The sequence below is a fragment of the Hyla sarda genome, chromosome 10, assembly GCF_029499605.1.
Source record: "Hyla sarda isolate aHylSar1 chromosome 10, aHylSar1.hap1, whole genome shotgun sequence".
NCBI lineage: Eukaryota > Metazoa > Chordata > Amphibia > Anura > Hylidae > Hyla > Hyla sarda.
This window is the reverse complement of record NC_079198.1, coordinates 33,741,398-33,885,576: the sequence shown is the minus strand read 5'-3', so window position 1 is coordinate 33,885,576 and position 144,179 is coordinate 33,741,398. Positions and strand designations below refer to the sequence as shown.

Below are 144,179 nucleotides of genomic sequence, written 5' to 3'. Positions count from 1 at the left end.
GCGGGGAAGGCAGTAACGCGAGGAAAACTGATCGCCCATATGTCTGCCCTCAAACGAGATTCTTTTAAGCAATTTACCCTAGCCAGCAATACACTTAAGGAAGTGTATGCCAAATTCCTGCAATTCCCGACAGAAACAAATAGAGAGGATTGGAAATCGTCCAGATCTCACTTTGAACTGTGGCTAGATCGGAGAGAACGGCTTAGACGTTCCCAGTTCGAGGTGGACCTGTTCCGCTTTGGTAATAAGGCGGGTCCGTCTTATGGTGCGCCTAGCTAAGGGTAGATGCCCCCCATTACATATTACATCTTTAAAAGACACTACTGGAGCGATACAGTCTAACCCTAAACTTATAAATAACATCCTGACCCATTATTATACTGACCTATACGCTGATACTCCCTCTGACACATCGGACAGCGAAAATTTCCTACGTGGCATTGACATGCCCAAGCTTACTGATGAGCAAAGAGATATACTGAATGCCCCAGTCACGGTGGAGGAAATAGGTGAAGTTATCCGTCACTTCCATAACAGCAAAGCCCCGGGTCCAGACGGATTCCCGGGGGAATTTTATAAGGCTTTAAACCTTGAACTCTCTCCGGTCCTTGCCGGAGTTTACGCAGAATCTATGTCCTCTGGTGTCCTGACCAGGGAAGCTTCTCTGGCCTACATTAAGGTTCTCCCCAAACCTGGCAAGGACCACAGAGACCCTGGTTCTTACCGCCCAATTTCCCTAATCAACCAAGATTCTAAAATTCTCTCCAAAATCCTAGCAGATCGATTGTCTAGATTTCTCCCTACCATCATTGGCTCCCACCAGGTGGGATTCATCAAAAACCGCTCTGCTACCACGAACATCCGCACCGTATTAGCGGTCTTAGACAGGCTAAAGCACCAGCCCCGACCGGAGGAACAACCGGCACTGCTAACATTGGATGCGGAAAAAGCCTTTGATAATGTGCGTTGGGACTGGCTGGGGCTGGTGCTTGACAAAATAGGTCTCCACGGAGCTTTCCGCACCTATCTATCGGGAGTGTACCGCGCCCCGATAGCAAGGGTCTATACCCCAGGGATTCTTTCACCCCCCTTCCCCTTACTTAAAAGGAACCCGCCAAGGCTGCCCGTTATCGCCCCTTCTATTTAATATAGCCATCGAACCTTTGGCACGCTCCCTCATATCATCTCCACTATACAGGGGTATACTGGTACGGAGGGAAGAGGTTAAACTGACTATGTTTGCCGATGATATCCTGTTATTTCTTGATAAACCGACTTCCTCCCTGCCAGGTATACTTGATCACTTAAGACATTTTGGACAGATGTCGGGATACAAGGTTAACGTTTCTAAATCTGAAATTCTGCCTTTAGGTTCCTTTCCTCCCCGCTGGACACAAGACCTAACGGGTTGTGGAATCATAGTAGCCTCTTCACATATCACATATCTGGGTATAAAAGTGGGCAGGACACCTGATAAATTGTATTCTTTAAATTACCCACCTCTATTTGCCAAAATCCGTTCTGAACTACAGAAGTGGAGTACCCTTCCACTCACGTTTATGGGCAGGTGGCACTTAATTAAAATGGTGAGTTTTGCACGCCTACTTTATCCTTTACAAACCTTACCCCTCCTATTACGCCATGATGAGGTTAGAAGATTAAACTCGAGCTTTGTGAAATTTATATGGGCGGGCAAACGTCCTCGCATAGCGCTTCAGAAATTGATGCTGAGCAAACAGGAAGGAGGTCTAAACTTCCCAAATATTCGTGGGTAAAATTTGGCCTGCTTGTTTAGATTTATAGTGGACTTGGTTCACGGTTCCTCTTTCCACGCCAATCATAAAACTGAAATGGATTTAGCATGGAATTTGACAGCCCTCCTACACACCACTTATACGAAACTGCCGCCCCTGATAAAACATTCAGTCTTACTACGCGACACTGTGGTGACGTGGAGAGAGGTCCGGATACTATTTCACTTACCGTTTCTTGTATCTAAACATCAACCCCTGTTTGGGCATCCTGAAGCTCCTCTGGGAATATCCCTTACCACCCGTACCATATGGTTGGAAAAGGGTCTAAAGACAGTGAAAGACATTATAGACAGACAGGCTAAGTGTTGGTTACCCCCCTCAGTTTTGCTGACTAAATACGGGCTTCCCCCTTCTCACATGTTTGCCCTGAACCAATTCCATTCTTTTTTCACTAAACGATTGATCAACCTTGATAAGGAATCTTCTGATCACGCATTAGATTGTTTGATTGGTGAAAGTCCACATAAACTATCAATCTCCATGATATACCCAACCATTAAAAAAGTGCTTCTCAAACTGGATCCAGACACTTTATTCTCTTCCTGGTCGGCATGGATACCAGATGAGGACATCTCTGACTGTATAATGCAGGGGTGGAACATTGTCCGTCGCTGCATTATTAATGAAAGGTTTAGAGAGACTTACTTTAAACTAGCACACAAGGCGCTGTACGGATTTCATATTTTACCTTCCCCTGATTTCCCGGACTGGCTGACAGCCTGCCCGAAATGTTCTACCCCCCTAACCAACTTATGGCATGGTGTCTGGACGTGTCCATTCACTTTAACTTACTGGCAAATGATAACCGATTATATCACAGAGATTTGGAAGGTAACATTACCCTGCACTCCCAGATCGTTACTTTTTCATCAATTTAGACCCCCTGACGGAGATGTGACGGCCCTACCCCGGGTTCCCACACTAATACATATAGTCCTACATGTTGCACTACGCTGCTTATTTACCTCCTGGTTATCTGATTCCACACCAACACGACAAATGGTTATATCACAATTGAAATTGTAGGATTGACAGATTAGACACTGAGCGACACTTGAATACTCGCACGGAAAAGTTTTTTGAAAAATGGAGGGTTTTTATTTTAGCTCATTACTCACCGATGGAAATAGCTGATATAGTCCGACCATTTAGCTCCACGGAATGGTACTGTCTGAGTTCTCTGGGAGATACGCTAGGGGCTTTAAGATTGCCGCGGTGAATCCAGACAGTTCCATTTCCCCCCTTTTACGCAATGGGTTGGGAGGGTTGGCATGGGAGCCATGTTGAAATACCATACCTGGCCATGTTTGTCAAATGTTACTAACAACACTTGTCTACTCTACATGCATACCATGTTAGACATTTTGTAGGTGGCTTGTTTTTGCTAACTCCTCTACTCCAGGCCGAATAGGTCTTCGCCCACGAAAAGGAATAGCCCTGGTTTACCATAATCTTGATACCCCAAGGACTATGTACACTTAAAATATAATGTAACGTGCCTCATCTGACATTCTGTCAGTTACCCTATTTGTTTTGTTTATTATTCCAATTTGGACATTGTTTTCCTTTCCTGTAATTTCATGGAAATGCCAATAAAATATGTTATAAAAGAAAAAAAAATCTAAAATTTCAATTAAGATTTTGAAATTTAAATTGAGGATTTTGAAAATTAAATTTTAACTCCAAAATTTTAGTGCCCTGGTGTGTGGGTACAAAGGACCAAATTTAACAAGGAGTCACATGGCAGCACAATGACAGAGCCTGGAGATGGTATCAGTATGAGGAGACCATATAGTGGCTGAATGACACAGACTGGAGGTGGCTGAATCATGAGACCATATATTGGCTGAATTGCACAGCCTGGAGGTGGCTGAAGCATGAGGAGACCATTTAAATTTAAGATTTTGAAATTGAAATTGAGGATTTTTAAATTAAAATTTTAACTCCAAAGTTTTAGTGTCCCGGGCCCCGGCATGTGGGTACAAAGGACCAAATTTAACAAGGAATCACATGTCAGCACAGTGAGAGAGCCTTGAGGTGGCAGCAGCAGCATGAGGGCCATGCCAACTGAGGGTTAAGTCTAAAGAACCCAAGACTGTTGACTGGGGGTGTCGGATGTCACTTGGGATGAAGTGGATGACCGAATGAACTGATCAATCACAGCTGCTGGGTTGCTGGTCGAGACACGACTGCTAGCTGACACTGGGAGCTCAGACCTCTCGCTGCAACTCCACCTGTAACACGCCCCTACTCTGCTGCGACCTCCGCCTGCACCTGATGAATTTAGGCCTCTGCCACTCCACTGTGCATGTCCTGGCACTACTCTGCCTGACATACTTATTGCGTATATGAGAGGAGTACACTACGTTCACTGCGCTTAAAACAGTATTTGTCTAGAACAGCAGCAGGTGTGTACTATTGGCTGTCCTTTCACAGTATATAGGCCCTTGACAGATTAACAGGTACAAAATAGTACACTACTTAGATGTACGTATGTGGTATGCAGTTATGAGGGCAAAAAAATGCTCTCCTGTACGCTTAATAAGCGTATTGGAGTAAAACACCAGCTGGTGATTACTTTCGGCTGTCCTTTCACAGTATCTAGGCCCTTGACAGATTAACAGGTACAAAATAGTACACTACTTAGATGTACGTATGTGGTATGCAATTATGAGGGCAGAAAAATGCTCTACAGTACGCAAAAAAAAAAAAAAAATTTGCCCACAGCACCAGCAGTACACAACAATGCTGGAACACACAGTCACTGTGTACTAAATCCAAAATTGCTAAAAGACTCTCTCTGAAATACTATTAGGAATGGACTGCTGGGTATGGATTATACCGTCTAGAGATTAACCAGCAGACCAGTTGTTGTGGAACAAAGAAAAAGATTTGCCCTAAAAAAAAAAATTCTCCCTCCTGTGAAAATGTTTCTGCAGCTAAGGTAACACACAGCTCTCTGCCCCTCTCTGTAATACAATGCTGTTCACAGTGACTGAGGGGTTAATCGCTGCAGTAAGAACTAATATCTGTGCAAAAATGCTGTGCTCTGTGTCCTACAGAAGGTTGAGGTGACTAAGAGGTGAAACACTGCTGCAACAAGCTTTTTAGTGTAACACACACACACACAGCAATGTCCGTCCTCTCTCTCTGCAGTGGTAATGAATAAAAAGACGAGCCGCAAAATGGCTGCCGAATTGTTACTGAGCAGGATGTGGATCCACTGACCTGTGTGGCTGATGACTCGGACCGTATCGGGGAGGGGAGTCTAAGGTGCCGCTGATCTTCACCAGATCCCGCCGCAAGGCAGGATGGGCTTGCTGTGCCAGGCGACACCCAGGTCGCTACCCCCGACATGGCTTGACCACTCAGGTAGCTGGGCTAGGCGAGGTACTGAAGGAAAAGGCAGTAGTGTGGTCAAACTTAGAAAAAGGTCAAGGCAGGCGGCAAAGGTGCGGAGTCTAATAACGTAGCAGAAGGTCTGGATACACGGGTAAGGCTAACAGGCTATAAAGGTCGCTTAATCTCAGGCTAGGGGCACTGAAGGTCCGGCAGAGAAGTGTGGGAGGTGAAGGGACTTTATAATGTAGTGTCAGGTGCAACAACTAATTATGGGTGTACTGGCCCTTTTAATTTCAGAGCTCCAGCGCTCGCGCCCTAGGAGATGGGGACGCGTGTACCAGGGCTGAGACACAGAGGAGGTTTCGGCAGCGGAGTATGGTGAGTGACTGGCTTGCGGCCAGCGCACAGAGTGTGACATCATATATAGTGCTGTGACATCACAAGAGTGACTGGCTGCAGATAGGCTGCATCCTGCATGTGATTCAGGGTCATCCTGCCTACTTCCCTTCCCAGTGTTCCATGCCGTATGTACTGACATGTGGATCTGCCATTTTAGATGCCCTGGAGCCTGGACCGCAGTAAATGGAGTTTAATGAAGCGATTCGCGGCGATATTCACATTCTTTGCGAATCGAATATTTCATGAAATTTGTAACCAATTCGGGTTCGTCAGCTTTGATTTGCTCATCTCTAGTCAATATGATCACAAGAACGGTGAGCAAAAATCCCAGATTCACAAGGGGGACCTAGTGAATACCCTGTAGGACCAAGTAACAAAGGCTACCATCAGTAACACACTATGCTGGCAAGGACTCAAATAACATGCTTAAATGACATCTGTAGTGCTCTGAACTTTATCCCCTATCCGAAGGATAGGGGATAAGTTTTAGATTGTGGGGGGTCCGAGCGCTCCCTATGGGATTCATGGAGGGAGTGTCGCCTGCCGCATCATGCGGGGACGGTACGCCTCCTTTCCTGTACATTGCCGCGGCCCCGTACAGGAGATCACGGGGGGCCCAAGCGCTCGGACCCACCGCGATCTAAAACTTACAGAGCACTACAGATGTCATTTAAGCCAGTACATGTCCAGGCCCATCTGAAGTTTGCTAGAGAGCATTTGGATGATCCAGAAGAGGATTGGGAGAATGTCATATGGTCAGATGAAACCAAAGTAGAACTTTTTAGTAAAAACTCAACTCGTCGTGTTTGAAGGAGAAAGAATGCATCTAAAGAACACCATACTGACTGTGAAGCATGGGGGTGGAAACATCATGCTTTGGGTCTGTTTTTCTGCTAAGGGACCAGGATGACTGATCTGTGTGAAGGAATGAATGGGGCCATGTATCATGAGTGAAAACCTCCTTCCATCAGCAAGAGCATTGGAGATGAAACGTGGCTGGGTCTTTCAGCATGCAAAACATCACTGCTCTAAAGGAGATGTGCATGGAGGAATGGGCCAAAACACCAGCAACAGTGTGTGTGTGTGTGTGTGTGTGTGTGTGTGTATAAACCTTGTGAAGACTTACAGAAAACGTTTGACCTCTGTCATTGCCAATAAAGGGTATATAACAGAGTATTGAGATTAACTTTTGTTATTGACCAAATACTTATTTTCCACCATAATTTGCAAATAAATTTTGTTTTTCTCATTCTGTCTCTCATAGTTGAGGTATAACTATGATGAAAATTACAGACCTCTCTCATTTAAGTGGGAGAACATGCACAATTGGTGGCTGACTAAATACTTTTTTACCCCACTGTAGCTCACATTGTAAATATGGGTGTGGTTTAATCTTATTAACCCACTGAATAAAAACAAAGTATTTGTATTATGTTATTACTATTTTTTTTGTCTATGGTGCTTATTTTGCACCATTAATAAAGTGTACCTGTCGTCAACAAACACTTTTTATATAATGTAGATGATACCATTATATGTATATTTGTAATATACATTGGTTAAAAATTAGTATATTTTTGTCCCTGCAGCTATTGCATGCTTGTATCTATGAGGAGTCCAAATACAGGAAGTGAGGGTGGACAAGCAGGGCTCAGTGCACTAAGAAAAAACAGGACAGTGTGCACTGAGGCTCTATAACATGCTCCTGGCTCATATATCAGGATGATTGACAAGCCAGGAGTCTGCACAGATCCCTGCTTGTCCGACCCTCACTTCCTGTTTTTGGACTCCTCAGAGACACACAGGCAATAGCTGCTTGAACAACATTTATTTCACCCAAAAATATACACAATTTTTAACCAATGTATATTACAAATACACATATGATGGTTTTATCTACATTATATAAAAAGTTTTTGTTAACGACAGGTACACTTTAACTGTAATTGTCATTGGTACCACTTTTGCGTATATGTGATCTTTGATCCTGAAATGTGATGGGACAAGAAAATCAGCAATTTTAGATTTTGGTTTTGTTTTGCATTTACACATGTCACCATACAGAATCAATAATGTTATATTTTAAATAGTTTGGACACTGCCACATATCACAATACAAAATGTGTTTATTTGTAAAATGGGAGTTGATTCAAGTTTTAATTAGGGGACAGACTTTTTTTTATATTTTTAAAAAGTTTTTTTATACTTTTTAAGTCCCCTTTGAGGACTGGCCGACGAATCAGGAGGCCTGCTGTGGGAGTGTCCCTAACAGCACCCATTCCGCCCCTGTTCCGGAGGGCGAAAGCGGGTATCGGGAGTGTGTACCTGTGGTTGGGGCCTCCAATCCCCAGTGGAATCGGGGCCCCAGGAGCGGAGTCTGCGGCGGATGGCAGATCTTCAGTGCGCAGCAGCAGGAGGTAAGGCTGGTCCTGCAGTTGCTTAGCAACAACTCCCAGTATGCACACAAGAGCATGCTGGGAGTTGTTGTTATGAAACAGTAGAAGGCACAACTACAACTCCCAGCATGCCCTTTGGCAGTTTGTGCATGCTGGAGGTTGTAGTTATGCAACAGCTGGCGGTTGTAGTTATGCAACAGCTGGAGGCACATTTTTGTGCCTCCAGCTGTTGCATAACTACAACCTCCAGCATGCACGGACAGCCAAAGGGCATGCTGGGAGTTGCAGTAGTGTGCTTCCAGCTGTTGCATAACTACAAGTCCCAGCATGCCCTTTGGCAGTAAATGCATGCTGAGAGTTGTAGTTTTGCAACAGCTGAAGGCACACTGGTTGGGAAACAAACAGTTTGTTACTTAACTCAGTGTTTCCCAACCAGTGTGCCTCTAGCTGTTGCAAACTACAACTCCCAGCATGCACTGATAGTCCCAGTAATGTAATAATGTATATGTAATATGTAATAAACTCCCAGTGTTTAGCAACCAGTGTGCCTCCAGTTGTTGCATAACTACAACCCCCAGCATGCCCGGGCAACCAAAGGGCCTGCTGGGAGTTTTAGTAGTATGCCTCCAGCTGTTGCATAACTACAAGTCCCAGCATGCCCTTTAGCTGTCTGGGCATGCTGAGAGTTGTAGCTTTTTGCAACAGCTGAAGGCACACTGGTTGCAAAACACTGAGTTAAGTAACAAACTCTGTGTTTTGCAAACAGTGTGCCTCCAGCTGTTGTATAACTACAACCCCCAGCATGCACAACAGCCAAAGAGCATGCTGGGAGTTTAGTTTTGCAACAGCTGGAGGTTTGCCCCCCCATGTGAATGTACAGTGTACATTCACACGGGCGGGTTTACAGTGAGTTTCTTGCTGCAAGTTTGAGATGCAGCAAAGCATCCTAAAAACACTACACTACACCTACACATAATAAAGGGTAAAACACTACATATTCATATACCCCTACACAGTTACATCCCCCTCCCCCCAATAGAAATGAAAAACATCTGTTATGGCCGTGTTCCAAAACGGAGCCTCGAGATGTTGCAAAACGACAACTCCCAGTATTGCCGGACAGCCATTGACTGTCCAGGCATGCTGGGAGTTTTGCAACAGCTGGAGGCACCCTGTTTGGGAAACACTGCCGTAGGGTAATTTTGGTATCGGAGGCAAGTGTAATTCTTGCATTCTAGTCCGTCCCTATGCAAATCCCTAATTTAGGCCTCAATTGTGCATGGCGCTCTCACTTCAGAGCCCTGTCGTATTTCAAGGCAACAATTTAGTGCCACATATAGGGTATTTCCGTACTCGGGAGAAATTGCCTAACAAATTTTGGGGGGCTTTTTATCCTTTTACCCCTTATGAAAAGGTAAAGTTGGGGTCTACACTTGCATGTTATTGTAAAAAAAAAAATTTTTTTACATTAACATGCTGGTGTTGCCCCATACTTTTCATTTTCACAAGAGGTAAAAGGAAAAAAAAGACCCCCAAAATTTGTAACGCAATTTCTCCCGAGTACGGAAATACCCTTTATGTGGGTGTAAAATGCTCTGCGGGCGCACAACATGGCTCAGAAGTGAGAACGCACTATGTAAATTTGAGGCCTAAATTGGCGATTTGCACAGGGGTGGCTGATTTTACAGCGGTTCTGAAATAAACACAAAAAAATAAATACCCACATGTGACCCCATTTTGGAAACTACACCCTTCACGGAACATAACAAGGGATATAGTGAGCCTTAACACCCCACAGGTGTTTGACAAATTTGGTTAAAGTTGGATGGGAAAATGAAAAAAAAAATCTCACTAAAATGCTGGTGTGTACATTTTCATTTTCACAAGGGAAAATAGGGGGAAAATGCCCCCTAAAATGTGTAACCCCATTTCTTCTGAGTAAGAACATACCCCATATGTGGATGTAAAATGCTCTGCTGGCACACTACAATGCTCAGAAGAGAAGGAGCGCCATTAGGCTTTTGGAGAGAAAATGTGGGGGGGTCCACTGTTGTGGCACCATGGGGGCTTTGTAAACACACATGGCCCGACTTCCATTCCAAACAAAGCCTCTCTCCAAAAGCCCAATGGTGCTCATTCTCTTCTGAGCATTTTAGTTCGCCCGCAGAGCACTTTACATCAAGAAATGGGGTTAAAAATTTGGGGGGGGGGCATTTTCTCCTATTACCCCTTGTAAAAGCCAGTAATTACTCACCGGTAATTTTGTTTCCTCGTAGTCACGACAGCACCACCAGAGAGATGGACTCCTCCCCAGGGGACAGGAAACCTAGAGCATAAAAGGAAGCACAGCCCTACCTAGCCTCAGTGAATTACCGAGACCCATTAAGAGCCTTCAAATTAAAATTGCTTCCTATAAATAAACTGAACTACTAAATAAATGACACTATATTGTCATAAAGTAAATTCATAAAATATAATAAAAGTAGAAGAAAATAACTCCTTTTCCCCTACCTAAAACATAACAATGTATATGTAATCACAATTAGATTTCTTCTCTCACCCGTACAAGAAGAACCCAGTGCACAGGAATAAAGAGGTGGGAAAACTGTGGTGCTGTCGTGACTAAGAGGAAACAGAAATACGGGTGAGTAATTACCGGCTTTCCAGCCAGTCACGACAGAATCACCAGAGTGAATACCAGAGTACCAGAATTAGGATGGGACCACCACCTGAAGGACCTTATGTCAAAAAGAGAGAGAAGAAAAATAAGCCAAGTTAAGCCTGTAGTGGTGAAAAAGTGTGTGGCAACGACCAGGTGGCCACTTTACAGATTTGCTCAATAGAGGCCCCTCTCCTTTCAGCCCAGGAGGAGGCTATAGCCCTAGTGGAGTGAGCTCTTATATTATCTGGAGGAGAAAGCCCTGCAGATAAATAGACAGAAGAGATAGCCTACCGGGATGCCTGCTGAAATCATTCAGCAGGCATCCCGTGCAATCGCCCAGGGGGTTTATCAGATGTCGGCGATCGCAGCAAATCTCAAGTGAATTCACACTTAAGATTTGCGCGATTCTGGGTCTTTACGGGTCTATGGTGACCCGGAATATAAGGGGGATCGCGGTTGTCCAAGACACCCACGATCCCCCTCAAGGGATAGGAGTGAGGTGGCAGGAGTGCCACCCTCCTATCCCTGCTATTGGTCGTATAGACACGAAGACCAATAGCAGATCGGGGGCGGGGGTTACTTTCGGTATCCCCATTCTGCCCACCCACAATAGGCAGGGCAGGACGGGGAAACCGACAGGGACCGGCGCCGAAGGTCACTTATCGATCTGCGGAGGCTGCGGGCGACGGTGATCGACGGGCGGCGATGTCATGTGGCTGGCTCCCTGGATCCTACGAAAGCCGGTGAGTTGCCTAGCAACATCTGGAGGGCTACGGTCTGAGACCACTATACAGTGGTCTCTAAACTATAGCAATCCAGATGTTGCAAAACTACAACTACCAGCATGCCCAGACAGCTGTTTGGGCATGCTGGGAGTTGTTGTATTGCAACAGCTGGAGGTCTACTATTTAGAGACCACTGCACAGTGATCTCCAAACTGTAGCCCTCTAGATCTTGCAAAACTACAACTCTTAGCATGCCCACACAGCAGTTTGCTGTGTGGGTATACTGGGATTTGTAGTTTTGCAACATCTGGAGGGCCACAGTTTGGAGATCACTATGCAGTGGACTCTAAACTGTAGCCCTCCAGATGTTGCAAAACTGCAAATCCCAGCATACCCAAACAACAAACAGCTATCTCGGCATGCTGGGAGTTGTAGTTGCGCACCTCCAGCTAGTGCCCGCTAGTGCAAATGTAACCTAAAAACACTACACTACACTGCACTAACACATAATTTAACACCTAATAAAGGGTAAAACACAACATATACACCCCCTTACAGTGCCCCCCCCCCCCCCAATAAAAGTGAAAAACGTATTGTATGGCAGTGTTTCCAAAACGGAGCCTCCAGCTGTTGCAAAACAACAACTCCCAGCATTTCCGGACAACCGCTGACTGTCCAGGCATTCTGGGAGTTTAGCAACAGCTGGAGGCACCCTGTTTGGGAATCACTGGCGTAGAATACCCCCATGTCCACCCCTATGCAATCCCTAATTTAGTCCTCAAATGCGCATGGTGCTCTCTCACTTCAGAGCCCTGTCGTATTTCAAGGAAACAGTTTAGAGCCACATATGGGGTATTTCCGTACTCGGGAGAAATTGCACTACAAGTTTTGGGGGGCTTTTTCTCCTTTTACCCCTTATGAAAAGGAAAAGTTGCGGGCTACACCAGCTTGTTAGTGTAAAAAAAATAAACATTTTTTACACTAACATGCTGATGTTGCCCCATACTTTTTATTTTCACAAGAGTTAAGAGGAAAAAAAGACCCCCCAAATTTGTAACACAATTTCTCCTGAGTACGGAAATACCCCATATGTGGGCGTAAAATGCTCTGCGGGCGCACAACAAGGCTCAAATTGAAGCCTAAATTGGTGATTTGCACAGGGGTGGCTGATTTAACAGCAGTTCTGACATAAACGCAAAAAAATACCCACATGTGACCCCATTTTGGAAACTATACCCCTCACAGAACGCAACAAGGGGCATAATGCGCCTTAACACCCCACAGGTGTTTAATGAAAATTCTTCAAATTTGGATGAAAAAAAACAAACATTTTTCACAAAAATGCTGGCGTTACCCTAAATTTACGCCCCACAGGTGTCTGACAGATTTTTGGAACAGTGATCCGTGAAAATGAAAAATGTAACTTTTCATTTGCACAGCCCACTGTTCCAAAGATCTGTCAAATGCCAGTGGTGTGTAAATATTCACTGCACCGCTTATTAAATTCTGTGAAGGGTGTAGTTTCCAAAATGGGGTCACATATGGGGGGGTCCACTGTTCTGGCAGCAAGGGGGGCTTTGTAAACACAAATGGCCCCTGACTTCCATTATAAACAAGCTTTTTCCAAAAGCTCAATGGCGCTCCTCTTCTGAGCATTGTAGTGCGCCAACAGAGCACTGGACGTCCACAAATGGGTTATTTCCATACTCAGAAGAGATGGGATTACAAATTTTGGGGGGCATTTTGTCCTATTATCCCTTGTAAAAATGTAATATTTGAGGGAAAACTAGCACTTTAGTGAAGAAAAAAAAATCATTTACACATCCAACTTTAACGAAAAGTCGTCAAACACCTGTGGGGTGTTAAGGCTCACTGGACCCCTTGTTACGTGCCTTGAGGGGTGTAGTTTCCAAAATAGTATGCCATGTGTTTTTTTTTTCTGTCCTGGCACCAAAGTGGCTTCCTAAATGGGACATGCCCCCCAAAACCATTTCAGCTAAATTTGCTTTTCAAAAGCCAAATGTGACTCCTTCTCTTCTGAGCATTTTAGTTCGCCAGCAGAGCACTTGACGTCCACACATGGGGTATTTCCATACTCAGAAGAGACGGGGTTAAAAATTTGGGGGGGCATTTTGTCCTATTATCTCTTGTAAAAAAAAATAATTTGAGGGAAAACTAGCACTTTAGTGAGAAAAAAAAATCATTTACACATCCAACTTTAACCAAAAGTCGTCAAACACCTGTGTGGTGTTAAGGCTCACTGGACCCCTTGATACGTGCCTTGAGGGGTGTAGTTTCCAAAATAGTATGCCATGTGTTTTTTTTTTCTGTCCTGGCACCAAAGTGGCTTCCTAAATGGGACATGCCCCCCAAAACCATTTCAGCTAAATTTGCTTTTCAAAAGCCAAATGTGACTCCTTCTCTTCTGAGCATTTTAGTTCGCCAGCAGAGCACTTGACGTCCACACATGGGGTATTTCCATACTCAGAAGAGACGGGGTTAAAAATTTGGGGGGGCATTTTGTCCTATTATCTCTTGTAAAAAAAAATAATTTGAGGGAAAACTAGCACTTTAGTGAGAAAAAAAAATCATTTACACATCCAACTTTAACCAAAAGTCGTCAAACACCTGTGTGGTGTTAAGGCTCACTGGACCCCTTGATACGTGCCTTGAGGGGTGTAGTTTCCAAAATAGTATGCCATGTGTTTTGTTTTTTTGCTGTTCTGGCACCATAGGGGCTTCCTAAATGTGACATGCCCCCCAAAAACCATTTCAGAAAAACTCACTCTCCAAAAGCCCACTGTCACTCCTTTCATTCTGAGCCTTCTACTGTGCCCGCCGAACACTTGACATACACATATGAAGTATTTTCTTACTTGAGAGGAATTGAGTTACACATTTTAGGAAGATTTCTCTCCTTTTACCCCTTGTAAAAATTCAATAACTGGGTCTACAAGAACATGCCAGTGTAAAAAATGAAGATTTTGAATTTTCTCCTTCAATTTGCTGCTATTCCTGTGAAACACCTAAAGGGTTAACAAACCTTTTGAATGTCATTTTGAATACTTTGAGGGGTGCAGTTTTTATAATGGGTAATTTATGTGGTATTTCTGATATGAAAGCCCTTCATATCCACTTCAAAACTGAACTAGTCCCTGAAAAATTTCGATTTTGGAAATTTTTTTAAAAATTGGAAAATTGCTGCTATACTTTGAAGCCCTCTGATGTCTTCCAAAAGTAAAAACATGTCTACTTTATGATGGAAACATAAAGTAGACATATTGTAAATGTGAATCAATATATAATTTATTTGGAATATTCATTTTCCTTATAAGCAGAGAGCTTCAAAGTAAAAAAAATGCAAAATTTTCAATTTTTTCATAAAATTTTTTCATTTTTCACCAAGAAATGATGCAAGTATCGACAAAATTTTACCACTAACATAAAGTAGAATATGTCGCGAAAAAAACTATCAGAATGAAAGGTAAAATCATCCCAGAGTTATTAATGTTTAAAGTGACAGTGGTCAGATGTGCAAAAAATGGCCGGGTCCTACAGTGAAAATTGGCTGGGTCCTTAAGAGGTTAATAGAGGGTCCTAAGGCTTGCAAGGCACAAAAAATGGCTAACAACTCCTTGTAGTTAAAGGAAGTATGCCTGACCGACATGTCCCAGGAACCCTGAAGGTCTCTATCCCCCACATGGGCCCCCCCCACCCCCAGGGACTAGCATCCGTAGTAACCACCAAGGGTGAATGAACCTTCCAATTTAAACCTCTCTCTAGATTAGAATCCACCAACCACCACCCTAGAGAAGAAATAACTGACTGGGGTAAAAGGATAACCTTCTCCACCCCCCCGGGACCTGTCCCACTTATCCAAAACCTCCAACTGAAGGGACCGAGAGTGAAATTGGGCCCAGGATACTGCAGGGATGGCAGAAGTAAACAGCCCCAACAAGGACATCCTTTTCCTAATAGTAATTCTTGGAGACTCAGAAACTTAAGGACTTAAGTTTAACAATTTTCTGAGCAGGTAAAAAGGATTTTTGAAGTGTGGAGTTTAAGAGGATCCCCCCAAAACACCTTTTGTTGTGTAGGAGAAGGATACAACTTTTCCCAGTTCACCAACCAACCAAGATTATTGAGAACTTTAAAAGTGTAGTCTAGGAAACACTGTACCTTCTACTTTGTCTCGGCCACCAGAAGGAAATCGTCCAGATAAGGGACAAACACACCCTCCCCCTCTCTGATGTGGGCTGCCATTTCTGATATAATCTTGGTGAACACTCTCGGGGCCACTGCAATTCCAAAAGGGAGGGCTCGAAATTGAAAGTTCATTAGATGAGAGTCTATGTAAACTGCCAGCCTCAGATATTTTTGGTAGTCCTGATGAATGGGGACATGCAAGTAAGCATCCATCAAATCTAGCGATGCCATGTAACAGTCCTTTGAGAGAAGATTAATTGTTGACTTGATAGTCTCCATCTTGAACCTTTTGTATATTAAGAACTGGTTCAGAGGTTTTAGGTTTATAATTAGCCTGTAGTATCCGTTTGGCTTTTTTATTAGAAAGAGGGAGGAGTAAAACCCCTGACCTAACTCTTCCTGACGTACTGGAACTAGAGCACCCTTTTGAACAAGAGACTTTACTCCTCTTTCTAGTGAGGACTGCCCTGCAAGCCTTGACTGACAGTTGGTGATGAGGAATCGAGTGGGTGGCAGGCTGGAGAACTCCAACCGAAGACAGTTCTTTATAGTATCCTGAACACAAGAACTTCCAGCTATCTTTTCCCACTCTGTAAAAAATTCTAGCAGCCTGCCGCCCACACGAGGGACCCCGTCACTGGGGATTAGATTTTTTAGAGGGTTTTTAGAGGTCTGAGGAAAGGGGAACCCCTTCTTCCTGTCCCATGCCTTTTCTAGAAAGTCGGACAGGACTGATCTAAACAAAAGATCCCCCTCACATGGAATTGAGTTTAGATTTACAATTACTGTCTCCTGTCCAATTTTTTATCCATAACACCCTTCTAGCTGAATTTACTAGGATCCCTGACCTGGCCGACAGTCTCAATGCGTCCGAGGAGGCATCCCATAATAAGGCAGCAGCCTTCCTAATGGCTGGAAAGGAGGCTAATAGATCCTCTTTAGGGACATTATTTTGAATGTTGGCAGATAACTGGTCTATCCACAAAATAACGGGAGCGGGCTACCAAGGCACCAGCCACATTAAGTTTTAGGGTAGCCCCCGCTGTCTCCCAAGCTCTTTTAAGGAATCCTTCCGCCTTTCTGTCTGTTGGATCCTTAAGAGAACCTAAGTAAAAACCCATCAGTATAGGGGAGACAAAAGGAAAAAAAAACTATTCAGGAAACCCCCAAAAAATACATAGTACCTGAACCAGCGTTCACTTCCACAATCTGACCTTCTTCCTCCTCTACAACCGACGGAGCAGAAGAAAGGACCACCGGCTGAGGGGTTGGGGTGGCCCCTGGCAACAAACCCTTCAAAGAGGCTTCAATCTGACTTTTTATTAACTCTTGCATCTGCGTAATAATGGACGGAGTCTCCGTAGCTTACACTCTTAGTGAAGGCTACACAGTTTGGCTTCTCATAATCCGTGGTTAATCCAGCTCTTAAAAATTCAGAAAATGGGAATTATGATTTACCGATAATTCTGTTTTCTTGAATGATCACATCAGCACCACACATGAGATTGCCCCCAATCATCCTAAAGGAACAGGAAGCACAAAGAGGTTAAAAGGCCCCTCACCAGACAATCCCTCAGTGTTTTCAAATTACTAAGAAGCATACACATATATATCATCCGTACACAACTTAGGGAGGGATTCAAGGGTGCTGATGTGATGATTCAAGAAAACAGAATTATTGGTAAGTCATAATTCGCATTTTTTCATCTCATCACCACATCAGCATCACACGAGACATACCAGATAAATGATATCTAGGGAGGGACTACAGCTTGCAGCACTTTCCGTCCAAAGGCAAAATCCTGAGACGAGGCTACATCCAATTTGTAGTGTTTAAAGAAGGTGTGTGGGGTAGGCCAAGTTGCAAATTGCAAAAGGTGGGTAGGATGAGATCTTGAGACCTATGGAAGTTTGTCACTACTTTTGGTAGGAAAGCTTGGTTTAATTTCTGAATAGTTCTGTTTTCAAGCACAGTTAGGTTAGGTTCTTCAATTGAAAATGCTTGAATTTCACTCCCTTCTTGCTGTTGTGATGGCTGTCAAGAAGACTGCTTTCCAGGTCAGAAATTTTATTAAAGAATCTGAAAGTGGTTCAAAAGGTTCTCTAGTAAGACTAGTGAGGACCAAATTTTGATCCCAAGGTGACGAAAGGTTATATTTTTTGGTTTTAGTCTTGTCACAGCACCAAAAAATCTTTTAATCCACTTGTGGTCTGCGATACTTGTGTCAAAAAAGCAACCCAAGGCTGCTGTTTGTACTTTCAAAGTACTGATGGATAAAACTTTGTCAATTGCATCTTGAAGAACATTTTTAAATTTGAGGGATATCAGGGTTCAAGGGATTTGGAGGACAGGAGCCGCACCAGAAGACAAATTTTTTCCATTGTTTCCAGTAGATAGCAGAGTATCAATAACTCTGTGAGAAAGACCCTTCTGATTCAAAATTGACCGCTCAAAATCCAGGCTGTCAACTGCAGGTTTGATAGATCCTTGAAGAATGGCTGGCCCTGCAACAGGAGATGTTCTCTTACTGGAAGAGGGTAAGGGTGATCTATGGACAGTTGCTGAACCAGGGTGTACAACCCTCTCTTTGGCCACCTTGGAGCTATGAATATCACTTTGGATCTCTCCATACGTATCTTCTGTAGAGTCCTGCTGATCAGAGGGAAAGGAGGGGATGCATATGCTACTTTGAAGTTCCAACTTTGTTTAAGAGCATCTACTCCATCTGGGAGATCGCCTGGAAACAGGGAAAATAATTTGTTTACCTTGCGATTTTTTCGGGTGGCGAATAGATCTACTTCTGGTATGCCCCACTTCAAGACCAGTTCCTGAAAAACTTGCGGATTGAGTTCCCATTCTCCTGGATTGATCTGGTAAGTAATCTGCCTGAATATTCTCGCTTCCTTTGAGATGTATAGCAGAAATTGACAATATCTTGGCCTCTGCCCAAGAAAGTTTTTTTTCTGTCAGTGCTTGTAGGAGACTGTGCCTTGTTCCCCCTTGATGATTTAGAAAAGCTACTGTAGTAGCATTGTCGGTGTAAATCTTCACATGATGATTCAGGATGAGATGTTGTGAAGCCTTCAAAGCCTTGAACACAGCTTTTAGTTCTCGGAAATTGGAAGAGCGAAGGCGAGTTTTCTCTGACCAGGTGCCCTGGAGACAAAAATCTTGAACATGTGCCCCCCAACCTTTTTGGCTGGCATCCGTTGTGACTGTCACTGAGGGAAGGGGAACCCAGGATAACCCTTTTTAGATTTTTGCTCTTCATCCAACATTTAAGGGGTTTCTTGACAGAGAGATGAATCCTCATTTTCTTTTCCAGAGAACAATGAACGATCCCAGACTTTGAGGATTTGTTTCTGAAGACTTCTTGAGTGACTTTGGCTCCATGGGACTGCTGGAATGCATGAGGTCATGGAACCTAACAGGGACATTGTATTCCTGATGGTAGTACAGTTTGCTTGATAGAAGAAGTTGATTTTCTGGATTCGCGCTGAGATATTTTCCTCCGGCAGAAAAGTAATTTGCTTGTGTGAGTCAAATATCATTCCCAATGTAATTATGGGTATTTTACTGGTCCCATTAGCCACACTAGGTGCAAACTATCCAGCAATTAAATCAACAAAAAAAAACTTAGAAAGAAGGGATAGTGCCTAAAACTTAACTTTTTAATAGTACAGCTAAAAATATTCACCAAATACGTGAGCCCTTATTTCAAATCACAGGACAACTGCTGTACCTGACAAGAAGATACCTGAATGGCGTTAGCACACATCAGGATTTACCACACGAGATCTATATGAAATTAGAAAGTTACTATATCAACATAGCCTTCAACGCCTTTCTGTCAGTCTAAGCGCCAATGTCATCAGGATGGCGTATGTGTATGGTACTGCTGTATTTAGAGAGTATTTGTAGAGTATAAAATACAAGTAGTAAAGATAATACTGGTGATGAAGATCTCTTATAGTATACACACACCTATGAATAAAGATCTATAGAAATCACACTTGTATGCATACAGGTTTTATATGCGTTTAGATCTGTCAATAAGTTCCTAGTAAAGAAACCTGGAGGGAATAAATGTATATTCACCTCTAATTCAATAAGACAGATCTAGTCTGCACAAATAAGTTTATCCAATTGGCTCCTGATGAGAGAACTTAAAGGAATAAGTACATATATATCTGCTATAGTGCAGTGTATCCCTGAGGAACATATTAGAACAAGTGCTTGTGAGCCATGTTTTTGGTCCATTATATGTATCCTCCAGGGTGCTTGTACAGGGTCCAGATGTCACCTATAAAGAAAAGGAACATAGAGAACAATTGCAGGGTTTGCTGCTAGGTTGGGCTCCATTTCCTGAAAAAATAAATGTTTATACAGCTATGCTGTTACTCACGATTAGTGTACCATACTTGTTCCGACGATGAGCAGAACCTGCTTACAGTAGGGAGCTGTGACTTCCGGCTACTGCTGCTCATGCTGGTCAGAGCTGGCATCTGACCTCATATCCTGCCTCAGGCGTCCGCATCATCACATTCCAGTGTCTCCCACGCCTGACGTCAGCGGGGGAAACCCTCAGTGGTGTCACATTAGACACTCCCACTGATGACGCAATTGGATGCCGTCGTGGATTGCGCCTACCCATATTACCTTTTACCAGGTTGAGAACCCCAGGGGTATTAACTAAGTGGGAACAGGAAGCCACCAACTGCTCTATAAAATTCCTAAATATTCTACTGGAAGAAGAAAAAATTAATTTAGAGAGCGCACAATCTAAATTACCAGCCCAGAGAGAAATTGTATTAAAATTCAAAAATGAACCTGAGTTTTCCAACAAGGAGACCCAACTACAAAATAACATAGAACGTTTTCAATATTTATAAAAAAAAAAAAAAAAAAGAGAGAAAACAAACAATTCATACGAAACCTACAAGACTTCAAAGAGAATTAGGCATATTCGGTATTAGAAAAAGGTTCATCGAGAGACCTAGATACAGAGGCCTCCACCGCTGATACTGAATCCTCAGAGACTGAGATATCTACAAATTGGGGGAGAAATTGAGGTAGAGGTGGCCGAGGAAGGGGGAGAACTCTGGGTAATTACCCCCCAAATAGAACATATGGGGCTCCTTCTGGAACTCAACCTGCAGCCTCTTCCTCTTCTTCATCTTTTTTAGGGAGGGACCCCTACCAACTGCGCCTCCCGCCAAGAACCTGACAGATAATGCAAACAAAGATTATACATCACGTTTAATAAATCTGTCTCGTTTTCATCTTACTGATGCACAACATAATCTTTTACAAAAAGGTCTATCATTTGTACCATCAGTTGAGTTTGATTCATTTGAGTGGACCAAAGATGTCCATTTATTTGTCAGAAAATAAAATTGGCATAAATTTCACAAACTTCGTGAGAAACGTGAGGTGCTTGAATTAGGCCTATCAGTGCAGGACCCAAGAGCAACCAGGGACCTGGTAGAGCTCATGAACTCGAATAATGGACCAAGTGATGGACCTCCATTCCCAAAATGTAAAAACACATCTTTTCCTCCTCTTGGGGAAACTTCTCACATAGACGTGTTTATGGATTTAGTATTGAGAGATTTCGTGGAGATCCAGAGTAATCCTATGAATTCTCAAAAAAAGGAATAACCTGTCAGCTGCTGAGAAGAGAGCCATAAGAGAGTTGCAATCAAATGAGGAACTTGTTATTAAGTCATCTGATAAGGGGGGGCAATATTGTTTTATTGGACAAAGAAATATATACTGAAATGTGCCTTAAACTATTAAAGGATAAAGATAACTATGAAGTCTTGTCTGTAGACCCTACCAATCAATATAAGACAGAACTAGTCACAATCATCAATGAAGCTTATGAAAAAAAAAATCTTATAGAAGAAAATGAAAATAACTTTTATTCCCTCTTGTCCAGTAACCCCCACGTTCTATGCACTCCCCAAAATTCATAAAGGTGTACCCCTTTAAAAGGGAGACCAATAGTATCAGGCATTGAAGGTTTGTGCCAGAACGCGGGGTCTACACAGACAAGATTTTACGTCAATTTGTGTTCACACTCCCTTCTCACTTATGTGATACAACTGATCTATTGAAAAAAATTGAGGGAATTGTGGTGGATGAGCATACTCTCCTCTGCAGTATAGACATAGAAGCTCTTTACTCGTCAATTCATCATGAAGTAGGCTTAAGAGCGGTGGCCTTCTACCTATCTTCAAGGGATACACAGTTTGTGGAGCATAATTAATTAATTTTTTATGAAACTCCTAAGTATATTCTAACCAGAAATTACTTTCCTTTCTTAGGCCACACCTACCACCAACTCAGGGGAACAGCCATGGGGAGCCCTTGTGCTCCCTCGTATGTTAATCTTGTCCTTGGTTGGCGGGAGGCCACGACTATGTTCTCTGGAGGGAGGGAGAGGGAGGGGGGAGGGAGAGAGAGAGATTTACTGATTATGCCCTAGTATGAGAAAGATTTATTGATGACGTATTTATTCTTTGGAATGGGTCTGCAATGGATTTCCGGGATTTTGCTGAATCAGAACCATATTGGTCTATTTTTTACATTTGAAACTCATAATAAGGAACTTGCCTTCCTAGATGTTAAGATCTCTATAGGACCTAATGGCACCTTACAATCTACAGTACATAGGAAAGAAACAGCCACGAACAGCCTCCAGAGATGAGAGAGCTGCCACCCTGGGCCCCTCAAAAGGGGGATACCCAGGGAGCAGTACCTCCGTCTCAGGAGGAACTGTTCGGAGCTCTCTGAATTTAAGCGCGGCAAGCACGGGACATGAGAAACTGCTTTTGGGATAGGGGGTATCCCGAATACACACTAACGAATGCACACAGGGGAGCTCTAAATAAGACACAAGATCATCTACTTACCCCCAAATCCCGAGAAAACATTGCAGGCCCATTGAGAATCATAGGTACGTTCGACAAGGCTGACTTGGATGTTAGGAACATTATAACCAAATATTGGCATATATTGAAAATGGACCCAGATTTAGTGGAGGCTATTGGGGATAGACCACAAATCACATACAGAAAGGGGCAGAGCATTGGCAACAGGTTGGTGAAGTCATTTAATGTCTAGTCCTGCACCGTCTATCGGGTATATCCCGATTCTATTTACGGGACGATATATCCCGATATATCCCAATTCTGTCTCAAAAACAATGTCTTATACACTTTTATTAAAAAAAAATGTTTTAATACACTTTATTAGGCTTTTAGGAGGAATCATTAGATTCCTCAGACAGATGAATCGAGTTCTATTGAACTCCACTGATCTGCGATCCATTGATAGAGCCTAGTCAAGCCTAGTATAGCCGCAAGCTGGCTATTAGCGGCGGCCCCAGCTACAGAAAACAGCCTGGGGCTGCAGCAGAGTCCGGAGCCGGCACGAGTCCGGAGCCGGCTCCATACAGACTGCTGAGCGCCGCATGCTGGATATTAGCGGCGGTGATGTATCAGCGGCCCCCGGCTACTGAAATCAGCCGGGGGCCGCAGAGTATGGAGCGGGCATGAGTCGGGAGCCTGCTCATACAGCCAGAGCCCCGCTGCACTTGTCAGGTCTGGCCCTGCTTGCACGAGCCGGAAAAATTCACCTTCCCGGCGCCCGGAACTGCATGTCCCGGGCATCGGGAGATACAAATTCCACATCCCTAAAAAGATCGATTCAAAAATATTTTGAATCGATTCAGTATCGCCAAATGAAAAATCACGATAATCGAGTGAATCTAATTTTTCTTACACCCCTAGTATATAATTATTAGTTGGTATAAGGGCTCACGTATTTGGTGAATATTTTTTAGCTGTACTATTAACCCCTTAAGGACTCAGCCCATATTGGCCTTAAGGACTCTTAACAATTAAATTTTTACGTTTTCATTTTTTCCTCCTCGCCTTCTAAAAATCATAACTCTTTTATATTTTCATCCACAGACTAGTATGAGGTTTCGTTTTCACGCCGTACAATTTATGGTAAAAATGACGTGTGTTCTTTATTCTGAGGGTCAATACGATTAAAATGATACCCATTATTACATACTTTTATATTATTGTTGCGCTTAAATAAAATCACAAACTTTTTAACCAAATTAGTACGTTTATAATCCCTTTATTTTGATGACCTATAACTTTTTTATTTTTCCGTATAAGCGGCGGTATGGGGGCTCATTTTTTGCGTCATGATCTGTACTTTTTTTTGATACCACATTTGCATATAAAAAACTTTTAATACATTTTTTATAATTTTTTTTAATAAAATATTAAAAAAGTAGGAATTTTGGACTTAATTTTTTTTTCGTTCACGCTGTTAATCGTACGGGATCATTAACATTTTATTTTAATAGTTCGGACATTTACGCACGCGGCGATACCAAATATGTCTCAAAAAAAATTTTTTTTACGCTTTTTGGGGGTAAAATAGGAAAAAACGGACGTTTTACTTTTTTATTGGGGGAGGGGATTTTTCACTTTTTTTTTACTTTAACTTTTACATTTTTTTTTACACTTGAATAGTCCCCATAGGGGACTATTCATAGCAATACCATGATTGCTAATACTGATCTGTTCTATGTATAGGACATAGAACAGATCAGTATTATCGGTCATCTTCTGCTCTGGTCTGCTCGATCACAGACCAGAGCAGGAGACGCCGGGAGCCGGACGGAGGAAGGAGAGGGGACCTCCGTGCGGCGTTATGAATGATCGGATCCCCGCAGCAGCGCTGCGGGCGATCCGATCATTCATTCAAATCGCGCACTGCCGCAGATGCCGGGATCTGTATTGATCCCGGCACCTGAGGGGTTAATGGCGGACGCCCGCGAGATCGCGGGCGTCGGCCATTGCCGGCGGGTCCCTGGCTGCGATCAGCAGCCGGGATCAGCCGCGCATGACACGGGCATCGCTCCGATGCCCGCGGTTATGCTTAGGACGTAAATGTACGTCCTGGTGCGTTAAGTACCACCGCACCAGGACGTACATTTACGTCCTGCGTCCTTAAGGGGTTAAAAGCTAAGTTTTAGGCACTATCCCTCCTCAGGAAGTGCTGTGAGCACGCAACGGTCCGTCGCCACTCCCCCCGCATGTCTGTTCACCCGCTCTCCCGCTGTACCTGTTGGCATTTTAATCTTCATGAATAAAGAAGACACCTTGGCTTGAAATTTTTGGTGAGTGCAGCCTTTTTTCTTCTTCTTGAAGTGATTGGATTATTTCTCTGAATTGTTTGGACGCGTGCACCGCGAACACCGCTAGCCACACGAGTACACCTGATAGCTCCCCACCTAGTACATGTGCAAGACAGAGACTTGTAGATGAGTTACTGGTGCCGGTATTTACTTGTATGAGAAGTATCTTGGAATTTAGAATGAACTGGTTTGTTGATATATCCTTCCACCAATGGTAGAATAGAGTTAGACACCAGGGCCAGGAGGTAAAACCTCAATGCTTCCCAAAGGAACAGGAAACGCTGAGGGGTTGTCTGGGGAGGGGCCTTTTAACCTCTTTGTGCTTCCTGTTCCTTTACGATCATTGGGGGCAATCTGTGTAGTGCTGATGTGATGAAAAATATAATAGCGACCAGGTTTTTAAAAATTAAATACCCATGAAAACCATAAAAGGATTTTGATAGAAAAAAAAAAAAAGGTACCTGCACATAGCGCATTCCCCATTAACCTTTTTTAGAAAGCATTTTAGGAACATCACCCTAAATAAAAAGCCAAACTAACATTAGAAAAAAAGGGCATACAGCTTTAACTCCTTGGGGACGGAGCCCATTATAACCCTAGGGACAGGAGCATTTTTTGCAATTCTGACCACTGTCACTTTAAGCATTAATAACTCTGGGATGTTTTTACTTTTCATTTTGATTCCGAGATAGTTTTTTCGTGACATATTCTACTTCATGTCAGTGGTAAATTTTTGTCAATACTTGCATCATTTCTTGGTGAAAAATAGAAAAAATTTCATGAAAAAAATTGAATTTTTTGAACTTTGAAGCTCTCTACTTGTAAGGAAAACAGACATTCCAAATAAATGATATATTGATTCACATATACAATATGACTACTTTATGTTTGCATCATAAAGTTGACATGTTTTTACTTTTGGAAGACATCAGAGGGATTTAAAGTTCAGCAGTAGAGATGAGCAAATTTACAGTAAATTCGATTTGTCTCGGCAGTTGATGGCTTATCCTGCATAAATGAGTTCAGCTTTCCGATGCTCCCGTGGGCTGGAAAAGGTGGATACAGTCCTAGGAGACTCTTTCATAGGACTGTATCCACCTTTTCCAGCCCACCAGAGCACCTGAAAGCTGAACTAATTTATGCAGGATAAGTGATCAACTGCCGAGCCAAGAAGTTCGTGACAAATCGAATTTACTGTAAATTCGCTCATCTCTATTCAGCAGCAATTTTCCAATTTTTCACAAAATTTTCAAAATCAAAATTTTTAAGGGACCAGTTCAGTTTTGAAGTGGATTTGAAGAGCCTTCATATTAGAAATTCCCAATAAATGGCCCAGTTATAAAAACTGCACCCCCCAAAGTATTCAAAATGACATTCAGAAAGTTTGTTAACCCTTTAGGTGTTTCACAGGAATAGCAGCAAAGTAAAGGAGAAGATTCAAAATCTTCATTTTTTACACTCGCATGTTCTTGTAGACCCAGTTTTTGAATTTTTACAAAGGGTAATAGGAGAAAAGGCCCCCCCAAAATTTGTAACCCAATTTCTCTCAAGTAAGGAAATACCTCATATGTGTATGTAAAGTGTTCGGTGGGCGCAGTAGAGGGCACAGAAGGGAAGGAGCGACAGTGGGATTTTGGAGAGTGAGTTTTTCTGAAATGGTTTTTGGGTGGCATGTCACATTTAGGAAGCCCCTATGGTGCCAGAACAGCAGAAAAAAAAAAACGCCATGGCATACTATTTTGGAAACTACACCCCTCAAAGCATGTAACAAGCGGTCCAGTGAGCCTTAACACCCCACAGGGATGTGTAAGGGGGTGTATGTGTAGTGTTTTACTTTTTATTATTTGTTAGTGTAGTGTTTTTAGGGTACAGAGTAAGTTTTCCGCTGGGAGTTTGAGCTGCGGCGGAAAATTTGCCGCAGCTCAAACTTGTAGAAGGAAACCGACTGTAAACCCGCCCGTGTGAATGCTCCCTGTACATTCACATGGGGGGGGGGGGGCGCGCCCCAAACCTTCAGCTGTGGCAAAATGTCAACTCCCAGAATGCACTGACAGACGGTACATGCTGGGAGTTGCAGTTTTACAACAGCTGTAGGCACACTGGTGGGGAACCACTGAGTTAGAAAACAGACTTTAGCTCAGTGATTCCAAACAATGTGCCTCCAGCTGTTGCAAAACTACAACTCCCAGAATGCACTGAGACTTTACATGCTGGGAGTTGTAGTTCTGCAACAGCTGGAGGCACATTGTTTTGAATCACTGAGATAGAATCTGTCAGTGCATTCTGGGAGTTGTAGTTTTGCAACAGCTGGAGGCACATGGGTTGGAAACACTGAGTTAGGAAACAGACTCTAGCTCAGTGTTTCCCAATCAGTGTGCCTACAGCTGTTGCAAAACTACAATTCCCAGCATGGCCAGACAGTCAGGGATGCTGGGCGTGTAGTTCTGCAATATCTGGCCCTTCATATGTTGCAGAACTACAACTCCCAGCATGCCTAGACATGCTTGGAGTTGTAGTTATGCAACAACTGGGGAATAACAGTTTGGAGACTGCTAAGTAGTGGTCTCCAAACTGTGGCCCTCCAGATGTTGCAAAACTACAACTCCAAGCATGCCCAGGCATGCTGGGAGTTGTAGTTCTGCAACATATCAAGGGCCAGATATTGCAGAACTACACGCCCAGCATCCCTGACTGTCTGGCCATGCTGGGAGTTGTAGTTTTGCAACATCTGGAGGGCTACAGTTTAAAGACCACCTTATAATGGTCTCCAAACTGTGCCACTTCAGATGTTGCAAAACTACAACTCCCAGCATGCCCAGTCAGTATATGCTGAAAGTTGTAGTTTTGCAACATCTGGAGGACCACAATTTAGAGACCACTATACAGTGGTCTCCAAACTGTGACCCTCCAGATGTTGCAAAACTACAACTTCCAGCATGCCCATGCAGCCTTTGGCTGTGTGGGCATGCTGGGAGTTATAGTTATGCAGCTTTTAGAAGGCCAGAGAAGATCACTTAGCACAATCTTCACTGCAGCCTTCTGCACACTGTACTTTCCGGCCGCTCCAACTGCTGTCGATGCAGTCGCTGGTCCAGGATGCCTCCGCCGGTCAGGGCAAGCCGGACCATGCTCCCCCCTCGCCGCACGTGTTCCCCCCTGCTCTGCCTTGACTTCGATCGGTGGGCAGAGTGGGGGGGAATTAACTCTAACCCCCCCTCCCCTGCCATTGATAGTCAGCCTGACCGACCAATGGCAGGGGATCCTTTAGCATGGTCGGAGCTGTCTGACAGCTCCGATCATGCTTATTTTCCGGGAGATCGGGTCACCAATGACCCGATTAGCCCGGATGGCAGGCAAATCGCTGGTCTGAATTGACCAACGATTTGCCGCGATCGCTGACATGGGGGGGACGGACCCCCCCTAGGCATTGCCACGGGATGCCTGCTGATATCAGCAGTCATCCCGGTCCGATCACAGCCCGGCGAGCGGCGGTGATCGGAAATGCGGAGTGCGTATGGATACACCCTCCGTCCTTAAGTGATGGGACGCGAGGGCGTATGCATATGCCCTCCGACCCCAAGGAGTTAGACATATGCGACACTCACCCCTCAGCTAGTATAACTACCGTGGATGGAAGTCTGGGAGAATCATAGTTACATAGTTAGTACGGTCGAAAAAAGACATATGTCCATCAAGTTCAACCAGGGAATCCATGTGCTCCCGCTTAGAATGTGCACCAGAAGAACTCATCTTCAGAGATGTACCCCCTCCTTGAAGTCCACACTACAGCTTGAACGGCTGTCCAGCACGAACACAGGAGGCAGAGTGAAGCTAAAGAATGTCCTTTTAACCTGTTAAGGACCCAGGGTGCACCTGCCGTGGCCCCGCGGCTAATAGCGCTCAGCATTGAACGCGGTGCCGTGCGCTATTAACACCAAAGTGAAACTAAATCACTGCCGGTTAGCTCAGGGTGCTGTTCGGGGTCCCGAACCGCTGTAGGACACGAGGAGGGTCTCCTACCTTGCCTCCTGGTGTCCAATCGCCGAATGACTGCTCAGTGCCTGAGATCCAGGCATGAGCATTCAAGCGGCAGAATCATTGATCAGTGGCTTCTTATGAGAGATCAATGTAAAAGATCAGTGTGTGCAGTGTTATAGGTCCCTATGGGAGATCATTTAGCACCTCCCCTATTAAAAGTTTGAATCACCCCCCTTTTCCCATTACAAAAAATTTTTTTAAAAAAAGTTAATAAAAATAAACATATGTGGTATTGCCGCGTGCGGAAATGTCCAAATTATTAAAATATATCATTAATTAAAACCGCACGGTCAATAGCGTACGCACAAAAAAATTCCAAAGTCCAAAATAGTGCATTTTTGGTGACTTTTTATATCATGAAAAAATAAATAAAAAGTGATCAATAAGTCCTATCAATGCAAATATGATACCACTATAAAATTCAGATCATGGCGCAAAAAATGATCCTTCATACCGCCCCATAGGCCTAAAAATAAAAAAAAGTTATAGGGGTCAGAAGATGACAATTTTAAACGTATACATTTTTCTGCATGTAGTTATGATTTTTTCCAAAAGTACGACAAAATCAAACCTATATAAATAGGGTATCATTTAAATCATATGGACCTACTGAAGAGAAGGCGTCATTGATTCCAAAAAATGTACTGTGTAGAAACAGTTGCCCCCAAAATTTACAAAATGGCGGGTTTTTTTTTTTTAAATGTTGTCTCGCAATGATTTTTTTCCCCGTTTCGCCATAGATTTTTGGATAAAATGACTGACATCATTACAAAGAATTGGTGGCGCAAAAAATTTTTAGGTGCAAAATTGAAAGTTATGATTTTTTAAAGGTAAGGAGGAAAAAAACGAAAATGAAAAAAAACTGAAAAACCACGGGTTCTTTAGGGGTTAAGCTTCGCTCTCTGCAGTTACGTGACCCAGCGTCAGACGTCACCTCCGGCCCGGCCTCCCTTCTCCCTGCACACAGCAAGCCAGGCAACTGTGCTGAACCTGCCCCCGCAGCTAGAAGCACAGGGAAACCAGCCGGAGCCCGTGATCCCTGCACCAGCAGCTTCAGAGACCCCAGGTGAGAAAAAAAAAAACTGTGCCACGGCCAACAAATCAATGCGCAGGCAGCCACGGCACGCTAGTAGCAGGGCCTAAGGCAGCCGTGGGCGGTGCGAGGTTTGAAAATCTCAGCTGGGGACATGCTGGAAAGCTCCCAACCAGGAGCTATTGAAGGCTCTACTAACCCCGATACCACAGGGATGAGACTTCCAGGCCTCCTCACCGTCACCACATCCCCATCAGGGACATGGACTCTCCAGGCTTACCATGTCCCTGGGGGAGTAGTCCATATCTCTGGTGGTGCTGTCGTGACGGGGTGAAAAAAATGTAAATTTTTGGGGGAAAACCCCCCAGCATTTTTGTGAAAAACAATAAATTTCCATCTACACATCCGACTTAAATGAAAAGTCGTCAAACATCTGTTGGGTGTTAAGGCACACTGTACCTTGTTACATTACCTGAGGTGTGTAGTTTCCAAAATAGTATGCCAGGTGTGTGTTTTTTTGCTGTTCTGGCACCATAGGGGCTTCCTAAATGTGAATGCCCCCCGAAATCCATTTCAGCGAAATTTGCTTTAAAAAATAAAAAGACTTGAGCATTGTAGTGCGCCAGCAGAGCACTTGACATCCACATATGGGGTATTTCCATACTAAGGAGAAAATACCCCCAAATTTGCGGGGGGGGGGGGGGGGGCGGGGGAGACAGCATTTTAGTTAAAAAAAATAAAATTAAAAATCATTTACCCATTATACACTAACAAAAAGCAGTCAAACACCTGTCGGGTGTTAAGGCTCACTGTACCCCTTGTTACATTCTTGAGGGTGTATTTTCCAAAACAGTATGCCATGTGGGTTTTTGCTGTTCTGGCACAGGGGGGCTTCCTAAATGCAACACACCCCCCAAAAGCCATTTCAGCAAAACTCACTCTCAAATCCCATTGTTGCTCCTTCCCTTCTGTGCCCTCTACTGAACCCACAGAGTACTTCACATCTACATATGAGGTATTTCCTTACTTGAGAGAAATTGTTACAAATTTTATTTTTGGGGGGGGGGGGGGGGGTGGAAGAGAGAATCTCTTACAAAAAAAAATCAAAAATGGCTCTACAAGAACAGGAGTGTAAAAAAAAATTAAGATTTTAAATTTTCTCCTACATTTTGCTGCTATTCCTGTGAAACACCTAAAGGGTTAAACTTTCTGAATGTCCTTTTGAATGCTTTGAAAGGTGCAGTTTCTATAATGGGGTCATTTATAGAGTATTTCTCACAGAAAAGCCCCTCAAATCCACTTCAAACTTACCTGGTCCCTGAAAAATTCAGATCTAAAGTTTTTCGTGAAAATTTTGAAAATTGCTGCTATACTTTGAAGCCCTCTAATGTATTCAAAAAGTAAAAACATGTCAACTTTATGATGCCAACATAAAAGACATCGTATTTGTAAATCAATATAAAAATTTGGAATGTCCATTTGCCTTACAAGCAGAAAGTTTCAAAGTTAGAAAAATGCAAAATTTTCATGAAATTAGGGGATTTTTCACCAAGAAAGGATGCAAGTAACAACAAAAATTTACCAGTATGTTAAAGTAGAATATGTCACAAAAAAACAAATCTCGGAATCAGAATAAAAGGTAAAAGCTTCTCAAGAGTTAATGCATAAAAGTGAGTGGTCAGAATTGCGAAAAAAGGGCCGAGTTCTTAACCCCTTAAGGACCACGGGTTTTACTGTTTTTTCCACCTCACCATTTAAAAATCTTAACTCTTTCAATATTGCACCTGAAAATCCACATGGCTTATTTTTTGCGCCACCAATTCTACTTTGCAGTGACAGTCATTTTACCCAAAAAAATCTACAGTGAAAGGGGAAAAAAAAAAATCATTGTGCAACGAAATTGAAGAAAAAAAACGCCATTTTGTAACTTTTGGGGGCTTCCGTTTCTATGCAGTAAATTTTTCGGTAAAAATATGACACCTCTTTATTCTGTAGGTCCATACGATTAAAAAGGTTTGATTTTTGTCGTACTTCTGGAAAAAATCAACTACATGCAGGAAATTTTATACGTTTAAAAATTGTCATCTTCTGACCCATAACTTGTATTTTAGCGCGTATGAGGGCTCTTTTTTCGCGCCGTGATCTGGAGTTTTTAGTGGTATCATTTTTTTATTGATCAGACTTTTTGATTACATTAACTTTTTATTTTTTCTTACACTTTTTTGCAGTGTTATAGCTTCCATATGTGGCTATAACACTGCACACACTGATCTTTTACACTGATCACTGCAAAAGCCATAGCTCTGCATTGATCAGTGTTATCGGCGTCGATTGCTCAAGCCTGCATCTCAGGCTTTGAGCAATCAATCGCAGGAGGAAGGTAAGAGGACCTCTGCTCGCGTCCTAGCTGTTTGGGACACCGCATTTTCACTGCGGTGGTCCCTATCAGCCCCACTGAGCAGCCGGGAAGCTTTTACTTTCGTTTTAGACGCAGCGTTCAACTTTGAACACCGCGTCTAAAGGGTTAATAGCGTGTGGCACTGCTATAAGCCCGGGGTCCTGGCTTCAGATACATACATGCCAGGACCGACCAGATAGGACACGGGGTCACTGTGTGACCCCGCTTTATATCACGGGAGCCGTCCTTGGTCATTAAGGGGTTAAGGTGAAAATGGTCCCCAAGGGGTTAAAGATGTTCTGTAGTGAAAGATAACTTATCCCCTATCTAAAGGATAGGGGATAAGTTATAGATCCTGGGGGGTCCAGATTAGAGATGAGCGAACTTAGTGATTCGATACGAACTTCTCAACTTGGCGGTTGCTGACTTTATCCTGCATAAATTAGTTCAGCTTTCAGGTGTTCCGGGGCTGGATCAGGTGGATACAGTCCTAGGAGAGACTCCTTTATGCAGGCTAAAGTCAGCAACCGCCGAGCCGAGAAGTTTGTAATGAATCGAATCACTAAGTTCGCTCATCTCTAGTCCAGATATTGGTTAACTATAGGCCCTTTTAAAAGCTTGCTGAACTCCAGTGTGGTACTGTAAAAGGAAGCCAACATGTCAGCTTGTGACATTTATTTTCTCCCAATTGAATAGTATTAATGAAAACTGCTGTTCAAGAATCACATCAACTCTGTGTCAAAGCAGAGAGCACAAAGTTACAGAAAGGGGTCACTGAGTGTTATTAAAATACTTGCTAAGGAATAGTGGGGCAGCTGCCCATAGCAGCCAGTCAGATTGCTTATTAAAAATGCAATGACTTTTGAAAAAGTAATAGGTGACGCTTCCATAGATGAGTGGTATGGTTAAAGATGGTAGTAATTAGGAAACAGCAACACTGCCACAATTTGGAGACCACTGTCTGTGTGCACACCAATTAGAACCAGCAAAAAGCCCAATGCTTGTTATGTTGGTAAACAAACCCTTCTCAAGCAAACCACTGTATTGCTGTGTATTTATCATAGAATTCCGTGCAGTAATAGGTGGGGTCTTCAGGTACATCAGCAGAACTTCTGCTTTTTAATAGGTGTATTCATAAGTTCATAACTATATTACCATGTAGTTGTAGTTTAATGTGTAATAGGCAACCACAATTGATTTGACACATACAAAAAACAACAACGTTGTGATTTCCAGTGGAAATTTATTAACAGAAAAACAACTTCCAGATTGTAACATTTCTCTTCACACTTAGGTCGGACCACCTGAACCAACAAAGAATTAAAAAAAAAAAAGGAAATTCCACTGGGCCATTTTCTCATTCTATAGGAAGCAGTGATGGTAGCAGCTTAGTTAACCCCCATGGATACTGAAGTCACTTTCGATATTACAGTTTATGGTCCTATGGTTGCAGCTAAGCAGCGACCAATCACAGAAGTTTGACTGGAAAATGGCATTAATATCCTCTTGTAGTTGCAACAGGACCGCAACACCAGGAGGACGAGTCACTGAAATCAGGGTTTATAATTTGTCTGCCATCAGATGTTAAACTGCTTTGTGTTAAAACTGTTGACATACAAATGATTACCCACCCCCACCCACCAACTTAAAGGAATACTCTAAAGGAATATAACTTCTCTATCCGAATGATGAGGGATAATTTAAAAGTCGAACGGGGTCCAACCACTGAGACCCCTTACGATCTCCTGTATGGGACCGTGGCAGTCCGCAGGAAGCGCTGTGCCAACCCCGCAGGAAGCCGTAACAGACACGCCCCCCTCCATGTAGCTCTATGGACTACATGTAGGGGGAGTGTTGGCAGTCGCATCATGTGGGACACGAAACGCCCCCTTCCTGCAGACTGCCGTGGTGCTGTACAGGAGATCGGAGAGGGTCCCAGCAGTTGGACCCCTATCCTTCAGATAGAGAAGTTATATTCCACTACAGTATTTCTTGAAGGGTACAAACTAATGCTGTACCTACCCCATCTTGGCTTGTGAGATCTGTCTAAACATATTAGGAACAATTTCTTTCAAGTGCTTCTTCACATACTGAGTTTAGTATGTAAAGGAATTCTCAGTGCTTATTCAGGAAACAAAAACTGAGAAAAAAAAAAATGTAGAGAACATAGGTATCTGTGTCCACACGTTTGATTTATTATTATTATTATTTTTTTTTTTTTTAAAGAAAAGGGAATTTGTTCCACTTTCACTCTATTCAGTAGAACTTTGTTAAAAAAAAAAAAGGATCATTTTAGAAACTGTTCCCAATAAGTTTAACGTCAGATTCTAATCCCATTACGCCCAACCAACCCCCCCCCCCCCCCCCAAAAAAAAAACAGAACAAACCAGAATGAGATGCCAAACCTGTTCAGTGTTTAGACAGGATTTTAATAGGTTTAAACACTGAACAGTAATACCTTATTTTAACTGGATGCTTTGTTAAGGAGGATAAGATTTTATCCTTACAATTGAAAGATGCTCCCATCTCATTCCAGGAGGGTTTAAAAAAAAAAAAAAAAGAAAAGAAAAGGAGGAAACTGTTCCATGCTCCCATACCCAACCTTGGGATTAGTCAAATTCAGCCATGAACATTTTCATGGTATTATGTGGAGCCATACATCATTAGGGTTTGGAAGCTCCTCTGGCAGACGGGGAATCCGCTCTAACTCATGCTGCCATTCTATCATGTCACAGCTCATCAATTGCAGTCATGTTCACTTGGAAAATGGATATTTGGACTCTACATTAGATCAGCTTGCTGCCAAAGCTTGGAAGACTGCAATGAATATGACTGAGGTATTTTATACATAAAAGGAGAAAAAAAAATCTTAAAATTTAAAGTATTTCAGAGCATCTTTCAATTACTCTTTTGAGCAGAATCTTGGCATATCTGCACCCGAGACAGCTTTTTCCAAAGTGCTGCCAATCTATTCCTATAGGGCTCAAAAAGTCAAACCCTTCTGTGCAATGTAAAAGCAGGGTATTGACACTTCTAGAGTAGTTTGATGGGGAAAATAAAGTCTAATTCATTTATGGATCATGGATTTAGCACCAGCAAAACACTGCACTTCATGATTGCAGTGGCACAGAATTGCACAATGACAGGTGCAATATAAAACAGAACTGGGCAAGAGGAGGTTACTTATTGCACCATGATCCAACATGGAAAAGAAATTGCCTTAGAATACTCCCCTTCAGTAGCAGAGTTATCAGATCATTCTGTTAAATAGAAGTATTAAATAATCTACCCCACCTCTAAAAAAACAAACAAAAAACAAAAAAACAAAAAAAACATAAGCCAATTGTTCTCTTGCATTACTGAAGGTTCGTGCTCCGAATATTTTGTATAAGTAGCTGTGCTTCTACATACACCTGGATGTGCAATATTAAATGCTAGGTTCTGTGCTAGCAGGCTTCAACTAAGAGGGGACAAGCTTTATTACGGTAAAGATTGATACAATACTGCACAACCCAGGTGGCTTGGATGTCGGGACAATGAAATTAAAAACAAGTGATGGTTCCTCACTCACTTTGCCTGTACATAAGGCCAAGCATCTAGCATGCTGGGAGAGGCTCAGTTCAAAACAACATTTCCAACCTCCCCAAAATTAAAGTAAACTACACCATGTGCCACATTCTGGGATTTGAAATCAGAGCTTTTGTTGTTTTTTTTTTTTACACTTATCTTTTACTTAGGTGGCCTAAAGCAGTAAGAAACGAGGAGGAAATTTCACTTAAGTCAAAGGAATCTCTTCATATTAGAACAAAGGATTAGATTGCATTTAACCTCCTCAATTTTAGACTGCGCACTCTAAAATGTTGAGATAAACTGAACCTCTCTCAACTTAAGCTGCAATCCTAAACATAAAGAAACCTTCAACAAACCATCATTGAGAAAATAAAAAATTATTCTTCCACACCCCCCCCCCCCCCCCCCAAAAAAACTAAATTATTTACATTTTTATACAAGTATACACAACAAATTTCCTAAATTACCCCCATACCCCTCATGCAAGGGATTTCTCTTATCTTATTTTAGAGGGGGTATGGCTTTGGAATAAATCTGAAAACAAAAATGTTGCTGAAAATTGGAGAAAGAAAAAACACCTCATTTAGTGTTTGACTGGAAACTAAACAAACCAGCATCTGCCTTAAAGGTGTCGAATAAGTGTCTGGAGCTTGCACTTTAAAGCCCGTCTTCTGACTGGGTTTTTTGCTTGTGTCATGACAGGTATACATATTTACAAGCTATTGGAACCCCCGTACTTTGCAATCTCTTGCATTCCAGATGAAAATAGTGAGAGGACAAATATACAAGTGGAAGAGTTACACCGCTAGCAGTTTTGATCTAAAAGCACCAGCTTAGTGGTCTGCAGATGTTCAAGGTTATTTATAAAAAAAAAAAAAAAAAAATGCTATGAAATGAGTATTTTCTTATAAAGGGCTGCAGTGAAGAAAACCTTGAATGGTCTTGTAGCATAAGGCACTTCTCGCACACGTAAAATAGTTTGCGTTATGAGGGGGAAAAAATAAAAAAAAATTAGACAAACTCCACACTGCCACAAGAGGATGCAACATAAACATTGGTGGTGTTAAGTACTTGCAAAGTCTAAAAGGAGGGACTGAAATTGAATATTGCATTGCTGAACCAGTTGAATCTTAATGGGTCGGGGAAATGCAGACATGAAAAGCCTATAATAGTGCAAGGGTCTTCAGCAGAAAATTGAACAGCAGATTCCAGTATGCTTTCCTTCTTCCATGGGATTTAAAGTGAGAAAATTAAGTGCAACAATGAGTTTTGTGGGTGCACAGTGCAAACAATGGGGATCAAATAATTGTGGGGGATCTCCAGGCTTGATATTATGCTGGTCAGTGTTCCAGAAGGCAGAAGAAAAAAAAAAAACAATGGGAGGCAGGTGAACGGGAAAGAAACCCTCATCAAGAAAAGGATGCATGGTCAAACTCTTCTCGGGGTCAGTCATAGCCTGCAACAAGAAAATATTCCTTCATTCTCAATACAGTTCGACAGCAACATTCTACTTTACTCAAATAAAAACCATCCCTCCTTTAGGTTATGTTCACATGGTTGAATGTAGGTTATTTCTTAAACTGTCTTTGATTTCAGCGCTTCCTGTTAACCCTTTATAACCAGGCCCATTTAGGCAAATTAAAATTTTTAGCTAATTTTTTCATCCTTGCCTTTTCCAAGAGAACTTTTATTTTCACCCAGAGCCATATGAGAGCTAATTTTTTTTATTTTTTTGCAGGGACCATTTTTTTTTTCTAATGATTACAAACACCACATGACTATTGTAAACCTGACCAGCTTTTGTCGGGTGATGTTGCAAAATGTGGAGCAGTGTGCCACAAGTTGTGCCTGCACCAGATTTTTTTTTGCACACTGCGCTAAACTAAACTCTACCTATTTACTGTTAAAGTCACAGAAAAACCTGTGAATAAATGGCTGAAAATTTCCAAGAAATTACTGGTCAGAAAAACGTCCTGCCTTGTGAATGTGAATCCTCATAGTAAAAAGTGTGCAAGTCAGAAACATTCCACACTATCAAAACCCAACAATTCGTAAATCAGGGCCTTTGGGGGAGATTCCTCAAAACCGGTGGAAAGAAAAAGTGGTGCAGGTGCCCATAGTAGCCAGATTGCTTCTTTCATTTTTGAAAAGTCCTTTGAAAAATGAAAGAAGTGATCTAACTGTTTGCTATGGGTAACTCCGCAACTTTTCCTCTGCAGAAGTTTTGATAAATCTCCCTCTATCTGTGGAAGTGAAATTGAGTAACATGTACATAATGAAAACAGAGAAAGGGGTTACAGAGCAGCCTACAGAGATTGGATGAAGGGACCCAGTACAGAAAAAATGAGGAAAGATGGGTGATTTAGAGTGAGGACTAGCCCCCTCCACAAGTGATCAAGAGATATAGGGTATTTGTGAGAAAAATAAAAAAGGTGCTAGCTACATAAAAATGTATGTGTACATGATCAGGATAAGGTACAGAGTAACAACTTTTTGTTGTGGGATATGACAGGTATGCCTTAAGGTACCGTATTTATCGGGGTATACCACGCACCGGCCTATAACACGCACCCTCATTTTACCAAGGATATTTGGGTAAAAAAAGTTTACCCAAATATCCATGGTAAAATGAGGGTGTGTGTACGCGTGTATACCCCGATACACCCCCAGGAAAGGCAGGGGGAGAGGCGCCGTCGCTGCCCGCTTCTCTCCCCCTGCCTTTCCTGGGGTCTAGAGCCCTGCTGCCGGCCCTTCTCTCCCCCTGGCTATCGGCGCCACTGCCCGTTCTGTCCCCCTGACTATCGGTGCCGGCGCCCCATTGCCGGCGCCGATAGCCAGGAGGAGAGAAGCGGCGCCGACAGCCAGGGGGAGAGAAGGGGCAGCGGCACCCATTGCCGGCGCCGCTGCCCCGTTGCCTCCCCCCATCCCCGGTGGCATAATTACCTGTTGCCGGGGTCGGGTCCGCGCTGCTGCAGGCCTCCGGCGTGAGTCCCCTGCGTCGTTGCTATGCGCTGCACGGCGCGGCGCATGACGTCAGTGCACCGCGCCGTGCATAGCAATGACGCAGGGGACGCACGCCGGAGGCCTGCAGCAGCGCGGACCTGACCCCGGCAACAGGTAATTATGCCACTGGGGATGGGGGAGGCAACGGGGCAGCGGTGCCGGTAATGGGTGCCGCTGCCCCTTCTCTCCCCCTGGCTGTCGGCGCCGCTTCTCTCCCCCTGGCTATCGGCGCCGGCACCGATAGTCAGGGGGGACCGAACGGGCAGCGGCGCCGATAACCAGGGGGAGAGAAGGGCCGGCAGCAGGGCTCTAGACCCCAGGGAAGGCAGGGGGAGAGAAGCAGGCAGCGACGGCCTCTCTCCCCCTGCCTTTCCTGGGGGTGTATCGGCGTATAACACGCACATAGACTTTAGGCTAAAAATTTTAGCCTAAAAAGTGCATGTTATACGGCGATAAATACGGTATTTTAAAACCGCATGTTTTTTTGATCATTCCCCAATTAAATCAATGGGAAAGGGGAAAAAAAATATTTTGGGATCTTTCTTGCCCAAGTAAACATACCCTTAAAAGGAGAGATTTATTTATTTTTTATTTATATATAAAAAAAAATAAAAAAAAACCTGTCTATAGATAGGTTAACAGCTCATCAGCACTTTGTTGTGGCCCTTCTCTACTTACCGTATATACTCGAGTATAAGCCAAGTTTTTCAGCACGATTTTTCGTGCTGAAATGCCCCCCTCTGCTTATACTCAAGTGAACTCTCCGCCTGTCAATCCCTTCATCAGTGGTCTTCAACCTGCGGACCTCCAGATGTTGCAAATCTACAACTCCCAGCAAGCCTGGCCATCGGCTGTCCGGGCATGCCGGGTGTTGTAGTTTTGAAACCTCTGGAGGTCCACAGGTTGAAGACCACTGCGGCCTTAGTCATCATCCAGCCCCCCCCCCAGGCGGTAAGTTAGGGTGAGCTGGTCCGGGCCATCCATGCTGCAGGGACCGTCCGGTGGGGATGGTTAGTCATTGCGGGCTGTCCATTTTTTCACCAGGGGGGGGGGGGGGGGGCCCTCTTCTCCACGCTTCGGGCCCTGCCCCGGAGTAATGACGTTGCCTTGACGACGACACGAACAGGGACGTTCATGCGTAACGTCCCTGTGCGTCGTCGTCAAGGCAACGTCACTTGTCCAGGCCCGAAGCGCGGAAGAGGCCCCCCAGTGAAAATGGACAGCCTGCAACGACTAATCCGCCCCACCGGATGGTCCCTGCAGCATAGATGGCCTGGACCAGCTCACGCTAACTTCCTGCCGAGGGGAGGAGAGTACAAAACAAAAAGGGGGGGGGGGGGGGGGGGGCTGGATGATGATGACGAAGGCCGCAGTGGTCTTCAACCTGCAGACCTCAAGAGGTTTCAAAACTACAACACCCGGCATGATGGGAGTTGTAGTTTTGAAACATCCGGAGGTCCGCAGGTTGAAGACCACTGATGAAGGGATTGACAGGCAGAGTGTTCACTTGAGTATAAGCCGAGGGGGCGTTTTCAGCACTTAAAATCGTGAAATTAGGGGCCTCGGCTTATACTCAAGTATATACGGTAGCTTACATTTCTGCAATGGTAATACGTTCATGCAATTTAGTCAGTCTGTAATATTTGTATACGCAGAACTAAGGCTGCTTTCACACTATAGAATGCTCTGTTTTAAAGATCCGTTAACAAAAACCATTAAAATTGACGTTAAACAGCAGTTACAAAATCCCATTATATAGTCTATGGGATTTTTACATTACCCGTTTAATGACCCTCCTTAGAACTGTTATGCCGCTTTCACACTATAGAATGCTCCATTTAAAAAAAATAAAAAATAAAACATTAAAAACTGATGTTAAACGGCCTTTACAAAATCCCATTATAGTCTATGGGATTTTTTAAGTTACCCGTTTTAACCCGTCATAGCCAGTTAATAATGTTATTTTGAGATGGGAGAAAGTAACGGGAGAAATAGTGCATGCACTATTTCTCCAGCTACCTCTGTCACAAAATAACGTCCATTATTAATAACGGGCTATGACGGGTTAAAACTGGTCATTTAAAAATCCCATAGACTATAATGGGATTTTGTAACGACCGTTTAACGTCAGTTTTTAATGTTTTTTTTAATGGAGCATTCTAGTGTGAAAGCGACCTAACAGTTCAAAGGAGGATCATTAAACCACAACTAGGAATTATGAGGTACCACACCACATTAAAGTAACATACAGGATCTGTGATTTATCAAAAATAAATAAAAGTTACAAAACCCATGACCACCTAAATAAACACTTACATGCAGGTTAACGCTTTTCTTCTCCAGATTCACTGTGATATTCTGCCACATACAGGCTTTTGTCGATACTGCTGGGTATGGGTTTGATTTCTGTTCCCAGTTGTTCTTCAATACTTTTTAGGTTAAATCTGTCATCATAGGTGATCAAGTTAATGGCAAGTCCAAGGTGGCCAAAGCGACCTAAAAAAAATATAAGAAAAACAGGTTTTGTTAATACTATGTAAACTTTGGTTGTCAAACGAATGCAAAAAATGTAAGATTACAGAAAACTGCTTGATTCAGACTTTATGGCATGTTAGTCCCTACAGATAGCATACACTGGAGGATAGGCCGGATTAAATGGGTTATCCAGGATTGAAAAACAGCCAATTTCTTTTCAAAAACAGCTCCTGCCTGTCCCCAGGTTGTGTGGTACTACCACTTGGCTCCATTTACTTCAATAGAACTGAGCTGCAGAACCACACCCAACCTGGAAACAGAGGGGGAGCAGTTTTTTAAAGAAATTTGCTCTGTTCTCTCTATTCTGGGATAATCCCTTTAAAGAAACAGCCACACAACCCATATCACTCCCACTAAAATTACTATAGTACTTGTTTTACCATGATGGGGACAAATCCATGTGCATTGGAAGATAAAATTCCTAGACACCAGAGAATGGATCAACAAGGGGGAAGTTGTGCTTCAAACTATAAATGTCCCAATCTGGTAGTGTCCACGGATCAGAGACCAAAATACAGAATGAATGAATCGGAACTCCACAAAATTATATATTTAACGCACAAGGAACCTATGTTTGGGCTCTGACTGCACTGTTGTATGCAGATGTATGTACATCCAACATCTACTATGCTTTTGCACTGAATTGCGGCAGGTTTCTTTGTCTAAATGTGGACACCACGATTTTTAATTTTTTTTAACCGAACTATAATTTGTCAGTATCTGTATTCAAAATTATTACAAATCCATGTCAATCTCTATGGTTAGCAAGACTGGAAGTCACTTTATAATTTCTTAAGAACGAAAGATAAATCTTGAGATTACATTCTCCCCTGGCTGCACCAATTCTGGCAGGTGATGCTATAATTCTGTGTGACCTCTAAAGTGGCAAAATAGAGCTTTGTGCCAAGATCTGGCCAGGAACGAAATTAATTAATTTCCTGGACCATAGAATACAGTAAGATTTACATTTTTCTTGTGAATGTACCAGAAGAAAACCTTAAACCTGGAAAATACATACTACAATACATTCTAAAATACAGTAAACTAGCAAAACAGAAATAGGACTAAATGCTACCTTCAGCCACAAGCTTTAACCCCTTAAGGACCAGAGAGTTTTTTGCACATCTGACCACTTTCACTTTAAGCATTAATAACTCTGGGATGTTTTTACCTTTCATTCTGATTCAGAGATTGTTTTTTCGTGACATATTCTACTTTATGTTAGTGGTAAAAATGTGTCAATACTTGCATCATTTCTTGGTGAAAAATTTTAGAATTTGATGAAGAAAATTGTAAATTTAGCATTTTTCTAACTTTGATCATAAAGTTGACATGTTTTTACTTTTGGAAGACACCAGAGGGCTTCAAAGTTCAGCAGCAATTTTCCACAAAATCAGAATTTTTCAGGGACCAGTTTAGTTTTGAAGTGGATTTGAAGGGCCTTCCTATTAGAAACACCCCACAAATGACCCCATAATAAAAACTGCACCCCTCAAAGCATTCAAAATGACATTCAGTAAGTGTGTTATTCCTGTGAAACACCTAAAGTGTTATAAGCAAAATAAAGGAGAAAATTCAAAATCTTCATTTTTTATACTCGCATGTTCTTGTAGACCCAGTTTTTGAATTTTTACAAGAGGTAAAAGGAGAGAAATACTCAAAATTTGTAACCCAATTTCTCTCGAGTAAGGAAACAGTGACAATGGGATTTTGGAGAGTGAGGTTTTTCTGAAATGGTTTTTTGGGGGGCATGTCACATTTAGGAAGCTCCTATGATGCCAGAACAGCAGAAAACCCCCCACATGGTATACCATTTTGGAAACTACACCCCTCAAGGCACGTAACAAGGGGTCCAGTGAGCCTTAACACCCCACAGGTGTTTGATGACTTTCGTTAAAGTCGGATGTGTAAATGAAAAAAAAAAAAAAATTCTCACTAAAGTGCAGTTTTTTCCCCAAATTTTCAATTTTTTTTATAAAGGGTAATGGGAGAAAATGCCCCCCAAAATGTGTAACCCCATCTCTTCTGAGTATGGAAATGCTCAGAAGACGTAAAATGCTCTGCGGGCGAACTACAATGCTCAGAAGAGAAGGAGTCACATTTGGTTTTTTGAAAGCAAATATTGCTGAAATGGTTGTTGGGGGGACATGTTGCATTTAGGAAGCAAGCCCCTATGGTGCCAGAACAGCAAAAAAAATAAATAAAAAAAAAAAAAAAAAATCATGGCATACTATTTTTGGAAACTACACCCCTCAAGGAACACAACAAGGGCTACAGTGAGCCTTAACACCTCACAAGTATTTCACAACTTTTTGTTAAATCCTCCGAGAAAAGGATTTTACGGTAAGAACAAAAATCTCCTTTTCTCTATCGGCTCCATTGGGGGACACAGACCTTGGGACGTACCAAAACCGTCCCTTGGGTGGGTAAGGAATCAGTCAGGTGAACGGCTGGAACACTGCCGCCTGCAACGTCTTACGGCCCAGAGTAGCATCAGCTGATGCAAAAGTATGAATCTGGTAGAACCTTGTGAAAGAGCAAAGACGGCCACGTGGCCGCTTTACAGAACTGCGAGGCCGAAGCCACGAAGTGAAAGGCCCAGGAAGCCCCAAAAACGGGCGGAATGAGCCAAAACCCCAAAGGGGGAATCTTCACCTTGCAGCAGTAAGCAGACTGGATCCTTCGAAAAATGGTGGCCGTAGAAGCAGGATGTCCTGTAAGACGACCTTCCGGAAAAACAAAAAAAGGAGTCACACTGCCGAAAGGAAGGGACTGAGAGATAAGTCCGAACAGCCCTCTCCACAACCAGTTTGTGGAGCAAACTCCCTGGGATGAGAAGGGGCTGGACAAAAAGACGGCAGGACGATGTCCTCATTGAGATGAAAAAGTCGAAACCATCTCAGGTAAAAAGGACGGACCTGGATGGAAAACAACTTGTACTGGTATACAACCAGGAAAGCAGAACGGAAGGAGAAAACTGCCAGCTCTGACACCCACCTAACAGAGGCAAGAGTAATAAGGAACGTCACCTTCCAGGGAAGGAGGCGAAGAGGAATGTCCCCGAGAGGTTCAAAAGGAGCGCCTTGCAGGGCACCTAAGACCAAGTGTAAGTCCCAAGGGGAGAAGGGGACCGAGAAGGAGGGGCAGTGTGTGTCACTCCCTGAAGCAGGTCTGGACATGAGAATTGAACGCCATGTCCACTTTGAAAAGGAATAAAAAAAGAAGGACGAACTTTGACACTAAAGGGAGCCGAGAGCCAACCCTGACTGGAAAGGGAAAAGCGGTCGGGGAAGGAAAACCACGACCAGAGAAAAAAAGGCTGAGATTCACACCAATGAAAATAAGACCGCCAGGTATGGTGGCAAATCTTTGCAGAGGAAGGCTTGCGAGCCCTCAGCATGGTGCGAACCACTTGGGAAGAGAAACCGCAGTCTCAAACTCCACGCCGTCAAAAGCCGAGACTGTAAATAGAGATGGCACAGGGGACCTAAGATAGGAGGTCTGGGCGAGAGGGAAGTCACAGTGGTAAGTCGTTAGGAGCCTGACCGCGACGACGTACCACGCCCGCCGGAGCCAGTCTGGGCCACGAGAATGGCGGGAACGCCCTCTGCTGTGAGTTTCCTCAGGACTCTGTAATGAGAGGAAGGGGAGGAAACATGAGGTAGGGCCAGGCACAACTAAAACAGATAATGTAGGGCAAAGCCCGACCATGAGAGGAACGCTGCAGTTGTGGCGGGAGGAGTAGAGGTCCACGCCTGGAGCGCCCTAGAGGTTGCAGGTCACTGCAAACACCTCCGGATGTAGGGACCACTCGCCTTGGACGGCTGAGGACCAGCTGAGACACACCACCTACCAGTTGAGTATGTCCAGAATGAAGATCGTTGAGATGGTCGGAAACTTGAGTTCTGCCCAGAAGGGAATTTCCCGAAGAAGCAAGCAAAGATAGAATTGCCCTAGTCCCAGCATGTTGATGGGGAGAAGGACTTCTGGGGGGGACCAAGACCCCAGACCGGCCAGTCCTTGAAAACACCTCCCCAGTCAGCGCCCTGAAAAGCAGGGGGAAACGAAGCCACCATAGAAGGGACCGACAAGACTGTCAAGAGAGAAAGGGGACCTGTCCCACTGGAAGAGAATCACCAGTTGAAGAGGTCGGTGATGAAACTGCGAATGGCACGGCCTCCAGCAACAGACCCAGGACAGTATGCAAAAGCGAATGGAAACTGGAGCAGGATGCCGAAGTTATCTGACTCGTGACGAGAGTCAGCCGAACGTCCGGCAGAGTCGAAAGCGGGCAGAGGCGAACTGGAGCCCCAGGAGAGAGGTTGAACTTGTCACGATTAACCATCCAACTGAAGAGAAAACAAGGGTTGGAGGTTGAGACTAAAACCCCTCCAGAGTCTGGGCCCTGGTTGGAGCTCTGATCAGGAGGTCTTCCAAGAAAGGAATCACTGAAACAACTCGTCCGTAACAGAGCTATCACAGGCGTCAGGTCCTTGGTAAGGACCCGCGGAGTAGGGGTCAGACCGAAAAGGAGAGCCACAATAGAAAATGGCTGTCCAGAACTGCAAAGCGGAAGTACCGCTGATGACCGGGAAATATTGGAATGTGGAGGAAGGCATCCTTGATGTCCACTGAGGGAAGAAAAACTCCCCTTGAACCATGGACTCCAGCACCGAACGGAGAGACTCCATTTGGAATGGGAAGCAGAAGATGCTCGAGAACCAAGATTGTGGTCCCCAAGACGGGCGTTGCTGTTTGCCCAAAGAGGTTGGAATAAAAAAACCTTAAAAACGTTCCCCTGAAGGAACAGGGACAATTACTCCCTGGATGAAAGTGAACTGGAACGCGCCCCGAAATGCCTCCGCTAGAGAGGAGGACCAGCGGTCCAGGAAAGAAAAAAAGCAGTCCCATGGAAGGGAGGCAAATTCGACCCTGTATCCGTTGGCTACAACATCCCTGACCCAGGAAACCTAAAAGTGCATGTCCAGGCATCCCGGAAGAGAAGACGACCAACCACCGAGAAAAGTCGGAGGGGGGGGGGGCGGCCCCTTAGTCCGAGGTAGGCCTACGGGTGCTTGCTGGGGCAGCAAAACGTCCGGAACGGTTAGCCGACCTCCGGGATGGACGGGTCAGGAAGGAGGGAGCCCTCTTCCCGTGAAGGGCGCCTGGCTGGACCTTTGCTGGTACCAAAGGTCCGCAGGATCGGAAGGAGGAGGACTTCCGATGGAAAGTGGTTCTGCGAGCCTTATCCAGAGGTATAAGGAATTCCTTTCTGCCCGTTGCCTCACTTCTTGAAGGCTGTGTCCGCATTCCAGGCTATAAGCAACATGGAGCGAAGGAGGGCTACCAGGTAGCCTGTGGCAAAGGCAGCACAGCGGCTGCGCATGGAAGCAGAACCCAGAAAATCTCTGGCATAGGAGCTTCCAAGAGCTAGTGTAGATAAATCCCCTGGAGGGATCCTGAATACTACCCTGGCGGAGTTGGGAGACCATTGCTGTTTTTTCCCCAAATTTTACATTTTTACAAGAGGTAATAGGAGAAAATTACCCCCAAAATTTGTAACCCAATTTCTTCTGAGTATGGAAATACCCCATGTGTGGACGTCAAGTGCTCTGCTGGCGCACTACAATGCTCAGAAGAGGAGGAGCACCATTGAGCTTTTGGAAAGGGAATTTGTTTGGAATGAAAGTCAGGGGCCAAGTGCGTTTACAAAGCCCCCGTGGTGCCAGAACCGTGCCCCCCCCCCCAATGTCACCCCATTTTTGGAAACTACCCCCCCTCACAGAAAGCAATAAGGGCTGCAGTGAGCATTTACACTCCACTGGCGTTTGACAGATCTTTGGAACAGTGGGCTGAGCAAATGAAAAATTTAATTTTTCATTTTCACGGACCACTGTTCCAAAAATCTGTCAGACACCTGTGGGGAGTAAATGCTCACTGCACCCCTTATTACATTACGTGAGGGATGTAGTTTCCAAAATGGGGTCACATGTGGGAGGGGTCCTTTGTTCTGGCACTATGGGGGCTTTGTTAACACAAGGCCTTCAATTCCAGACAAATTTTCTCTTCAAAATCCCAATCCTCCTCTTCTGAGCATTGTAGTTCGCCTGCAGAGCACTTTACATCCACATATGGGGTATTTATATACTCAAGAGAAATGGGGTTACAAATTTTGGGGGGCTTTTTCCTATTTTCCCTTGTGAAAATGAAAAATTTGGGGTAACAAACATTTTAGTGAAATTTTTTAATTTTTTTATTTATTTTCCCATACAACTTTAATGAAAATTCGTGAAACACCTGGGGGGTGTTAAAGTTCACTCTACCCCTTGTTACGTTCCATGAGGGGTGCAGTTTCCAAAATGGGGTCACATGTGGGTATTTATTGTTTTGCGTTTATGTCAGAACCACTGTAAAATCAGCCAACCCTGTGCAAATCACCAATTTAGGCCTCAAATGTCCATGGTGCGCTCTCACTCCTGAGCCTTGTGTGCCTGCAGAGCATTTTACGCCCACATATGGGGTATTTCTGTACTGAGGAGAAATTGTGTTACACTAACAGGCTGGTGTAGACCCCAACTTTTCCTTTTCATAAGGGGTAAAAGGAGAAAAAGACCCCCAAAATTTGTAGTGTAATTTCTCCCGAGTACAGAAATACCCCATCTGTGGCACTAAACTGTTTAATTGAAAAACGACAGGGCTCCAAAGTGAGAGCGCCATGCGCATTTGAGGACTAAATTTGGGATTGCATAGGGGCGGACATAGGGGTATTCTACGCCAGTGATTTCCAAACAGGGTGCCTTCAGCTGTTGCTAAACTCCCAGCATGCCTGGACAGTCAGTGGCTGTCTGGAAATGCAGGGAGTTGTTTTGCAACAGCTGGAGGCTCCGTTTTGGAAACCCTGCTGTACAATACGTTTTTCATTTTTATTGGGGGGGGGGTGTATTGCGTGTAAGGGGGTGCATATTTTGTGTTTTACCCTTTATTATGTGTTAATGTAGTGTAGTGTTTTTAGGGTACATTCGTACTGGAGGAGGTTTACAGTGAGCTTACCGCTAGGAGTTTGCGCTGGGGCGAAAAATTTCCTGCAGCTCATACTTGAAGCAGGAAACTTACTGTAAACCTGCCCGTGTGAATGTACCCTGTACATTCACATGGGGGGGGGGGGGGGGGGGGGCAAACCTCCAGCTGTTTCAAAAGTACAACTCCCAGCATGCACTGAGACCGTGCATGCTGGGAGTTGTACTTTTGCAAAAGCTGGAGGCACACTGGTTGGAAAACACTGAGTTAGGTAACAGAACCTGTGTGTCTCCAGCTGTTGCAAAACTACAACTCCCAGCATGTACTGATCGACGAAGTGCATGCTGGGAGATTTAGTTATGCAACAGCTGGAGGTACGCAACTACAACTCCCAGCATGCCCAGACAGCAAACTGCTATGTGGGCATGCTGGGAGTTTTAGTTTTCAAGATCTAGAGGGCCACAGTTCACCGCACAGTGATCTCCAAACTGTAGCCCTCCAGCTGTTGCAAAACTACAAATCCCAGCATGACAACTGTCTGGGCATGCTGGGAGTTGTAGTTTTGCAGCATCTGGAGGGCAACAGTGTAGAGACCACTGTACAGTGGTCTCAAACTGTAGCCCTCTAGATGTTGCTAGGCAACTTACTGGCTTCCGTCGGATCCAGGGAGCCAGCCGCATGACATGCCGCCCGCCGATCTCCGACAACGATGGTCGCCCGCAGCCTCACCCGCAGGGTAAGTGGACTTAGTCGCCGGTCCCCTTCGGTTTCCCCGTTCTGCCCCACCTATTGTGGGTGGGAAGAACGGGGAAAACGAAAGTCAACCGCCCCACCCCCGATCTGCTATTGGACGTCGCTTCTAGACTGATTGCCGACAATGGGGGGGGGGGCGGCATTTGCGCGGGGTGCCTGCTGATAGATATTAGCAGTCACCCCGGTCCGGTCCCCACCTGGCGAGGATTGAAATTCCCACGGGCGTACAGGTACACCCTTGGTCTCTAAGTACCAGGGAGCAAAGGTGTACCTGTACGCACTTGGTCATTAACAGGTTAAATGGGCACTCAAAAAAAAAATTTTGCTATTGCACTCCTTATGATAAATAAAAAAACCTTCTAATGCACTTTGAAAAATATGAAGTTTCCTATGTTTTATTTGTGTTTAAAAAAAGCTGCCAATAGGTGTCTCCCTACTTGTCCAGAGCACATTTTCCCTCCATCTCTTGCAGACTTTGGACTCCTGCTGGCCTGGCAGAAGTCCAAAATCAGGAAATTGAAGTGCTGAAGGGTGGGTGGGTGCAGCCTTATCCAATCACATCCCATCTCACACTGAACTGCTTTGGGCTGTGTGTAGCAGAGTGAGGGAGGAAGTTCTCCCCTGTATGGCATCAGATGATGTCATGCCTGCTGGGGAACGATATATCTATATCTATATCTATATATACACACACATACATATATATACACACATATATATATATATACATATACACACACACATATACACACACATACACACACATATACACACACATATACACACACACATACACACACACATATACATATATAAAAAAATATATATATATATTATATTATAATATATATATATATATAAAAATCGGCCGATCTCGTTATTTTAGGGCCGATACCGATAATCGGTGCAGATTAGGGCCGATAGCCGATAACTTATACCGGAATATCGGTATAAGTTATCGGCTATTTAACCCCCTACGACACCGCTGCAGATCATTGATTTAAAGCGGGCGCTTTAAATCAATGATCTGCAGTGGCTTTTGCAGGACCATAGGCGGCGGCCGCCGCCGCCGCCCGCTTCTCTCCCCCTACCTGTCAGGGTGGTCCGGGCCATCCATCCTTCCTTCCGTGTCCGGGGGTGTTCCGGGTGAAGAGTGAACCGGTCCGGGCTGTCCTTCTCCGGCGGTCATCTTCTCCACTCCGGGCAGGCTCCGGCCTAGTACGCTGCATAGACGCCGCTGCGCAGTGACGCCCATGCGCAGCGACGCACCTGACGTCACGGCGTCTATGCAGTGTACTAGGCCGGAGCCTGCCCGGAGTGGATATGCGCGCAGGGGGTGGTTTATTATGATGGGGCATTGGCCATGTTAAAAGGTAGAGGTACTCTAATAGCTTCGCTAAAGGAAACTGCTGCTTGTACAGTTTAAGCTGAGACCATAAAAGAAAAAAAAGCCAAAAGCAGGCAAAATTAACAGGATTCACCTTCTTTAAATTTCTCCTGCCATCTCTTGTGAATAACCTTTACATTAACCAGCAGTTTTCTCCACCTCTAGCTGCTCCATAAAAAGCTAACATCTCTTAGCCTTGCATTAGGCAGAACTATTGTTAGAGCATTTCAATGAACACATGATGCACAGCATCCCCACTCAATAGGCTATCAGCTAGGAAACCTGTAGAAAGCTTTTTTTTTGGAACTTAAAAGGAAGTAAAAAGGCCAGATGACCTATTCTATGCTACCCTGGAGACTAAACTAAGAATTTAGTAAGGATTTAGCTGTACTTTAAGTCTTAGACAGCCATGTGGAAGTTCCCCACACACTGTTCCAACTGCTCCATCTGCTCTATTGTGGCAACTTCCCTCTCAGCCCAGTATATTGAAATATTTTCAAAGGGATGGGCTCCAAAAAGGTAGAAGCAGACTGTTGCTAGCTTTAATAAAATACATCTAATCTACCTACTGACTGAGTCCTTAATATCTGCCAGACTTTCTCATCACGGAAGAATTTAACAAAATATATGTAGGTAAAGTAAGGGAAGGCCAAGATGGCCCGCAACACACTCACCCAATAGGCAGTATATGGCTTAGAGGAAAGTTCTTTAGATTAAAAACATGTTCACGGAGAGAGAATCAAGAGGAGCAGTAAAAAGGAGGACACTATCAGATTCTATTGTAAGTTAAAACTGACAACTAGGAGTAGGCCTAGGTTTTACTGTACCCACAATTAACCACTTAACCTAGGCAAGATATGCCAGTCTAAAACAACAAAGAAACTGCAAGCAGAGCTTGGTTAAAAGGAGATATGCAGCGGAAAACTTATGTCCCTGTGCCCAGGCTGCAAAAGCAAAACAAAAAAAAACAAAAAAAAAAAAAAAACTTTCTCACCTTCCTACATTTCCCTTGTTGCTCCGGTGCTGCTCTGCACTTTTAAGGCTTGAAACGTCACCCTGTGGTCAGCGTATAGCCAGCTGCAGCGATGTCCCAACTCGTTGGTGATAGGCTGAGCGCACTGTCATGTAAGGAGCTCGGGCCCCGCCTTCTCCCTGCTGCCCAGGCTCCTTATAAAAGACTGTGGGCTCAGCCTATCACCAGCCGAGGCGGGACATTGCGGCAGCCGGCTATACGCTGACCGCAGGGTGACGTTTCGAGCCTAAGAAGGGCAGAGCCGAGCCGGAGGAACAGGACGCAGATACCAGAGCAATGGGGGAACGTAGGAAGGAGAGTTAAAGTTTTTGTTTTGTTTTTGCAGCCCAGGCAGCATAAAAGTTTTCTGCTGCATATCTTTTAACCACTTCATGACCCAGCAATTTTTTTGGGCTAATGTCTTTTGCTCCTCACATTTTCAGACACATGACTTATTTTACCACTGACAAAAGTTGTATTGGGGCCTTGTGTACTTTTAAATTGACACTATATTTTATGATTTTATGTATTTCAGAGCCAGAAAAATATATATGTAAGGCAAAATTTAAAAAGATACAGAACCGCGCAATTTTGTGGAGAACGACTCCAATGATACCAAACTTTGATAATTTCACCATAAGCTGTAGTTTTTAACTGTACCACTTTTGGGTATATATGACTTTTTCCATCACTTATTACATTTTTTCTGGAACATGATGTGACCTAAAATAAACTTTTGTGATAGGATTTTTTTTTGCGTTTACGTCGTTCACTGTGCAGGATCAGGAACGTCATAATTAAAGTGTAGCTCCCACCAAGTAATATATAATCTAATATGTCCCTACCTATTAGTAATCTAGCCCTAACCCCCTACCTGGCTTTAAGTGCTTCTAAATCTGCTCTATAAAGCAGGGCAGGAAGCAGCGCTTCCCAGTAGGCGTGACGTCACTGATGCCTTGCTGGGCGCTTGCTTCCGCCCTCCCTGTCAGGAGCGCGCATAGATGATCTGCCAATAGCACGGCAGGCAGCTCCGGGGTCTCCTCCTCCCTGTTTACCTGTGCATGTGCTATCCCGGAAGGAGGAGTAGAGGAGCATTGCCGGCCTGCCGTGCACAATATTACAGCCGAGAGCCGGGACCGATTACAATAATGGTAAACTATTCTAAATAACTGGCAACATAATGAAAAACTTTAGAAACCCCACCAATGATCTAAATTATGCCCCTAAATAGTTTAGAATCAGCTGTAGGCACATTTATTATAGAAATACTGATGAATCATCATCAGTGTGCCTACAGCTGTTTCTAAACTACAACTACCAGCATGCAGACAGCTGTTAGCTGTCAGGGCATGCTTGTAGTAGTAGTTTTGCAACAGCTGGAGGCACCCTGATTATTCATCAGTATTTCTAAAATAAATGTGCCTACAGCTGTTGAAAGACTACAACTTCCAGTATGCCCATACAGCTGTCAGGGCATGCTTGCTGTTGTAGTTTTTCAGCAGCTGGAGGCACACTGTTTGAGAATCACTCATGTGTAATCAGAGTGCCTACAGCTGCTGCAAAACTACAACTCCCAGCATGCCCTGAAAGCTGATGACTGTATGGTCATGCTGGGAGTTGTAGTTTTGCGTTAGATGGAGGCACCCACCCTAATAATTACATGAGTGTTTCTCAAACAGTGTGCCTCCAGCTGCGGCAAAACTACAACAGCAAGCATGACCTGACAGTTGTATGGGCATACTGGGAATTTTAGTTCTTCAACAGCTGTAGGCACACTGTTTGATAAACACTCATGTATAATTTTCATGGTGCCTCCAGCTGCGGCAAAACTACAACTCCCAGCATGTCAGTACAGCCATCAGCTTTCACGGCGTTCTGTGAGTTGTAGTTTTGCAGCATCTGGAGTCACCCTCTTGATTATTTTTATTTCTTGAGATAGATAGAGATAGAAGAATTCTACCACTAGAGTATGTTTTGGGCCAGGAAAAGGATCTACATTGGGACCTTCAAATTTTAAGGCGGCTCTAAGGCTGCTTTCACACTATAAAATTCATACGTTTTAAAGATCCGTTTGATGTTCCGTTATGAAAACCCTGAAAATCGGCCATTAAACGTCCGTTAGAAAATCCCATTATAGTCTATGGGATTTTTACATTATCCGTTTTAATCCGTTATAACGGACGTTATTTTGTGACAGAAGGTAGTAACGGGAGAAATAGTGCATGCACTATTTCTTCCGTTCATTCTCGAGTCACAAAATAACGTCCGTTATTAATAACGGACTAAAACGGATAATGTAAAAATCCCATAGACTATAATGGGATTTTCTAAGGGACGTATGGGATTTTCTAATGGACGTTTAATGGCCGATTTTCAGGGTTTTCATAACGGAACATCATACGGATCTTTAAAACGGATGAATTTTATAGTGTGAAAGCAGCCTTAGGTATACGGAAGAGCTCTGGCCTTTGACTAAAGGTGGGGAAAATAAAAAATAATGAACTCTCTTTTATAGAGTGTCTAGTTGCAGTTTACTTCACTGACAACTTTGACTGCAAGAAAGAAAAGGAGCATGACCAATGGGAGGAAACTGATGCAAAAATCTAACCCCCCCGATGGAGTAGAAAGAGACACGACCTAGGATGTGAAGCCTACTGTTAGCAGAAGGAGAGAGATCGATGGGGCACCATGCAGAAAAAGTAAATTGAGCAGTGCTGGAGAACTCTCAGGAGCAAGTGCAGAAAAATCCAGCAGGCTGGGGAGAGGAACAGCAATGCTAGAGCTGACAGTAATGCTGTCACAGAAAGGCCAAGAGAGGATTAGTCACCAGGTGGACAGCTGACAGAGGAGGTAGGATCACTATCTGCACAGCAATGTCAGGGTGTAAGCAGCAGAAGAATGGAAACCAGATTGGAAATAACGGTCATCCATACAGAAGAAGGTTATCTACACAGGTACCTCAACAATGGAACAAAATTACTGTAAAAAGGTGGGACAACCGCAGAAACTCCTTGGAACCAAGCTAAAACTGATTAGCTCAGTGCCAGCAAGACTAGAATAGCATTAACAGGAGAAGGTAACACTTTTCACTCAGTGTTGACTTTGTGGCAACAGCCTACACCCATGGTCTCCTGTGTCCGCCAGAGACAAATAAGAAATGTAGTCTTCAATACAGAACGCACATCATTAAGCCTATCCCATTCATGTCACATTAACTTAATTAAAAGCAACGAGCTGCATCTAGTGTTTAGAGGAGAGCAGAAGTCCTACAAAATGGAAGAGTTGGCCTTACACATCTTCGTAAATAAACTGCAGATATTGGGATAAGAGCCCAAATGATTGATGCACTTGTGAATAAGGGGGTACAAATTACTACAATAGAATCCTAAACTGATTAAAAGGGGTACTCCAGCTCGAATACATCGTATCCCCTATCCAAAGGATAGGGGACGAGATGTCTGACCGTGGGGTCCGGCCACTGGGGACCCCTGCAAACTGTCATTCAGCATCCACCTTTGTGAGCTCTCCACAGCGCTGGAGGCTCCGAGTGTGCAGTGTGACGCCCACGGGGCCGGAGTATCGTGACGACACAAATCCGCCCCCTCAATGCAAATCTATGGGAGGGGGTATGACTGCCAACACACCCCGTCCAATAGAATAGCATTGAGGGGGCGGGGCATGATAAGTTAACCCACAAATGTGCAACACACATCACAGCACAACATTATAAAACTTTATTTGGTCCATTACAAAAAACTGGAATGTCTCATTCTTACCTGATCTGCCTATGCGATGAAGATAGGTCTCTGCCAGCTTTGGAAAGTCAAAGTTTATCACCACATTCACAGCTTGGATATCAATACCACGGGTAAACAAGTCTGATGAAAATAAACATATATATTAAATTTGGCATTCTAAAAATGAGTTTTACTGCAAACTAGATTGAGAGGTAAATTAAACAGGTAATCTCTCTTACCAGTGCAAACAAGGTTACGGCACAATCCATTTCTGAAATCATGGAAAACTCTATTCCTGTGTTCCTGTAAATGAAAAGTTCAGGATTATGAGTACAGCAAGCTTTACTTTTTGTTAACATGAGAGTTATGATTTGCAAAGCCTGAAATGAATCAGGCCCCTTATAGATCATTAAAGGGAACCTGTCATTACAAAGGATAGGGGATTGTGGGGGTACAGCATGCTGAGATTCCCCCCCCCCACCCCACGACAGCGTTTTGAACATTTATATTCAGTACGCTGGCTTTGGGCTTCAGCTTTTGTGATTTCACGACATCCCACTATTTATGTCTATATGTACTTTTTCTCCACAGCCATCATGCTCCCTTCCCAGATGCCGGACCCCCGCGATCAGACATCTTATCCCCCATCGTTTGGATAGGGCATAAGATGTCCAGGGGTCGAGTACCCCTTTAAAGAGGTTATGATTAGAGGTGAGCGAAGTTACAGTGATTAGATTCGTCGCAAGCTTCTCGGCTCGGCAGTTTATGACTTATCCTGCATAAATTAGTTCAGCCTTCAGGTGCTCCGGTGGGCTGGAGACTCTCTCCTAGGACTGTATCCACCTTTTCCAGCCCACCGGAGCACCTGAAAGCTGAACTAATTTATGCAGGAAAAGTCATCAACTGCCGAGCAGAGAAGTTCGCGCATCTCTAGTTATGATTTAAAAAAAAAAATAAAAAATAAAAATGCAGCCGATTTCCAGCAAAGCACCACATGTCCTTAGGTCATGTGTGGTATTGTATATTAGTTCCATCAAAGTTAGTGTTAAACCACACACACACACACACACACACACACACACACACACACACACACACACACACACACACACACAACCTCAGGACACGTTTGGGGCACTTTTTGAAAAACAGCGACTACGTATCGTAAACAACCCCCCCCCCCCCCCCCCCTCCCTCAATCTTACATTCATTTTGTTCTCACACATTTGGTTTACAGGAAATGAAGCTGCCTGAGACTAGTCTAGCACATGCACAGTGTAGCAATAAAGCCAAGAAGAGCACACCCTGCATTCACTACACTTGTGCAATTAAACAAAACTAAAAAGGTTACAAGAGAAGAAAAAAAAAATGGTTCTAAAGGATTGGACTTGTGTACAAACCTGTCTCATCTTAGCATGGATATAAAAGCAGGAATAGCCCAACTGAGAGATTTTCTTGGCCAATAGCTCCACCCGCTGAGAGGAGTTGCAGAAGATTATTGACTGATTTATCTGGAGCTAGAAAACAAAATTGCACAATACTGTCATCTGGCAAAAATCATTAACAAAATCTGCAATTTGAGAAAATTGGTACATGCAATACAAGACACATACTTGAGAAAATAGTGTATGCCTGTGGCGACTATCTATGCCAGCGTTTCCCAACCAGGGTGCCTCCAGGTGTTGCAAAACTACAACTCCCAGCATGCCTGGACAGCCTGAGGCTGTCCAGGCATGCTGGGAGTTGTAGTTTTGCTACATCTGGAGGCACTCTGGTTGGGAAACACTGATCTATACCATAGTCTGCCCCATTATAACTAAACAAGTTCCCCAAAAAGTACTAATTTGTTGCCATAATTTTTTTTTTATTTTTTTTTGCAGTGCAGACTTCAACTACGCTTCAATAACTGACATTTATACGCAAAAAAAAATTATTGTGTCTACTTTATGTAAATCATGAAAAACCTTACACAGCAGCTCTACTACACAAATGAATATGTGCTGTTTACTGCACGTTATGCATAACTGCTTGTACAAACAGGAAACAGTAAGAGTAATACCAGAACAGTTACTTTCCATTATATATATGCAAATGTCACACCTCCGTGATATTACCACAAAAAAGGTGAAGTGAAACATTACATAAAAAAGGAAATTGAGGCTCAGGGTCTATGAATACTGGATTAAAATAGGTTTATTTAAATAGTATATATATGTATAAAGTGTGTGCCGAACCTCACAGGGCCCTTGTGGGGTCAGCAAATACACAGAATATCAGAATTGTTAAATAAATATACAATATGGCAAATAAAACTGATAAAAACTGGTGAAAACTATAAATATACAAGTGACCACAGTGTCTATAAACCAGCCAATTAAATTAGGAATTAATGAATAGTCAGACCGAACTTGCAATCCAGGTAGTAAGCATTAATGGAATAAAGTGCATAGTATAATAGTCACTTATAGGAATAGATACAATGATTATTCTTTGTTGTAGTCAATCACATTGTCTGTGAATAATTGTAATCAGGAAACCAGGGAGCCCTCTGCTAGAGACTATGCCGTCTCAATAATGTGCAGCGATGTAGAGATGAACTTGAAACAATGTTGTAGACAAGAGATAATGTTTGCATACAACTGTAAAAAAGGCTTGATTCTACTGAGCGGAGTATGCAGTATCCGACACCGTGGGTATAGGTGTCATTTGAGTAGCTCGGGTACCAGGACACTAGATGATAAGAGCCTCCCCTATATTTTGAAACCTTACATAAATTGTTACACAAGTATGGATCAAACTTAACAGATACTTACTCTTGAAAAAAGTGTATTCAAGCAGTGAACTTTTTGCCTTTCTGTCACATAGGCATAGTATTGCGTTACCCCCTTCAGTGTAAGTTCCTCCATCAGGTTAATTTCATAGGGTTTCTGTAAATGTGAGGACTGCAGTAAGAGAGAAGTACTGTTTAGATCATGCTGTACCTCAATGACAAAGGTTATATTCAAAGTTTTAATATGGAAGCACTTGGAGCTAAACTGGTGCACCAAAACTAGAAATGCAAGCGATGGGAATTTGCGCTGCATCACAACCTTAAAGGGGTACTCTGGTGGAATTTTTTTTTTTTTTTTTTAAATCAACTGGTGCCAGAAAGTTACAGATTTGTACATTACTTCTATTAAAAAATCTTTACCCTTCCAGTACTTTTAAGCAGCTGTATGCTACAGAGGAAATTCTTTTCTTTTTGAATTTCTTATGTCTTGTCCACGGTGCGCTCTGCTGACAACTCTGTCCATGTCAGGAACTGTCCAAAGCAGCATAGGTTTGCTTATGGGATTATTTTCTCCTGCTCTGGACAGTTCCTGATAAGGGCATCAGATGTCAGCAGAGAGCACTATGGAAAAGACAAAAAATAAATTCAAAAAGAAAAATTTCCTCTGTAGCATACAGCTGCTAAAAAGTAATGGCAGGGTAAAGATTTTTTTAATAGAAGTAATTTACAAATCTGTAACTTTCTGGCACCAGTTGATTTAAAAAAATAAAAAAAAATTAAAAATGTTTTCCACCGGTGTACCCCTTTAAAATATATAAAAACTGTAAATACAACGACACGTGACAATTGTTAAATGAGTATGTCAATCGCAGCTAGAAAGTCTGTGGTTTTATATTTTATATGATATCAGTATAAAGAAAACTGCCAAAATTCTGTCATCCAAATGGCTCTACAATAACATTTAAGGCCCAAGCAAACTAAGGAAATTCAGAAATAAAATTCTCAGCAGTTCTGTGTTGCGGAAATAGTCAATGGGACTTTGATTTCCATTACTTATTAATCTTTTCTGGGTGGAACCCATAAGGACTTTTTTTGCGAGATCAATTGTACTTTGTATTGACACCTTTCATTTTACCATAAAATATGCTACGGTCAAACTAAAATGTGTATCTTGATTCTTCAAGTCAGTATGATTATGTGTAGTTTAGGATTTGCTAATTAGTAAAATAAAATAAATAAGTATGCTTAAACTTTCCCTGTTCTAACCACATTAGATTTTTCCACCTATGAAGTTGTTTTGGGGCCCTCAACCCTATCAAAGATTTGTCTAACAAGGATGAAAGTCATTAACCCCCCCCCCACACGCACATTATAACCTCAAGAAGATTTCTGTACACAGAACAAATCCTACCATAAATTTCTGTACACTGAGGGGAAATGTGGCTGAATACAGAAGGATCTGCCTGTTCTTAGGTAGCGTACTAATTATGTCTTCCATTATCTGCATAAAATCTTGAGAGAGCAGTTTATCCGCCTATAAAAGAAAAAAAAGTTATTGAAGACACATCAAGAACAGAAGCAGAGAAGCCCAACCTATATATCAACTGCATGTGTACTAAACATGGCTATACTGGTAGCTACAGTATATCGAGCCTATATAGTTATAAGCTACACTTTGAACAGAAAGTCAATTTGATAATGAAACGGGGGAGGGAAATCAAATTCAATACTATGGATATATCGCATGTAATGGGGACACGCAAAGGTTTAGGACCTAATTTGCAGTGTTTGTGTCTGACAGCAAGATGTAAGCAGCTCAGCTTATGTGGATAAACATCTCCTAGAAATCTACAGTGTAAAAGAAAGTCAAAAAGGCTGACAACTTGTGTACCTGCACTCTGGAAGGTGTAATCTGCAAGACAGACTACAAAGCTATGGAAACCTTTGAGGATTTTATTCATGCTTTGTATTTACCGTTGTGCAAAAACCATTTTCTTCTACGACCTTTAAACAAATTGGCTTTTGCTTCTATGGTCCCTGTAGCTTGCCAAGTGAGCTCTATTTTCCTTCTACACTTGTCCAGTCTATGATTTTCCTCTGAAAACTGCCTATTGCATGCTCTCCTCCCAATCTACAGCTTGTGCAAGACATCCTCAAGGAATTCTCTCCCCTGTGCACTCCTAGCAGCAGGGAGGGATTTGTGAGTTGTACACCAACTTAGGCAGTTTAAAGACTTTTACATTAGCATCACGAATGGAAGAAAGTTTGAGGAAGTTTATTTATAAAGATGCTTCATTTTGTGCTCAGGAAAACAAAATTACATTGTAGCACTTACAGGTGCTACCTAAAGACTTACTATAGCGCACTACTAGTACATAGCACTGAGGCTCTGATTTACAAAGGTCTGCCAGGGCAGTATTTCTCACAAAGCAGGCTACTTTTAGCCATGGATGCGGGTGAAAATATAAGGCACATGCATAGAACCATAATACAATTACATGGGTGCAAGATAGATTAGCTCATTACAAATTAAACTGTAACAATAGACCTTTTACTTAAAAAGGGGTACTCCGCTGGAAAACTTGTTTTTAAATCAGCTGGTGCCAGAAAGTTAAACATTTGTAAATTACTTCTATTTAAAAATCTTAATCCTTCTAGTACTTAGCTGCTGTATGCTCCACAGGAAGTCCTATTCTTTTTGAATTTTTCTGCCTGACCACAGTGCTCTCTGCTGACATCTGTCCATTTTAGGAATTGTCCAGAGCAGGAGAGGTTTGCTATGGCGATTTTCTCCTACTCTGGACAATTCCTAAAATGGACAGAGGTGTCAGCAGAGAGCAGTGTGGTCAGACTAAGGAAATTCAAAAAGAAAAGAACTTCCTCTGTAGCGTACAACAGCTGATAAGTACTGGAAGGATTAAGATTTTTAAATAGAAGTAATTTACAAATCTGTTTAACTTTCTGGCACCAGTTGATTAGAAATAAAATTGTTTTCCAGTTGAGTACCCCTTTAATGTCCTTCCTCTATTCAAAGCAACAGAACTCACTAGTTTTCTTGACTCAATGGCCGAAACAACTAGCAAGACTATAGCAAAAAACTTACAAGGTTTAAAACTGGACAACAGTAAGACATAAGCAAACATGCTGAAAAGTTCAAGTTACCTTTAGATTAAATTATGTGGCTTACAGGCTTAAAGGGGCTGTACAATAGTGTAAACGCAGCTAACCACATTATTCACCTCTTTTCCCCAATGATCCAGCACAGATGTTTTGACTGTCATCTCTGGCAGTCTAAATAAAAACCAGAGGAAAAACCTCTGTGCTGGATTCTTTCTAGTTTTCGTTATTCTATGCGGTTACGTTTTTTACCCCTTCAAAATATCAGACAAGCCCTTTAAAGGATAAGTATCATTTAGAAAAATGTATCCCCTATCCGAAGGTGGTACGAGCACTGGGGCCCCCCGCGATGATCTGTTTGGCGCCCCTGTTCTCCAGCACACGAGCGCATCACGAGCTCCGCCCGAAGCGGTGGCCACCACCCCCCCTCCATAAAGCTTTATGGGAGAGCTGTTCTGCAATCTTCGGCTCTCCCAGAGCTCTATGGATGGGGTTCGGCCTCCGCTTCGGGCGGGGGTCATGACGCACTCCTTTGCTGGAGAACAGGGGCACCAAACAGGAGATCGCGGGGGGGCCCAGCACTCAGACCCCATGCGAATTAAAACTTAAGGTTCATTATGATAATTTTCCTTTAACATAAACGGCTGGTGCCCAAAGACAAGGGTTTGCTTAAAAAATAAAAAAATTCTTGTTAAACATAACCATCCCACCCCCTAATCCCTAGCAGAAGGTTGAATAATATGTGGTTTGCAATGTTGCAGAAAAGGACAGGATTGGATCTAAACCTAACAGTAAACATTTTACATAAGGGCTGTATCCTGACTGACCCAAAAATACTGGAAAAGTCTACAGGAACATTCTGTGGCACAAAGGCCCTGCTCACAACAGATCTAGCTTGTCAGGTTCCCACTGCTTTCTGACATTCAGAATAGCCTGCTGTGCTATTCTATGTAGAAAAATAAACCCCGATTCATTCAATGCCCAATATAGGTCAATAAATAATACAAAACAAACCACAATCTGTTCACACTCATCCCGTAAAACCGGTGAACATTGTTAAGACCTAATTGGAGTAATAAACGTATTCATACAAATCGAAACCAGTGACTGTATATATGCATTATACAGTGCAAGTTAAATTAGGCTGCCAGTTTAACAGAAACACAAGGAAATGTTACTATTACTCCCCTGTCAAGTCCAGCACTGATACTTCAGTGGTCCAAGTCAGTCTTTACTTACCCGGGGTGATGACATTGTCTACGTGTGACCGATGCAGTCACTGACCTGGACTTGTGCCAACTATGTGCTAACTTTACCATTGAGTTAATAGATTGGCTACAGAAGTCACATATGTATTGCATATACATGAAGACTGGTAACCTCCAGAGCTGGCTTTGACACATGAGTATTTCCCCCATAAACACAACATTTCCTGGACATACTTTCATTTATCATACTTCTTGAAAGAAGCCTTTAAGAACTGTAATTGCTACCATCTACAACTAAAGTCAACAATGTGGTTTATATTGTACACAACACAACAATGAACATGTTACTTATTCTAGAAGGTTTATAAAATTATTACCTCATCCAGAACTATCATCTGAATGTGGTCGACTTTAGCTACACCTTTTTTGATAAGATCCAGAATCCTTCCTGGAGTAGCAATCACCACATGAACTGTGGGAAAAATAAAAAAAGTAAATGTTAGTGCAACCTACAATGAAATAGCAACCTAAAGACAAACTTATTTTGCAGCTTAAAACTATTTTTGCAGTATGTTTTTGTACACATTGGTCCACTATGAATTGTTATGCGCATGTCAGGTGTGTCACAAGACAGCCTCCTATATTGTCATTTGACCCAGATTTTAATTGTTATTTTAAATGTTTAGTTTTTTAAAATTTGTATCTTGATACACATTGGTCTCACAGTTTCAATTTTTTTTTTTGCAGCTTTAACCCCTTAAGGACACCTGTTTTTTTCCTCACCTTCTATAAATCATAACTCAATTTTGCACCTACAGACTCATACGGGGGTTTATAACCTTCAATTGTTGCAAAACTACAACTCCCAGCATGCGCTGAAAGACCGTACATGCTGGGAGTTGTAGTTATGCAACAGCTGGAGGCACACTGGTTGTGAAACACTGCGGTAGTCTGTTACCTAACTTCGTGTTTCCCAGTGTGCCTTCAGCTATTGCATAACTACGACTCACAGCATGCATGGTCTGTCAGAGCATGCTGGGAGTTGTAGTTTTGCAACAGCTGGAGGCACACGGGTTGTTAAACACTTTCTTGACTCAGTGTGCCTCGAGTTGTTTCAAAACTACAACTCCCAGCATGCCCGGACAGCCAAAGGGCATGCTAGGAGTTTCAGTTTTGCAACATCTGGAAGTGCACAATTTGGAGACCACTATACAGTGGTCTCCAAACTGTAGCTCTCCAGATGTTGCACATCTCTGATCATCCCTATTTTCTGGGCGATCAGGTCACCAGAGACCCGATCAGCACGGAAAAGCCGCGGTTCGCCAGTCAGAATTGATCGGCGAATCACGGTGATTGCTGACAAAGGGGGGGGGGGGGTCTGGGTGTCTCAAGACCCCCTTATACGATGTGCCGGGATGGTTGCCGATAGGTGATCGTCATCCCGTTCACCGCGTCTGGATCACGCGGTGATCAAGGAACGCAGCTCCACAAGTGTACGGCACTGTGCACTAAGTGACACTTAGCTTCAGAACCAATTACCAGGTTTCCATAGAGTTATGGTCTCAACATACAATGGTCATCCTGGAACCAATTAATATTGTAACTTGAGGGACCACTGTAACTTATTTTCCAACGTACAGGGCGGTATGAGGGCTATTTTTTTTGCATACGCCATTGACCGTGCAGTTTAATTAAATATATATTTTTATAGTTCGGACATTCACGCACGCGGCGATACCACATACGTTTATTTTTTTATTTACAGTATTTTAATGGGAAAATGGGGGTGATTCAAACTTATTAGGGAACATTTTTTTCAATTTTTTGCAATGTTATAGCTCCCATAGGGGGCTATAAAATGCAATACAATGATCAATTCTATGCAATTGCATAGCATTGACCAGGGTTTTCACCGCTTGACTGCTCCTGCCTGGATCTCAGGCATGGAGCAGTCATTCGGCGATCGGACGCTGAGGAGGCCGGTAAGGGACCCTCCTTGTGAGTCTTAGTTGATCAGGACACCGCAGTGGTCCCAATCAGCCCCAGTGAGCTACTGCAAGGGTATTTTTGTAAATTTGGATGTGGCGATCGACAATGATCGCCACGTCTAAAGGGTTAATAGCATGTGTCACCCTGATCGTCTTGACCCTGCGTTATAGAAAGGGAGTGGGCGCAGGGCGTACAGGTACGGGGTTATCCAGGAATAGAAAATAATCGCTGCTTTCCTTAACCCCTTAAGGACCGGAGGTTTTTCCGTTTTTGCATTTTCGTTTTTTGCTCCTTGCCTTTAAAAAATCATAACTCTTTCAAATTTACACCTAAAAATCCATACGATGGCTTATTTTTTGCGCCACCAATTCTACTTTGTAATGACGTCAGTCATTTTGCCCAAAAATCTATGGTGAAGCGGGAAAAAAAATCATTGTGCGACAAAATTAAAAAAAAAACGCTGTTTTGTAACTTTTGGGGGCTTCCGTTTCTACGTAGTACATTTTTCGGTAAAAATGACACCTGATATGTATTCTGTAGGTCCATACGATTAAAATGATACCCTACTTATATAGGTTTGATTTTGTCGGACTTCTGGAAAAAATCATAACTACATGCAGGAAAATTAATACGTTTAAAATTGTCATCTTCTGACCCCTATAACTTTTTTATTTTTCCGTGTATGGGGCGGTATGAGGGCTCATTTTTTGCGCCGTGATCTGAAGTTTTTAACGGTACCATTTTTGCATTGATAGGACTTATTGATCGCTTTTTATTCATTTTTTCATGATATAAAAAGTGACCAAAAATGCACTATTTTGGACTTTGGAATTTTTTTGCGCGCACGCCATTGACCGTGCGGTTTAATTAACGATATATTTTTATAATTCGGACATTTCCGCACGCGGCGATACCATTTATGTTTATTTTTATTTTTATTTACACTGTGTTTTTTCTTTTATGGGAAAAGGGGGGTGATTCAAACTTTTAATAGGGAAGGGGTTAAATGATGTTTATTCACTTTTTTTTTGCACTTTTTTTTTGCAGTGTTATAGGTCCCATAGGGACCTATAACACTGCACACACTGATCTTTTACATTGATCACTGGTTTCTCATAAGAAACCAGTGATCGATGATTCTGCCGCATGACTGCTCATGCCTGGATCTCAGGCACTGAGCTGTCATTCGGCGATCGGACAGCGAGGAGGCAGGTAGGGGCCCTCCCGCTGTCCTGTCAGCTGTTCGGGATGCCGCGATTTCACCGCGGCTATCCCGAACAGCCCACTGAGCTAGCCGGCATGCTTTCGGTTTCACTTTAGACGCGGCGTTCAACTTTGAACGCCGCGTCTAAAGGGTTAATAGCGCGCGGCACAGCGATCAATGCCGCGCGCTATTAGCCACGGGTCCCGGCCGTTGTTAGAGGCCGGGCCCGAACCGCTATGACGCGGGGCCACGCCGTGGCCCCGCGTTATAGATCGGGAGTGGACACATGACGTTCCAGTACGTCATGTGTCCTTAAGGGGTTAAAAAAAAAAAAAAAAAAAAAAAAAAAAAGAAAAGAAAAATGCTCCCCGTCTCTCCAGGTTGGGTGTGGTTCTGCAGCTCCGTTCCATTGAAGTGAATGGACCCAAGTTTTAAAAACCACACCCACCCCTAGACATGTATCTTTAGTATGCAGTCTACATCTTTATTGTGTTCCTCTACATCAAAAGGAGAAGGAGACTACACTTTTACATACAGTACACAAAAATTCTCACCACATACTGGCTAAACATTTATCATGCTGAACCTTGGCAATATACTGGGTGCAAGGAAGGCTTAAAGAAAGGTTTATGGTATAACTCATGGAATACTGTGGGAAGAAAAAAAAAGTGGACAGAAACTAAAACCCAGTTAAAGGGCTTCACAAAATGAATGCAAAGCGTAAACAGTTTAAGCTTACTGACTTTACCTGTATCATCCAGTCTCATTATGTCATCTCTTAAATTGGTTCCTCCGGTTGTTGCCATAACTTTGACCCCTCCCATATGCTTGCTGACTTGAATGCAGATCTGACTGACCTGAAGCGCAAGTTCTCGAGTGGGTACAATCACCATTGCTGTAGACGGGAGGAAGACAAAAAAAAAAAAAAAAAAAAAAATTGTCAACTAACAGAAACTATGTTTAATTTGTTTGTGCCACTAACACTTTTCGAAGTCAGTTACTGAGCTGAGCAATACCAACCTTGTATGCAGTCCTTCTTTAGGTCTAGCCGTTCAAGTAAGGGAATGAGGTAGGCTCCACTCTTGCCAGTTCCGTTTTTAGCTCTAGCCAAGATATCCCTACCAGACAATGCTATGGGAATGCTTTCCTCCTGGGAGAAAACAAGAAAATCATGTTAAAGACATTTCTTTTAAACAGTACTTGAATTGCGTAGTCCCTTGTCCACTAAACAAACCTGTATTGGAGATGGTTTCTCCCATCCCATTTCAAAAATCCCCATGAGCAGCTCGCGTTTTAAACAGTAATCTTCAAACTCATTGCCTTTTGTGGAGGTGACATCCTGGGGACAACATCAAAATTAACTCATCAAGAGAAAAGTTTGTACTGGTAACACTATTCTCAATAAACCGGTGGTTACTTGTGTCAGAATTAAATGTCTTGGCAAAACATTACCAGCCCAACAGTTATGATGGGTCAACGGTTATGATGCTTGTTTGTGTGGGAGAAATAATGGCACTAGGGCATTAAGATGGGGTGAGAGGTGGTGATGATGATGATTATCCCCCCCCCCCCCCCATCTTAATCCCCTTTTGCCAGTATTCCCCCCCCTCCCTCTGATTCCCTTTTGCCATAATCGGATAATAATGGCACATGGGGATTAAGATGGAGGGGGGGGGGGGGGGGAATAATGGCAAAAGGGGATTAGGTATCGCATTAGTATAAAGGTAAGCATGCGCCATTATGAAAATAAGTAATTTTATTACTTATTTTGTCCGCCAACATACTTTCACCATTTGGGGGTGCAGTTGCAAAAAAGGTTGAGAACCACTGCCTTAGAGGACACTATGTACATGTGCATTTCTGTGCCCTTGTATTAGTGCACAGTGATGTGCATGTACCTCTCTGAGTTCTGCAATCACCGCGTCTACCACAGTGATCGCAAACAGCCGGTCGGGACCTCATGGATAACCGAGAACTTCAGCACTGATATCCGTCATTAACCCTTCAGATTTTGTAATCAATACGGTTCATAGCATCTGAGGGGCACAGGAGGAGTCAGACAACAGGCAGCGTGATTGTGGGGGTTGGATGAGTAAAAATAGCATCATCATGAGCTCCTCCCACCTGCTCTGGAGATCTTCTGGCAGACCATAGAACTATAGCACCGATATCACTTATCAGCACTATACATAGCGCTGAGCAGTATTCGCAATCAAAAGTTTAATATTAAGGGGTTAAGAAGTTTCCTGTGGGACTAAGCCCCTCCACCAATTGAAACATTTTAATTTTCCCTTCTCTTCCATTTTACAATTAAAATGTAAAACAAAAATACATATTTGGTATCATATTTGGAAATGTTCAAACTCTTAAAATATAATTTTAATGATCCAGTAGAGAACGGTGTAAACATAAAATATCAAAGACCAAAATTGCTGATTCTTAAAAAGTGACCAAAAAGGGTAACTAAACTACAGATCATGGCATGAAAACTGAGCCCTCATACAGCCCTGTATACATGGAAAAATAAAGTTTTAGAGGGTCAGAAGGAGGACAATTTTAACCTTATTTTAACAAAATAAGTGATTTTTAAATTAGTACAATAGAGAAAAGCACGTGAACACTGGTATCATTTCAATGGTATTGACTCAGAATAACAAATCAGTCTTAATGTAAAGTGCACTGTACAAACATGAACTCCTAAGAAGTGTGTGTAGTTTAAAATAAAAAATATTGCCACAAAATATTTTCGTTGCGCCATACATTTTGGTAAAATGAAAAGGTGTCATTGCCAAGTACGCAAGATGTGTCAAGGCCAAAATTGGCTGGAATAAAATATCCTTCTTACCGAAGTCTTTATTCGCATATCTTTTGGTGGGAGTTTTAATGTCTTCTTCCAGTCATCACCAGGTCTACAAGGAGAAACAACCAACTAGATGTTACTACGTTCAAAAAAAAATATATTTTTTAAAAGCTGTTCAAGCCATTCTGTACATCAGCGTCACAATATATAGTTAACTAGCATTCACAATAAGTCCCTAACATTTTTCTGAAAGAAAAGCCATCTGGAACTTGCTTCACATCAGTGAAGTTTGACCTTTTTTGGCAGATGAACTGCATTTTTCAATAGCACCATTTTGGAGGGACATAAATGAAAATGTTAGTATTTTTTTTTATTTTTATTTTTTTATATGTAACCAGCATGCTTTTCATTTTTTTGGCTCTTTATCATGCATTTATATATTATACAACTCCTACAAACTAAAATTAGAGGGACACTTTTTAAATAAAATTGTATTCAACTTGGCAGTGATTATTATAACGTTCTGGAACTTAGAACTTGCTTAACCCCTTACCGCAAAACGCTGCGGCATGGTAAGGTTATGAAGAGAGCTCAGGAGCTGAGCTTGCATCATACCCGCACGTCCTGGCAGCTATCCAGGCTTGAGCAATCGAGCGCCGATAACACTGATTAATGCAACGCAATGGCAGTGATCAGTGTATTGAATCAATGTGAAGCATGTTAAAGTCCTGTATGGGGGCTAACACATTCCCAAAAAAAAAAAAAAAAAAAAAAAAGAAGAGTAAAAATAAGTTAATAAATGCGATTTAACCCCTTTCTTAATAAAAGTCTGAGTCCCCATGGCTAGATACTTTTTTTTTGTGGTACAAAAATATAAATCTAAAGCTTTTTGTACAAAGTCACCCTATTTTGACCACCTAGAACTAAAATTTTTCCATATTTAGGGGGGGGGGGGGGGGAAGGAGGGCTCTTTTTGCACAGTCATAAGTACTTTTTATCGATACCACATTTGCATATATAAAACTTAATTTTTTTATTAATTTTATTGGAATAAAAAGGTGACAAAGCAGCATTTTGGGACTTTATTTTTTACATTTACGCCGTTCACTGTACGGCATCATTAACATAGTTCTGACATTTACGCACATGGAGATACCAAATATGTTTATAAAAGTGTTAACACACTTTTGGGGGTAAAATGGCAAAAACTGACAATTTTCATTGGGGGGGGAGGGGATTTCAAATTTTTAGCTTTTTATTTTTACATTTTTCCAAATTTTTATTTATTATTATTTTTTTACTTTTTATGTCTCCATAGGGGACTATTTATAACGATCATTTGATTGCTAATACTGTTCAGTGCTATGCATAGGGCATAGCACTGATCAGTATTATCGGCTATCTCCCGCTCTGGCTGGTCTGCTTGATCTCAGACCAGAGCAGGAGACGGACGGAGGCAGTTGAGGGGACCTTCGTCCGCCATTACAGATGATTGGATCGCCGCAGCAGCGCTGCGGGCGATCCGATCATCTATTTTATCATGCGCATTGCCGCAGATGCCGTGATCTGTACTGATCACGGCATCTAATGGATTAATGGCGGACATCCGAGCGATCGCGGATGTCTACCATTACCGGCGGGTTCCCAGCTGCTGATAGCAGCCGGGACCTGCTGAGTATGACTCAAGCACCGCTCCGATGCCTGCAGTCATACACAGGACGTAAATGTACGTCCTGGTGTGCGAAGTACCACCAAACCAGGACTAATATTTACGTCCGTGGAGGTTAAGGGGTTAAACTGCAGTGTCAATGTTGTACGCACAAAAAAAACTCCAGAGTCCAAAATAGCTTATTTTTTATTTTTTTAAGGTTATAAAAAGTAAAAAAAATATATATAATAATTTAATAAAAAGTGATCAAAGCTAAAATCATACCAGATCACGGCGCAAAAAATTAGCGGCATACCGGCCCGTATGCGGAAAATGTAAAAATTTACAGGGGTCAGAAAATGAAAATTTTAAAACATATTAGGCTAGGTTCACACAGCAGTTGTCCCCAGTCTAGATATTGTCTGTTATTGCTTCCTAAATGGACCATTCTATTAACAGGTGCAAACTGATGCAAAGGGATGCCATTTAGGGCATCAGTTTTTCATCCGTTAGTATTAGCTGTCTACAGACTCCTACTCCCATCATGAAACAGACTTTTCATGATGGGAGTAGTAGTTCCCTGGCTGCAGGAGTGCAGGCGGCTGGGAGGCTAGATTAGTGCTTGTACTACTACCCCCATCATGGAACAAAGTCTATTCCATGATGGGGGTTGTGGTACAGAGGCTGAGGGATTGATCGCACCGGGTCTCACTTCCGAGACCCAATGTGATCAGAAGTTATTAACCAGGGGAACGGGCGGTATGGTCTGCCACCGTGAAGTCATTAGGGAGGATTGTAAAGTCATTAGGTAGGATTGTAATCCTGCACTACATTGAGCTGCATTACCTGGCTGCCCTGATGCACTGCAGGAGGGCAAGATCTATAGGTAGCGCAACTGTGGGCAATATATATAGCTAGCGCAGTGGGGGGCCAGACATATAGCACTATATGTATAATGCCCCCTGCTGCGCTTACATATGTCCCCCAGCGAGCGCATACATAAATCCCTTGCAGCGCTATCTGTGAATAGTATACTATCAGCAGCACATCATGCTGCTGGCCGAGAAAGGCAGCGCAATGCTGCCCGCTTCCCGGCCAGCAGATGTGCTGCTGATAGCGCTGTGAGGGACATATGTGTATAGAAGCGCTGCAGGGGGACAGTTATATATCATTATATATCTGTCCCCCTGCAGCGCTCCTATACACATAAGTCCCTCACAGCGCTATCTGTGAATAGCATGCTATCAGCAGCGCATCTGCTGGCCGGGAAGCGGGCAGCATTGCGCTGCCTTTCCCGGCCAGCAGCATGATGTGCTGCTGATAGTATACTATTCACAGAAAGCGCTGCAAGGGATTTATGTATGTAAGCACAGCGGGGGGCATTATACATAGCTAGCGCAGCGGGGGGCATTATACATAGCTAGCGCAGCGGGGGGGCATTATACATATAGCGCTATATGTCTGCCCCCACCCCCACAGCACTAGCTATGTATATTGCCCACTGCTGCGCTACCTATAGATTTTGCCCTCCTGCAGTGCATCAGGGCAGCCAGGGAATGCAGCGCAGTGCAACATTACAATCCTCGTAATAATGACCTTAAAAACCCCGCAGGGAACCCTGAATGGCCCCTCTGTGCCGACCATTCAGGGCTCCCGGCAGGATATTTGAAAATGAACGTAACGTAACGTACACACACACACACACGAGATCTACATCACAGTGTTGCAGACCATGCCGCCCACTCCCCTGGTTAGTAACTTCTGATCACATGGGGTTTCAGACATGAGACCCAGTGCGATCAAATCCCTCAGCCCCTGTACTACTACCCCCAACATGGAACAGACTGTTTCATGATGGGAGTAGTAGTATAAGCATTATTCTAGCCTCCCCAGCCTCCCGCAACCTGGAAACTACTACTCCCATTAAGGAAACAAGTCTGTTCCATGATGGGAGTAGTAGTATTCCCACAGCACAGCAAGAGTTTGCTGATTTCACTCCTGAGCATGCTCAGAAGTAATAACGGTTGAAAAATCGATATTAAAAACTGGGTGCAAACGGATGACATTCTATGACGTTAAATTTTTTATATCCATTTCTATGCCGTTATTTTTGACGGGAGAAAAAAAAAATACTGCATGCAACAGGAAGGAAACGGGTGATAAAGGATTGTAAAAAAATCTTATTGACATCAATGGGATTTTACAGCCGTTTGCAACCAGTTTAAAAAATATCAAACGGATTGCAGAACGGGCATACATTTATGAGGGCAGACGGCTGTGAACAAGCCCTTACTTTTCGTGAATGTAGTTATGATTTTTTTTTAGAAGACAAACATTAAACCTATATAAGTAGAGAAGATATGAGCAAAGTTACAGTAATTCGATTAGTCACAAACTTCACAGCTCGGCAGTTTTCAGGTGCTCTGATGGGCTGGAAAAGGTGGATACAGTCGTAGGAGAGAGTCTCCTTGGACTGTATCCACATTTTCCAGCCCACCAGAGGACTTGAAAGCTGAACTAATTTATGCAGGCTAAAGTCAGCAACTGCCGAGCCGAGAAGTTTGTGACGAATCAAATTACTGTAACTTCGCTCATCTCTAAAGTAGAGCATCATTTTAATCGTATGACCTACAGAAAAAAAAAATAAATAAGGTGTAATTTTTACTGTGTTGAAACAGAAGCCCCCAAAGGATACAAAATAGTATTTTTTCTTCAATTTTGTCGCACAATGATTTTTTCCGTTTCGCAGTAGATTTTTGGGTAAAATGACTGTCATTACAAAGTAGAATTAGTGGCGCAAAAAATAAGCCATCAAATGGATTTTTAGGTGCAAAATTGAAAGGGATATGGTAAAGAGGAAAAAACAAAAGTGCAAAAACAGAAAAACACTTGGTCCTTAATGTGTTAAAGGGGTACTTCACCCCTAATCCCCAGTCATTGTGCCCCCCCCATCCCATAGACATGAATGAAGGGGGCATGGTGTGACACGACTGCCGCGGGAAGCCAGCATTCCAACCATACTGTTTAGATTGCTGGGTGCTACACGGAGATCGTGGGGGTCCCAGTGACAGAATGCCCGCTAATGAACATCTTAACCCCCATCGTTCGGATATTGGATAAAATGTCTAGGGGCAGAATACCCCTATAATATTCCAAGGCATTACTTCCCGTTGAGGTTACATTGAAAGAAAACCTATTAGGCCATGCAATGGGATACAGATTTGGACCATGACTACAATACTTTACCACTGGCTGTCCATGACCATATTGCAGGGCAACAGAGGGGTGAAAGATTGAGCATATCCGTTGCATTCATTTAAATTAAAATTTGTGTTAAAAATACCATATTTGTTTTGCCTGAAAATTGATAAATATATTTCTTTCGGTGACAAATATTCCAAGCCTGGTTGTGGAGATATCAAAAGTTTTAAGAGATCTGCTCTCTTAATTTAGAATGCCCTTACATTACCTACAGAAGCCTCCACACAAAAGGTTAATTGCCAAAAAAAAATGTAATAAATCCACAGTGTGCTCTGGGCAGCAAAATCCCATTGACAGCAATAGTATTCTCTGCTGCACCAGAATATCAACACTGAATTCCACTACTAAACTTGCTATAGCAAAGAGAGGTTATTTCCAATTTACATACATACTATCATTTCTATCTCTACATCTATCAAGCTGTAATATTCTGAGTGGAATTTAGTTTTGGAATTCTGACGCAGCAGAATCTTATTGCTGTGCACACTACAGAATTTCAGCAGCAGACCACCTTCCTTCGAAGACCTTGCTCATTGCAGTTTATGCGGACGACAGTGTCCACATGGCCCTAGTTCCAAACGATTGTCATCTCCAGCAAGAATAACGCCAACCGGAGGTATTTTCACCCAGAAGCATTGCTTTTAGGAGAGAATATTTCTGACATATAGCATCACAAAAAATAAATAAAAAGACCACACACCACAATAGTATACAGATGCAGGAGATACAATATGCATCACCAATTGTCTTACCTGGGCATGTGTGAAAAAAAATGTAAAAATAAATGGAGAAAATAAATACCGTATTTTTCGCCGTATAAGACGCACTTTTTCTTCCCCAAAACTGGGGGGGGGGGGGGGAAGTTGGTGCGTCTTATACGGTGAATACACACCTATCGCGGCGGTCCCTGCAGCCATCAACGGCCAGGACCCACAGCTAATACAGGACATCACTGATCGCGGTGATGCCCTGTATTAACCCTTCAGACGCGGCGATCAAAGCTGACCGCCGTGTCTGAAGGGAAAGTGACACTAACCCGGCTGTTCAGTCGGGCTGTTCGGGACCGCCGCGATTTCACCGCGGCGGTCCCGAACAGCCCGACTGAATAGCTGGGTTAATGATTACAGGACACCGGGAGGGACCTTACCTGCCTCCTCTGTGTCTTCTCCGTTCAGGGATCCCCTGTATTGCCGGCGCTCTCCTTCCTCGTCATCACGTCGTCGTGTACGTGCGTCAGCGTGCGTAACGACGTGATGGCGGCGACGGAGAGCGAGGCTACCCGGCCAGCAGCAGAGACGTTCCGGAGCTACAGGGACACGGCGACAGCGATGAAGTGACATCCAGGGCAGTGGTGACACGTGAGTATTACCTCCTATGCAGTGGTCTTCAATCTGCGGACCTCCAGATGTTGCAAAACTACAACTCCCAGCATGCCCGGACAGCGGCATGCTGGGAGTTGTAGTTTTACAATATCTGGAGGTCTGCAGATTGAAGACCACTATTGGGTTCAAAATCTTAATTTTTTTAGATTTTGCACCTATAAATTGGGTGAGTCTTATACGTCGGTGCGTCCTATAGGACGAAAAATACGGTAAATGCAAACCCAAAACTAAAAATGCTACATACTGCAAGTGTTCACATGTGTCTAATAGTGTGTACCATCAAACAGCATATACTCACTTAATAGCGCTGCTCATGCTCTGTGCTTGCTGCTGACTTCCATTATTGATTGTGCTGGCGTTTTTCAGCTGGCTTATTTGCTGTGTCTGTGTTCCCCCGCTTCCAGGACCCGGATTAGGTTTCACTGGGCCCCTCAATTGCCCATTCTGACTGGACAGACCCATTAAAACAGGGTTCTCTGTTCTTGTGGTGCTCATTTTGTTTTCTATTAAATTGTCCCTTTGAAAGTTTTTTTCAACTTCAAAGTTTGAGAGTCAGTACAGAGACTGTAATAACAGTTTATAGGACTCTTCAAAATGAAGAGATAAAGTCTTGCTCAATATATGAGTCCTTGTTATTGCAACGCAAACAAGTGCTTGTTCTTGTTAAAGTCTTTGAAAGTGAAGTCACTTGTTCTGATGCACCAAATTAACTTTCTTTATAAGAAAAAGCCCTCGGATGTAGATTTGACTTAAGATCTGTCAAAGCAACCTAAAAGAAAAAGGGGAGAAAAAAAAAATTGAGTTGGAATGATAAAAGGTCATTTTTATTACATTTCTGCAAAAACTAGCATTCCTTTTGTGGTGGTAGTTCTTTTACACAGTATACGGTAAATACACATACCTCCATTACTACAAATACTACAAACTGACAACATATACACATACTGAAATAAACGCATTACTATGTGTGCACAGACCCACACCTACTGTCATTCCATTCATTACACACCATTCTAACTGAGCATACATCATTCTCCAACCTCCTCTTTGTATTGCTCCTCATAAGTGCTAACAAAATTCCCTACCCTTTATCAGAACACAAATGTAACCCATCATTATTCAGTAAACCCTTTATCCCCACCAGAGCCTATAAAACAGCATTGCCATAAGACAATGCAAAACATGCCAAACCTGTGCTGCTAATGGCAGGTCCTCGAATAAATCTACGGTAGTATACATAACCATATTGTAATTTTGTAATTTGAAAAAATAAAAATAAGTATACATAACCAGCAATGTTATTCTCCAAAAATGCATCTGGACCCCCTTTGAACTCTTTCAGAGTTCACCATGGCCACCTCCTCAGGCAGAGAGTTCCATAGCCTCACTGCTCTTACAGTAGAGAATCCCCATCTGTGCAGGTGTAGAAACCTTTCCAAAAAGACGTAGAGGATGCCCCCTTGTTCTAGATACAGTCTTTGGTATAAACAGATCATTGGAGAGATCTCTGTACTGTCCCCTGATATATTTATACAGTTATTAGGCCTCCCCTAAGCCTTTTTTCTAAACTAAATAACCCTAATTCTGATAATCTTTCTGGGTACTGTAGTCCTCCCATTCCCCGTATTACCCTGGTTGCCCGTCTTTGAACCCTCTCCAGCTCCACTATATCTTTCTTGTTTCTTGTACACTGGTGCCCAGTACTGTACATAGTATTCCATGTGTGGTCTGACTAGTGATTTGTACAGCGGTAGAATTATTTCCTTGTCATGGGCATCTATGCCCCTAATGATGCACCTCATGTTTTTAATTGCCTTTGCAGCAGCTGCCATACACTGGTCACTATAGCTAAAATTTACTATTAACTAAGAAACCTAAGTCCTTATCCAAGTCAGTCGTCCCAAGTTTTCTCCCATTTAATACGCTGCTCAAAAAAATAAAGGTAACACTAAGATAACACATCCTAGATCTGAATGAACTAATCATATGAAATACTTTAGTCTTTACATAGTTGAATATGCTGACAACAAAATCACACAAAAATTATCAATGGAAATCAAATTTATCAGCCCATTTAGCTCTGGATATAGAGTCACACTCAAAACCCAAGTGGAAAACCACACTACAGTCTGATACAACTTTATGTAATGTCCTTAAAACAAGTCATAATGAGGCTTAGTAGTGTGTGTGTGTGCGTGTGTGCGTGGCCTCCACGTGCCCATATGACCTCTCTACAACTCCTGGGCATTTTCCTGATGAGGTTGCGGATGGCCTCCTGAGGGATGTCCTCCCAGACCTGGACAGTCTGTGGTGCAACGTAGCGTTGGTGGATGGAGAGAGATATGATGTCCCAGATGTGCTCATTCTGATTCAGGTCTGAGGAACGAGCGGGCCAGTCCATAGAATCAATGCCTTCCTCTTGCAGGAACTGCTGACACACTCCAGCCACATGAGGTCTAGCATTGTCTTGCATTAGGAGGAACCCAGGGCCAACAGCACCAGCATATGGTCTCACAAGGGGTCTGAGGATCTCATCTCGGTACCTAATGGCAGTCAGACTACCTCTGGCAAACACATTGAGGACTCTGCAGCCCCCCCAAAGAAATGCCTCCCCACACAATTACTGACCCACCGACAAACCAGTCATGCTGGAGGATGTTGCAGGCAGCAGAACGTTCTCCACGGTGTCTCCAGACTGTCACATCTGCTCAATATGAACCTGCTTTCATCTGTGAAGAGCACAGGGAGCCAGTGGCGAATTTGCCAATTTGTGTTCTCTGGCAAATGCCAAATGTCCTGTACGGTGTTGGGCTGTAAGCACAACCCCCCACCTGGGGACATCGAGCCCTCAGTCTGTTTCTGACCATTTGCGTGGACACATGCACATTTGTGGTCTGCTGGCAGTCATTTTGCAGATCTCTGGCAATGCTCCTCCTATGGCCTTCCTCCACGTCTTCTGATGTACTGGCCTGTCTCGTGGTATCGCCTCCATGCTCTGGACACTACACAGACACAGCAAGCCTTCTTGCAACAGCTCGCATTGATGTGCCATCCTGGATGCTACCACTAGAGTGAATGCACCGCCAACATTCAAAAGTGACCAAAACATCAGCCAGGAAGCATAGGGACTGAGAAGTGGTCTGTGGTCACCACCTGCAGAACCACTTACTGTATTTGGGGGGTGGGGAGGGGGGGGGGGGGGGAAGAGAAATGTCTTGCAAATTGCCTATAATTTCCACCTGTTGTCTGTTCCATTTGCAAAACAGCATGCAAAATTTATTGTCAATCAGTGATGCTTCCTGAGTTGACAGTGGGATTTCACATAAGTGTGATTGACTTGGAGATACATTGTGTTGATTAAGTGTTCCCTTTATTTTTGAGCAGCGTACATAATTCCAGCCTGGATTTTTCCTCCCCATGTGCATAACCTTACATTTATCAGGTGTTGAACCTCATCAGCCACTTCCCACCCAAACCTCCAACCTATCCATATCCATTTTTACAGAGTTAAACACTTAAGGACCCATGACGTAGAGGTACGTTAGGAGTCCGCTCCCATTCTATAGCATAATAGCGGGTCGGGCCCGGCCTCCAACAACGGCACTGATCGCGGTGCCGTGCGCTATTAACCCTTTAAATGCCTAAAGTGAAAGTAAATCATTGACAGTTAGCTCAGGGGGCTATTCAAGATGTCCTTGGCGAAATCGCGGCATCCCGAACAGCTGTGAGACAGCCGGAGGGTCCCTTGCCTCCTGGTGTCAGATTGCCGAATGACTGCTTAGTGCCTGAGATCCAGGCATGAGCAGTCAAGCGGCAGAATCAATGATCAATGATTTCCTATGAGAAACCATTGATCAATGTAAAAGATCAGTGTGCAGTGTTCTAGTCCCCTATGGGAGCTATCAATAAGTCCTATCAATACAAAAATGGTACTGCTAAAAACTTCAGATCACGGCGCAAAAATTGAGCCCTCATACCACCCCACTAATTTGGTTTAACAGCTTGTGATTTATTTTTATTAATTTTTTTTAAAGCGCAATAGTAATAGAAACATATGATGATATCATGGGTATCATTTTAATCGTATTGACCCAAAGAATAAAGAACACGTCATTTTTACCTTACATTGTATGGCGTGAAAATGAAACCTTCCAGAATTTGCTAAATTTTTTAGTTGTGCCATACATTTTATGGTAAAGTGAGTGATGGCATTACAACAGACAACTGGTCGCACAAAAAACAAGCCCTCATACTAGTCTGTGGATGAAAATATAAAAAAAGTTATTATTTTTTGAAGGCAAGGAGGAAAAAAAGAATAAACGTAGAAATAAAATGGCCCAAATGGGTTGAGTCTATAAGGGGTTAAGAATCATCTGCAAAGATTGCTACTTTACTATTCAACCTTTCTACAAGGTCATTAATATATTAAAATAGAACTCCGGAATATAAAAATTGTGGCCCATACTGCCGGCAGTAAAAAAAAAAAAAAAAAAAAAAAAAATGATGTACATGCCTTCCTCTTCCACTGGTAACCGGCTCCGGTCTCCGCCGCGATCCACTTCCTGGTTGCCTGTGGTCGGATGAGTCATACTGCGCTCAGCCAATCACCAGCTGCAGCGCAGTCCGACTCGGCCGGCAAAAGGCTGAGCGGCAGTGTGAAAACGCTTCAGGACACAAAATTCTACACTACACCAGCACCTGCTGTCGGGGCAGAAAACTTCACACTGCAGCTCAGCCTATTGCTGGCCGAGTCAGAACTTCACTGCGGCCGGTGATTGGCTGAGCGCAGTATGACTCATCCGACCACCGGCAACCAGGAAGTGGATCGCGGCGGAGACCGGAGCTGGTTATCGGAGGCCCCGGGGGAGAAGGGGAAGGTATGTACATCTTTATTTTTTTTACTGCCGCCACTATGGGGGACAATTTTTATGTTCTGGAGTTCTCCTTTAAATGAGAATAGGACCCAAGACTGACCCCTGTGGTACCCCATTAGTAACAGTCACCCAATCAGACTAAGCCCCATAAACACCCTATGTTTAATATCACTGAGCCAGTTACTTACACACATTCTCCCCCAGTCCAATCCTTCTCATTTTATGTACCAATCTTTTATGTGGCACGGTATCAAATGCTTTGGAAAAATCCAGATATATGACATGGAGCTCACCTCCTCATAATAGCTGATCAGGTTAGTTGACAGGACCGATCCCTCATAAAGCCATGCTGATATGGGGTCACACTTATTTTTATCAAGATACTCCAAAATAGCATCTCTTCGAAAACCCTCAAACAATTTACATACAACGGAGGTTAAACAGGCCAATAATTCCCGGGGTCACCTTTTGACCCCTTTTTAAATTTATAAGCCATGATTTCTATAAAAAGGAAACAATTTTCTTATCAAGTATATTAGAAAGGTTAATGGTTTTGCCAAGATGTACAACCTATTTTTTTTTATGACCGTGCCCATTTAAAAAGACACAGTAAGACCTGAAAGTTACGCAACAGGAACCGCAACATCTGCGTACAGAGGCGTTCCAGTCTACAGGTACATTTATAACGCTTTATACTCCTCTACAATAAATGTAAAATGGGAGAAGTCAGTAAGTACATTTTTATATAGCAGAGTGGTTAGGCCAGGGATAACACAGGGAAGTAAGACTGAAAAGTTGGATGCTGCGACAATTTTGATATGCAGAAGACAGGCTTGATAACTAAAAGGCATATAGGTAAAGGCTTCGGCTAATACATTACTAGTCTTTAATCAGTGCCAAGAAAAAACAAGTAATAAATTGCTGGTATTAAGTGTGGCAGAGCAAATATTTACAGTCTACCATCCATGAAGATGAATCATTGAGGGCGTAGAAAACAGCCTATACCATGCTGATGTCAAACGCAATGTCTCACCCTGTTCTTAACATAGCTAGTAGGCTAGTAATGAGATTTCCATACTCCTAAAATAAAGAACAATCTGTTTTAAATAATTGCTGGATACACGGAACTCAGACTGCCAGACACTTGTGCCCTCCAAACACACCTGGTAGCAGAACATCTTTGGTAAGAAGAAAGCATCAGGTATATCAATGTGGATGTTTGAGTATCCCCATGTATTAAATAGTCTGACATTGGAGCGCCTGTTCCCTAAACTGCATATGTCCATAGGTCACAATGTCAGCACCTTACAGTTAAAAGCACAAGATTATCTGTGTGCAGAACTTCTTTACACACTTGATGACATTCTGGGCACAAGCAGAATAAATGGCTCCCCTTTGGCAAACTACTAAAAGTTTGCATATCATTCTGACAGGTCATGACCTCACATGGTGAATACTCCACACAAATGTGATCAGATTTTACAGAAGCAATGAAACCCAAATAAAGACTACATCATACTCTTCTCTAAATATCATGTGCAGCAAGTATAGTAGAGGGACTGAAACAGAATGTAATGTATTGGAAGTAAACTAACAGCACAGTGCTCCCATTGCTTAGAAGAGATTGATACAGTCCTAGGAGACTTATCAAGACTTTAGTTTTGGTTTCAGAGCATATGTTATAGAAAAATTTAAGTACAATTGGTCCCGCAAAAACAAGCCCTTATATGCATCTGTAGATGGGAAAATAGAAAAAAACTACAGTAAGTGCAAAAATTAAAGCTAATTAAGACCTTATTTACTTACTATTTTGGTTATAATTATTTTGTAATGCAAATAACTTAAAATTGGCTGTGTCCTTAAAGGAGATCTCCAGCGAAAAACAACATTCTCTATCCTCAGGTAAGTGAATAAGCAGCTGATCGCAGAATGGGGTTCTCACCGCTGGGGCCCTGGTGCTCAGTGAGGAGCACGTGCTGAAAAGACCTGAGTACAGCTCTGGGGCATCATTGGAATGCTGCTGCTTGAATGCTTTTATCATATAGCGCTGCAGTATAGATAGAGAATATATATATCTCTATCTCGACCAATATCGTTTTTTTAGGGCCGATACCGATAATCTGTGGCCTTTAAGACCGATAGCTTAAACCGATACTCCAGTATAAGTTATCGGCTATTTCTCCACCCCCCCCCCCCCCCAAAGAAGCCGCTGCAGATCATTGATTTAAAGCGGGTGCTTTAACCCCTTAAGGACACATGACGTTCTCATACGTCTCCATTTCCGAGTCCTTAAGGACACATGACGTATGAGAACTTCATGTGTTTTACCGGCCCCCCGCAACCATCTGGAGCGGAGCCGGTGCCCGATGCCTGCTGAAATCGTTCAGCAGGCATCGGGGCATATCGCCCAGGGGGTCATGATGACCCCCCATGTCGGCGATGGCCGCAGATCGCTGGACAATTCAGTCCAGCGATCTGCGGCGGATTCTGGGTCAATCGGGTCTCCAGTGACCCGGAATTATTGGCTGATCGGGGCTGTCAGAGACAGCCCCGAACAGCCATAGCCAGCAGGGGTGAGGTGGCACTGGTGCCACCTCACGATCGCCCTGATTCGTCGGCCGCATTACCGGGCGACCAATCAGGGCGCCTGCTGCGGGTGTCACTCCCGCAACCCGCTCCGCCCCTCTTCCGGAGGACGTGAGCGGGTGCGGGACGTGCACCCCGGGTGCTGGGGACCCCGATCCTCGGCGTCCCTGTTGGGATTGGGGCCCCAGGAGCATTGACTGCGACGACGTGGGACTGACCTGTGCGGCTGGATCGTTGGAGGAGAGTGACAGCCTCCTGCTGTTGCTTAGCAACAGCTCCCAGCATGCAAAAAGGGCATGCTGGGAGCTGTAGTTATGCAACAGCAGGAGGCAGACCACCACAACTCCCAGCATTCCCTTATGGGCATGCTGGGACTTATGGTTTTGCAACAGCTGGAGGCACATTTTTTTCTATGGAAAAGTGTACCTTCAGCTGTTTAACTACAACTCCCAGCTTGCACAATCAGCTAAAGTGCATGCTGGGAGTTGTAGTGGTGCATCTGCTGGTTGCATAACTACAACTCCCAGCATGCCCGTTGGCTGTCGGTGACTGCTGGGAGTTTTAGTTTTGCAACAGCTGAAGGCACACTGAGTTAAGTAGCAAACCAGTGTGTCTCCAGCTGTTGCATAACTACAATCCCCAGCCAAAGTAGTATGCCTCCAGCTGTTGCATAACTACAAGACCCAGCATGCCCTTCCGCTGTCCATACATGCTGGGGGTTGTAGCTTTTGCAACAGCTGAAGGCACACTGGTTGCAAAACACTGAGTTTGTTACCAAACTGTGTTTCACAACCAGTGTGCCTCCAGCTGTTGCAAAACTACAACTCCCAGCATGCACTGATAGACCGTACATGCTGGGAGTGGTAGTTTTGCAACAGCTGGATCTCTTCCCCCCCCCCACAATGTGAATGTACAGGGTACACTCACATGGGCGGAGGATTACAGTAAGCATCCGGCTGCAAGTTTGAGGTGCGGCAAAATTTCTGCCGCAGCTCAAACTGCCAGCGAGAAACTACTGTGAACCCCTCGCCCGTGCGACTGTACCCTAAAAACACTACACTACACTAACACACAATAAAATAAAAAGTAAAAAAAACACTACATATACACATACCACTATACAACCCCCCTCCCCTAATAAAAATGAAAAACGTCTGGTACGCCACTGTTTCCAAAACGGAGCCTCCAGCTGTTGCAAAACAACTACTCCCAGTATTGCCAGATAGCCGTTGACTGTCTAGGCATGCTGGGAGTTTTACAACAGCTGGAGGCACCCAGTTTGGAAATCACTGGCGTAGAATACCCCTATGTCCACCCCTATGCAAGAGCCTAATTTAGGCCTCAAATGCGCATGGTGCTCTCACTTTGGAGCCCTGTCGTATTTCAAGGCAACAGTTTAGGGTCACATATGGGGTATCGCCGTACTCGGGAGAAATTGCCTAACAAATTTTGGGGGGTATTTTCTGCTATTACTCTTTTTAAAAATGTAAAATTTTTGGGAAAACAAGCATTTTAGGTAAAAAAATATGTATATATTTTTTTACATATGCAAAAGTCGTGAAACACCTGTAGGGTATTAAGGTTCAAATTACCCCTTGTTACGTTCCCCGAGGGGTCTAGTTTCCAAAATGGTATGCCATGTGTTTTTTTTTTTGCTGTTCTGGCACCATAGGGGCTTCCTAAATGCGGCATGCCCCCAGAGCAAAATTTGCTTTCAAAAAGCCAAATGTGACTCCTTCTCTTCTGAGACCTGTAGTGCGCCAGCAGAGCACTTTTCACCCCCATATGGGGTGTTTTCTGAATCGGGAGAAATTGGGCTTTAAATTTTGGGGGGTATTTTGCGCTATTACCCTTTTTAAAAATGTAAACATTTTGGGAAACCAAGCATTTTAGGTAAAAAATATATATATTTTTTTTACATATGCAAAAGTCGTGAATCACCTGTGGGGTATTAAGGTTCACTTTAACCCTTGTTACGTTCCCTGAGGGGTCTAGTTTCAAAAATGGTATGCCATGTGTTTTTTTTGCTGTCCTGGCACCATAGGGGCTTCCTAAATGCGGCATGCCCCCCAAAAACCATTTGTAGCTCCTTCCTTTCTGAGCCCTCTACTGCGCCCGCTGAACAATTAACAGACATATGAGGTATGTCCTTACTCGAGAGAAATTGGGTTTCAAATACAAGTAAAAATTCTCTCCTTTTTACCCCTTGCAAAAATTCAAAAATTGGGTCTACAAGAATATGCGAGTGTAAAAAATGAAGATTTTGAATTTTCTCCTTCACTTTGCTGCTATTCCTGTGATACACCTAAAGGGTTAATACACTTACTGAATGTCATTTTGAATACTTTGGGGGGTGTAGTTTTTATAATGGGGTCTTTTATGGGGTATTTCTAATATGAAGACCCTTCAAATCCACTTCAAATCTGAACTGGTCCCTGAAAAATAGTGAGTGAAAATTTTGTGAAAAATTTCAAAATTGCTGCTGAACTTTGAAGCCCTCTGATGTCTTCCAAAAGTAAAAACTCAAATTTTATGATGCAAACAAAGTAGACATATTGTATATGTGAACCCAAAAAAAAATATATTTTGAATATCCATTTTCCTTACAAGCAGAGCGCTTCAAAGTTAGAAAAATGCAACATTTTCATTTTTTTCATCAAATTTTGGGATTTTTCACCAAGAAAGGATGCAAGTTACCATAAAATTTTACCACTAGGTTAAAGTAGAATATGTCACGGAAAAACAATCTCGGAATCAGAATGATAACTAAAAGCATTCCAGAGTTATTAATGTTTAAAGTGACAGTGGTCAGAATTGCAAAAAACGCTCCGGTTCTTAAGGTGTAAAATGGCCTGGTCCTTAAGGGGTTAAATCAATGAACTGCAGCGGCTTTGGCTGATACAGAGACCACCGCCGCCACCCACTTCTCTCCCCCTGCCTGTCCGGGGGTCCTCCGAACCACCGCCGCTGCCCCCCAGCCATCCCCCCCCCCTACCCCCGCACACACATATTACATACTATATCTACCGTATTTATCGGGGTATACAACGCACCGGCCTATGACATGCACCCTCATTTTACCAAGGATATTGGGGTAAAAAAAAGTTTTTTACCCAAATATCCATGGTAAAATGAGGGTGCGTGTGTGCACGTGTATACCCTGATACACCACCAGGAAAGGCAGGGGGAGAGGCAGTCGCTGCCCGCTTCTCTCCCCCTGCCTTTCCCGGGGTCTAGAGCCCTGCTGCCGCCGCTTCTCTCCCGCTGGCTATCTGCGCCGCTGCCCGTTCTCTCCCCCTGACTATCGGTGCCGGCGCCCCATTGCCGGCGCCGATAGCCAGGGGGAGAGAAGCGGTGCCGGCAATGGGGCAGCGGCGCCGACAGCCAGGGGGAGCGGCACCCATTGCCGGCGCCGCTGCCTCCCCCATCCCCGGTTGCATAATTACCTGACGTCATGCGCCGCGCAGCGCATAGCAACGACGCAGGGGACGCACACCGGAGGCCTGAAGCAGCGCGGACCCGAACCCGGCAACAGGTAATTATGCAACCGGGGATTGGGGGAGGCATCGGGGCAGCGGCGCCGGAAATGGGTGCCGCTGCCCCTTCTCTCCCCCTGGCTATTGGCGTCGGCACTTCTCGGCTCGGCAGTTGATGGCTTATCCTGCATAAATGAGTTCAGCTTTCAGGTGCTCCGCTGGGCTGGAAAAGGTGGATACAGTCCTAGGAGACTCTTTCCTAGGACTGTCTCCACCCTTTCCAGCCCACCGGAGCACCTGAAAGCTGAACTAATTTATGCAGAATAAGTAATCAACTGCCGAGCCGAGAAGTTCGTGACAAATCGAATTTACTATAAGTTCGCTCATCTCTAGGCAAAAAATTTAAAATGTGTTTTATACGCTAAAGTCTATCTGCGTGTTATACGCCAATAAGCTGCTGCAGTTCAATTATTTAAATCAATTAACTGCAGCAGCTTTTGCAGGTGCAGAGACCTGACGTCGCTGCCGGCTTCTCTGCCCCTGCCTTTCCTGGGGTCCAGAGACTGCCGGCGCTGCTGATTTGGGGGGGGTAGAGGAGGAGTACTCGCGGGTCACATGATTTGGGGGGTAGAGAAGGAGCGCTCGCAGGTCACATATGATTGGCGGGGTAGAGAAGGAGCGCTCGCAGGTCACATATGATTGGCGGGGTAGAGAAGGAGCGCTCGCGGGTCACAGCACGCTGCAGCGGTTCATTCATTCGTTGGGGGGAGGGGTCTAATCAGTACCGCGGTATGGGAAAAATGTATATCGTGCAGGAAACGATGGGCTGTAATGGTTCCTAACGGATTATATAAAAATACCATAGACTTGAATGGTATTGTTTAACGGCCGTTCAACAAGGCTCTTCTAACGGACATTTGTAACGGATGAATTTTTATAGTGTGAAAGCAGCCCAAGTCCTGCTAGTCTGTACTTCCTCTTGCCTTACAACATGTTCATGTGACCACTGCAACCAATCACTGGCAACAACAACCATGTATGTGATCAGCTACAGGGCTCACACGTCACCATGAAGTACAGAGACTGGAGAAACCTAGTGATTTGCGCCGATTCGGGTCTATGGTGACCCGATGACCCGGAATAGAAGGGGGATCTCGGGTGTTCAAGACACCCACGATCCCCCTGAAGCGATAGGAGTGAGGTGGCAGGGGTGCCACCCCTCCTATCCCTGCTATTGATCATCAAGACGCGATGACCAATAGCAGATCGGGGGGGGGGGGCTTTACTTTCCGTTTCCCCGTACTACCCACCCACAATAGGCGGGGCAGAACGGGGAAACGACACAGGACTGGCGCCGAAGTCCACTCACTCATCGGCAGCGGGTGACGATCGACAGAACAGGACAGCGACGCAGCTCCGCGGATCCTACGGAAGCCGGTGAGTTGCTTAGCAACATCTGGAGGGCTACAGTCTTGAGACCACTATAGAGTGGTCTCTAAACTGTAGCCCTCCAGATGTTGCAAAACTACAACTCCCAGCATGCCCAGAGAGCCGTTTAGTCATGCTGGGATTTGTCGTTTTGCAACAGCTGGAGAGCTACAGTTTGAGACCACTGCACAATGATCTCTATACTGTCGCTCTCCAGATCTTGCAAAACTACAACTCCCAGCATGCCCACATAGCAGCTTGCTGTCTGAGCATGCTGGGATTTGTAGTTTTGCAACATCTGGAGGTCCACAGTTTGGAGATCACTGTGCAGTGGTCTCTATAAACTATAGCTCTCCAGTTGTTGCATAACTATATCTCCCAGCATGCCTTTCTACAATCAGTACATGCTGGGAGTTGTAGTTTTGCAAAAGCTGGAGGCACACTGGTTGGAAAATACTGAGTTAGGTAACTGAAGGTTTTCCAACCAGTGTGCCTCCAGCTGTTGCAAACAGTACATGCTGGGAGTTGTAGTTTTGAAACAGCTGGAGGTTTGCTCCCCCACCCCCCACCCCCATGTGAACGTACAGGGTACATTCACACAGGCAGGTTTACAGTTAGTTTCTGCTTCAAGTTTGGGCTACACTACCACAAAATAAAGTAAAACACAACATATACACCCCCTTACACTGTCCCCCCCCCCCCCAATAAAAATGAAAAACGTATCGTACAGCAGTGTTTCCAAAACTGAGCCTCCAGCTGTTGCAAATCACCAACTCCCAGCATTTCCGGACAGCCACGGACTGTCCAGGCATGCTGGGAGTTTAGCAACAGCTGGAGGCACTCTGTTTGGAAATCACTGGCGTAGAATACCCCTATATCCACCCCTATGCAATCCCCATTAAGTCCTCAAATGCGTATGGCGCTCTCTCGCTTAGGAGCCCTGTCGTATTTCAAGGAAACAGTTTAGGGTCACATATGGGGTATTTCCGAACTCGGGAGAAATTGCACTACAAATTTGGGGGGCTTTTTTACGTTTACCCCTTATGAAAAGGAAAAGTTGGGGTGTACACCAGCCTGTTAGTTTAAAAAAAGAGAAACATTTTTACACTAACATGCTGGTTTTCCCAATACTTTTTATTTTGACAAGCTGTAAAAGCAAATAAAACACCCCAAAATTTGTAACGCAATTTCTCCCGAGTACGGAAATACCCCAAATGTGGGCGTAAAATTTTCTGCGGACGCACAACAAGGCTCAGGAGTGATAGCGCACTATGTACATTTGAGGCCTAAATTGGTGATTTGCACAGGGGTGGCTGATTTTACAGTGGTTCTGCCATAAACAAAATACCCACATGTGACCCCATTTTGGAAACTACACCCCTCACAGAATGTAACAAGGGGTATAGTGAGCCTTAACACCCCACAGGTGTTTGACAAAATAGTTGGATGGGAAAATGAGAAAAAAATGTTTTCGCTAAAATGCTGGTGTTACCCTAAATTTTTCATTTTCACATGGGATAATAGGAAAAAAGTCCCCCAAAATTTGTAACCCCATTTCTTCTGAGTAAGAACATACCCCATATGTGGATGTAAAGTGCTCTGCGGGTGCACTACAATGCTGAGAAGGAGCGCCATTGGGATTTTGAAGAGAAAATTTGTCCGGAATTGAAGGCCACGTGTGTTTACAAAGCCCCCATAGTGCCAGAACAATGGACCCCCCCACATGTGACCCCATTTTGGAAACTACCCCCCTCACGTAGTGTAATAAGGGGTACAGTGAGCATTTACGCCCCCCACAGGTGTCTGACAGATTTTTGGAACAGTGATCCGTGAAAATGAAAAAATTAAATTTTTCATTTGCACAGCCCACTAAATACTCACTGCACCCCTTAAAGGGTACCTCTCATCAAATAAACTTGACATATTTTTGATTAATGAATGTTGAATAACTTTCCAATAGCATGTTAATGAAAAATATGCTTCTTTCTATTGTATTTTTCCCGATCAGTCCTGTCAGCAAGCATTTCTGACTCATGCTGGAGTCCTAAACACTCAGAGCTGCCAGCCTGCTTTGTTCACAACCAAACAGGCTGTGAACAAAGCAGGCTGGCCGCTCTGAGTGTTCTCCTTTGTGAACAAAGCTGACTGGCAGCTCGTAGTGTTTAGGACTCCAGCATGAGTCTGAAATGCTTGCTGCCAGAACTGGTAGGGAGACCCCTAGTGGTCATTTCTTCAAAGTGGAAAATTAATTAGAAAGAAGCATATTTTTTAATAACATGCAATTGTAAAGTTATTCTGCATACATTAATCTATAATATATCAAAAGTTTTTTTGATGAGAGGTACCCTTTATATTCTGTGAGGGGTGTAGTTTCCAAAATGGGGTCACATGTTCTGACACCACGGGGGGCTTTGTAAATGCACATGGCCCCCCGACTTCCATTCCAAACAAATTCTCTTTCAAAAAGCTCAATGGCGCTCCTCCTCTTCTGAGCATTGCAGTTCGTCAGCAGAGTACTTGACGTCCACACATGGGGTATTTCCATACTCAAAAGTAGGGATCGACCGATTATCGGTATGGCCGATAATCATGATTTTGGGCATTATCGGTATCGGCAATTACCTTGCCGATAAGTTGATAATGCCCCGCACTGCGACCGCCGCACCCCCGACCCACCGCACCGCGTCGCACCCCCCACCGTGATGCTGGGTGGTATACCGGTATGGATTTTTGCCCATACCGCTCGGGCCCCACCCTCCGAGTCAATAAAAAAAATTAAACTTACCCGTAATGGGGGTGGTCCGGGCCATCCATCCATCGTTCCTGTAGTGTCCGGGGGCGTTCCGGGTGAAGAGTGAACCGGTCCGGGCTGTCCTTCTCCGGCGGTCATCTTCTCCACTCCGGGCAGGCTCCGGCCTAGTACGCTGCATAGACGCCGCTGCGCAGTGACGCCCCTGACGTCACGGCGACTATGCAGTGTACTAGGCCATAGCCTGCCCGGAGTGGAGAAGATGACCGCCGGAGAAGGACAGCCCAGACCGGTTCACTCTTCACCCGGAACGCCCCCGGACACTACAGGAACGATGGATGGATGGCCCGGACCACCCTGACAGGTAGGGGGAGAAAAGCGGGTGGCGGCGGCAGCCTATGGCCCCGCAAAAGCCACTGCAGATCATTGATTTAAAGCGCCCGCTTTAAATCAATGATCTGCAGCGGTGTCTCAGGGGGTTAAATAGCCGATAACTTATACCGGAATAACGGTATAAGTTATCGGCTATCGGCCCTAACCTGCACCGATTATCGTTATCTGCCCTAAAAAACAGATATCGGTCGATCCCTACTCAAAAGAAATGGGGTTACAAATTTTGGTGGTCATTTTCTCCTATTACCCCTTGTAAAAATGTAAAATTTGGGGAAAACAGTATTTTAGTGAAAAAATATTTTTTTCTCATTTACACATCCAACTTTCACAAAAAGTCGTGAAATACCTGTGAGGTGTTAAGGCTCATTGTACCCCTTGTTACGTTCCTTGAGGGGTGTAGTTTCCAAAATAGTATGCCATGTGTTTTTTTTTTTTGCTGTTCTGGAACACTAGGTGCTTCCTAAATGCGACATGCCCCCCAAACACCATTTAAGCAAAATTTGCTTTCCAAAAGCTAAAGGTGACTCCTCTTCTGAGCATTGTAGTTCGCTCGCAGAGCATTTTACATCCTTACACGGGGTATTTATATACTCAGAAGAGATTGGGTTACAAATTTTGGGGGGCATTTCCTCCCATTACCCTTTGTAAAAAGGATAAATTTGGGGGAAAAAACTGCACTGTAGTAAAAATTTTTTCTTCTTCATTTACACATCCGACTAACGAAAAGTCGTCAAACACCTGTGGGGTGTTAAGGCTCACTGGACCCCTTGTTACGTGCCTTGAGGGGTGTAGTTTCCAAAATGGTATGCCATGTGGGGGTTTTCTGCTGTTCCGGCACCATAGGGGCTTCCTAAATGTGACATGCCCCCCAAAAACCATTTCAGCAAAATTCACTCTCCAAAATCCCATTGTCGCTCCTTCCCTTCTGAGCCCTCTATTGCGCCCGCCTAACACTTGACATACACACATGAGGTATTTCCTTACTCGAGAGAAATTGGGTTACAAATTTTGGGGGGATTTTTCTTCTATTACCCCTTGCAAAAAAATGAAGATTTTGAATTTTCTCCTTCACTTCACGTCATTTTGAATACTCTGAGGGGTGCAGTTTTTATAATGGGGTCATTTGTGGGGGTATTTTTAATAAGAAAGTCCTTCAAATCCACTTCAAATTTCAGCAGCAATTTTTCACAAAATTTTCAAAATCAGAATTTTTCAGGGACCAGTTTTGAAGCCCTCTGGTGTCTTCCAAAAGTAAAAATATGTAAACTTTATGATGCAGTCATAAAGTAGACATATTGTATATGTGAATCAATATAAAATTTATTTGGAACATCTGTTTTCCTTATAAGCAGAGCTTCAAAGTTAAAAAAAAAATGCAAAAATAAAAAAATTTATCAAATTTGGAATTTTTCACCAAGAAACGATTCAAGTATCGACTAAATTTTACCACTAACAAACTAGAATAGGTCACGAAAAAATTATCTCGGAATCAGAATGAAAGGTAAAAGCATCCCAGAGTCCTTAAGGTATATTTGGGCTGGGTCCTTAAGGGGTTAATGATGTTACATTATACTTAACAGTTTTACAATCCCTCTCATCATTTGCTTTAGTTTAAGAGTATTAAGCGTCACCTCACTGCATAGGGGCTGCTGATTGGCTGCAGCAATCACGTGATGCCGGAGCCCAACTGAAGACATAATTTGCTGAAAACCAGGGGCTGAATGGGGTATAAATTGAGAATGGAGGCATAGGTAGGTATCTACTCATACATATGATAGTTACAGTATATAGAAGTTCTGTAAACATACAGGCCCCAGTTTTCGGTATAAAGTACATAGATTTCCTGTTTACATAAAGACATCCATCTACTCATCATATACACACATACATATACACAATACACATATATATATACACACACACACACATGGATATATAGAGAGATGCAAATCAAAACATTTTGCAATACCTTTTTTTATTGGACTAACAGAGACAAGCTTTCAGGATTCCTCCCTTTATCATCTCTATAAAATTCTTTTAGTCCGATAAAAAAGGTATTACAAGATACTAGGAATCGACCGATTATCGGTATGGCCGATATCGGCCGATAATCACGATTTCGAGCATTAACGGTATCGGCAATTACCTTGCCGATAAGCCGATAATGCCACGCCCCCCACCACACCGCGACCGGGCCCCCCCCCGACCCGCCGCACCCCCCACCGTAGTGCTGGGGCGTATACCGGTATGGATTTTTGCCCATACCGCTATACCGGTCGGGCCCCTCCCCCACCCTGCGAGTCAATAAAAAAAAAAAAATTAAACTTGCCTGTAATGGGGGTGGTCCGGGCCATCCATCCTTCCTGTAGTGTCCGGCGGCATTCCGGGTGGAGGGTGAACCGGTCCGGGCTGTCCTTCTCCGGGGGTGCTCTTCTCCACGCCGGGCAGGCTCCGGCCTAGTACGCTGCATAGACGCCGGTACGCCGTGACGTCAGGTGCGTCGCTGCGCAAGAGCCTCACTGCGCAGCGGCATCTATGCTGTGTTACTAGGCCGGAGCCTGCCCAGAGTGGAGAAGATGACCCCCGGAGAAGAAGGACAGCTCGGACCAGTGCACCCTCCACCCGGAATGCCGCCAGACACTACAGGAAGGAAGGATGGATGGCCCGGACCACCCTGACAGGTAGGGGGAGAGAAGCGGGTGGCGACGGCGGCCTATGGCACCGCAAAAGCCACTGCAGTGCATTGATTTAAAGCGCCCGCTTTAAATCAATGATCTGCAGCGGTATCGCGGGGGGATAAATAGCCGATAACTTATACCGGAATACCAGTATAAGTTATCGGCTATCGGCCCTAACCTCCACCGATTATCGGTATCGGCCCCAAAAAACGATATCGGTCGATCCCTACAAGATACTGCAACATTTTTTGATTTGCATCTGCATCACTGGACTAATACGGCTACTCAAATTTACTAATATATATATATATATATATATATATATATATATATATATATATATATATATACACACACACACACACACATATACACACACACACACCCTGGGCTACTCCTTACATACACAGATATCAGGGGGGATTACTAGAGTTACAGTATAAAGACGTGCTGTTTACATACAAGCACTTGTCTAGTCCTATATACAGTACATAAATCTGCTGTATACATAAAGGCATTGACCCACTTCTCACATACAGATATCTGGGGAGCCCTATGGTAACGTTAGATTTTTCTCTTTTTTTTTTTTACATATGGCCCTCGACTACTCCTATATACTGTACATAGATGTGCTGTATACATACAGACCCTAGACTATTCCTCCTATACAGATATCTGGGGGGCCCTATAGTAACAGTATACACATTTGTTTACATACAGGCCATAGACTACTCCAATATACTGTACATAGATCTGCTGTATACACATAGGCCTCGGTCTGTATATACAGTATATAGATCTGCTAGCCTGTTTACTCCTCACATATATAGATCTGCTGTATATACATGTATCATATATATAGATCAGTTTATACCGGCCTTGGTCTACTCACATAGGAGTAGATTAGTGACAGTATATAATTTGTTTACATACCGGCCTCATTCTACTTCTCACAGATATCTGTGTGTACGACTATATTTTCAGTATATAGATACAGGCATTAATAGTCTTCTATATACAGTTCATAGATTTTCTGTATAAATACAGGTCTCCATCTACTCACAGGAATCTGGGGGGGGCCTATGTTTACAGTATATAGATCTGTATACATACCGGCTTTAGTCTACTCCTATATACTGTACTCTGCTGTATACATACAGGCCTTAGTCTTCTCACACATATATAGGGGAGCCCTATAGTTACAGTATACTGTGTTTATATACAGGCCTTCATCTTCTATATACAGTACATAGATTTGCAGTATAAATAAGGGCCTCAGTCTACTCACATACAGATTTCTGTGGAGGGAGGGGAGCACAATAGTTACAGTATATAGATTGTTGTATACAGACCTGGTCTACTCCTCACATATACACAGTATACTGACTTTATATATAGGCCTTAGTCTCCTATATACTGTACATAGATCTGTTGTATACAGACATCAGTCTACTTAACAAAAAAAAAAAAGATATATATATATATAGATATATATATATATATATATATATGTATGTATATTTTTTTATATAGGGGAGACCTATATACAGTATACTGACTATATACAGGCCTTAGTCGCCTATATACCGTACATATATCTGATGTATACAGACCTCGGTCTACTCACATATATATAGGGGAGATCTATATACAGTATACTGACTATATACAGGCCTTAGTCGCCTATATACCGTACATATTACAGACCTCGGTCTACTCACATATATATAGGGGAGACCTATATACAGTATACTGACTTCACATACAGGCTCATTAGCTCAGCTAAACTACAACCCCCCGCATCCCTAGGCCTCGCTGTCAGGACATACTGAGAGTTGTAGTGAGCCCACAGCCGACCGTCCTGCCCCCACTTCCATGCAGTCATTCCCCGGGCCCTTTCTCTCTACTCACCGAATAACAACGTTCACCCTCCGCGGACCCCTCACGTCCCCCCGGGCAGTTCCCCCACATTCACCCCGGGCCTGACCATCACCCCCTCCCTCCCCCAATCTCCCGCACAGGCCTCACACCACGCACCCCGCGGCCCGATCACTTCCGATTCCTCAGCGCCGCGATGTCCTCCTCTTCAGACTGTGTCTCGTCGTTGATGGATCATTTGTCACTATTATTCATTCTTTTTTTTTTTTCTTTCGTTTTTTTAAATCCTTTTTTTTTTCTTCTTATTTTTTTTTGTTTCTTCTCCGTGCGTTTTTCTAAGTCGAAGCTCCAAAATGGCTTCCTTCCTCCTTTAAACCCTCCCCGCGCCGCGCGTCTGAATCCCTCCGCCGTGAAGTGCGGTTCGCTGTTTTCACCGCACGAGCACTGGTAACTGTATCAGTGCGCGGATTATTTACTGACTGGAAACACTTCCGGAGCATAGTAACCAACTGGGGGGGGGGAGGTGTGGAGAGGGGGTTGTTGTCTTTGTCGACTCAGAAACCATTTTCTACAATACAAAGTAAATGTGGTGTCAGTCCTTGTATCGCACATGTAATGCGGCGACCTGGTTTGTGTACTGCTTATATGAACACATGAGAAGGCTTCAGGGAAGTGCATGAATGGCAACTCCCCAATATGGTGTAATTAGAAGTGAGGCCAGGAAGCTGCCTGGTGATACACATAGCAGAGGTGCACATTATAGAGATCAGGTGAAGGGAAAGGACACAATCACACCTGCAGGTTTTCATGCAGTTTTTAAGCCAATTCCAAGAAGTGGATTTAGGGTAGGTTCACACTACACTCCTTCTTCTGCAGTGGTTCCCAACCTGGTTGCCTCCAGCTGTTGCAAAACTACAACTCCCAGCATGCCCGGACAGCCTTTGGCTGTCCGGGCATGCTGGGAGTTGTAGTTTTGCAACAGCTGGAGGCAACCAGGTTGAGAAACGCTACGTTAGACGTATCTATCAGAATTCCGACGTATACACGAGCAGCAGACCCCATTGAATTCTATGGGCAAATGGTGTCACCTAGGATATATGCGCTGTTTTCAGCACACTCACAAACGCAGGCTGTTGCGCCTCCAAAATAGCGCGTAGATTTACGGCCATTGAATTTTATGGGGTTTGCTGCTCCTGTAAGCAGTATATGTCAGCACCACAGTTTTTTTTTGGGGGGGGGGGGGGAGAACATGACTAATTGGAACTACCCTAAGGGTGCATTCACACCACGTTTTTGCAATACAGTTCCCGTATCAGGTTTTTGATGAAACACGCGTTCCTCAAAACCGGACTAAACTGTATCAAAAAGTGTGTACAAATTTTAACCCATATACGGTTGAAAAATGATGTCCGGTTGCATCCATTTTTCAAGAAAAAAAAACAGTATACGTTTTTAACTTTTCACTCCATTTTGAATAAAGTTTCACTTGTTTGATTAAAATTCCAAGAAAATAAACTGTGCAAAGTCAAAAACTGTATGGTGAAAACCTGATGGAACCGTAAGCACATACAGTTCTGTACGGTTCCCATTGACTCCCATGTTTAAAAAAAAAAAAAAACATACGGTTAAATACAGTTTTTCACCCCGACCCAAAAAAAGTGGTAGCCTACGGTTTTGGGTACAGGTAAAAAAACTGGACAAAACCATATGAGATGCAAAACGGACTAAACCTGATGATGCTTTTGACATAAAGTTTACAATGTTAAGTCAATGCGTACAGTTTTCAACTTGAAACCGTATACGGGAACTGTATAGCAAAAACGTGGTGTGCATGCACCCTAAGGAGGAAGTATAAGGGTGGGGATACACAGTTATATATACAAAGCATCTAATGATTGTAGTCACATTGGGGAGATTTATCAAAACGTGTCTAGAGATAGAGTGGTGCCCAATCAGATGGCTGCTATGGGCAACTAAACCACTCTTCCTCTGCACAGGGTTTGATAAATCTCCCCTATTGGGACTTTTAAAGGGGTACTCCGCCCCTGGCATCTTATCCCCTATCCAAAGGATAGGGGATAAGATGTTAGATCGCCGCGGTCCCGCTGCTGTGGACCCCGGGGATCGCCGCTGCGGCACCCCGCTATCATTACTGCACAGAGCGGGTTCGCTCTGTGCGTAATGACGGGCGATACAGGGGCCGGAGCAGCGTGACGTCATGGCCCGTCCCCTTAATGCAAGTCTGTGGCAGGGGGCGTGACGACCGCCATGCCCCCTCCCATAGACTTGTATTGACGGGGGTGGGCCGTGACGTCACGAGGGGCGGAGCCGTGACGTAACGATGCTCCGGCCCCTGTATTGCCCGTTATTACGCGCAGAGTGATCTCGCTCTGCGCAGTAATGATAGCGGGGTGCCGCAGCAGCGATCCCCGGCGTCCCCAGCAGCGGGACCGCGGCGATCTGACATCTTATCCCATATCCTTTGGATAGGGGATAAGATGTCTAGGGGTGGAGTACCCCTTTAACATAGCACAATAGTCACCCAAAGTCCAAATTTGATGTATTCTTTTTAGTTGCCTGTGACTTTGCCTTCAATAACTTCATTGCAAGTCACATGACCTATACGACTCTAAATGCTATTGTCACTATCCTCTAGGACAGGGTTCCCAATTAGTTTGACTCCAGCTGTTGCAAAACTATAACACCCAGCATGCCCAGACAGGCGAAGGCTATCCGGGTGTGCTGGGAGTTGTAGTGTTGCAACAGTTTGAGGCATCCTGATTGGGAAATTCTGTCCTAGAGGAGATACTTTACCTATTTAGTGTGACCTTCTTGTGACTTCATTTTTTTTTCCTGCCAAATCACAAACACACAAACCGCACATATTGTTGGGTCTCGCTACTTGCAATTTTGCTGTCATGCATCTCATGTCGCCGTGTAGCCTTATTCTTTGTTGATAATCAACTACGCAGTTTATGCACCAAGAACCACCTGGTTAATGCTCGTGTGAACATGCTCTAAGGAGAATTTTACATGGCCCAACGCACGCTGTAAACGACTGCCGATGTGATAGATTACAAGGCTCGACCATTGTGGGTAGAGGGCCACATAAATGGTCACTGGATCATTCATGAGACCCTTTGCTTCCATCATTGTCATCTACACGTCCCCTATCACATAAGGAGATGTGCGGCTGATGGATGATGGGTTTGTTAGAGAGTCAAAATGGAGCAATTAGTATTTTCTCATTCATCGGCTGATTACTGGCTCTTTTACACAGGCCAGTATTGTCTGTGCAGCTGATAATGGCTCTGTGTAATAGGGCCCAAAGCCTTTCCTTTATATTTCCCATTCCTTCTGAATCCACTCCGGAGTTTGGCTCAAAAAAAATAACAAAAAAACTAAATCCCACCCGACGAAAATGGGATGCAACGTATGCAGCGGACCCAATTCACTTCTATGGCAGAATGGCATCACCCCTAGTGACACTGTTTGGGACATATGCGCTATTTTAAATGGACTCTTGAAGAGGGCTGTTGTGCTTTTGAAGTAGGTGAATCCTTTTAGCCATAGAAATGAATGGGGTTCGCTGCTACTGTTAAAGGATAACTGTCAGCCTGATCAGCCACACTAAACCCAATACACTGGGTGCAAGGAAGTGTCACTTACCAAAATCAGTCCAGTAGTCCCTTCGATATTTCCCGGAGAAGTTCCATTGCTCCATTTAGTTAATTGCGTGCAGGAGGCGGGGCCCTGCCAGCTGCCCGCCCCCTGCTTCTTTCAGCCTCCTCTACTGCCGGCCCCTCTATTATCATATTCAGCGACTCAACGTCCTAGTGACGCGAGTCACATGTCACTTTAGCACAGGGCTCAGAGCAAGGAGCACATGCGCCGTTCTTTTACAGTGGGCTCTCAAATTTCTTAATCACGTGAGAGCCAAATCTTACGAGAGCGACTGTAAAAGAATGGCGCATGTGCTCCTTGCTCTAAGCGCTGCGCTCACGTGATATGCAACTCACTTCACTAGGACGTTTAGTCGCTAAATATGATAATAGAGGGGCAGCAGTAGAGGAGGCTGAAAGAAGCAGGGGGCGGGCAGCCGGAGGTGCCCTGCCTCCTGCACACAATTAAAAATAGAGCAACGGAACTTTTCCAGGAAATATCAAAGGAACCACTGGACCGATTTTGGTGACACCTCCTTGCACTCCTGGTTACCACACTATAACCCATTGTATTGGCTTTAGTGTGGGTGATCAGGGTGACCGTTTTCCTTTAACAGTATACATCGGCTTCCTGTTTTCGGTGGGTTGCCGATGGATATGATTAACCGGGGCAGAAATGTAGTGTGTTTGTACCTTTCGGCTTGGTTCACACTATGTTCCTGCCCCTGTTAAAGGAATACTCTGGTGAAAACCTTTTTTCTTTGAAATCAGCTGGCTCCGGAAAGTTAAACAGATTTGTAAATTACTTCTATTAAAAAATCTTAATCCTACCTGTACTTATTAGCTGCTGAATACTACAGAGGAAATTCTTTTCTTTTTGGAATGCTCTCTGATGACATCACGAGCACAGTGCTCTCTGCTGACGTTATTATAATAATAATAATGTCTTTATTGTTGTCCTTAGTGCGATTTGAACCCAAGTCCCCAGCACTGCAAGGCAGCAGTGCTAACCACTAAGCCACCATGCTGCCCTTAGCATACATCTGCTATGCACGGTTGCTAAAATGGACAGAGATGTCAGCAGAGAGCACTGTGCTCGTGATGTCATCAGTGTTCCAAAAAGAAAGGAATTTCCTCTGTAGCATTAAGCAGCTAATAAGTACTGGAAGGATTAAGATTTTTTAATAGAAGTAATTTACAAATATGTTTAACTTTCTGGCACCAGTTGATTTAAAAGAGTACCCCTTTAATTGTATCCGTCAGCATCCGTTTAGGATGCTTCTGCTATTTTTAGTGGACTCAAAAGCAAGGGCTGCTGCGTTTTTGAAATAGCGCATACACCCCGAACTAAGTCACTAGGTGACTCAATCCGGCCAGATACGTGACGGGAGTTCGCTGCTCCCATTAACAGTATACGTCAGCATTCCGTTCTCATTGGCATGTAGACGGATATGAATACCAGTGGGAGGAACTTGCTGGGGGTTATCCATGTAAAATGCTGGGGGTTATCCATGTAAACACACACACACACACACATATATATATATATATATATGTAAACACATTAACACAAACACATAAAAATAACTAACTTAGGGTACTATCTCACTAAATTCTGGCCCCCGTTAATAATATCCCTTGGCATCCTGCTGACATATAAGGATGCTGATGTATTCTGTTAAAGGACAACTGCAGCCATAACAACTTATCCCCTATCCACAGGATAGGGTATAAGTGTTTGATCGCGGGGAGTCCGACCGCTGGGACCCCTCGCGATCTCCCAAGCGGGCCCTGACATTGCTGCTCCATAAGAGCGGCTAATGCGCTTAGCGTCGGCCTTAGTGAGGTTGACGGTATGCCCCCTCCACGCTCCCTCCCCATAAAGCTCTATGGATAGGAGTTAAGTTGTCATGGCTGCATATTTTCTTTAATGGGAGCAGCGGATTCACTTATAAAGACGAACAGAGTCACTCCAAGTGACTCAGTATGGGACGTATCTGCTATTTTAAGCAGACTCATGACGGGCTGTTGCGCTCTTGAAATAGAGCATACGTCCCGAATGGAGTCACCAGGTGACTTTGTTCAGCAATAGAAGTGAATGTGGTCCGCTGCTCCTGTTAAAGGGGTATTCCAGGCCAAAACTTTTTTTTATATATCAACTGGCTCCGGAAAGTTAAACAGATTTGTAAATTACTTCTATTAAAAAATCTTAATCCTTCCAATAGTTATTAGCTTCTGAAGTTGAGTTGTTGTTTTCTGTCTTACTGCTCTCTGATGACTCACGTCCCGGGAGCTGTGGATTTCCCGGGACGTGACATCATCATTGAGCAGTTAAATAGAAAACTTCAGAAGCTAATAACTATTGGAAGGATTAAGATTTTTTAATAGAAGTAATTTACAAATCTGTTTAACTTTCCGGAGCCAGTTGATATATAAATATATAAAAGGTTTTGCCTGGAATAGCCCTTTTTTTTTTTTTTGTCCCTGCCTATTACCCATCTATCCCTAACCCCCTCTCTGTCTTAAATTTTTTTTTTTTACATATTAAAAATGCTTTTTTGTCTGCCTGGTAGCGTGCTCACCACGTCACTGATGCCTGCTGGGGCCGGCACTTCTGCCCGTAGTTCACCTATACAGGGTGCCTTCAGCTGTTTCCCCACTGCAAATCCCAGCTTGCCCTGACATCTATTGGCTGTCAGGGCATGCTGGCAGTGGTAGTGGGGAAACAACTGGAGGCACCCTGTATAGGTGAAAACCGGAGCACATACCGCTCCCAGCCGCGCAGCCCGCAACCCCGCCCCCGTCGCGCCGCTCAACTCACTCTCCCTCCCCCTTAGTTCACCCAGAGACCCCCTTTCGATCTGTCCCTTTGTCCTTGGACTTCTGCGGGACTGTCCCTTTGCCCTTGGACTACTGCGGGACTTTTAGAACTACTACTTCCATCATGGACATACTTCATACATGATGAGAGTTATAGTACAGGGGCTGAGGTGCAGATTGCACTGGGATTCTCCAGAGACCCGCTGCGATCCGCATTTATTAACTGTAAAAGCCGGCGGCACATGCGGCTACACTGTGCTCCCCGCCGGCTCCTGTATGCACTGTCATAATTCATAATCCCCGACCGGAAGAGGGGAGCTCTGATTGGTGAAAAGCTATTCACGAATCAGAGCTCCGGTCTCCCGGTGGTGGGGATCATGATTTATGACTATACAGTATTCCCCATCTGGAGCCGACGGGAAGTGCAGTGTAGCAGCATGTGCCTCCGGCTTGTTAACTTAATAAATGCGGATCGCAGTGGGTCTCAGCAGAATGACCTGCTGCGATCTGCACCTCAGCCCCTGGACTATAACTCCCATAATGGATGGATTCTGTCCATTATGGGAGTAGTAGTCCTAAAAAAGGCCTGCAGCCGGGGGATGTGCAAGTGCCATCCCTTAACGCTGCGGTACTACAACTACTCCCATCATGGGACAGACTCAGTCTATGATGGGAGTTATAGTACAGGGGCTGAGGGACAGATCGCAGCAGGTCTTTCTCCAGAAACCATCTGCGATCCGCATTTATTAACTGTACAAGCCGACGGCTCCACTTCGCTCCCCACCGGCTCCTGTATACAGCTCTCATAATTCATAATCCCCACCGCCGGGAGACCGGAGCTCTGATTGGTGAATAGCTTTTCACCAATCAGAGCTCCCGTCTCCCGGCGGCAGGGATTATGAATGATGACAGCGTATACTGTATTCTCAGCCGGGAGCGCAGTGGAGCCGCATGTGCCGCCGGCTTTTACAGTTAATAAATGCGGATCGCAGCGGGTCTCTGGAGAATCACAGTGCGATCTGCCCCTCAGCCCATGGACTATAACTCCCATCATGGGCAGAGTCTGTCCATGATGGGAGTAGTAGTCCTAAATGTCCCAAAATAGTTAATATATTATGTTTCCAAAATGCAAAGGGGAACACAAGTTTTACATTCTCAGATGCTTTCTGACACTTTGGTACGTGTCCTCCGAGGTGGTGTAAATTTGCGCAAGAAAAGTGTTTTTGCGCATTTTTTTGCATTAAAAAAAATATTAATAATAAATTTGTTCTGCAGTAGAAAGTGCTCTATGGTAAACTTAACTGTAGACATGGCTATGAAGAATTTTATCAGATATTGCGCAAAAAAAAATGCTGAGAAACTCTTGCGCAAATTTTTGCCTTAAAAAATACACAAAAAAAGATCTAAATATAAATATATATATATATATATATATATATATATATATATTAGGGATTGACCGATATCGTTTTTTTAGGGCCGATACCGATAATCGGTGGAGATTAGGGCCGATAGCTGATAGCTTATACCGATATAAGTTATCGGCTATTTATCCCCCCGCGACACCGCTGCAGATCATTGATTTAAAGTGGGCGCTTTAAATCAATGCACTGCAGTGGCTTTTGCGGTGCCATAGGCCACCGCCGCCACCCGTTTCTCTCCCCTTGCCTGTCCGGGGGTCCTGAGACCTATCACCGCCACCGCTCCCCCGCCGCACCGCGACTGCCGCACCGCACCTACGACCGCCCAAACCCCCCCCCCCCCCCCACCGACCCGCCGCACCGCGACCGACCCCCCGCACCGCACCGGCCCCATTGCCTCCCCCATCCCCGATTTTATAATTACCTGTTCCCGGGGTCCACTCCACATCTGGCTCCGGTGGCGTCCTCCTGAACTGTCACTGTTTGCACTGACGGTGACATCACGTCACGCACGTCACGTCACTCGTCATTGCGCACAGCGTAACGCAGGACGCAGCAGGAGCAAGAAGTAGCGTGGGCTCCTGGAACAGGTAATTATATATATATATAAAACTCAAAGGGGGAGACTTATCAAAACCTGTCCAGAGAAAAAGTTGCTGAGTCGCCCATAGCAACCAATCAGAATGCTTCTTTCATTTTGCAGAGGACTTGTTAAAAATGAGAGAAACAATCTGATTGGTTGCTATGGGCAACTCAGCAACTTTTCCTCTGGACAGGTTTTTATAAATCTTCCCCAATGTGTGTGTGTATGTGTGTGTATGTATGTTCCAGCATCACGTCCAAAAGGTTAAAGATATTAACATGAAACTTGGCACACATGTTACTTATATGTCAACAACAAACATAGGATAGGTAATTTAACCCTTACTCACCCCCTGGGTCGGGGTTTTTGTTTAAAGTCCCATACAAGTCTATGGGAAATATATGTTACTGCATAACTTCCAAACGGCTGGAGATATTTCGATAATATTTGGTCACATGTTACTCATATGTTCACTTAAAATATAGGATAGTTAATTTAACCCTTAGCAAACAAGACAGGGCAAAGAGTGGGTCCGGCATTGCAAGCCACCTGAAACCCGTTCCGGGGAATGTCCAGCCGGCAACAAAGTCCTGCGGGGCAACACTGAGGGTGCACTCTAAAACGAACAGTAGCGAATAGTCACCTCGCAGCGACAGACTGTTTCCTGCGCCCTGTTTGCTGCGGCGCAGGAAACAGTCTGTGGCTGCGAGGCTGCTCCTCTGCGTCTTACGAATGTACCTTGCAACGGATACCGAATTAAGACTTCCTTTGGCACGAATACCTGAGTGAGTGCATCTGCTTTCTTCCTTAATTTAACCCTTAACTACCCCCCATTTGTGAGGGTCGGGTTTTTGTTTAACCCCTTAAGGACCCAGCCAATTTTCACTGTAGGACCCGGCCATTTTTTGCACATCTGACCACTGTCACTTTAAACATTAAATGCTTTTACCTTTCATTCTGATTCCGAGATTTTTTTTTTCATGACATATTCTACTTCATGTTAGAGGTAACATTTTGTCGATACTTGCATCATTTCCTGGTGAAAAATTCCAAACTTTGATGAAAAAATAGAAAATTTAGCATTTTTTTAAACTTTGAAGCTCTCTGCTTATAAGGAAAATGAATATTCCAAATAAATTATATATTGATTCACATATAAAATATGTCTACTTTATGTTTGCATAATAAAGTTGACATGTTTTTACTTTTGGAAGACATCAGAGGGCTTCAAAGTATAGCAACAATTTTTCACAAAATTTTCAAAATCGAAAAATTTTCAGGGACCAGTTCTGTTTTGAAGTGGATTTGAAGGGCCTTCATATTAGAAATACCCCACAAATGACCCCATTATAAAACCTGCACCCCTCAAAGTATTCAAAATGACATTCAAAAGGTTTGTTAACCCTTTAGGTGTTTCACAGGAATAGCAGCAAATTGAAGGAGAAAATTCAAACTCATTTTTTACACTCGCACGTAACAAGGGGTCCAGTGAGCCTTAACACCCCACAGGTGTTTGACGACTTTTCGTTAAAGTTGGATGTGTAAATGATTTTTTTTTTCACTGAAATGCTAGTTTTCCCTCAAATAAAATTTTTTTGCAAGGGATAATAGGACAAAATGCCCCCCAAAGTTTGTAAGCCCATCTCTTAAGAGTATGTAAATACCCCATGTTAGGACATAAAATGCTTTGCAGGCGAACTACAATGCTCAGAAGAGAAGGAGTCACATTTGGCTTTTGGAAAGCAAATTTTGCCGAAATGGTTTTGAGGGGCATGTCACATTTAGGAAACCACTATGTTGCCAGGACAGCAAAAAAAAAAAAACCACATGGCATACTATTTTGGAAACTACACCCCTCAAGGCACGTAACAAGGGGTCCAGGTGTTTGACGACTTTTCGTTAAAGTTGGATGTGTAAATGATTATTTTTTTTTTCACTAAAATGCTAGTTTTCCCTCAAATAATTTTGATCATGTGTGGACGTCAAGTGCTCTGCTGGCACACTACAATGCTCAGAAGAGAAGGAGCGCCATTGAGCTTTTGGGAAAAAAAAATTGTTTGGAATGGAAGTCAGGGGCATGTGCGTTTACAAAGCCCCCCATGGTGCCAGAACAGTGAACCCCCCCCCCCACATGTGACCCCATTTTGGAAACTACACCCCTCACAGAATTTAATAAGGGGTGCAGTGAGTATTTACACCCCACTGGCGTTTGACAGATCTTTTGAACAGTGGGCTGTGCAAATTAAAAATGTAATTTTTCATTTTCACGGACCACTGTTCCAAAAATCTGTCAGACACCTGTGGGGCGTAAATGCTCACTGTACCCCTTATTACATTACATGAGGGGTGTAGTTTCCAAAATGGGGTCACATGTGGGTATTTCTTTTTTTGTGTTTATGTCAGAACCGCTGTAAAATCAGCCACCCCTGTGCAAATCACCAATTTAGGCCTCAAATGTACATGGTGCGCTCTCACTCCTGAGCCTTGTTGTGCGCCCGCAGAGCATTTTACGCCCACATGTGGGGTATTTCCGTATTCAGGAGAAATTGCATTACAAATTTTGTGGGTCTTTTTTTCCTTTTACTGCTTGTGAAAATAAAAAGTATGGGGCAACACCAGCATGTTAGTGTAAAATGTATTTATTTGTTTACACTAACAGGCTGGTGTAGCCCCCAACCTTTCCTTTTCATAAGGGGTAAAAGGAGAAAAAGCCCCCCAAAATTTGTAGTGCGATTTCTCCCAAGTATGGAAATACCCCATATGTGGCCCTAAGCTGTTTCCTTGAAATACGACAGGGCTCCGAAGTGAGAGAGCGCCATGCATATTTGAGGACTAAATTAGGGATTGCATAGGGGTGGACATAGGGGTATTCTACTCCAATGATTCCCAAACAAAGTGCCTCCAGCTGTTGCTAAATTCCCAGCATGCCTTGACACTCAGTGGCTGTCCAGAAATGCTGGGAGTTTTTGTTTTGCAACAGCTGTAGACTCCGTTTTGGAAACACTGCCATACAATACGTTTTTAATTTTTATTGGGGGGGGGGGCAGTGTACGGGGGTGTATATGTTGTGTTTTATCCTTTATTATGTGTTAGTGTAGTGTAGTGTTTTTAGGGTACATTAGCACTGGCGTGTGACGGTGAGTTTCCCGCTAGGAGTTTGCGCTGCGGCGAAAAATTTGCCGCAGCCCAAACTTGAAGCAGGAAACTTACTGTAAACCTGCCCGTGTGAATGTACCCTGTACGTTCACCTGGGGGGGCAAACCTCCAGCTGTTTCAAAACTACAACTCTCAGCAGGTACTGACAGACCATGCATGCTGGGAGTTGTACTTTTGCAACAGCTGGAGGCACACAGGTTGGAAAACCTTCAGTTAGGTTCTGTTACCTAACTCAGTATTTTCCAACCAGTGTGCTTCCAGCTGTTGCAAAACTACAACTCCCAGCATGTACTGATCTCCAAAGGGCATGCTGGGAGATGTAGTTATGCAATAGCTGGAGGTACACAACTACAACTCCCAGCATGCCGAGACAGCTGTTTTGGCATGCTGGGATTTGCAGTTTTGCAACATCTGGAGGGCTACAGTTTTAGAGAACACTGCAAAGTGATCTCCAAACTGTGGTCCTCCAGCTGTTGCAAAACTACAAATCCCAGCATGCCCAGACAGCAAACAGCTGTTTGGGCATGCTAGGAGTTGTAGTTTTGCAAGATCTGGAGGAATACAGTTTAGAGATCACTGTATAGTGGTCTCTAACTGTAGCCCTCCAGCTGTTGCAAAACTACATATTCCAGCATGCTCAAACAGCTGTCTGGGCATGCTGGGAGTTGTAGTTTTGCAACATCTGGAGGGCTACGGTTAGACACCCTGTATAATGGTCTCAAACTGTACCCTCCAGATGTTGCTAGGCAACTCACCGGCTTCCGTCGGATCCAGCCGCACAACATCGCCGCCCGCCGATCTCCGTCGCCCGCTGCCTCCAACACCCGCCCGGATCGGTAAGTGGATCTTCGGCGCCGGTCCTCGTCGTTTCCCCGTTCTGCCCCGCCTATTGTGGGTGGGCAGGACGGGGAAAACGAACGTTAACCTCCCCGCCCCTGATCTGCTATTGGTGGTCGCGTCTAGACCACCAATAGCAGGGATAGCAGGGGTGGCACCCCTGCCACCTCACTCCTATCCCTTCAGGGGGATCGTAGGTGTCTGAGACAACCACAATCCCCCTTATATTCCGGGTCACCGCGTCACCATAGACCCCTAATGACCCGTTATTGCGCAAATCGCAAGTGTTAATTCACTTGCCATTTGCCGCCATCGCCGACATGGGGGGGGGGTCTAATGACCCCGCTGGGCGTTTGCACGGGATGCCTGCTGAATGATTGGGTACGTACGTCAAGGGTCCTTAAGGGGTTAAAGTCCCATGCAAATCAATGGGAAATGTATGTTCCCACATAACTTCCGTACGGCTAGAGATATTTCAATACCTGGTACACATATTACGGGTTGGGATATGAGGTCGGGATAGGAGGTCGAGATAGGAGGACGGGATATGAGGATGGGATATGAGGTCGGAATAGGAGGTTGAGATAGCAGGTCGGGATAGGAGGACGGGATATGAGGATGGGATATGAGGACGGGATATGAGGTCGGGATATGAGGTCGAGATATGAGGTCGAGATAGGAGGTCGAGATAGGAGGTCGAGATAGGAGGACGGGATATGAGGACGGGATATGAGGATGATATATGAGGTCGGGATAGGAGGTCGAGATAGGAGGACGGGATAGGAGGTCGGGATAGGAGGACGGGATATGAGGATGGGATATGAGGACTGGATAGGAGGTCGGGATAAGAGGTCGAGATAGGAGGTCGAGATAGGAGGACGGGATAGGAGGTTAGGATAGGAGGTCGGGATAGGAGGTTGAGATAGGACGGGATATGAAGATGGGATATGAGGTCGGGATAGGAGGTCGAGATAGGAGGATGGGATAGGAGGACGGGATAGGAGGTCGGGCTAGGAGGACGGGATATGAGGATGGGATAGGAGGTAGGGATAAGAGGACAAGATAGGAGGTCGAGATAGGAGGACGGGATAGGAGGTCGGGATAGGAGGTCGATATAGGAGATCGAGATAGGAGGACGGGATAGGAGGTCGAGATAGGAGGACGGGATAGGAGGACAGGATAGGAGGTCGAAATAGCAGGACGGGATATGAGGAGGGGATGGGAGGACGGGATAGGAGGATGGGATAGGAGGTCGAGATAGGAGGACGGGATAGAAGGTCGGGATATGAGGGCGGGATATGGGGTTGGGATATGACAACAATATATGAGGACGGGATATGAAGTCAAATGCTTCCTCTGTTGATTTTCCTCCACAAAAAGGTTTAGGAAGGAAAAACCGGTCAACGCCGGGTACTCAGCTAGTACAATTATAAATTCCCCTCAATGTGTGTGTGTGTATGTATGTTCCAGCATCACGTCCAAATGGCTAAAGATATTAACATGAAACTTGGCACACATGTTACTTATATGCCTACAACAAACATCGGATAAGTAATTTAGCCCTTAACTACCCCCATTTGTGAGGGTCAGGGTTTTTGTTTAAAGTCCCATGCAAATCAATGGGAAATGTATGTTCCCACATAACTTCCGTACGGCTGGAGATAATTCAATAATACCTGGTAAACATAATAATTATATGTCAAATAAAAATATATAATAGTTAAAATAACCCTTACCTACATCCTTATATAAAGGTGGGTTTTTGTTTCAAGTCCCATGCAAGTATATGGGACTTCCAGTACCTTGCTCCACAAGTTCCGCTCGGCATCTCATGGTGAATGTGTCAGTCCGGCTTGCAAGCCACACCCCACCTCACAAAGACATGCCTACTGTTTAAGCCCCACCCCTTTTATTCACTACCCTTTTTGTGCATGGGTCTGGCTTGCAAATCACGCCTAGTCCCACAAAGGCATGTCCCCTTCTATTTTCAGCTTACAATATCTTCATCACAAATCAGTACCACCTGAGGACAGGATATGAGGATGGGACATAAGGAGGGGATATGAAGTCGGGAAATGAGGACAGTTTATGAGGTTGGGATATGAAGTCGGGATTTGAGGTCGGGGTATGAGGACGGGATATGAGGTTAGGATATGAGGATGGCATATGAAGATGATATATGAGGTCGAAATTGTCACGGCGAGTGCTCTGGTCCCGCACCCCGACCGTGAGCGCCCGCCGTCTCCCTCTCCCACTGGGTCCGCAATTCGCATCGCGGCACGTGGCCACATACAAATCGCGGCCCATGGCTTACCCCCTGCTGCCCGACTCTCTGCTTCCCCGCTTGCAAGCCCCCACCTCCTAGGGTGCGCGCAGCACCTACTCTAGATTTAAAGGGCCAGCACACCACTAATTGGTGTCTGGTCCATCCCATATGTTATTTATGCCAACTCCTCCCCCACTTCCCTGCCGGATCTTCAGTGCCCCTAGCCTGAGATTAAGCCTTCCTTTTGCCTGTTTACCTCTTCCTGTGTATCTAGACCCTCCTGCTACGTTATTTGACTACGCACCTTTGCCGCCTGACCTCCTGCTAAGTTTGACTACGCTTCTGCCATCCTCTGGTACCTCGTCTTGCCCAGCTACCTGTGTGGTCGAGCCGTGTCGGGGGTAGCGACCTGGGTGTAAACTGCTGCAGCAAGCCCATCCTGCCTTGCAGCGTGCTCTGGTGAAGACCAGTGGCACCTTAGACTCCGCTCCCCGATACTGTCATCGTCACACAGGTTAGTAGGATCCTCATCTCGCTTTGTGACAGCAAGATCCGGCCATGGATCCCGCTGGGGTTCCTCTGCCAGAAAATCCAGATCTCGCTTCTATCGTGGCACTCAAGTCACAGCAGTTGGCCCAGCAGGCACAGCAGTTGAGCCAGTTTGCCGCCATGATGCAGCAGTTGCTAACTGCTCAACAACAGCCCTAACAGCCTCATCCTCCTCCTGCACCAGTGCTGCCTCCCGCTGCTACAGTCTCTTCCGGAACAAAACTCTGCTTGTCTCTTCCAGAGAAATATGAGGGGAATCCCAAGTCCTGTCGTGGTTTCGTGACTCATGGCATCGAACTCATGGCAGAACAGTTCCCTACGGAACGAGCAAAGGAGGCCTTCGACATCAGTCTCCTTACTGGAAGGGCTTTGGCCTGCGCAACCCCGCTTTGGGACCGCAGTGATGCTCTCACAACCAATCTCCAGGCTTTCCTGATGGAATTTCGGGGTGTCTTTCAAGAACCAGCCCAAGCTTCCTCTGCTGAGATGGCACTGCTCAGTCTTTCACAGGGCGAGTATGGCATTCAATTTCCTACCCTGGCATCAGAATTATCTTGGAACAATGAAGCTCTATGTGCCACTTTCAAGAGAGGACTTTCTAGCCATATCAAGGATGTCCTTGCCGCCTTGCCCGCTACCCTGAATGAACTCATATGGTTGGCGTCTTGGATAGGTATCCATTTCTCTGAACGATGTGAGGGACTTCGCCAAGAATGGGAGTCTGCACGAACTTAGCGCTTTCCTTGTCTCACACCCATTTTCCAGCAACCACCACAACCTTCTACGATGCCTCCCCTGTGGAGGCTATGCAGGTGGATCAGTCTCGCCTGACCCTGCAGGAAAGAACCCGCCAATGAGCTGAGATTCTCTGCCTATACTGCACCAGTGCAGATCATTTCCTCAGAGATTGTCCTCTGTGTCCACAGTAACAGGGAAACGCTCACACTTAGGGTTTGTAGGAGAGACCTCCCTAGGTGTGAAGTTGTCTCTACCCTCCAAAGAGATTATCTCCGTTCTGGCCTTCCTGGACTCTGGTTATGCAGGGAACTTTATCGATGTCTCATTAGTGCATAGGTATCGTCTTCCAATAACCCACCTTCTGAAGCCTTTGCACATCTCCTCGGTCAACGGAGAAAATCTGGACTGTACTATATTATTCCGCACAGTTCTGCATAAGGAAAAATTGTCCTTCTATGTACTTCCACATTGTACCTCCACTCTTCTACTAGGCCTTCCGTGGTTACAACTACATGCCCCGCATCTTGACTGGAAGACTGGTGAAGTTCTTTGTTGGGGAACTTACTGCTATAACAACTGTTTCCATACCCTTCCGTCCAAGTTGGTGTCTCCTTCCATCTCTCTGCCCCGTCTGCCATCTTTTCTTCAGGATTTTGCTGACGTTTTCAGGGAGAAACAAGCTGAAGTTTTACCTCCACATTGTCCTTACTGTAACACTCACGTTTCAGAAGACAGGAACTCCGATGGATGTGGATCCGCTGGAACTGTGTGGCAGATGACTTGGACCTTATCAGGGTGCGGAGTCTAAGGTGCTGCTGGTCTTCACCAGAGCCTGCCGCAAAGTGGGATGGACTTGCTGCGGCAGGCGGCACCGAGGTCCCTACCCCTGGCACGGCTCGACCACACAAGTGCGAGGCACAGGAGGGATAAGGCAGCTCGTAGTCAGGATAGCAGAAGGTCAAGGCAGGTGGCACGGTAGCGTAGTCAGGACGTAGCAGGAGGTCAGTAGGCAGGCGGCAGAGGAGCAAGGTCAAGTCACAGAGCAAAGGATCAGATACACATTAATGCAACTCTCAGGAATGCTTTCTCTCAGGCACAAGGCAACAAAGATCTGGCAGGGAAGTGAGGAGGGTGGAGGAATTTATCAATGAGCCACAGGTGAATTACACTAATGAGCGCACTGGCCCTTTAAATCTTAAAGCTCCAGCACGCGTGCACCGGAGCAGAGAGGCAGAGGCTAGGGCAGGAGAGGCACCAGGTGAGTGACGGACTGGGAGTCCCAGCCCCGCCGTCAGCAGCAGGTAACAGGACCATGCGCTCACGGCATGCGTGTGCGGCCGGAGCGCATAATGTAACAGTACCCCCCCCCCCCCACCCCTTTGGTCTCCCCCTCCTTTTTCGAGTCAGAAAACTCCTGAGAAGGTCACGGTCCAGGATATTCTCCTCAGGCTCCCAAGATCTCTCCTCAGGACCGTAACCCACCCAGTCGTCCAAAAAACAATTGATTACCTCTCACAGTTTTTGTAGCAAGAATCTCTTCATCCTTGAAGATGTCAGAAGAGCCGGAGACAGGTGTGGGGACAAGAATCTTCTGAGAAAACCGGTTTAGAACAAGAGGCTTGAGGAGAGAGACGTGGAAGGAATTGGGAATACGTAACATAGCAGGTAGACGGAGTTTGTAGGAGACAGGGTTGATTTTTTGGAGAATCTGGAAGGGACCAAAGTAGCAAGGACAGAACTTGAAACAGGGGATCTTGAAGTGGATGTACTTGGATGAAAGCCACACCATGTCACCAGGAGAGAAGGACAGAGGAAGTCTTCTACTTTTATCCGCTTGCGCCTTCATGCGCGAAGCCTGAGATAACCACTGTCGGGTCTGTTGCCAGATGGTAGAGAAGTCACGGACCAGCTCATCAACTGCAGGCACAATGGAGGAGACTGGGAGAGGAAGAGGAGGACGGAGATGGAGTCCCTAGACAACAAAAAAGGGAGACAACCTCATGGACTTGGAATCCTTATGATTAAATGAGAATTCAGCCCAGGGAAGAAGGTCGACCCAATCATCTTGGCGAGCTGAAACAAAATGCTGAAGATGAGTCTCTAGGATTTGATTAACCCTCTCTACCTGACCGTTGGACTGAGGGTGGTAGGCCGAGGAGAATTCCAGATTGATGTCCAGACGGTTACAAAGGGCTCGCCAGAACTTTGAGACAAACTGCACACCTCGATCCGAAACTATATGCTGAGGAAGACCATGTAAACGAAAGACATGCAACAAGAACTACTTCGCCAGCTGCGGGGCAGAAGGAAGACCTGGTAGAGGAATGAAATGAGCCATCTTGGAAAACCGATCTACAACAACCCAGATGACAGTGTTATTATGAGATGGTGGCAAATCGGTGATGAAATTCATGACGATATGGGACCAGGGAGTCTTTGGAATGGGTAAAGGCTGTAAGAGTCCTACAGGTCTCTGTCGAGGAGTTTTGTCATGGGCACAAGTTTCACAGGAACGAACAAAATCAGAAACTTCACGTTCAAGATGGGGCCACCAGTAGTGCCGGGAGATAAGAAGTAGGGTCTTGCGTATTCCAGGATGTCCTGCTGTCAAGGAAGAATGACCCCATTTCAGGACCTTGCATCTCAATCTGGCAGGCACAAAGGATTTTCCGGGAGGAACTTGCTGAATCTCTGCAGGAGCTGCAGGAATCAAACGGTCAGAAGTAATAATATGCCTAGGCGTGGAGTCCAAACCAATGACATCAGAGGACCTGGAGAGAGCATCCGCCCTGATGTTCTTGTCTGCTGGACGGAAGTGAATGAAGAAGTTGAACTTGGAAAAGAACAGTGACCACCTTACCTGGCGGGGGTTCAAACGCTGAGCAGACTGAAGGTATAGAGGATTCTTATAGTCGGAGTAGATGCTGACCGGGTGAGAAGAACCTTCCTATAAATGTCGCCATTCCTCCAAAGCTAGCTTGATAGCGAGGAGTTCACGATCTCTAATGGAGCAATTCCTCTCAGCAGGAGAGAAGGTCTTGGAGAAGAACCCACAAGTAACAGTCTTGTCCTTGGCATTTTTCTGAGTAAAAACGGCACCCGCTTCAATAGATGAGGCACCCTCCAAAGCAAAGGGCCTCTCCGGATCAGGTCTTGTAAGCGTGGGAGCAGAGGCAAATGCAGATTTTAAAAGGGAGAAGGCCTCTTCAGCCTCTTGAGGCCAAGATTTAGGATTAGATGCCTTCTTAGTGAGAGACACAATTGGAGCAACCAAGGATGAAAAATGTGGGATAAATTGACGATAATAGTTTGCGAATTCCAGAAAGCGTTGAATAGCACATAGGCCCGAAGGACTGGCCAATCTAATACTGCAGAAAAATCATCTGGTTCCATCTGCAGGCCCTGGTGAGAGACAATGTAGCCAAGAAATGGAAGACTAGATTTCTCGAACAGGCATTTCTCCAGTTTGGCGTAGGGATGATTCTTCTGTAATTGCTGAAGAACCAGACTAACATTAGTACGATGCTCCTCTAAGTTGTAAGAGAAGATCAGGATGTCATCTAGGTATACGACAACACAGGTGTAGAGAAGATCATGAAATATATCATTGACAAACTCTTGCAAAACGGCTGGAGCATTGCAGAGACCAAATGGCATTACGAGATACTCAAAATGTCCGTCACGAGTATTGAAGGCCGTTTTTCATTCATCTCCCTTGTGGATACGAATGAGGTTAGGATCGTTAGTGGATCCAACATGTCACCCAGCCTGAGGTAGGTGAGTGTTTAGGGACCCCATCCGATAAGAGGCCACCTCCGCGTGGTGGATGGGGGACACGTTTTGATCAAAAAGTGCGCTAAGAGCCTCCATTTTGTTGACCAAGTGTGCTGCTGCCATTTTCTTTTTTTACATGTTTTGTACTTGCCACAGCAGCGTGCACCCGTGTATTGGGTTTAGGTGCTGGCTACATTTTCAGTTTTTTTTTCTTTGCTGTGCAAATTTGGGGGGAGTGGCTCCCTCTGTAGCCGTGCATCCCCTCCCCTATTTTCACAGGAGGTGGTTTGGATCGTTAGTGGATCCAACATGTCACCCAGCCTGAGGTAGGTGAGTGTTTAGGGACCCCATCCGATAAGAGGACACCTCCGCGTGGTGGATGGGGGACACGTTTTGATCAAAAAGTGCGCTAAGAGCCTCCATTTTGTTGACCAAGTGTGCTGCTGCCATTTTCTTTTTTTACATGTTTTGTACTTGCCACAGCAGCGTGCACCCGTGTATTGGGTTGAGGTGCTGGCTACATTTTCAGTTTTTTTTTTCTTTGCTGTGCAAATTTGGGGGGAGTGGCTCCCTCTGTAGCCGTGCATCCCCTCCCCTATTTTCACAGGAGGTGGTTTGGATCGTTAGTGGATCCAACATGTCACCCAGCCTGAGGTAGGTGAGTGTTTAGGGACCCCATCCGATAAGAGGCCACCTCCGCGTGGTGGATGGGGGACACGTTTTGATCAAAAAGTGCGCTAAGAGCCTCCATTTTGTTGACCAAGTGTGCTGCTGCCATTTTCTTTTTTTACATGTTTTGTACTTGCCACAGCAGCGTGCACCCGTGTATTGGGTTTAGGTGCTGGCTACATTTTCAGTTTTTTTTTCTTTGCTGTGCAAATTTGGGGGGAGTGGCTCCCTCTGTAGCCGTGCATCCCCTCCCCTATTTTCACAGGAGGTGGTTTGGATCGTTAGTGGATCCAACATGTCACCCAGCCTGAGGTAGGTGAGTGTTTAGGGACCCCATCCGATAAGAGGCCACCTCCGCGTGGTGGATGGGGGACACGTTTTGATCAAAAAGTGCGCTAAGAGCCTCCATTTTGTTGACCAAGTGTGCTGCTGCCATTTTCTTTTTTTACATGTTTTGTACTTGCCACAGCAGCGTGCACCCGTGTATTGGGTTTAGGTGCTGGCTACATTTTCAGTTTTTTTTTTCTTTGCTGTGCAAATTTGGGGGGAGTGGCTCCCTCTGTAGCCGTGCATCCCCTCCCCTATTTTCACAGGAGGTGGTTTGGATCGTTAGTGGATCCAACATGTCACCCAGCTTGAGGTAGGTGAGTGTTTAGGGACCCCATCCGATAAGAGGCCACCTCCGCGTGGTGGATGGGGGACACGTTTTGATCAAAAAGTGCGCTAAGAGCCTCCATTTTGTTGACCAAGTGTGCTGCTGCCATTTTCTTTTTTTACATGTTTTGTACTTGCCACAGCAGCGTGCACCCGTGTATTGGGTTTAGGTGCTGGCTACATTTTCAGTTTTTTTTTTCTTTGCTGTGCAAATTTGGGGGGAGTGGCTCCCTCTGTAGCCGTGCATCCCCTCCCCTATTTTCACAGGAGGTGGTTTGGATCGTTAGTGGATCCAACATGTCACCCAGCCTGAGGTAGGTGAGTGTTTAGGACCCCATCCGATAAGAGGCCACCTCCGCGTGGTGGATGGGGGACACGTTTTGATCAAAAAGTGCGCTAAGAGCCTCCATTTTGTTGACCAAGTGTGCTGCTGCCATTTTCTTTTTTTACATGTTTTGTACTTGCCACAGCAGCGTGCACCCGTGTATTGGGTTTAGGTGCTGGCTACATTTTCAGTTTTTTTTTCTTTGCTGTGCAAATTTGGGGGGAGTGGCTCCCTCTGTAGCCGTGCATCCCCTCCCCTATTTTCACAGGAGGTGGTTTGGATCGTTAGTGGATCCAACATGTCACCCAGCCTGAGGTAGGTGAGTGTTTAGGGACCCCATCCGATAAGAGGCCACCTCCGCGTGGTGGATGGGGGACACGTTTTGATCAAAAAGTGCGCTAAGAGCCTCCATTTTGTTGACCAAGTGTGCTGCTGCCATTTTCTTTTTTTACATGTTTTGTACTTGCCACAGCAGCGTGCACCCGTGTATTGGGTTTAGGTGCTGGCTACATTTTCAGTTTTTTTTCTTTGCTGTGCAAATTTGGGGGAGTGGCTCCCTCTGTAGCCGTGCATCCCCTCCCCTATTTTCACAGGAGGTGGTTTGGATCGTTAGTGGATCCAACATGTCACCCAGCCTGAGGTAGGTGAGTGTTTAGGGACCCCATCTGATAAGAGGCCACCTCCGCGTGGTGGATGGGGGACACGTTTTGATCAAAAAGTGCGCTAAGAGCCTCCATTTTGTTGACCAAGTGTGCTGCTGCCATTTTCTTTTTTTACATGTTTTGTACTTGCCACAGCAGCGTGCACCCGTGTATTGGGTTTAGGTGCTGGCTACATTTTCAGTTTTTTTTCTTTGCTGTGCAAATTTGGGGGGAGTGGCTCCCTCTGTAGCCGTGCATCCCCTCCCCTATTTTCACAGGAGGTGGTTTGGATCGTTAGTGGATCCAACATGTCACCCAGCCTGAGGTAGGTGAGTGTTTAGGGACCCCATCCGATAAGAGGCCACCTCCGCGTGGTGGATGGGGGACACGTTTTGATCAAAAAGTGCGCTAAGAGCCTCCATTTTGTTGACCAAGTGTGCTGCTGCCATTTTCTTTTTTTACATGTTTTGTACTTGCCACAGCAGCGTGCACCCGTGTATTGGGTTTAGGTGCTGGCTACATTTTCAGGTTTTTTTTTTCTTTGCTGTGCAAATTTGGGGGGAGTGGCTCCCTCTGTAGCCGTGCATCCCCTCCCCTATTTTAACAGGAGGTGGTTTGGATCGTTAGTGGATCCAACATGTCACCCAGCCTGAGGTAGGTGAGTGTTTAGGGACCCCATCCGATAAGAGGCCACCTCCGCGTGGTGGATGGGGGACACGTTTTGATCAAAAAGTGCGCTAAGAGCCTCCATTTTGTTGACCAAGTGTGCTGCTGCCATTTTCTTTTTTTACGAATGAGGTTATACGCTCCACGAAAGTCCAATTTGGAGAAGACCTTGGCACCACGTAGGCGGTCAAAAAGTTCTGAGATAGAAGTTACATTGTAATGGTTCTTGACCGTGATTTTATTAAGTTCCCTGCAGTCAATGCATGGACGGAGTGAGCCATCCTACTTTCCAACAAAGAAGAAACCAGCTCCAGCAGGAGAAGAGGACTTACAGATAAATCCCTTTTTGAGATTCTCCTGGATATACTCAGCCATGGCTTTGGTCTCAGGAACTGATAGAGGGTATATCCTTCCACAAGGAGAAGTGGTACCAGGCAGAAGATCTATAGGGCAGTCGTAAGGACGATGTGGAGGCAGTGACTCAGCCTGTTTCTTGCAGAAAACATCAGAGAAATCTTGGTAAGGTGGTGGCAGACCAGGTAAAGGAGGAGGACGAAAAACAATTTTAGACTGAACTGATTGGAGGCAAAGATTTTGACAGGATTGTCCCCAGCGAATAATTTCTCCAGTTCTCCAATCCAGGTGGAGAACTGGCGTTGCAGCCAAGGAAGGCCAAGAAGAATCTCCGAAGTACAGTGTGGCAGTACATAGAATTCAATCTTTTCTTTATGCAATACACCCACTTGCATGATAGGAGATTCAGTACGGAAGTGAACCATACAGTCCAGACTTTGTCCATTAACAGAGGAGATGAACAAGGGCTTGGCAAGCCGACAGGAAGATGATACTTGTGGACCAAAGAAGCATCAATAAAGTCACCTGCTGATCCAGAATCCCAAAATGCTGTAACACTGAAGGAAGACTTGGTAGAAGTGAAGACTTGTACAGAAATAGTTAAGCGAGGAGAGGTGGTATTCACACCTAGGGACGTCTCTCCTACGTGCCCTAGGTGCAAGCGTTTTCCTGGATACTGTGGACGAACAGACCAGTCTTTGAGGAAGTATTCGGGGCTAGCACAATACAAGCACAAATTCTCACAGCGTCATCGTGATCTCTCCTGTTGCATAAAACGGGAACGATCCACTTGCATAGCCTCTCCGGCAAGAGGCGCAGGAAGCTGTAGAGGTGGACATTGAAACACAGGTGCCAGACGAGAATATCTCCGTGTTCGGGCAGGTTCCCTGTCTAAGCGCAGTTCTTCCTGCCTTTCAGCAAAACGCACATCAATATGTGTGGCCAAGTGGATAAGTTCAGTCAAAGAAGATGGAGGATCACGTACAGCAAGGGCATCTTTAATCCTGCTAGACAGGCCTTTTTTGAATGTGGCACATAAGGCCTCATCATTCCATGCTAGTTCTGAGGCTAAAGTGTGGAATTGAACCGCGTAGTCACCAACGGAAGAATTCCCATGACATAGGTTCAGCAAAGCCATCTCAGCAGAAGAGGCACGTGCGGGTTCCTCAAAGACACAGCGACATTCTGTCAGAAAAGCCGTCAAGTTGGAAGCTACCAGATCCCCGTGGTCGCAAAGGGGTGTAGCCCAGGCCAGGGCTTTTCTGGACAGTAGGCTAATAACAAAGGCCACCTTAGCACGTTCCGTTGGAAACAGTTCAGACATGAGCTCCAAGTGCATGGAGCACTGTGTTACAAAGCCTCTCCATGACTTGGAATCCCCATCATACTTGGAAGGTAAAGGCAGACGTAGCTGGGAGCCAGAAGACACTGCAGGAGCTGGTTGTGGGAGTGGACCAGGTTGCGGTACCTGCTGCTGTTGCAAGGTCAAAAGCTGTTGCATCATAGTTGAAAGTTGAGAAAGTTGCTGCGCCTGTCGGGCCAACTGCTGTGATTACCGTACCACAACGGAGGGAAGATCCGCGACTTCAGGCAGAGGTACCTCAGTGGGATCCATGGCTGGATCTTACTGTAACACGTTTCAGAAGACAGGAACTCCGGTGGATGTGGATCCGCTAGACCTTTGTGGCAGATGACTCGGACCTTACCAGGTAGCGGAGTCTAAGGTGCTGCTGGTCTTCACCAGAGCCTGCCGCAAAGTGGGATGGACTTGCTGCGGCAGGCGGCACCCAGGTCGCTACCCCTGGCACGGCTCGACCACACAGGCGGCTTGAGTAGATGCGAGGCACAGGAGGGATAAGGCAGCTCATAATCAGGATAGCAGAAGGTCAAGGCAGGTGGCACAGTAGCGTAGTCAGGACGTAGCAGGAGGTCAGTAGGCAGGTGGCAGAGGAGCAAGGTCAAGTCCCTGAGCAAGGGATCAGATACACGGTAAGGCAACTCTCAGGAATGCTTTCTCTCAGGCACAAGGCAACAAAGATCCGGCAGGGAAGTGAGGAGGGTGGAGGAATTTATTAATGAGCCACAGGTGAATTACACTAATGAGCACACTGGCCCTTTAAATCTTAAAGCTCCGGCGCGCGTGCACCCTAGGAGACGGGGACATGCACGCCAGAGCAGAGAGGACGAGGCTGGGGCAGGAGAGGCACCAGGTGAGTGACGGACTGGGGCTCGTATGTGGACGCCCCGCCGGCAGCAGCAGGTAACGGGACCCTGCGCTCACGGCCAGCGTGTGCGGCCGGAGCACATAACATAACACTTACGATTGTCCTATCGACTTATTGCCTGGAACCACACCTCCTCGGGGCAGAATTTACCCTTTTACTGTTCCAGAAACTCAGGCCATGTTTAAATATATACAAGAAAATCTAAAGAAAGGTTTTATTAGAAAGTCATCCTCTGTTGCTGGAGCCGGATTCTTCTTTGTGGAGAAAAAAGACGGATCCTTGCGACCTTGCATCGACTACCAACGGCGTGAATAAAATTACTGTAAAAAAATGCTATCCACTTCCATTGATCTCTGAGTTATTTGATTGTCTATGTGGTGCTAGGATCTTCTCAAAACTTGACCTACGAAGGTGCCTATAATTTGATTTGCATCCGTGAAGGGGATGAACGGAAGACTGCGTTTAATACTCGTGATGGACATTTTGAATATCTTGTCATGCCATTCGAGGTTTGTAATGCTGCAGCAGTCTTCCAGGAGTTTGTCAATGACATTTTTCATGACCTTATTTACTCCTGTGTCGTCGTCTACTTGGACGACATACTCATCTATTCGCCCAATGTCCCGTCTCATCGTTTTCATCTCCGCCATGTATTACAGCGTCTCCGAGAAAACCATCTCTATGCTAAACTTCAGAAGTGTACCTTTGAAAAAAACAGCCTTCCATTCCTGGGGTATATTGTCACCAGTCAAGGTCTTCAAATGGGCCCCAACAAGTTGTCCGCAGTGCTGGCTTGGCCACGCCCCACTGGTTTGAAAGCTGTTCAGCCTTCCTAGGCTTTGCTAATAACTATCTACAGTTTATTCCTCACTACTCCACCTTGGTTGTTCCCATCGTCTCGCTTACCAAGAAGACTGCTAATCCTAGGGTCTGGACTCCAGAGGCGGAAGAAGCTTTCAAACAGTTAAAGTCCGCCTTCACTTCTGCTCCTGTTTTATCTAGACCTGATCCCAGCAAGTCATTTATCTTAGAAGTAGATGCCTCTTTTCAGTTGGAGCAGGTGCAGTCTTAAGGCATAAATCATCAAAAAGAAGAATTGTAACCTGCGGATTGTTCTCGAAGACCTTCTTCCCTACGGAGAGAAATTATGCTATCGGAGATCGTGAGCTATGGCCATAAAGTTGGCCTCAGAAGAATGATGTACCTCTTGGAAGGCTCTGTACATCCGCTAACTATCAATTCAGACCACAAGAACTTGCTCTATCTCCAGTCGGCCCATTGTCTCAACCCCCGACACTCGTTGGTCTCTGTTCTCCAGATTTGATTTCTTTATCCACTTTTGCCCTGCTGAGAAGAATCTTCGTGCTGACACTCTGTCCAGATCCTCAGATGTAGAAGACAAGGAGTCCCATCCTCAACATATATCATTCCTCCTGATCGTCTCATCTCTGCAGCGCCAGCATGTCTTCAGCACTTGCCTTCTGGGAAGACTTACGTACCTCCTTGTTTAAGACTGCGAGTCCTGAAATGGGGCCATTCCTCTCTTCCAGCTGGTCATGCCGGAATATGTAAATCCTTACATCTCATCTCCCGACAGTACTGGTGGCCCACTTTAAAGCAGGATGACGTTGATTTTGTCCGAGCTTGTTCAATCTGCGCCCGGGACAAGACCCCCCGTTCCAAGCCTACTGGCCTACTACAGCCTTTGCCAGTGCCACAGCAGCCTTGGACCAATATTGCTATGGACTTTTTTACAGAACTTCCTTCTTCTGGCGGCAATACGGTCATTTGGGTTGTAGTGGACCGATTCTCTAAAATGGCTCATTTTGTGCCTCTACCAGGTTTACCATCAGCACCGCAGCTTGCCAAGCTATTCCTTTGCCAGATTTTCCGCCTTCATGGTTTACCTTCCCATATTGTCTCTGACTGAGGTCTTCAATTCGTCTCCAAGTTCTGGAGAGCTCTCTGCTCTCATCTCCAAGTTAAATTGGATTTCTCCTCAGCATACCATCCCCAATCCAATGGACAGGTCGAGAGGGTGAATCAAGTTTTAGGAGATTATCTCCCTCATTTAATTTCTTCTCGTCAAGATGACTGGGTAGATCTACTCCCTTGGGCAGAGTTCCCATGCAATCATAGGGACTCTGAATCCTCTGGGTCATCAACGTTCTTTGTGGTTTATGGGCTTCATCCTCGTCCTCCTCTTTCCTTGTCCTCTTCCTCCAGAGTTGCTGTGGTTGATGAGCGAAGTGCGGAGTTTCTCTACCATCTGGCAGAAGACTCGTCAATCTCTATTGTATGCCACTTCACGTATGAAGTCTCAAGACATGACCTCTGATGTTTATGTCATTAAATACATTTTGGACTCTAAGTTTATCAGAGGTAAATGCTTTTTCCTAGTGGATTGGGAAGGATTTGGCCTGGAGGAAAGGTCTTGGGATCCAAAGGACAATATTTTAGACCGTGACCTTATCCACAAATTTTTGTCTTCAAAAAGGAGGGGGAGACCAAAGGGGGGGGGGGTACTGTCACAGCGAGCGCTCCAGTCCTGCACCCCGACAGTGAGCGCCCGCCGTCTCCCGCTGGGACCGCAATTCGCAATGCGAATCGCGGCCCGTGGCTTACCTCCTGCTGCCCGGCTCTCTGCTTCCCCTTCTCTATGTTTAAAGGGCCAGCGCACCGCTAATTGGTGTCTGGTCCATCTTCAGTGACCCTAGCCTGAGATTAAACGTTCCTCTTGCCTGTTTGCCTCTTCCTGTGTATCCAGACCCTCCTGCCACGTTATTTGACTACGCACCTTTGCTGCCAGCCCTGACCTCCTGCTAAGTTTGACTACTCTTCTGCCTCATCCTCTGGTACCTCGTCTTGCCCAGCTACCTGTGTGGTCGAGCCGTGTCGGGGGTAGCGACCTGGGTGTCACCTGCCGCACAAGCCCATCCTGCCTTGAAGACCAGTGGCACCTTAGACTCTGCTCCCCGATACGGTCTGAGTCATTGCCACGCAGGTTAGTAGGATCCACATCCAGCTTCATAACAGGGATATGAGGACAGGATATGAGGTCGGGGTATGAGGACCGGATATGAGGTCGCAATATGAGGAAGGGATATGAGGATGGTGTAGGAGTTTGAGATAGGAGGACAGGATATGAGGACAGGATATGAGGACAGGATATAAGGTAAAGATAAGAGGACGGGATATGAGGTTGGGATATGGGGACGGGATATGGAGTCGGGCTATGAGGATGGGATATGAGGACGGGATAAAAGGTTGGGATATGAGGACGGGATATGAGGTCGGCATATGAGGTCGGGATATGAGGATGGGATATGAGGTTGGGATATGAGGACGGGATATGAAGTTGGGATAGGAGGTTGAAATAGGAGGATGGGATATGTGGTCAGGATATGGGGACGGGATATGGAGTCGGGCTATGAGGACGGGATATTAGGTCAGGATAGGAGGACGGGATAGGAGGTTGTGATATGAGGACAGGATATGAGGTTGAGATAGGAGGTCGGGATATGAGGATGGGACAAAGGACGGGATATGAGGACAGCATATGAGGACAGGATATGAGGTTGGTATGTGAGGACGGGATATGAGGTTGGGATATGAAGACAAGACATAAGGATGGGATAAGAGGACGGGATAAGAGGATAGCATATGAGGACAGTTTATGAGGATGGGATATGAGGTTGGGATATGAAGACGTGATATAAGGATGGGATATGAGGACGGGATATGAGGTCGGGATATGAGGACGGGATATGAGGTCGGGATATGAGGACGGGATATGAGGATAGCATATGAGGACAGTTTATGAAGTCGGGATATGAGGAAGGGATATGGGGTCGGGATATGAAGACGGGATATGAGGACGGGATATGAGGAAGGGATATGAGGAGGGCATCGGAGTTTGAGATATGAGGACGGGATTTGAGGTCAAGATATGAGGACGGGATATGCAGTCGGGATATGGGGACAGGATATGGAGTCGGGCTATGAGGACGGGATATGAGGTCGGGATATGAGGACGGGATATGAGGTCAGGATATGAGGATGGCATAGGAGGTTGAGATAGGAGGATGGGATATGAGGTCAGGATATGAGGATGGGATATGAGGTCGGGATATTGAGAAGGGATATAGGCATGGAATATGAGGTCGGGTTATGAGGACGGGATATGAGGTCAAGAAATGATGATGGGATATGATGACGGGATATGAGGTCGAGATAGGAGGACATGATAGGAGGTCGTGATATCAGGACCAGATATGAGGACCGGATATGAGGTCGAGATAGAAGGTCGGGATAGGAGGACTTGATAGGAGGTCGGGATATGAGGACGGGATATGAGGTCGAGATATGAGGACAGGATATGAGGATGGGATATGGGGACGGGATATGACAACAATATATGAGGATGGGATATGAAGTCAAAAGTTTTCTCCTTTGTTGATTTTTCTCCGCAACAAGGATTAGGAAGGAAAAACCAGGCAACGCTGGGTACTCAGCTAGTATATAATAAATTCCCCTCATAATCTTTTGGAGTTTCAATCTGATCGGTTGCTATGAGAAACTACTCCATTTTCCTCTGCACTGGTTTTGTTTTATTTCCCCCATTGTGTATGTTTCAAAACACTTGTGTAGTGCAAACTGCAAACAAGAACCTAATTTGTGTAAAATAAAAAATATATTCTAAATATAACAAAACCCATGCATAAAAACTCTCCAAAAAGCAACAAAAAAATGTAAATGAAAATTTGGATGCTAATTTTTCTTGTAAAACAAGCATTTTAATGAGTCTGAAAATACACTAGGGTAAAATTATTAAGCTGCCCAAAAGAAGGACTGTTCCCCAAAGCAACCAGTCACAACACTGCTTTCCTTTTATATTCTGCTCTTGAAAAATTAAAGCTGCTCTGTGCAGCAAATTGGTTGCTATGGGCAACAGAGACAATCTTTGTTTTATGCTGCATTCACACCACGTTTTTGCAATACAGTTCCGTTTTTTGATGAAAAACGGATTCCTCAAAACCGGACTAAACTGTGTCAAAACGTGTGTACAAATTTTACCCCATACACGGTTAAAAATCGGATTCGGTTTCAAAAAAGATGTCCGGTTGCGTCCGTTTTTTAAGAAAAAAAAGTATACATTTTTAACTTTTCACTCCATTATGAATAAAGTTTCATTTGTTTGATTGAAATTCCAAGAAAAAAAACTGTACAAAATCAAAAACCGTATGGTGCAAACCGGATGGAACCGTACGCACATACGGTTCTGTACGGTTCCCATTGACTCCCATGTTGGCAATACGCCGATCTGAAATGGATCTGGAGTGTGCATGAGGCCTAAGATCGGGGAAGGATAGATGAATGTATCCTTGAATGTATTTCTCCTCGCTCCCAGGTTCTCATCATGTCCAAGCACCACCATACTGGGCCGTGATGATAACCAGTGTCAGGATGTTGTATTTGCTTGTTTTCTGTCTAAAGGACTGAGAAGGTCCTATAGACTAGCATTATGTGACAATCTCAGTCACATAGTTTAGGACCAAGTGAGAATGCACTAAGCACCCACTTTTCCTGGCTCTATCTAGCGATTGGTCAGTGTCTGAATGTCCCAGAACAATTAAAACTTTTCATATATCTGTGTTCCATATCTCAATCCTGAGGATAGATTATCAATATTAACCTCTTAACGACCCCCAACACTTTTCATCAAGGAGTCATTAAATGTGAATAGAGCAGGATTCAAGCTCGCTCAATACTCAGAGGGTCCAAGGTCTTTTCGGCTGCCAGGGCCACCACTATTAGCCGGCACAGAGCAGTCTCCAATGCTAGCTATTAACCATTTGAATGTCATTGTCAAAGCTTACATTTTTACCAAAAAGTGCACTGCGTAGAAACGGGAGCCCCCCTTTTTTTTTATTTCACCCCACAAATAATTTTTTTTTTGTTTCGCAGCAGGTTATATTATAAAATAAGTGATGTCATTACAAAGTCCAATTGGTGACGCAAAAAACAAGCCCTTATATGGGTCTGCAGGTGCAAAATTGAAAGCGTTATGATTTTTAGAAGGGAAGGAAGAAAAAACAAAAATGCAGTCCCTAAGGGGTTAAAGGGGTATTCCAGGATATTTTTTTGTTTACTATGCTACAGGGGGCTGTAAAGTTAGTGTAGTTCATAATATAGTGTCTGTACCTGTGTGTGATGGTTTTCTCACAATTCATGTGATTTTCAACCCAATATTTATTTTTAACAGCATACAAAATTAGATTTTTTGTCTCAGATTTCTCCCAGGTTGTAATGCAGCCGTAACCTGACTCACTAGTCAGCTGATGACAAGGAGCCTGTCTGCTTCAATGGGTGGAGCAATCACTTGGTGGCAGAGAGATCAATCTGCAACTAATACAACAGCCGTAGGCACCCTGATTGAAAACCACAGGTCTTTTAAATGGATGCAGCTCATTTATGTTTCAATGGGTGGGGTGGCTGATGTGTGGGAGGGAGGAAAATGGAATTATGGGATTTGTAGGCAAAAGAAGAAAACTCAAACAGGAAATACCAGTTCACAAAAAGCTAGCCACAGTGTTATGGTAATCTCACAACATAGCCATTTAGCCCCAAGACTAGCGCTGACCTCTCCTAAGCATGTCCATTACTGTCTGTCAGGTACGCACTAAAATCACCTTATGGTGGATAACCCCTTTAAGGGGTTAATACTCAAACCCAACCATTGTTGAATTCCAAACAGAACTTGGATTCATTGCTAAAGATGATTCCTATCATGCCGTATGGTGATGTCATGCCATAACCCCCAATGCAAGTCCCTCCCATAGGCTTGCATTGAGGGCATAGTGTGACCTAACAAGGGGTGTGGCCGTGATGCTGGGGCAGCTTAGTACCCCTTTAAAGGGTTACTCGCAACCCAGCTTCCAGAACATTGAGTTCCGAACGCTGTGTGCGGGCTTCCGTGTTCACGCCCGCCCCTCGTGACGTCATGCCCCGTCATGTGACGTCACATCCCACCCCCTCAATGCAAGTCTATGGGAGGGGTCGACAGCCCTTGCGCCCCTTCCTATAGACTTTCATTGAGGGGGCAGGCCGTGACGTCACTAGGGGCGTCTTTAATGTTATTTATTGTACTATATGTATAGTCAGTATATTAATGTATAGACGGTCTAAAGGACCTTTGGAGGACTAATGTTATTGTCTAAAGGACCTGTGAGATGTTACATATGTTCACATGATGTTATCACATGTTACCCAGAGAGCACCAGCTTAACACCTGACCTGCAGCTTGACCTATGGGCTTCTAGTAAATCCCCCTCCCCCCCTTCCCTTTATAAGGATGGGAGGTGCTGCAATCTTTCCCTCTTCTACCATCACTCTTTATGAGGAACAGTGGAGACCAGGTGTCTCAGTGCTAGTGTCCAGCTACCTTGAAGGCCTGAAGTCTACAGTCACTTCCTGTGAGTCAAGTCTATGTCTGCTGTCACTGCCTACAGTCTAGTCAAGCATAAAGTCAAGAATCTAAAGTCTATTACAAGTATAAGTGGTCCTAGGAAGCTGTGAGGTCCTTCTGTGTTCCTGGCCACCTCCCTGGGATTCTGGCTGAGCTGTAGAGACTATAACAACTGTCTGACCTCAGTAAAGCCTCCGTTAACCCCTTCCCGCTATTGGACGTATGCATACGTCCAGGCGAACTACACGTTCTCGCAAATGGACGTATGCATACGTCCAAGCGATCTCCAAGCGATCTCCTGCTCTGCTGCGGGCAGTGCAGGAGATCGCCGGCGGGACTCAGCTGTCAATCACAGCCGGAGTCCCACCGCAGCTGTCGTGGCCGCGATCTTGTCGGGGACGGCAGCATTAACCCCATAGATGCCGTGATCAGTTCTCATCACGGCATCTATTGTGTTTGCAGGGGGAGCGCTCTCCCCCTGCCCACCAACGGCGGTGCCGCGATAAAATAAGGGGGATCGGGGGTGTCTAAGACACCCTCGATCCCCCTGAAGGGATAGGAGTGAGGTGGCAGGGGTGCCACCCCCTCCTATCCCTGCTATTGATCGGCCGGAGCGACCGACCAATAGCAGACTGGGGGCGGGGGGGTTCGGTTCGGTTCCCCCCGCTATGCCCACCCATCGGTGTCCGGGCACAGCGGGGGGAACCGTGTAGTAGCGGCGGTCACTTACCCGGCGGCGGAGCTCCAGATGACGGCGGCGGCTGTGATCATGGCGGCGGTGGAGGTGAGTATGGCGGCGGCGTGTCCGGGAGTCTGTTGCCTAGCAACATCTGCAGGGCGACAGTTTGGAGAGTGGTCTCTAAACTGAGGCCCTCCAGATGTTGCAAAACTACAACTCCCACCATGCCTTGACAGCTGTTTGCTGTGTTGGCATGCTGGGATTTGTAGTTTTGCAAGATGGGGTTCCGGCTAGAGATCACTGACAGTGGTCTCTAAACTGTAGCCCTCCAGGTGTTACAAAACTACAACTTGCTGTCTCAGCATGCTGAGATTTGTAGTTTTGCAACATCTGGAGGGCTACAGTTTAGAGACCACTGTCAGTGATCTCCAGCCTGAACCCCTCTAAATCTTGCAAAACTACAACTCCCAGCATTCAGGAACAGCAAAAGGCTGTCTCGGCATGCTGGGAGTTGTACTTGCGTGCCTCCAGCTGTTGCATAACTACATCTCCCAGCATTCCCTTTGGCAATCAGTACATGCTGAGAGTTGTAGTTCTGCAACATCTGGAGGCACACTGGTTGAGAAATACCAAGTTAGTTAATAGGTTCTATTACCTAACTCAGTATTTTCCAACCAGTGTGCCTCCAGCTGTTGCAAAACTACAACTCCCAGCATGCACGTTCTGTGCATGCTGGGAGTTGTAGTTTTGCCCCCCTCCCATGTGAATGTACAGGTTACATTCACACTGGCAGCGGATTACAGTGAGTTCCCTACTTCAAGTTTGAGCTGCGGCAAATTTTCCGCAGCAGCTCAAACTCCTAGCGGGAGACTCCGCCGTCAGTGTGAATGTAGCCTAAAAACACTACACTACACTAACACAAAATAAAGAGTAAAACACTACATATACACACATACACTGACCACCCTTCCCCCCCAATAAAAATGAAAAACGTATCCTGCGGCAGTGTTTCCAAAACGGAGCCTCCAGCTGTTGCAAAACAAAAACTCCCAGCATTTCCGGACAGCCATTGATTGTCCAAGCATGCTGGGAGTTTTGCAACAGCTGGAGGCACCCTGTTTGGGAATCACTGGCTTAGAATACCCCTATGTCCACCACTATGCAAATCCCTAATTTAGGCCTCAAATGCGCATGGCGCTCTCACTTTGGAGCCCTGTCGTATTTCAAGGCAACAGTTTAGGGCCACATATGGGGTATCGCCGTACTCGGGAGAAATTGCCTAACAAATTTTGGTGGGCTTTTTCGCCTTTTACCCCTTGTGAAAAGGTAAAGTTGGGGTCTACACCAGCATGTTAGTGTAAAAAAAAACATTTTTGTACACTAACATACTGGTGTTGCCCCATACTTTTAAATTTCACAAGCGGTAAAAGAAAAAAAGCCCCCAAAATTTGTAACGCAATTTCTCCTGAGTACGGAGATACCCCATATGTGGGCGCAAAGTGCTCTGCGGACGCACAACAAGGCTCAGAAGGGAGAGTGCACCATGTACATTTGAGGTCTAAATTGGTGATTTGCACAGGGGTGGCTGATTTTACAGCGGTTCTGACATAAGCGCAAAACAATAAATACCCAATAAATAAAAACAATAAATGACCCCATTTTGGAGACTATACCGCTCACGGAATGTAACAAGGGGTATAGTGAGCATTTACACCCCACAGGTGTCTGACAGATCTTTGAAACAGGGGTCTGTGAAAATGAAAAATAAAATTTTTAATTTGCACAGCCCACAGTTCCAAAGATCCGTCAAATGCCATTGGGGTGTAAATTCTCACTGCACCCCTTATTACATTCCGTGAGGGGTGTAGTTTTAAAAATGGGGTCACATGTGGGGGGGTCCACTGTTCTGGCACCACGGGGGGCTTTGTAAATGCACATGGCCAAATTCTCTCTCCAAAAGCTCAATGATGCTCCTTCTCTTCTGAGCATTGTAGTTTGCCCCCAGTGCACTTCACATCCACTTATGGGGTATTTCCATACTCAGAAGAGATGGGGTTACAAATTTGGGGGGGGTATTTTCTGCTATTATCCCTTGTAAAAATGCTAAATTTGGGGGAAAACAAGCATTTTAGTGTAAGAAAATTTTTTTTTTACATATGTAAAAGTCGTGAAACATCTGTGGAGTATTAAGGTTCACTTTATCACTTGTTACGTTCCTCAAGGGGTCTAGTTTTCAAAATGGTATGCCATGTGTTTTTTTTTTGCTGTCCTGGCACCATAGGGGCTTCCTAAATGGGACATGCCCCCCGAGCAAAATTTGCTCTCAAAAAGCCAAATATGACTCCTTCTCTTCTGAGCATTGTAGTTCGCCTGTAGTGCACTTCAGGTCAACTTATGGGGTACGTCCATACTCAGAAGAGATGGGGTTACAAATTTTGGGGGGGGTATTTTCTGCTATTAACCCTTGCAAAAATGTGAAATTTGGGGGGAAACACACATTTTATTAAAAAATATATATAATTTTTTTTTTTTACACATGCAAAAGTTGTGAAACACCTGTGGGGTATTAAGGCTCACTTAATTCCTTGTTACGTTCCTCAAGGGGTCTAGTTTCCAAAATGGTAGGCCATGTTTTTTTTTTTTTTTTGCTGTTTTGGCACCATAGGGGCTTCCTAAATGCAACATGCCCCCCAAAAACCATTTCAGAAAAACATACTCTCCAAAATCCCCTTGTCGCTTCTGAGCCCTCTACTGCGCCCGCCGAATAATTTACATAGACATATGAGGTATGTGCTTACTCGAGAGAAATTGGGCTACAAATTCAAGAATAAATTTTATCCTTTTACCCCTTGTAGAAATTCTAAAATTGGGTCTACAGGAACATGCAAATGTAAAAAATGAAGATTTTGAATTTTCTCCTTCACTTTGCTGCTTTTCCTGTAAAACACCTAAAGGGTTAAAAAACTGAATGTCATTTTGAATACTTTGAGGGGTGCAGTTTTTATAATGCGGTCATTTGTGGGGTATTTCTAATATGAAGACCCTTCAAATCCACTTCAAACCTGAACTGGTCCATGAAAAATATCGAGTTTGAAAATTTTGTGAAAAATTTTAAAATTGCTGCTGAACTTTGAAGCCCTCTGATGTCTTCCAAAAGTAAAAACACATCAATTTTATGATGCAATCATAAAGTAGACATATTGTATATGTGAATCCCCCCAATTTTTTTTTTTTAAATATCCATTTTCCTTAGAAGCAGAGAGCTTCAAAGCTAGAATTTTTTTTTATTTTTTCATCAAATTTGGGGATTTTTCACCATGAAAGGATGCAAGTTACCACAAAAATTTACCACTATGTTAAAGTAGAATATGTCATGAAAAAACTATCTCGGAATCAGATTGATAAGTAAAAGCATTCCAGAGTTATTAATGTTTAAAGTGACAGTGGTCAGATGTGCAAAAAAGGGCTGCGTCCTAGAGATGAAAATGGGCTGCGTCCTTAAGGGGTTAAACCATAACCTGGACGTGGACTCTCATTTCACTGCCTAGCCATTGGGATAGCGGAGATATCGTTTGGGTGGTTCACGATACCCAAAAACCACTCTGGCATCATGAACATTGGGGTTATTAACACCTTGCCCCTAGGGTTAATACCATCTGCCCCATCCACCTACACCGCTACACCACGTGGTCCCGCCATTCACCGTGGCTCACCACAATCTTGGCGTCGCGAACAGGATACGGGTGTGTGCCTTAACCACTTAACCACCAAGTCAAGTCACCGTTCTCAAGATACGGGTGTGTGCCATAAGCAATATACCGCAAGTCCTCCCCCCCCCCCCAGTCTGAATTGTGTCCAGGAGAGAAATCGCATGCAGTTGCGAAAAAGTTTGTGCCAGAAAATTGTATGGGACTGTGTTAGTGAAGTGTGTTTTTACCGTGGCATGGATAAAGTAGTGGGGTAAGTGTTATTGGCAAGTGTGTGAAGTCAGTACCTAAAGGGGTTAAACAGTCCGGTGTTTCCTGCGCGCGGGAGCTGTCGTCCACCCCGTCAGTCCCCAGCGGGGACACCTCTTCAGTGTGCGAGCCGGAACTAAAGCTCTGCCCTGTGTTGCATGGGGGAAGATTTCACCAACCGGACAAAACAGGAAGTTCCCTGGGTGCAGCCATATTGAAGGTTCTGGTGGCTGCGTCCGGCTCAGCAATATATTGACAAGCACGTGCTGTAGCGAAGACTCTGCACAAACCAACGATCCTCCACAACAAGTCTCCAGCACCGGTAGCAGTCAGTGTTAACCCCTCACTGCCCAACGAAGTCCACGGGCACTTGCTGCATAGTAGGGGGGACGCTACCCAGAGGGTTCCTTCTAATCAAGAGTTAAACCGCTGCAGTCTATTGCCAAGCATCTTAAAGAGACAGCGCACTCAATTGATGGTGCACTCAAATCCTCTTAAAGCATTAGCGCACTCAAATCTTCTTAAAGTGACAGCGCACTCAAATCTTCTTAAAGCGACAGCGCACTCAAATCACCTTAAAGTGACAGCGCACTCAAGGAGATCGACAAAATGTGAGCATCCAGCTATCCCGATCAACTTGGCAAAAGTGCCCCTCCATCACCAGCAGCTGGAACGTCTGCTACACCATCGGTAGGGGTCCTGCCGGTCCCGCTTGCAGTCCATGTCAACAGTGTGGGTGCCCCAGCAACAGCACCAGCATTTCTGGGGAATCCTGTCCTTCCTACCTACAATGGAGACCCTTTCACCCTGAGGGATTTCAAGGAGAAGATTCAGAGTTTGTTTGTCTTTTATTCTCTCCCTCCTAATCAACAGGTGCCGCTGTTCACAGAACAACTACAAGGACTAGCACTTGAGGAAGTCTGCACCTGGCCCGCTTCCGAGAAGGCGATGGTAGAGCAGATCATCGAGGGTTTATACCAGGTATTTGAGTCACATTCTCCGGCAGAGGTACGCCTCCGGTTGTATGAGAGACGGCAGAAGCCAGATGAGACTCTGAGAGCTTATGTAGTAGCTTTACAAATTGCCCTAGAGACTGTTCAAAAACTAGATGGTATCACTCCCGATCAGGGTAACAAAGTATTAATGGACAGGTTTATTGTTGGGGCTCAAAAATTATGGGACAAAGATCAGTTGAGGATGTTAGCGTTACAAAATCACAATTTGTCCTTCTCTGCTTTTAAGAGACTGGCTATTCAGGTTATAGAGCCCCAGATTGAGTCTGAAGAGAGTTATGCCCCTATGCCAGAACCCCTGGGTGTGGCAGCCGGCCCCATACCACATCCACCACTGACTCCCGCCCCAGTGTCCAATACCCTACCAGCCTCCACAGCCTCAGAACTTCAGAGTGTCAAACAGGACATTGAACAATTGACTCAGGCTGTGAAGGAGCTTGCCAGTCAGGCCACTCAAGCCAACCATGAGCCGCCCCCCCTAAGAGACCTGTATGTGCTCCTGCCCCTCGTCAAGTCAACCCCCACAATAATCCACTCAATAGGCCCTCAGGGACACAAAGGCCATTTTGTACCTACTGCAACAAATCTGGACATTGGAAAGTACAATGTAGGGATTTAAATGGATTTTCCCTGAGGTCGCGGACCGGCCCTCAGGAAAGCAGATATCAGGTCTGAACCCAGAACAATCTAAGTCAGGACTCTCACTATATGTCGCCCCCTGCCCCTATGTAAAAGTAATTGTAGAAGGTATCCAGTTGGAGGTGCTAATAGATACAGGGTCACAAGTGTCCACTGTATCTGAAGACATGTTTTACAAGTACTGGAATGCTAATTTGTTGTGTGAACCTGATGATGTTGATTTCAAAGTAGTGGCAGGTAACGGGAAACCAATACCCAGACATGGATATTGGGAGTCCACCGTTTAATTGGGGAAACATGTACTCAAGGGACAGGGAGTGATTGTAACTGATGTGTGTGTGACAAGGGGTCTGCAGAGTTCATATTGGGGATGAATTTCATGAAACATTGTTTTACCAACATAGTAGACTCTTTGCATGCCTCTCTCCCCTACCTGTCCTCCTCAGGCCAGCAGGCTGCGCAGCACCACTTAACGGTTTTCTAAGCTGAGCAGAAGTTTGACAACCAGCAAAGTGAAGTCTTTCAAGACATCAGGTCGGTGACCTTGCAACCCAACACAAAGATAGTCCTTTGGTGCCATGAGTGAGAAACAAGGACTACAAAGCCCTGCTAGAGCCTATATAGTTAGAAGATCATCCTCTCGTTCGAGCAGCAAGAAGTCTGGTCACAATCATCAACGGGAAAGTTCCAGTCTGACTAGTTAATCTGTCCAGCGTGGCTACAGGCTTACCAAAATACACTCTGGTAGCGCAGTTGTATGTTCTAGAGTCAAGTGAGATTGTATCAGAAAGCAAGGTGGCTCGACAAAGGTCAGCTCAAGCGACTCCGGGTTCTACTGTAAGTCCCTCTGAACCCTGGTGGGCACAACTTCTAGTGGGAGACGAGACCACTCTGAAGGATCAAGTCAAAGGGGTCATCAATGTCGCCAAGAGGCATTCAGTAAGCATCCAACAGACTTCGGACAGACATCCATGATCCAGCACCGGATCCTGACAGGGGACAGCCCACCTATTAACCCCTTAAGAACCAAGTCCATTTTAACTTTAACCCCTTAAGGACCAGGGTTTTTTCCATTTTTGTACTTTCATTTTTTCCTCCTTACCTTTAAAAAATCAATTTTGCACCTAAAAATCCATATGATGGCTTATTTTTTGCGCCACCAATTCTACTTTGTAATGACATCAGTAATTTTACCCAAAAATCTACGACGAAACGGAAAAAAAATAAGTGTGTGACAAAATTGAAGAAAAAACACCATTTTGTAACTTTTGGGGGCTTCCGTTTCTACGCAGTACACTTTTCAGTAAAAATGACACCTTATCTTTATTCTATAGGTCCATAAGATTAAAATGATACTTATATAGGTTTAATTTTGTCGTACTTCTGGAAAAAATCATAACTACATGCAGGAAAATTTATACATTTAAAATCGTCATTTTCTGACCCCTATAACTTTTTTTTTTTTTGCATACGAGGCAGTATGAGGGCTCATTTTTTTTGCGCCGTGATCTGAAGTGTTTAGTAGTATAATTTTTGTATTGATCGGACTTTTTGATCGCTTTTTATTCATTTTTTCATTATATAAACAGTGACCAAAAATACACTATTTTGGACTTTGGAATTTTTTTGCGCATACGCCATTGACCGTGCAGTTTAATTAACGATATACTTTTATAATTCGGATATAATTGTATAATTTTTATAATTTATAAACGCGGCGATACCACATATGTTTATTTTTATTTACACATTTTGTTTGTTTTTAAATGGGAAAAGGGGGGTGATTCAAACTTTTATTAGGGAAGAGGTTAAATGATCTTTATTCATTTTTTTTCCCACTTTTTTTTTTTGCAATGTTATAGCTCACATAGGGGGCTATAACACTGCACACACTGATCTTTTACATTGATCAATGATTCTGCCGCTTGACTGCTCATGCCTGGATCTCAGGCACTGAGCAGTCATTCGGTGATCGGACAACAGGAGGCAGGTAAGAGGACATAGTTACATAGTTAGTACGGTCGAAAAAAGACATACGTCCATCAAGTTCAACCAGGGAATTGAAGGGTAGGGGTGTGGTGGGATATTGGGGGAAGGGATGGGATTTTATATTTCTGCATAAGCATTAATGTTATTTTGTTCCAGGAATGTATCTAACCCTGTTTTAAATGCATTAATCGTTCCTGCTGTGACTAGTTCCTGAGGTAGACTGTTCCATAAGTTCACAGTTCTTATGGTAAAGAAGGCGTGTCGCCCCTTGAGACTAAACCTTTTCTTCTCCAAATGGAGGGAGTGCCCCCTCGTCCTTTGGGGGGGGTTTAACCTGGAACAGTTTTTCTCCATATTTTTTGTATGGGCCATTAATATATTTATATACGTTTATCATATCCCCCCTTAAACGTCTCTTCTCAAGACTAAACAATTGTAACTCCTTTAATCGCTCCTCATAGCTAAGATGTTCCATGCCCCATATTAGTTTAGTCACGCATCTCTGCACCCTTTCCAGCAACACAGTGTCCCTTTTATGGACTGGTGCCCAAAACTGAACAGCATATTCCAGGTGAGGCCGTACCAATGCTTTATAAAGGGGGAGTATTATGTCCCTGTCCCTCGAGTCCATGCTTCTTTTTAAACATGACAATATCCTGCCGGCCTCGAAGCAGCAGCCTGACATTGCATGCTATTCTGTAGTCTGTGATCTACAAGTACACCCAGATCCTTCTCTACCAGTGACTCTGCCAGTTTATACGACGCATGTATGTTATTAGTACCCCGATGCATAACTTTACATTTATCCACATTGAACCTCATTTGCCAAGTGGATGCCCAGAGACTTAGTCTATCCAAGTCATCTTGTAACCTATACACATCCTCTATAGACTGTACCGTGCTACAAAGCTTGGTGTCATCTGCAAAGATAGAAACAGAGCTGTTAATGCCATCCTCTATATCATTGATAAATAAATTAAGCAACAGCTGGCCCAGTACTGAACCTTGGGGTACACCACTAATAAGCGGGGACCAATCAGAATACGAATCATTGACCACCACTCTCTGGGTACGATCCATGAGCCAGTGTTTAATCCAGTTACAAACTAAAGTTTCCATGCCCAAAGACCCTAACTTACCTGTCAGACCACTATGAAGGACAGTATCAAACGCTTTAGCAAAATCCAGAAACACTATATCCACAGCCATTCCTCTGTCAAGGCTTCTACTCACCTCTTCATAAAAGCAAATTAGATTGGTTTGACAACTTCTATCCTTAGTAAACCCATGCTGGCTATCACTTATAATACAATTTTCCCCTATGTATTCCTGTATGTAATCCCTTATAAGTCCTTCAAACAATTTACCCACAATGCACGTTAGACTTACCGGTCTACAGTTTCCTGGGGAAGACCTAGAGCCCTTCTTGAAGATTGGTACCACATTCGCCTTGCGCCAGTCCCTTGGCATAATACCAGACACCAGAGAATCTCTAAATATCATGAACAAGAGAACAGATATTACTGAACTTACCCCTCTAAGAACTCTTGGGTGCAATCCATCTGGTCCTGGAGATTTGCTTACATTTATATTACTTAACTTACCTTGTACATCTCTACATTAAGCCAGTTCAGTACATTACATGATGTGTTACCAGCACTGACCTGTCCAATGTCAGCTCCTCCTTCTTCCCTAGCATATACAGAACTAAAGAACCCATTCAGTAGCTCCGCCTTCTCTTGATCACCCATGACAAACTCCCCATTATTATTATTAAGGGGTCCTACATGCTCTGTCCTTGTTTTTTTTTGCTTTCTTTGGCCACCTGTCTCTCATTTTTAATTTTTGCAGTTTTTATTAAATTTTTACAGATTTTATTAAGCTCCTTGTACTGTTTAAATGTTATAGCTGACCCATCAGATTTGTATTTTTTGAAGGCTATTTTTTGTTGTTTATTGCTCTTTAAACATCATTTGTCAGTCATGTAGGATTTAGTTTTAATCGTTTATATTTGTTCCCCTTTGGTATATATTTAGCTGTATAGTTATTTAGAGTTGATTTAAAGATGTCCCATTTACCTTCTGTATCAGTATTTGACAACACCTCCCCCCCAGTCTATGTCCTGTAGTGCAGCTCTCAGCCCAGGGAAATTTGCCTTTTTAAAGTTATATGTTTTTGCCTTCCCTGTCTGTCTTTGTTTTCTACATTTTAAATCAAAAGTAACTATATTGTGGTCGCTATTACCAAGGTTTACATTACCAACCAGCTCTGCGTTGTTGGAAATGATCAGATTCAACAAGGCATCACTTCTTGTTGGGTCCTACACAAACTGGCCCATAAAATTATCCTGCAATAAATTTAGGAATTGTCGTCCCTTTGAAGTTTTAGCCAACCCCCGACCCCAATCTATGTCTGGATAGTTAAAATCTCCCATTATTACCACTGTACCTGCCAGGGCGGCGGCCCTCTCTATTTGTTTATGCAGCTGACCTTCTATCTCTTCAGTGATATTAGGGGGTCTGTAGATTACACCAAATCATATTTTTTCATATCCTTTTGTCCTACAGCTGTTCTGGATTTCACCGCGATTTCCCCACGGCAATCCCAAACAGCTCCCTGATCTGAAGTTTTTAGCGGTACCATTTTTTGTATTGATCGGACTTTTTGATCAGTTTTTATTCATTTTTTCATGATATAAAAAGTACAGCGTACACCATAAAATGTACAGCGAACCCCCAAAACATTTTTTAGGGAGGAAATATAAATAAAAACCACAATTTTGCACATTTTGGAGGATTTCGTTTTGACACTGTACACTTTACGGTAAAAATGACATGTGTTCTTATACTGTGGGTCAATACGATTAAAATGATACCCATAGCTAGATACTTTTATATTTTTGTACTGCTTAAAGAAAATCTAAAACTTTTTGTACAAAATCAATAATCTAAAATTGCCCTATTTTGACCACCTATAACTTTTTCAATTTTCTGTATATAGGGCGGTATGAGGGCTCATTTTTTGCACCGTCATGTGTACTTTTTATTGATATCACATTTGCATATATAAAACTTTTAGATCATTTTATATACATTTTTTTTGGAATAAAATGTGACAAAAAAAGCAGCATTTTTGGACTTTAAAAAAAAAAATTATGTTTACGCCGTTCACCGTACGGGATCATTAACATTATATTTTGATAGTTCGGAGATTTACGCACATGGCGATACCAAATATGTTTAATTTTAAAAAAATTACGCTTTTTGGGGGTAAAATGGGAAAAACTGACAATTTTCATTTTTATCAGGGGAGGAGATTTTTCAGTTTTTTTTAATCTTTTTATTTTTACATTTTTTTTTACTTTTTTTTAAACACTTTTTATGTCCCCATAGGGGAATATCTATAGCAATTATTTGATTGCTAATACTGTTCAGTGCTATGCATAGGGCATTGCACTGATCAGCATTATCGGTGATCTTCTTCCCTGGTCTGCTCGATCTCAGACCAGAGCAGGAGATGCCGGGAGATGGAGAGAGGCAGGTGAGGGGACCTTTGTCCACCATTACAGATGATCGGATCCCTGCGGCAGCGCTGTGGACGATCCGATCATCTATTTTAAAATGCGCATTGCCGCAGATGCCATGATCTGTACTGATCACGGCATCTGAGGGGTTAATGGCAGACATCTGAGTGATCGCAGATGTCTGCCATTAACCCCTCAGATGCCGTGATCAGTACAGATCAGTCCCTGCCGTATATGACATGAGCACCACTCCGTCACACCAGGACATACATTTACGTCCGTGGTCATTAAGGGGTTAAAGAAAGACATGGCCTGGTTGTGCCAGGCATGTACCAAACTGTCAAGAAGATGCTAGTAGACATGAAGGACGCAGACGTCATTCAGGAAAGTCAGAGTCCCTGGGCGGCGCCACTTGTCCTGGTTAAAAAGAAGGATGAGACCATCCTTTTCTGTGTTGACTATAGGAAACTGAATGATATCACCCATAAGGATGCTTATCGCCTTCCAAGGATCGAAGAGACACTCACCGCCATTGGGTCGGCGGCTTACTTCTCCACTTTGGACTTAACCAGTGGGTACTGGCAAGTGCCTATGGCTGTGGAAGACCGAGAGAAGATAGCCTTCATGACACCCATGGGACTGTTTGAGTTGAAGAGTATGCCGTTCGGAATTTGCAATGCCCCTGCTACTTTCCAGCGGCTGATGGAATGATGCCTGGGCCACCTAAACTTTCAGAGTGTCTTGCTGTACCTCGATGATGTCATCATATACGCCAAGTCCTACCAGGAGCACCCGGCTCATCTGTCGGACGTCTTCCAAGTTTTGATCAAACATGGATTTAGATTAAGCCGTCCAAGTGCCATCTGTTTAAACCTCAGGTACACTACCTAGGTCATGTTGTCAGCGCCGAGGGAGTCCAGCCTAATCCCAAGAAGGTGGAAATTGTGAAGAACTGACCTACCCCACGCACTGTAAAAGATGTCCGGAGCTTCCTGAGATTCCGCTTCATTCCCCACTTCGCCCAGATTGCAGAACCCCTCACAGCTCTCTTACAGGGTACGGGAAAGAGAACTACAGTGGGAAGCTATGTTCCAATCCCTGAAACATCTGTTGACCGAACCACCCATCCTGGCGTATCCAAAGTACACTGATGCCAGCTTCGAGGGTTAAGGGGCAGTCCTATCCCAAGTCCAGGAAGGACAAGAGCGAGTGATAGCCTATGCCAGTCGTAATCTGCGAGGAGCAGAGAAGAATGATGCCAATTACAGCTCCTTCAAGCCCTCGTATGGGCTATGACTGAGAAGTTTAAAGATTACTTGGCTGCCACACCATTCACTGTCTATACGGATAATAATCCTTTGGCCCACCTGAACCCAGGTGTCAGGCCCAAGGCCTGATTATGGAAACATACATGTGTTTTATAATTGTATCTGTGTATAAACTAAGACCTGGGGTGAGGGTCATTCAGACTGTGTGTTTGTGTATTGGCATCGGGTATATTGGGAAAATGATATCTTGTACTGGGAGTCCCTTTCCAAAGGCATGCTAGGGGCCCAGGAGGGAGAAAGGCAGTTAGGGGTTCCTAGGCAGTACAGGAAAGAGCTGCTGAGGTTGGCCCATGAGACTCCCCTGGCAGGACATTTGGGAGTGGCCTATGCGGTCATAGAGAAGGAATGTCTAGCTGTGGTCTGGGCTTTGCAAGAATTACAGCCATACCTGTATGGCAGGGATTTTAGTGTCATAACTGATCACAACCCTCTACATTGGTTGGACAGAGTGTCCGGTAACAATGGCACCTTGAAACAAATGCTAAAAACATTTGTAGAATCGGAGGGCAGAGACTGGGAAAAGTATTTACCCCATCTGTTATTTGCTTACAGGGAGGTACCCCAAGAGCCTACAGGTTTCTCACCCTTTGAGTTATTATATGGTCACAAAGTGCGGGGACCCCGAGATTTAGTTAGGGTAGAATGGGAAGGGGGCTACATGCCCCTGAGACTTCTGTGGTGGAGTATCTTCTGAGATTCAGGGACAGGATGCAGGCACTGACTGGGCTGGTACATGACAACCTCACAGTAGCACAGTCCAGGCAGAAGTACTGGTATGATCGCAATGCAAGGGACCAGGTCTATGAAGTGGGACAGAAGGTAATGGTTCTGAACCCCATCAGGCAGAATAAGTTGCAGGCCACCTGGGAGGGTCCCTTCCCCATTCTGCAGCGCCTAGAACCCACCACATATGTAGTTGCCCTTGATGAGAAAGGTCAGAGGCAGAGACAGTACCACATTAATATGGCATACTATGACCCTGAGGAGGTGGTACTCAGTGTATGCAGTGCACCAGAGGAAGGGCTGGGTAGTGATCCCCTACTGGACCTAGTGGAGGAAGCTAAGAGCCAGGGATCCCTTCAGGATGTGGAGATCGATCCACAGCTCTTAGCTGCAAAGAAAAGACCGCTAAATGAGGAAATAGGCCCCTTCAGTGCCATCTTTGCCTGGGAATGCAGGGCCTGTGGTGTCAAGAAAAGAAATAGATGGTTAAGGGAGACAGATCTATAAGCCTGGAGAGGGCAGATCTCTCTGTCTCCATCTTAAGGGGGAGGTGTCAGGCCCAAGGCTTTATTATGGAAACATACATGTGTTTTATAATTGTATCTGTGTATAAAATAAGACCTGGGGGTGAGGGTCATTCAGACTGTGTGTTTGGTATCTCATTATTATATATATATATATATATAGCACTGTGATACCTTTTATCAGATTAAATGTTTAATTAATCAGCTCTGGTCTTTGATCTCTAAATATAGGAGCTCACCTTTCTGAAGGAAGCTCTGGTGGAGACACGTTTATCTAAGGGTTAATTTGGTGACTTGCTGGGACTAGTAGTGGATACCCAGAGGTCCGGTGGCCTTAACCCTTGCACCATCACACTCTCTCTAGCGTCTTGGCTGGACCCATAGGGTGTGATCGTGACACCAGGTCCAAGAAGGTCCAGGAAAACCTATATACCTGAAAGACTCTGCAAGACGAAATTCGAGTCATGGGGGATCTGTTGGACTACCTGCTGATGAAAATGGTACCAACCCGTCTACGCCGAGCTCCGAGCGACTACGAGTTGAAGCATCTATGGCAACAAAGGAAGTGACTGTTTGTACACAAGGGACTGTTGTACCAAAACTCTTTGGATCCAGTTTCCGGTGAACAACTTCATCAGATCCTGGTTCCCCGAAGGGACATGGCAATGGTCCTCAATGCTTGACACTTTGGAGTTCACAAGACAGAAGTTACTGTTAGGCGACGTTTTTACTGGATTGGGATGCGGAGCGACATTGAGAAATGGTGCAGTGAGTGTGCCATCTGCAACGTCAAAAAGAACGGATGCAAGGACGCCAGAGCACCCCTCCATTCCATCCAGAGTTAAAGACCTAATCAGTTGGTTGCGCTAGACCATGTCAAGTTGTCTCCTACCCGCTCTGGGTACACTTATGCTCTCACCATGGTGGATTGTCGTCATGCCAGTTAAAGATCTCACTGCCAAAACCATGGCCCAGATGTTCTACTCCCATTGGGTGCAAATCATAGGATGTCCGGTGTCTGTCCTCACTGACCAAGGAACGGCCTTCGAGGCCCAACACTTCCAGGAGCTGTGTCAATTTCATGCCTGCAAGAAACTCCGGACGACTGCTTATCCTCAACGGAATGGGCTCTGTGAGCAAATTAATCAAGTTTTCATTCACATGCTGCGAGCAGCGTCCGTATCCAGACATAAGGAGTGGCCCCGGTTGTTACCCGGACTGTTAGAAATCTATAACAACACCTTGCACTGTTCCACTGGATACACCCCGTTCTATTTGATGATGGGCCGACACGGCCAGCTGCCAAAGGATCTGACGTTTGGACTTTAACTCTCCGCAAGCTTCCATGGAGTGGGTCTCAAACCACCAGAGAAGGATCCAGGAAGCAAAAGAGAGTGTCAACAGAAAGATGGGTGAGGCCCAACAGAGGTGACAGCAAGACTACAACCGTCATGCCTCCGCCAAACCTCTCAAGATAGGTGACAAGACCTGGCTGCGGAAGTTCCTGAGCACCCACAAACTGGACTCAATCTGGGAAACGGAGCCCTACACGGTGACCGTCGTACCCTATCCCTCAGACATGTATGCAATCCAGAAGTCAGGGTACGAACCGCAAGTCGTACATCGTAACCAAATGAAGCTATGTTACAATGAAGATCTGTCCGTGCTCCCCGTGCCTTCCTCACCAACAGTCATACCTGTGAGGGAGCATGTGCCCAGAGAGGGAATTCACCCATCCATGGATGTCTCCATGTTCCCTCCTGGCCAAGTTGAAATCTTCGGTCTCATGCCAACTTGTGGGGCGGTACAACCAACTCTAGTCACCCCACCAGCTCAAGTCTTGTCATCGTTTGCGCCAGAATATATATACTCCAGTCTCCAGACCACCTGTCTCATCCATGTCCGTACCCACAAGTCCAAGTCCTGTAAGTACGGAGTTACTACCTACTTCAGCCACCGAAGAGGAAGAGCCTGTTATAATTCCAGCTGAGTCAAGAGCTCCTGAAGAAGTTGATGTGCCCGAGTCCCAAGAGATGGTGCTGCGTAGGTACCAACGGTCCACTCCAGGGCAGTTACCAGCAAGATATAAAGACTAAGCATCTTATCCAATGTACCGTATACAATAAAGTACTACACATAGGGGATTATTCATCAAGAGTGGTGTAGGTGAATGTCTTTTTACCCCATTAATACATGTGGAGGAAACTGTGTACCTGCACCAAATGTACTACATGGTGGAGAGCATGTGATAAATCTGGTGCTGATCACATTTCTTACTTCAGTACTCCACTTTGTATAGTGA

At 44.5% G+C, this 144,179-nt stretch overlaps 1 protein-coding gene across 3 annotated transcripts; it reads right to left on the bottom strand.

Moving 5' to 3' along the window:
* Nucleotides 1-33,463: 33,463 nt before the first annotated feature.
* On the bottom strand, nucleotides 33,464-109,767 carry DDX6 (DEAD-box helicase 6). 3 transcript variants are annotated; one of them, XM_056542663.1, is made up of 14 exons: nucleotides 109,745-109,767; nucleotides 74,932-75,402; nucleotides 68,388-68,451; nucleotides 66,777-66,881; nucleotides 66,563-66,692; nucleotides 66,291-66,437; nucleotides 62,727-62,821; nucleotides 59,436-59,558; nucleotides 58,068-58,196; nucleotides 56,655-56,771; nucleotides 55,494-55,557; nucleotides 55,294-55,395; nucleotides 41,130-41,309; nucleotides 33,464-37,266 (listed from the first exon to the last, which is right to left on the bottom strand). In XM_056542663.1, the coding sequence occupies exons 2-13, from the start codon at nucleotides 75,126-75,128 to the stop codon at nucleotides 41,137-41,139; spliced, it is 1,446 nt and encodes a 481-aa protein (XP_056398638.1). In that variant the 5' UTR covers nucleotides 75,129-75,402; nucleotides 109,745-109,767; the 3' UTR covers nucleotides 33,464-37,266; nucleotides 41,130-41,136. The 3 variants fall into 3 exon arrangements, with proteins under 3 accessions (XP_056398638.1, XP_056398636.1, XP_056398637.1); XM_056542661.1 differs by lacking the exon at nucleotides 109,745-109,767 and adding an exon at nucleotides 94,855-95,113; XM_056542662.1 differs by lacking the exon at nucleotides 109,745-109,767 and adding an exon at nucleotides 94,729-94,751.
* Between the last annotated feature and the right edge of the window lie 34,412 nt (nucleotides 109,768-144,179).

Bases quoted from the DNA above. Each gene is read 5' to 3' on its own strand.
- DDX6 (XM_056542663.1), bottom strand. From the start codon at position 75,128: ATGAGCACCACAAGAACAGAGAACCCTGTTTTAATGGGTCTGTCCAGT. The intron at 62,822-66,290 runs GTAAAGTCAGTA...TTTTTCCCACAG, and splicing joins AATGAGACTGGATGATACAG to TTCATGTGGTGATTGCTACT. The intron at 41,310-55,293 runs GTAAGAATGAGA...TATTTTTTTTAG, and splicing joins TCATCGCATAGGCAGATCAG to GTCGCTTTGGCCACCTTGGA.